The sequence below is a fragment of the Nycticebus coucang genome, chromosome 14 (assembly GCF_027406575.1).
Source record: "Nycticebus coucang isolate mNycCou1 chromosome 14, mNycCou1.pri, whole genome shotgun sequence".
NCBI classification, from domain to species: domain Eukaryota; kingdom Metazoa; phylum Chordata; class Mammalia; order Primates; family Lorisidae; genus Nycticebus; species Nycticebus coucang.
The window spans coordinates 15,420,059-15,564,237 of record NC_069793.1 but is presented as its reverse complement, the minus strand read 5'-3'; the positions used below and the strand labels follow the sequence as shown (position 1 = coordinate 15,564,237).

The following is a 144,179-nucleotide window of genomic DNA, read 5'->3' as shown; positions in this document are numbered from 1 at the left end:
TAAGAGTTGCCCGAGGTCACAGAGCAATTTAGTGGCATTGTTAAAACTAGAATCTATGCCCTCCTGATTGTCACCTGTGCAAAAAAGGCAGGAAGCTTACTAATAACTGGAAAGTCTAGGTCCACCTGAATGGAGTGTCCTGAAGAAAATGCTACAAAAGCTATGTTAACTAATGTGATGAAAATGTGTCAAACGATCTATGAACCAAGTGTATGGTGCCCCACAATCATACTAATGTACACAGCTATGGTTTAATAAAAATATATTAAAAAATAAATAAATAAATAAATAAATAAAAACCTGGCCATTGACAGGAAGGGCCCAACAGGTGGCAGTATGTCCACATATAAAGAGGTCGGTTGTACTAGTTTCCTGTGTACAAAAGTTTTTCCTCCTCTCCCCGTTTGAAATCACAACAGAAAACCTGAAACTCAATCAAAGTTTAACATCCAAACCATACTACAGTATATGCTCTTCCTGTGGAAGATTCGAATATCCTTATTATGAACTCTTGTTACCAGCTCGAAACACAACCTCAACAGTTTGCTCCTCGTTGTTAGTTAATTGATTTGCGGGATGAAAACAACCTTTTAGGAACTTAAGGAGCATCATTGCACCTAAGATTTAAGTATTCAATCATTCTTGTGTGCATCAAGTACAAAATCATAGGTAGTTCATAGGAGCAACATCAAAGTGCCTCATCTCCACTTCCACAGAGCCCTACCCACTTGCTGAAACAATTTTTCGAAATAAAATGAAATTAGGGTTGCCTGTATTGAAAGTAAAACCACAAGTAAGTGAAAAATAATTGAGAACAAAAATATGCAAGGTCACAGTGAAAGAACCATTCTATTACACTGGACAGGAATAAGATTACATTGTTGTCTTACCTAAATATAGAGCAAATCCATTAGAAGAGGAGCTTGCTGAGTGGAACAAGGAACATAAAAAATAAACAACTCTGAAAGCAGAGTAGAGGGTAAGGAGAATATGGACTAAGAAACTATGCAGTGTCATTCTCAGAGTTACTGAGGCAGGTGCTACTAAATACTCAAATTATAACAACCAAGCTTCAAACTAGCGTAGATGTGCCCCTCATCCAGTATAGATATTCCCCAGGGAGACAGAATGAATCTGGCTCATGTGAATGTCCATGTCTTCAGCAACTATGTGCATAATGGTGCCTGGCACTCTGTTTGTGTGTATCATTCCTTTGTGACCTTTTAGGGATTTTTACATCTCATCATCTTGTGATATTCTTTGGCTTAATTCAGCACCAATAAACCCAACTATCATTTAGATAAAGATTCTGTGCTTGGGAACCTAACTAGGTCCTGGTCTAGAATCCTCAAAAGTAAGTACTTTGTGTTAGATCTTTTGGCAGCAACTTAGCTTCCTCTAGCAACATCCAAAGTCCACAGGACTTACCTGTCAAATTCCAACTCTTCTGCTTTGGGGAATATTCAGTTCACTCACATATGTGATCTTATTTTTGTCTTGTGCAAAGATGGAAATAGTCACCTGCCTACTTCATAGACTTAATGAAAGCAACTGAATTGCCATGCGGTCTCTTTCCCAGCCATATGAGCAATCGCATAATTAGATAATATCAGAAGAAATAACAAAGGTCAATTAGTGAAGTATATTCCGAGGTGAAGCAAATTTGGTGCAGTATTGTCTCAGAACAAATAAAATGGCAACTAAAAACGTCACCTATTTTTTCATACAAATATGACTTATTAATCCATGTATGACTCCTGTCTTCTGTTTGCTAAGACAGTGAAACAAAACACTTCTTCCTAGTTAAGTGTGAGTGAGTGACTGATTAATTCATTGTCACATAAAACATTCAGCTGATGGACACTCCATAGATTATAAAATACAAACTCTTAGTATACGAAAAAGGAAATTAGGGTTTCACATAAGCAATCTGACTCACAGTTATGCAATTGTTTGGTGGCAGAGCTCCAGGCTGATGATAGTGAACACTGGTGCCGTGATAGAAATGACCTCAATAAAATAATAGCGAGGTTTTGCTGGAGGTAGACTCAACCCAAGTTTAAACTAGATGAGTATTCACTGACCATTCGAGGATTCAAACTGGATTTCTGTTCACAGTAGTCTATGTGACACCATTTGACTTTTTTATGAAAGTCCTTGATGCCACATTTTAAAATACATGTGAACACCTGATCCACCTGAGACTCCTACTCATTAGCAATGTTTGACTTGCCATAATTAAAATAGCATTAGTTTAGCTTAAGGTTTTATACACCTGTTCTATTTGGAATGCAAATACACCTGTGAGGTATGTTACCAGTCTGTCAACACTTGAATAACTCTTCAAAGTAAGTTAACTATTTTCTTTCTAAAGAACTATTTGTTGCCTCACTGAATGTTTTTGGATGATGCATTTAATGAGTGTGCCCTCTTATCAGACACTGTGCTAAGAGTTGGAAATGAATAAGATAAGACAGGTGTGCTGTCTTCCCAGATTTCACAGTGTATATCAGGTGAGAGAAGCATTTAATAGGATGTGATGTGTTATAGCAGTCTTGTAAAGACATGGTCTTTTTACTGCAGAAGACTAAAAACTAATCTTATTTAATGGGGATAGAGTAGGGAAGGTTCAGGAAGGGTCCTTGGAGCAATGCCACTGGAAATGCACTGATGGGAGAATCTTGGAAAAGCTATGAGAGCATAATATACCTAAGGAGGACAGGGAGAAGGGGCTGTGAAGAGGAAAACTAAAAATCTGATGTTTGGTTTGCTCAGTGGTTGACTTTGTCTTACTGCCACTTGACCTAGTGCAGCTATACCTAACATACTTGAGAGATAAGCTGAAAATACACACAGGTGTTTTACCATATCATATTCCAGAATGAATACAAAACTAACATAAGGCATCAATTACACAGGGTTGGAAAACAGAAACAACTTGTGAGACCCAACAAGATATACCCATGATAAGGGCATAGGATGAATTATAACAGGAAAAAAAAAAAGAAATCACAAACATCAGAAAGCCCCCAGACTTCCGACCCAGCTTCCAGGTTGCTTTCTCAATAGATTTGGATGTGCTTTGTATTGGAATCATGAACTACGAACATACACACAAGGTAACTTGGGCTCTGGAGAGACATAGTTTTGTCCAAGGAGTGGCCATCTTGTCACATAGCCAAAATTAGGCTGCATGACCAAACTCAATACCTATTCTTCCTCCTGGAAACAGACTTGGTCGTGAAAATTACTGCTACACCAAACTCATGGTTGCCCATGCTCATCTCTGTTACTGGAGCCAGAGGTTTCTGTCTTCAGATTGAATAACTGCGCTAATCTCAGGCACAAGAAGGAGAATCACTGCCTCACTCCCTGCCACAGATGAAACCTTTTGATCTGCGATGGTTAAGGATGGATACTCTGCACCTTGGCCACTAAAGTTCAATCGTGTTTATAATAAGCTTTGGAGCCATGGTGTAAATTGCTTTCTATCCAGATTGAAGTGATTCACATGGTAATCGTTTAGTGGTGAAATCGAAAGGACTTTGAGTCACAGTCACAGCAAAGAGCAGTCAGCACAAAGATGCTTATGTCTAGAGAGGCCTCTGATATGTTTGTGATAGTTTGCAAGGAACTCTTCTTTCTTTTTTTTGGCAGTTTTTGGCTGGGATCAGGTTTGATCCTGCCACCCCTGGTATATGGGGCCAGCGCCCTACTGCAATAGACTTGAATCCATTAAAACTGAATTGTTTCTTTGAAAGCCTGACTCACTGTCATAGAAACAACAGTATCAGGGTGAACTGCAACTGGGATTTGGATGACAAGTTATCAGTTCAGGTCCTGACTTGAAAAACCACAGTAGTATGCCATTCTCCAAACACATAAACAATAATGCTTTAGAAGCTCACAAGGAAGTGAGCTGAGTTGTTGTTGTTTTTTTTTTAAAGCAATATACCCTCAGGACTCACTAAATAATATTGGGAATTATCCCTATGCCAAGGAACCAACTGTTGCATGCATGTAATCACAACTTGGGAACACAGGGAGTGAATCTCATGCACAATGGGGTGCAGACCTGAGGAATGAAGCTCAAGGAGGACCTGCAAGTGGAGATGAGTAAATGCCATCCCTACTCCACAGGCAGCCTGGGTGCATGTTAGAGACTGCACACCCGGTTCCCACACACACACACACAGGAAGCCATAAGGGCAATGGCCAGAGTCACGTAGTGATTTACACTCACCCTCTGACTCACTGGGAAGCCCAGAGGCCATGGACTAAATCCCAATATTCAGAAGTTGGAGATGGACAGCTCATGGCTACTTTTCTCTCTTTTCTCTTTCCTACTCATAGCCAAGAGGTTCACTAATTCTCTACTAATGAATTAACTCCTGAACAAAACTATTTCCTAACTCAAGGTTTTTTCAGAGATTGTGAAACACTCAACCGGACTGGGCCCAGCAGCAATTCCAGAATCATCAGGGATGAAATCCCACTTCAATAAGCAGCTACAGAAGTAAACTAGGTATGTATATTATGTCACAGAAATGCACAGAGATTGATTGTGGTAAGAGCTTGACAGACAAAAATTATCAGTTGTATCTAGATTTACAATGTCATCTGTCTTCTGTTTCCCAGCCCAGGCAAAGATGTTTAGTGCAGTGGCTCTGTTTTACACTCCAAAGAGAGAGGTCAGAGTAGTATGAACAGACCTTTTCAAGAAAAGCAATCAGAGTTGAAAATGCACTACCCTCTTACAGGGAGCTAAAACCAGAAGATACATATGTCATCTGAGCAGCTCATCATGAGGAGAGGAGAAGGACAGAAGAAAAAAGGAGACCAGGTGTACCCCATAAATGCATTAATGTACGCAGCTATGATTTGATTTTTTAAATAGTGAAGAAAAATTCTTCTTAAATGGAAAACTGCGTAGTTCACAACTGAGTAAGTTGTGAGGGCTGGAAAATAGCAGAGAACAAGCAGGAAATATGCACTTTGAATTTGAATTTGAAAGGCTGTTGATAAATATAAAAAACATGGTTCCTTCCTTTGAAGAGCTAAAACATTTTAAAAGGGAAAGAAAACAATTAAAAACCAAGACATTCATAATGCCTATTAACAAGTAAAAAATGTGTTAAAACAAAATAAAGATAAAAAGGCATCCTGTTTGACCAATAAACATGGCAAATGGCACCAGGGAATCCACAGAAGAGCAGTTGTCCCTGGGATTTGCACTCTCTGTTCCAAGAGGATCATTTTACTAACTAAAGTTCTGTACTGTGTGACTACATGGTTTATTTGTAGGCTGTATCCTTCCAGCTAAAATGTCTAGACACAGAGGCTCCTGGCACAAATATAGACACAGAATGATTAACACTAACTTCATTTTTACATCAGTAGGGGGATAATGGAAGTTTATGGGAATAAAAGACCCACTGGCAGTTTGTGAGGATGGGCACATGATACCTCCCTTCAGACACATACTTCCCAAGAACACTGAGTCCTCAGACAATCTTTCCAGATTTATTCTCTGCCACCATCTTTAATTTTCTTATATTATGAAAGTTTATCTCTCTTTACATACAAAGAGGATGACTGAACAAGCGATTATTAAGGTTCACTGTTTTATCTTCACTGTGAAAATTGTAAACTCATATGAAAAGATGAATCTCTTTCTCAGGGGGGAGGGTGTTTTAATTTTTAACAACTTCCCTCTGAAGAAGGCTAACTTCTAGCACTGGAGATGGAATTGAAGAGTAAGAGAGACTGAGAAAATAATGGTTCTCATATTAAAGATGGAAGGTCTGTTGGAATGTAAAAGTGGAAAATGAAAGTCAGTAATCGCTTACAGCTACAAAGGGAATGAGCCCAAATACTCTCTCTACACAGAAATAAGAGAAGAATTTAACAGAACTATTCTGTAGTGTTCTTTCCAGTGAAAAAAGGACTTGTGAGGTGAGAGGTGAAGAGTAGTAAGGTCTGAAAAGGTGGTTGGCATTTCATGCTAAGATAAACACAGGAAAACAAATGCCTCTCAGTGGAAATGTTCTGCAGGACAAAATCAGGATCATGCAAATACACTTCCTGAAATTATAACGGTAAAGACTTCCCAATCAAAGTTGGCCATTGATTTTTGTTGTTCTTCTGGGTAGATACCTAGTAATGGGATTGCAGGATCAAATGGAAGATAACAAAAATCATTTTACCACAAAGACATTTGCACTAGAATATTTATTGCAGCTTAATTCATAATTGCCAAGTCGTGGAATCAACCTTGGTGCTCATCAACCCATGAATGAATCAACAAACTGTGGTATATGTGTACCATGGAATACTTTCAGCCATTAAAAAAAGATGGAGACTTTACATCTTTTGAATTTACCTAGATGGGGTTGAAATACATTCTTCTTAGTAAAATATCACAAGAATGGAAAAATAAATATCCAATATACTCCATACTAATATGAAACCAATATATAAACAATTACATGTTCATATGAACAGTAAAACACAAATATAGTCTACTATGGTGGGGGGAGGTGATTGGCAGAAAGGACAGCATGAGGTGGGATCTCGCTTAATGTGGACATTGGGAGGGTGTATAACACACCCCCTGGTTGAGGGGCTCTTTTACAAATAGAACTTTACCCTGGAAATGGGAATAATGTAACCTAAAAATTTGTACCCTCATATTAATTTGAAACAAAAAACAAATTTTAAAAAAGTAAAAAAAAGAAAAAATTATTGAGTGGAAACTCCCTACTGAGTTGGCAGGAGAATTTTAAAAACAGTTTTTCCTTGTTTAATATAAATTTAATAGAAGGGAAAATATCAGCTGACTTCCATGACTTATCAGCTATTATTCGGCAGATTTTGTTTTTGTGTTTTCCTTTAACTGAAAAGCTGAAGAAGCTCATTGCACAGAAGGTTATAGATGACGATAACAAGACAGACAACATTCGTCAATATTAAGTGAAAATGCTTTGGTACACAAAGACAACCAGGAAAAATGAGCTTCTGGGTGTAAAGACAGGTCTGAACTGTCTTATTTCTTTAGGGCAATGCTACAGGCTTCCTTATTAAGCTGGACTTGTTTCACCATCAAGAAAAAAATTGGTGAAAGGATGGTCATCCATATTTCAGGCAAATGGTAATCAGAAAAAAGCAGGTGTTGCAATTTTATTTGCAGACACAATAGGCTTTAAACCAACAAAAGTAAGGAAGGACAAGAATGGTCACTTCATATTTGTTAAGGGTAATACTCAATATGATGAGATTTCAATTATGAATATCTATGCACCCAACCAGAATGCACCTCAATTTATAAGAGACACTCTAACAGACATGAGCAACTTGATTTCCTCCAGCTCCATAACAGTCGGAGATTTTAACACTCCTTTGGCAGTGATGGATTGATCCTCCAACAAAAAGCTGAGTAAAGAAATTTTAGATTTAAATCTAACCATCCAGCATTTAGATCTAGCAGACATGTACAGAACATTTCATCCTAACAAAACTGAATGCACATACTTCTCATCAGCCCACGGAACTTACTCCAAAATCGATCACATATTAGGTCACAAGTCTAACCTCAGTAAATTTAAAGGAATAGAAGTTATTCCATGCATTTTCTCGGGCCATAATGGAATAAAACTTGAGCTGAGTAACAACAGGAATCTGCATACTCATACAAAGACAAGGAAGTTAAATAACCTTATGCTGAATGATAGCTGGGTCAGAGATGAGATCAAGAAGGAAACTGCCTCATTTTTGGAACAAAACGACAATGAAGACACGAACTATCAGAACCTCTGGGACACCACAAAGGCAGTCCTAACAGGGAAATTTATAGCACTGCAAGCCTTCCTCAGGAGAACGGAAAGAGAGGAAGTTAGCAACTTAATGGGACATCTCAAGCAACTGGAAAAGGAAGAACACTCCAACCCCAAACCCAGTAGAAGAAAAGAAATAACCAAAATCATAGCAGAACTAAATGAAATTGAAAACAAAAGAATAATACAACACATTAATAAATCAAAAAGCTGGTTTTTTGAAAAAGTCAACAAAATAGATAAACCATTGGCCAACCTAATCAGGAAAAAAAGAGTAAACTCTCTAATCTCATCAATCAGAAATGACAAAGATGAAATAACAACAGACTCCTTAGAAATCCAAAAAATCCTTCATGAATATTACAAGAAACGTTACTCTCAGAAATATGGAAATCTGAAGGAAATGGACTGATACTTGGAAGCTCGTCACCTTCCAAGACTTAACCAGAATCAAGTGGAAATGTTGAACAGGCCCATATCAAGTTCGGAAATAACATCAACCATACAAAACCTCCCCAAAAAGAAAAGCCCGGGACAAGATGGTTTCACATCAGAATTCTACCAAACCTTTAAAGAGGAATTAGTACCTATACTACTCAACCTGTTCCAAAAGGTAGAAAAAGAAGAAAGACTACCCAACACGTTTTATGAAGCAAACATCACCCTGATCCCCAAACCAGGAAAAGACCCAACAAGAAAAGAAAACTACAGACCGATATCAATAATGAATATAGATGCAAAAATATTCAACAAGATCCTAACAAACAGAATCCAGCAACACATCAAACAAATTATATATCATGATCAAGTTGGCTTTATCCCAGGGTCTCAAGGCTGGTTCAATATACGTAAATCTATAAATGTAATCCAGCACATAAACTAATTAAAAAACAAAGACCATATGATTCTCTCAATCAATGCAGAAAAAGGTTTTGATAACATCCAACATCCCTTCATGATCAGAACACTTAAGAAAATTGGTATAGAAGGGACATTTCTTAAACTGATAGAGGCCATCTACAGCAAGCCGACAGCCAATATCATATTGAACAGAGTTAAATTGGAATCATTTCCACTTAGATCAGGAACCAGACAAGGCTGCCCATTGTCTCCATTGCTTTTTAACATTGTAATGGAAGTTTTAGCCACCGCAATTAGGGAAGAAAAGGCAATCAAGGGTATCCACATAGGGTCAGAAGAGATCAAACTTTCGCTCTTCACAGATGATATGATTGTATATCTGGAAAACACTAGGGACTCTACTATAAAACTCTTAGAAGTAATCAAGGAATACAGCACCGGTCTCAGGTTACAAAATCAACATTCATAAATCGGTAGCCTTTATATATACTAACAATAGTCAAGCTGAAAAAAACAATTAAGGACTCTATCCCATTCACAGTAATGCCAAAGAAGATGAAATATTTGGGAGTTTATCTAACAAAGGACATGAAAGACCTATATAAAGAGAACTATGAAACTCTAAGAAAAGAGATAGCCGAGAATGTTAATAAATGGAAAAACATACCATGCTCATGGCTGGGAAGAATCAACATTGTTAAAATGTCCATACTACCCAAAGCAATATATAACTTCAATGCAATCCCTATTAAATTTTCACTGTCATACTTTAAAGATCTTGAAAAAACAATACTTCTTTTTATATGGAATCAGAAAAAACCTCGAATAGCCAAGATATTACTCAAAAATAAAAACAAAGCAGGAGGAATTACTCTACCAGACCTCAGACTATACTACAAATTGATAGTGATCAAAACAGCATGGTATTGGCACAAAAACAGAGAAGTAGATGTCTGGAACAGAATAGAGAACCAAGAGATGAATCCAGCTACTTACCGTTATTTGATCTTTGACAAGCCAATTAAAAACATTCAGTGGGGAAAAGATTCCCTATTTAACAAATGGTGCTGGGTGAACTGGCTGGCAACCTGCAGAAGACTGAAACTGGACCCACACCTTTCACCATTAACCAAGATAGACTCTTACTGGATTAAAGAGTTAAACTTAAGACATGAAACTATAAAAATAATAGAGGAGAGTGCAGGGAAAACCCTTGAAGAAAATGGGTTGGGCGAGTTTTTTATGAGAAGGACCCCCTGGGCAACTGAAGCAGCTTCAAAAATACACTATTGGGACTTGATCAAACTAAAAAGCTTCTGCACAGCCAAGAACACAGTAAGTAAAGCAAGCAAACAGCCCACAGAATGGGAGAAGATATTTGCAGGTTATGTCTCTGACAAAGGTTTAATAACCAGAATCCACAGAGAACTCAAACGCATTAGCAAGAAAAGAACAAGTGATCCCATCGCAGGCTGGGCAAGGGACTTGAAGAGAAACTTCTTTGAAGAAGACAGGCGCACAGCCTTCAGACATATGAAAAAATGCTCATCATCTTTAATCATCAGAGAAATGCAAATCAAAACTACTTTGAGATACCATCTAACTCCAGTGAGACTAGCCTATATCACAAAATCCCAAGACCAGAGATGTTGGTGTGGATGTGGAGAAAAGGGAAGGGAACACTTTTGCACTGCTGGTGGGAATGCAAATTAATACATTCCTTTTGGAAAGATATATGGAGAACACTTAGAGATCTAAAAATAGATCTGCCATTCAATCCTGTAATTCCTCTGCTGGGCATATACCCAGAAGACCAAAAAGCACATCATAATAAAGATATTTGTACCAGAATGTTTATTGCAGCCCTATTCATAATTGCTGTCATGGAAAAAACCCAAATGCCCATCGATCCACGAATGGATTAATAAATTGTGGTATATGTATACCATGGAATGCTATGCAGCCTTGAAGAAAGATGGAGACTTTACCTCTTTCGTGTTTATATGGATGGAGCCGGAACATATTCTTCTCAGTAAAGTATCTCGAGAGTGGAAGAAAAAGTATCCAATGTACTCACCCCTACTATGAAACTAATTTAGGACCTTCACATGAAAGCTATAACCCAGTTACAACCTAAGAATAGGGGGAAGGGGGAAAGGGTGGGGAGGGAGGGGTAGGTAGAGGGAGGGACATCAAAAGGATCACACCTGTGGTGCATCTTACAAGGGTATATGTGAGGCTTGGTAAATGTGGAATGTAAATGTCTTAGCAAAGTAACTAAGAAAATGCCAGGAGGACTATGTCAACTAATGTGATGAAAATGTGTCAAATGGTCTGTGAACCAAGTGTATGGTGCCCCATGATCATATTGATGTACACAGCTATGATTTAATTAAAAAAAGAAAAAAGAAAAGAAAAAGAAAAGAAAAAATTGGCACACTTACAACCCTAACTGGAGCATCAAAAAAGCATACAGACACAACATATGATACAAGTCCATGCACACAAACATATCTAAACACATACACACATATGCATTCATATATCTAATAGTTTTAATCTTTGAATTCCAGTTGCATGATAACAACATAAACACACCAATTTGCAAGAGATACTTGGGTCCAATTATGTCTGACCAATTGAGATTTGTTCACATGACAAAACATTATTTACTCCAATGACCAAAACCTAGGGTAAATTTATGGCAGTATGAGTTTATAAAATTCCTCTCTTACCTTTTTTTTTCTTTAGTTTTAAATGAGTTTTTCATGTTTCTATGTTAACTAGACCTGGCTTCTCTATGTGGCCTTAAACTAATAATATCATAGAAAGAATTATATCAATGCAAGTAACTTAGCAACTGCAGATTCTAAGTAGGCAAAAAAGAAAACAGAGAGTTTAATAGACTCCACATTTTAATTCTATAGTGGCAGATTGACCAATTGAGCTCTGAATTTTCCTTAATGTAGTAAATTCAAGAGGTGTTAAAAAGTCTGTCCAGGTGAAGTGAGTCTCCCTAGGTAAGCTCAGGGCAAATTTGAGGGACTCTTATACTAAAATCAAAAGCAAACTGGAGAGAAGTTGTAAAGAGGGTAGAGGGTATTAAATAGGTTGTCCCTGAGAGTGATGAGTCAGGAAAATAGGAAAAAAAAAAAATGTGGCTCACCAGTTATATAGCAGGAGATAGGGAGTCAGAAAAAATTTCTCTGCCAGAGGCCAGGGGAGAATGAAAACTTCCCCTGCCAGTTGGGATGATCAGTTTTAGGAGTCAATGTTCTTGAATGTCTATAAGGCAATGCAGAAAGACAAAGAGAAAAAGGGCCTGTGACTATCAGACTGCCAGTCACTGCACAGTCTGAGGTTTACATCCCCACCAAGCCCATGAGTCCTCTATCAGGGACAGCCTGTTTGACCATGATCTGCATGTGTGGGACAAGCTTCTCCCGTGTCTACTGATCACTTCTCAATAAGAGCTGTGGCCAACCAGAGGGAACATGTTCTCACAGATAGAGAAGAGTTAAGCTATCTGCAATTGTCTTGTAGACACCTTTCAACTTTTAGTCTAGTTCCCACAAAGTGAGTGGGGATGTAGAGGAGAGGGAGAAGAGAGAGATTAGGCAATGAGAAGGCAGAGTGATAGCAGTAGAAACCCCCAGGCTCTGCAGAGAGACTCACCAAGTGTGGCAGCATCGTGGCAAAGGTTCAGGAGGACAGGTATCAGCAATGGTGGGGTCATGACCAGCAGTCTCAGTGGATCCCAGACCTTCTCCTGGAGGTGCAAAAGGCCTCTAGGAGTCTCATCTGGGTTGCCAGAAAAATATGTCAGCAGGATGGGACGTTGGCCTTTCTGTCCAAGAGAAATTGACCAAAGGCCCAATGAGAGTCACAGGCAAGGTTTTATTAGGGCTTATGCTTGAGCACAAGGCCAGCAGCACAAAGTCTTCAGGCTGGCTCCACAAAGGGAATTGGGGGAGAGTTTTAAAGAGGATTTGCTGGGGAAAGAGTGATGTGTAAGCATGCAGAAACGGAGATTTTCTCGTTTGTGCTATTTCAGTACATGCTTCTTCATGGGTCTCAGGCCTCAGTTGCATGTTAATTTCCACCCTTGGGCATGATTCTTGGTAATGAGGGACTAGGACAGTAAAAGGTGAGTGCTGGGTCCATCTTAGGGCAGACTAGTCTTATCTCGTTCCAGTAGTGGGAGTTTCTCACAGTCTTTAGGTAAGGTAAACTGTCGTCTGGTCTCTGCATTCCTGTAAGATTCAGTTTGAAAGATATATAGCATTGGGCTCTCTTTAAATGGGCATTTGTTGGATTCTGTGGTCTCAGCCCTCTTTAAATAGCTGATAAGGCTGAGAGGCCCGAGTCCAGTACGTCTTTCTCAAATGGAGCCAGTTGAAAAATGGAAGACAGGGGAGAGCAGAGAAAGAAAAAGAAGAGAGGGGTGGAGAAAGGAAGAGCAGAGAGAGGGAAGAAGAGAGGGGGGTGGGGCCTAGGTGTGTGCCACACCTTTTGGGTGCAAGACACAATTGCAAGAGGGACTTTACCTAACAAATGCAATCAGTGTAACCTGGTTTATTGTACCCTCAATGAATCCCCAACAATAAAAAAAAAAAAGAAAGAAAGGAAAATGGAAGACAGAAACTTCTCACAAAAAAAAAATATATATATATATATAACTGCAACCCTGAGCATATGAAAATATCCTCTTCCCTCTCATAAAATTAAGGCTATACAAAAACAGCATTTTTCATCTATTTGGTGAAAATTCAAAAAATTGTCAGCATATTAGTTGCCAGTGGAGCTGTATAGAAACAGGCACTCTTTTACATTACTGGTGAGTTGCAAGCAGAATGTTTCAGCCTGTAAGGAGTGCAATTGTGTAATATCTATCAAAATTATAATTGCAAAATGTCCATTGATAGATAAATAGATAAAGAAACGTGGTATATGCACAGAACAAAATGTTACTCAGCCTTAAAAACAAAATAAAGAGATCCTGCCATCTGAAACAACATGAATAGACCTGAAAGTTATATAGTAAGTGAAATAAGCCAGATGTAAAAGGAAATATTGCATAACCTTGCTTATAAGTGGAACCTAAACAGTCAAACTCACAAAAGCAGGGAATAGAATGGTTCTCAGAATGTTCTGTATTCAGGAAAATGTAACAAAAACAAACAAACAAACAAAAAAAGTAATAGGATGGTGGATGCCAAAGGCTGGGGTGAAGGAAGGATGGGGAGGTGAAAGTTAATCTATAAAGAATATTGTGTATCACCACTTCAGAAATTATTAAAATATCAAGAAGGAGGGAGTCAGAGATCTGAGCAAGATGGCAGCCGAGTAACAGCTTCCTTGCAACTGGGCACAGTGAGTCTGGGGAGACAAGATTCCAGGCATCTCTGGCTGGTGGGATCTGCCTATAATCATCCTTTTGAGGACACAGGGAGTCAGCTAGAGACTTCTGAACCCCAAGAGGAGGACAAAAACGGTGGAAAACTGGCAAGTGGTTTCATGTGTTTGTTCAGTCTAATCCCGCCAGCAGCTGTAAGTACAGCAGCACTAAGACTACGAACTGGAAAGGCCTTACCTGTGAGATGTTTTGGTGTTTTGGGACTTGGCACTCAGTTGAATTGTCTTGGGAGAGCTTGGGCAGGAGTGCGGAGAACTTTGGGCATTGTCTAGGGCCCCAGACTGAGCCGCTGAGCCGGATGGAGCTAATAGTGTTCGTCTATGGGCCCAATGGAGCCATTGTGGGAGAACTGCCCTAGCAAGCTCCACCCTCAGGGTCACAGAGCAAGGATCTGGCGGGAGCTAGTAATCTAGTGACTGAGCAGCCTAAAGATGGGGACTGAGCTGCCTTACAGCCTTAACCCTCAGGGGCAGAGTGAGACCAGTTGTGGCACACTGGTTAAGTGGATAGCCACTTCAGCAGTGATCCCAGTGACAAGTGCTTTCCTGGGAAGGCTTCTGCTTAGCCAAGTTTAGAAGTTTAAAGTGCCTTTTAAGAGGGCTAAAGAGAGATTTAGGGTCTCCACCCTGTGGGGTTTGAGAAATCAATAGAGGCCTCTAGTCGTATCAGCATTGTGATTAACATCTCATACCACAGACGATCACCTGTTGCCTAGACAATATTCAATGAGATATATATACCGCTTTGTTTTGTTTTGTTTTGTTTTTGGTTTATTTGTTTGTTTTGAATTTGTTTTTTGTTTCGTTTGTTGTTGCTGTTTTGTTTTTTAATTTCAACCTTTTCCCTATAGATTTTTCTTTTCTTTTTTTTCTTCATTTTCTTCCTCCATTTTTCTACTTTAAATACAATTTCCCATTGTTGCCTTTTTCAATAATTGGAACTTCATCTTTCCTAGTGTTTCTACCCCTATTATTTGGTTTTTCCCACAATTTTATCCCATAAAGTTTTCTGTTTCCTTGCTTTGGTTTGATTTATAGCATTTTTGTCTTTCCTCTCTACTTGGTGGAGGTGGGATACTGTGTCCAATCAGGCTAGCAAAGAGCTTCTGACTTCAAGGGAACCACCCAACCCGGCACCCCCAAAGGTTGGGGTTTTTATTAAGGTTGTGTCAAAGTACCCTACTGAACACCTATATTGCTCTATCTCCCTCTTTCTGTGCCTCTCTTCTCTTTGTCAGTATTCTTTATTACCCACCCCCTCTCCTTTCTCTTTTTTCTTTTCATTCTTTTTTCTTTTTTTTTTTCTTTCTTTTATCCCTTCTTGCTCTTCAAACTTCTCATCCTCCTGGTCCAGTACCAAAAGGAATCATCGAAACCCTAGTCCACAGGCATAGCAACTTAAAGAGCAAGAGGAAATGACAGGAAAATTAGGGCATGGAAACAGATAAAATAAATCACTCATGAGGAAGAATCAGCAGAAAACTCCTGGCAGCATGAAGAACCAGTCCAGAGCAACCCCTCCAAGGGACCATGAGGTAGCTACTGCAGAGGATTCCACCTATAAAGAAATGTTAGAAATGACAGAAGGGAAATTAGAATATACATGATGAAAACAATGGAGGAAATGATGGAAACAATGAAGGAAACTGCTAATAAAGTGGAAAATAACCAAAAGGAAATCCAAAAACAGAATCAAATAAGAGATGAACAATATGAAGAATATAGAAAGGATATAGCAGAGCTGAAGGAACTGAAGCAGTCAATTAGGGAACTTAAAGATGCAATAGAAAGTATCAGCAATAGGTTAGGCCATGCAGAAAAATGAATTTTGGAGGTAGAGGACAAAGTTCTTGAGATAACTCAGATAATTAAAGAGGCAGAAAAGAAGAGAGAGAAAGCAGAACATTCACTGACAGAATTATGAGACTTTATGAAGCATTCCAATGTACAAGTTATAGGAATCCAAGAAGGGGAAGAAGAATGCCCCAGGGGAAGGGAAGCCATACTAGAGAATATAATAAATGAAAATTTCCCAAATATCACCAAAGATTCTGACACACTCCTCTCAGAGGGATATCAGAACCCAGGTCACCTCAACTCTAACCGAGCTTCTCCAAGACACATTGTGATGAACCTGTCCAAAGTCAAGAAAAAAGGAAAGATCCTGAAAGCTGCCAGGAGTAGGACCCAGTCGACCTACAGGGGCAAATCCATCAGGGTGACTGCAGACTTCTCTAATGAAACTTTCCAAGCAAGAAGACAATGGTCATCTACCTTTAATCTACTTAAACAGAACAATTTCCAGGCCAGAATTCTATATCCTGCTAAGCTAAGCTTTAAAGTTGATGAAGAAACCAAATCACTTGCTGATATACAAACATTGAGGAAATTTGCTACAACAAGACCAGCTCTACAGGAAATACTTCAACCTGTTCTACATACTGACCATCACAATGGATCAGCAACAAAGTAAGAACTCAGAAATTAAAGGACAGAACCTAACTTCCACACTGATGCAAAAAATAAAACTAAACAATGGACTCTCACAAAATAAGATGAATAGAACACTACCACATTTATCAATTATCTCAAAAAATGTTAATGGTTTGAATTCCCCACTGAAGAGGCATGGATTGGTTGATAGATTTGAAAACATAAGCCATCCATTAGCTGTCTGTAGGAAACACACCTGGCTTCAAAAGACAAATTAAAAACTCTGAGTCAAGGGTTGGAAGACAATTTTTCAGGCAAATGGAATTCAGAAGAAAAGAGGAATTGTGATCTTATTTTCAGATACATGTGGATTTAAAGCAACTAAAATCAAAAAAGACAAAGATGGTCACTTTGTATTAGTAAAGGGAAAAATATAACAAGAAGACGTTTCAATTCTGAATATTTGTGCACCCAATTTAAATGCTCCCAGATTCTTGAAACAGACCTTACTCAGTCTGAACAGTATGATATCTGATAATACCATAATAACAGGGGACTTTAACACTCCTCTTACAGAGCTGGACTGATCCTCTAAACAGAAATTAAACAAAGATATAAATGAGACCCTAGAACAACTGTGCTTGATAGACACATATAGAACACTCCATCACAAAGGTAAAGAATATACATTCTTCTCATCACCCCATGGAACATTCTCCAAAATTGATCATATCATAGGCCATAAAACAATCCTCAACAGAATCAAAAGAATTGAAATTTTACCTCGTATCTTCTCAGACCACAAGGCACTAAAGGTAGAACTCAACTTCAACAAAAACACTCAACCACACACAAAGGCATGGAAATTAAACAACCTTCTGTTGAATGACAGTTGGGTGCAGGAAGAAATAAAATAGGAAATCAGTAACTTCCTTGAGCATAACAACAATGAAGACACAAGCTACCAAAACCTGTGGGATACTGCAAAAGCTGTTTTAGAGGAAAATTTATCGCATTAGATGCTTACATTTGAAAAACAGAAAGAGAGCACATCAACAAACTTACAAACCATCTTATGGAATTGGAAAAAGGAGAACAATCTAAGCCTAAACCTAGAAGAAAAGAAATCTTCAAAATCAAATCAGAGATCAATGAAATTGAAAACAAAAGAATCGGAGGCAGAGCATGATGGCAGACAGGATGGACATGTAGCCCACCTCCTCCAAGTCATCAGGTGAGAAGGAGTGGGGTCTGGATCTTTTCCCTGCGTGGATTATTGGTGTGGACAGACAGCTGGAGATGCACAGTGAATTGGCAGATTGCTGTATATGAGGTATAATTTAAAACCACGGACTCTGTTGTAGAGATTTTCCCTGCCTGGCCGTGCTGGCCGGCAGCTGCCCCCCACTCCAGCCCACCCCAGAGGACAGAAGTTTGCAATTCCTGCACAACCCAATTAATGAAAATTTATTCCTGAGCTGAGTTTGGTGACCAGAAAGGGGTGGCACTCAGAGCCACAAGGGGCTAAACAGCCCAATGGAATGTTGAAAAGAAAGGATCCTGCCCAAGAAACAGACATTTTGAATTGTCTGAAATGGCAGACACCTTCTCCCAGAACAACAGGAGTGATTAAATAAACCGGACCATTCCTGGTGGGGAATATTGGTGTGGGCTGGCAGTTCAGGCTGTGCGGCGAACTGGTGGGTGGCTGGACTCAAAAGTCCAGATTCAAAAGTGAGACTCTGAGCCATAAACACTGAGGAAAAGGTCTCTGTGCACCTCAGCGGCAGGAGACAGCAGCAGCGGGCACCAGCGACAGCCAGTCCCCCCACACACAGCCGATTGCAGTTGCCAGTTTGCAGGAGAATGTGGGAGCAGAGTGGAAAGATTTGTGTAAAGTGGACTCTTGCACCAAGTTTGGAGGTGGGATAGGAGTGCTGTCTGGAACAGAGCAGCTGAGGTAGGAAAACAATTAGGAAATAAACTTTTATAGAAACTCCAAAATGGCAATCGGCCAGGTAGGGTGGTTACTGTGGTAACAATGTTAACTGTAAATCAGGTATACAGCCTGGGAACCACTCACAGCACCACCTGGTGTCCAGAAAGTATATTGCATTATAAATATATTCCTACAAAAGTTGGAATCCCTACGTCATACATACAGATGTATATTTCTATATATACACAAGAATAATATTTTTGTGGTTGGTCCCTTTTTTCTCTTTTTTTTTCTCATCATTTTCTTGGAGGAGCTATTGTTAATTTTTTATTTTTTTTTAGTTTTATTTTTTCTATTTTTAATTTTTTCTTTCTTCTTTTTTAACTTCTTTATGAACACCACTTTTTTTCCCTTCTCTCTTCCTCTTGTTCCCTTCTTATGGTTTCTGAGAGTGCTTACATCAGATTTTTAGAGGGTTTTTTTGTTTGTTTGTTTTTACCTTTTTTTCAATTATTTTATGATTATCATATTTTTATTGTAGTTGTTTTTTGTTGTCTGTATGTCTGTGTGTTTCTGATTGTTCATGCATCTGCAGGCTTGCATGTCTAGTATCCTTTTTATCTGTTTATTTGCTCATTTGGTCTCAATGTGTTTGGTGTTTTGCTAAATACTTGGATTGGCTATTTTCCCTAACTCCAATTTTCACATTCAACAAGAACAAGGGGAAACGGGAGATGACAGCTGATTGGAGCCAGCTCTCAAAAGAAGCTCCAGTCTGGAGGGAGAGATAACAACCAGAAAGAACCCAACAAAGCTGAAGGAGGGGAGCTGAGCTGAGAGATGAGATAGATAATTGCTCATCTTCCCTGCTGAGGCAAGCTTTGACTCCAAAGATACTATTTTCAGGTACAGATCTCATTCCAAAGAGGTTATGTGGCCATCCCCTCCCCTAAAAGAATTGCTTGCTTACTGTGGAATCTCTACTGGTTAGCGATAAACTGAGGCTCTCCTTCCTCACCCCACCGAAGGGAATTGATGGAAGTTGGGACTCCTTCTCAAGAGAGCCCCTGCAGTGAGTCTAGGAATTCCCTTGTCTGGCAGGAAATTTGAACAAATATTTTCCTTGCCACCTTGATCCTTCAGTCTACCCACCACCACCACCACCATGCCTGGTGGTCTAGAAGTGCAACTCCTCCAGAATCCATAATGTCTGCATTTCATGGCTAGGATCAGGCATTGCATAGACGGTGGCAGTACATACCTGTGAATCCAGTAACTGCACAGAAAGACATAGAGGGAAAGGTGACTGACCTGGCCCAAAAAAAGAGTATCTCAGCAGCAGACGGAGGCTTCAGTTCCTGCACTGCAGGTGGAGGCTCAGAAACTGCTGAGGTGCATGAACCCAAGAGGAGGTACCTCCCACCCAACTTTAGCATTAATAGAGTGATCCTGCTGGGGTCTAACTCTGGAGAGTCATCTCTAGATAATCTAATACACACCCATGCAAGAGAAAAACTCAATTCAAGATGAGGGAAGGGGAAATGAGGGAGGGAGAAGGGGGGGAAGGGATTGGTTGCTCCCACTTAATGGGCACAAGGTAAGGGTACATGGCACACCTCTTGAGTGCATGACACAACTACAAGAAGGACTTTACCTAACAATGCAAACATTGTAACCTGGTTGTTTGTGCCCTCTCATATAATCTGAAATAAACAAAAAGAAAATGAATATGTAAGGAACATAGCCACACTAGCTGTTCTACTCTCCTGACAAACTCAGGAGGACAAAGGTACTAGGGAACTCAATGTTAACATCTCCATGGAGACTCAGGTGTAACCATGATCACCTTAAGGAACTTCTGACATGATCTAATAAACCACAATATCACTGGATTTCTGTCCCACATAACCTCAGAAATTGGGGGCAGGGAGCTTATTCAGAGGCTGAGGGAGCAAAATTCAAACTCTTAACTCCAGCCTGATCACCCCATTTTCCATTTGTGCATTTCATATGTTGGGCTCCCATAAAACTTGATTTAAATCAAAGACTCCATCACTGAGAAAATTGGAAAAACCCTGAGCCCCAACTTCTCCCAAGATGGAAGGACATAAAGCTTAGAAAGGGCAAATCAATTGCCCAAAGCCACAGTGGAAAAGAGACAGAGCAATTACAAGATCCCAAACTCTGACTTGTCATCCAAGGCTCTTTCCAATATTCTATATCTTGCCCAACCCTAACTTCCAAAAAATTTTCTCTCATGTATTTGATATTCTTTCTTTTTTCTTTTTTTTTTTTTTAATAAATCATAGCTGTGTACATTAATGCAATCATGGGGTACGATGCTCTGGTTTTATATATTGAAATATTATATATATTGTATATATTGTATTAACATTTTCCTAGTTATTATGTTAAGACATTTATATTCTACATTTAGTAAGTTTCACATGTACCCTTGTAAGATGCACTGTAGGTGTGATCCCACCAATTACCCTCCCTCCACCCATCCTCCCCCTCCTCTCCCCTCCCTTTCCCCTTTTCCCATCTTCTTAGGTTATAATTGGGTTATAGCTTTCATATGAAAGCTATAAATTAGTTTTATAGTATGGCTGAGTACATTGGATACTTTTTCTTCCATTCTTGAGATACTTTGCTAAGAAGAATATGTTCCAGCTCCATCCATGTAAATGTGAAAGAGATGAAGTCTCCATCTTTCTTTAAGGCTGCATAATATTCCATGGTATACATAAACCACAATTTATTAATCCATTCATGGGTCGATGGGCACTTGGGCTTCTTCCATGTTTTAGCAATTATGAATTGGGCTGCAATAAACATTCTGGTACAAATATCTTTGTTATAATGTGATTTTTAGTCTTCTGGATATATACCTAGTAGAGGAATTGTAGGATCGAATGGCAGGTCTATTTTTAGATCTCTAAGTGTCCTCCAAACATCTTTCCAAAAGGAATGTATTAGTTTGCATTCTCACCAGCAGTGTAGAAGTGTTCCCTTTTCTCCACATCCATGCCAACATCTCTGGTTTGGGGATTTGATATTCTTTTAAAAGTCAAGGTGGTTGGAAGATGATTTACATCCATTTATATTCTATGTTCCTCTTGAAAGATAAGAAGAGATCTATGAAACTTTCTCAGGGTATTAAATTCTCCATTTATTTCAGTGGAAGCTGGAAAAAGAAAAAGTAAATCTTTTGCAGCTACGATTCTACCAACTGGACCTTCTACTAGATATAAGACTTTTTGGAATTTCAAAAAAAGTCAAGGAAGGATACCTGTGGTTGGATGAAGAGTTGGGCTGTGTCAGCACCTCTACTCTCCATCCCCACCTCCCCACCATCCTCAGGTCCTCCCTACCTTTCACCTTAAACTACTGCACAGACCTGGTTATCCTCTCTGCCTCCAGGCTTCCCCAGTCTTCCTGCCATAGTCTTGCCCAATTCATCACATTTCAAGTGAAATTTTTACTAAAATTCACATAGCTTGAGGCTCTCCTACCAAATAAAATTATAGAAATCACAAAATCTCTAAGAATATTGAGATCCAATTACCTGAATGTAATATGCAAAGTTTTTCACCACCAAATGCTGACAATGTAATTCTCATTTTATTTCCAATTCCTGGTTTAAGTTATGCTCAGATTCAGAAATTATGAGTGTCCCTCAATCTGCTCTGCACTAGCGTAGGTCTTTGTTCATCTCATTACCTCTGCCCACGTGTTCTGCCCTGATTTAGGAAACTTTCTCTGTCTTTCATCATCTTATGCACTCTCATCTCCTTTGTGAAGCCTTCTCTTATCATGTTAAATAAATGAGAATTCTTCCAACGTGGTCCGCCTCTCCGTTGTTGAGGGTTTACACATGTTCATGGTAGTTTTAAGATACTTCCTGTGTCATCATGAATTGTGACATTATTTTGTTCCCATTATTTGTTGTGAGCTCTCTGAGGGCAAAACTAAAATATTGATCTGTTTACTTCTTAAAGAGGCTAATTAACTCCTGGGGCACAGAGGGTACTCATTACCATATTTGATGAAAGGACAGGGCTGAGAGACCCTTAGCATTCAACTCTGCAGTTCAGAATATGTCAGGAATGGAAAAGGAGTTCCTGACATATTCCGTTAGAGAATATGTCAGGAATGGAAAAGGAGTTCCTGACAAATTCTGTTAGAGAATATGTCAGGAATGGAAAAGGAGTTCCTTTATGAAGAGCCCAAACAGAGGACAGATGAACACTTACTAAGTTGCATCCTTGCAGTAAATAGGCATCCAGTAAAACTAGTCATAGCCGAGTGACACTGTGCCAAAGCATCAGCTAAGAAGCCAGCTGCCAATATGCTAGAATTCCAGTCACTTTCCAGCTGTGCAACTTTGAATGGGTTCCTGTCTATTTTAAGTTTCACCTACAAAATGAAGTTAAAAGTCAGCTATAGACTGCTTTTAAAACTACAATTAACATTTTGGAACATTATAGTTATGCGGTAAAAGGCAATCAACTACAAGAATTAGAAAATCCACAAAAAGCTCAAACTATATTACTGAGCATCAGCCTACAGTAGCATGAAACTGAGACTTGAAGTAAATATCCCTTTAAAAAAAGGAGCTTTGGGTTTTTATCAGGTCACCTGAAGGATTCATTAGACCTTCAGAAAACACCTTTCCCCCTCCAAGTGAACTTGATTTGCAAACTCTGCAATTATCATCAGAGCTAAAGATGATGAAGCAAATAACATGAGACCATAAATAGTATATCCAAAAAATAAAAAACAAAACATAGAGAGAGAAAAGTATCCACCGAGAAAGAAAGACCTGAGGATGCTTCTAACTAGAGAGAGGAAATAATTAGAGGTGATGCTGAAAAGAGGCACAGGGCCTGGCATTGCTCAAATGAAAGAGAAGTGAGTTGGGAGTTATTTTAAATGGGACTTGCACCCATCCATCCAGCACCCTCCAACCCAGAATAGAATGTGAATATCTCTGGATCCTAGTTAGCCACTGATACATTCATTCACTCTGTAATCAAATACTAGTTAGCAGCAGGTTAGATAAATTAAGAAGTAGAGCGCCCCCAAACAAGTCCTGGTCTAATGGAGAAAAGATAAGACAATAAAAACAAAAAAGAGTATGGCAGGAGCTGTGGTCACACCACATCCAGACACAGTGAGGACATAAAGAAGGAACTCTAGCTCTATTTGGTACTCATAAGAAGATAAAAAGTTATGCTTAAATTGAATTTTGAAGATTGAGCAGATTTCCTAGAAAGGCAGGATGGTATGGGGCACTCCAGGTGAAAGGAGTCACCCGAGCAAAGGCCCAGTGGCCCCCTTGTGACAGCACACGGAGTCTAATTTCTGACAAATGATACAAGCACAGACAATGTAAGAGGGCAACAGACGTCAAACCACAGGTGGACAATAACTACACGCATCCTTCCTTCTGTGTTGTCCAGGAATTGTCTGGCACACAATACATGGAGATCAATGTTACCAAACCCCATGCTATCTGTAGATTTAATCTCTATGTCTGGCAGGGCTAATTCTGAAGTACATTTTGTCTAGGGTCAAGAGGAGAAGACTAACTGCCTAAAGATGATCTGATAATGGGGAAATCAGATATGGCCAGAAGATGAAACACATATCTGCTATTATTTTTTAACTTGGCATCCTCAATGACTATAAGAAAAAAATTGATTTTATTTAACTTGTAAAAATAATATGCATATTGGGATAACCACCTGTATGATCAAGTTTTGGCTTGCAATTTTGATAGTCAAGTTTTGTGTTTGTAGTTTTAAAGATATTGACCTCAAATGACCAGCCATAGTGACAGCCTTTGACTTCTTTAATATTTTTTAAGGTCCCCAAGTCTTCAATTTCAGAACAACTTCGTCTGGTGCAATGCCTCCAAGGAAGACCAGGATATGGAAATCCAGAGAAGGGAAGTAACTTGGAGAAGGGAAGTACATCCAGCTGCTCAGTGCAGGGACAGGAACCCCCGGTTGAATCAGTGATTGCTGGATCGCTCTCTAGCTACCACCCCTTATAGCAGACACCAGAACCATGACTTTGGGATCTCCAAATACAGACCCAAATTTGGAACTCACCTCATAATTCACAATGGTGAGATTGACCTTTATGGTCAGAGTTTCAGTTCCAGTTTATCTGGGACTCTGTGTTTCTTGCCTCTCTGAGAAGTAGGCAGAACAGGTCAGTATAATAACTCTAGCTTAGGGAAATAATATAAAAATAGCTTTAAAACACACACACACACACCTTCTCACCCTCTCATAGTGTGGAATTTGTGATTTCACACATATAGGAGGGATTTTTACTTACATCATGAGGCAATGGTACCATGAAACTTCTGACTCTAAAGAAAATATTGCTTTTTTTTGTTCATTGAAAGGAGGTAGTAACTGCTTTCCTGTGAGGATATTCTAAAAGCAAAGTGAACAATTTATTTGTGCTGTGTTTTTCATGTATTTAATGATGTATAGTCACTGAGAAAATGAATAAAGGACAACCCGATATTACCTAAGTGCCCAGTGAATGCAATAAATACTTAGGCCTGGGAACTGTAAATCTGAATGGATTAAGCCAAAGGGTGTGGGGATTTGTAGAACTGAATGTTCAGCAAAATTGCCTGGGGAACTTTCTGGAAAATGCAGACTCTGGAACCCCACCCCAGAATTGCCACAGGAAGAGCCATTTATAAAATGACATTTACAAGTCTTTGATAATTATCTAGTACACACGAATGGACTCCTGCCATATTTTTCAGAACAAAGGTTTCTAAGTTAAAATAGGGCAAATGTAACCCTATAGTAAATACAAAACCTTCAAAGACCAAGGTCCTTGGGATCGACTCCCCTTTTCCTTCATCCAGCTAATTCCTCTGCTTGAGGTATGACTTATTCATTTGCTGAATATTGAACAAATGATTATTAAGTACCTACCATGCTACACCTGGGGTACAGCAGTGAATATCATATAAATGATCATTTTCTGATAGAGTATGTATATTTCAGTCACTAGAGTGTAAGGATATGGAAGGACGTGTCAAACTATAAACTGCTTGTGATTATGGATGACTTTGTTCTTTGCTTCTTGTGTTTTTCAGTTTCCTATACTGTACATATTAACTTTAAAAAAAAAAATAAAGGTTATTGTAAAAACTTGAAAAAAAAAAAAAAGAAAGAGATGATGAGCAGGCAGTTCAACACATTTCAAGTGCACTTCTCTGAGGACAATGCACGCCCTTCACAACACAAATACCATGCTATTCATTTGAGCTGTTCAGAGTTGTGTCCTACTTACTCTGAATTTTGGTTCTGTTCAGATAATTGAGGAGTTTATTTTCATTCTTGCATCATTGACTAATAAAACATGTTTAGGCATTAGGCATTGACCTGATCCAGATCCCAGAGATAAGAAGAACACAGAAGCGCAACTTCGTTCCTCTCAGAGTTCACAATTTGGTGAAGGAGGCAAACATATGGACATGTGATAATGATTTTGTGTGAAAGAGGCATGTGCCAAGTACTAAGGAAACAAAAGGAAAATTTAGCAAAATTCACAGATCTTCCTAAGTGGGTCCTGAGAGACATAAGGGTGTTCTCTAAGTTGGATAGAGGGAGGAAGTTCTCAAATTATACAATGAAAACAAAGTTAAGGTATGAGTAGCAGAAGGAAGTTTCGCAGCTGACAGGTGAAGCAGAGATCACACACAGACTATTTGGGTGGAGAAGTCACTTGTATAGTGACTCCCCAGCCCTACCACTTATGATTTGTGTAAACCTTGATAAGTTACTAAGTTTTCTGCACTTACCTCATAGGATAATTGTAGGGATTAATTTTTCTAATGCATGTGAAAGGTTTACAAGAGTGCTGGGACATCTTGAGTGCTTAAGAAATATTTTATTATTGTTATCATGATCATCATCACTATCACCATTATTTTAAATAAATGTTACTTCCAGATGTGTTTATAAAATCCTACTTGTGATAGAATTGTGTTTATCATCACACCACGTCATACCACAGAAGTCATGACTTGAACTTGGCCCAGGGTAAAAAGCAGTCAAGTTCATAGATCACATGCATGAGGTTGCTGATAAGGTCATGGTGGATTTCACAGGATTAGCAAAGAAAGTTCCAGTACAGTGTGACCTCACTTAACCTACCTCATCCCACACAGCAGAAGCCCCAGGTGAGGACACCTGCTGCTTTTCACAGTTACACACTCTGATCACAAGATGCTGACTTCACTTTGTATGGTAAAGACTTTCCCTGAGTACACCAGTCATTCAGCCCAGCCCCCACCATGGAGACTGTAACCTTCAATCCAACCATTTTTCTTCCAGCAGAATGTTCCAAAGTCTGAGCCAATCATCAAAAGCATAACACCCACATTCCACACACAGGTAAGTTTCGACTTCAGAACAATTTCCTGCATGTTCTTGAAACCTCAGATCAAATGATGAGATCAGGGCGGCACCTGTGGCTCAGTGGGTAGGGCACCAGCCCCATATACCAAGGGTGGAGGGTTCAAACCCGACCCCAGCCAAACTGCAACAAAAAATAGCTGGGCATTGAGGCAGTCGCCTGTGGTCCCAGCTACTTGGGAGGCTGAGGCAAGAGAATCACTTAAGCCCAGGAATTGGAGGTTGCTGTGAGCTGTGGTGCCACAGCACTCTATCGAGGGTAACAAAGTGAGACTCTGTCCCAAAAACAAAACAAAACAACAACAACAACAACAAATGATGAGATCAATGCCCTTTCAGGTTTATATAAGAATTGCAGAATTCTTTCATTTCTTCTTCTCTTTTATCTTTTCAACCAGTTATCAACAATGAAGATGGTAACATTTTGAACCAGAATGTTTATCCCAGAGCCACATTCTTTACTAATTCTATTCACATTTTCTTCTGGCTTAACCAGGGACCCCAACCTTTTCCAAGCTGCTTCTTCTGCACAAATAATGCTCTTTCTGCTAAAGTCTTTGAGTCACCATATAGGCAATTGGGAATACAGATAGGAAAGCCAAGGGCTCTGCCCCTAAGTATGCGTGTGTGTGTGGAGGTAAGGTGTTTCTATGTGGAGCAAAGCCAGACAAGTAAAGAGACATACGTGGCGTAGCAGAGACCAGCATAAGCTAACCTTTATGTGTGATAGACACTCCATAGCATATGTTCAACTGATGTGAGTTTATTTGTTACCCTGAATCAGATGAAACTAGTGGTATTCGAGCGGTTTGAAATGCAAATAATTGGCAATTGTATATGGTTTAACCTAATACAGGTTCTAATAGGATTAAGCGTTTGATATTGTAGGCATGCACTAAGGTACTTACATGGACCAAGGAGCTGCCTTTGTAAAGTCAACTCTTTTTCTGATTAGAAAATCAATATAGTAGGGAGGCCTCTTGAAGGAGGAATGTACAGTCTTTCCATTTCTTCTGACATGTGTCTTATCCAGTCTACCACCATCCCTTCTTGCCTAAAGTTCTGCAAGAGCTTCCTAGCTGATCATTTACCATTCTTCTTCAACCTTTCTTCACTGTTTCCAGAATGAATGCTCTTTGAAAATTTCATATCCAATCATGTTCCTCAGCTACTTACAATCTCTCAGTAATGACTAGTTGTACTTCAAAGGAAACGCAAACCCTGTCCAGACACCAAGGTACCAGCAAACCCCATGAAGGTACAAAGATCCCAGCACAATCTTGCACCTGTTAACTGTCCCAGTCTTTCCAAGCCAACACCCCTTCTCTCACTCAAAACTCTGGGCTCTCATTCTCAGTTTCTCCAGCGAGCTTTTTAATATCTGTGGCTCATGTCTCAGAGGAAGTCTTCTCTATTTAAAGACTAATGAGAAAGTCATTTAAATTTCAACTCCTTATTAAAACATAGGCATTATTATGGTGCACCAAAGAAAGCAAAGAGAGATGCCATTTTTATTGCTTATATGGTAAAAGTACATTTTCTTTCAGGTATTTTGAGTTGTTGACAAGAGCTCCACTCTCTTGCCTGTGTTTTCTCACCCTTCATTCACTGTTTTTGGTTGTTCTGTTTCACCAAGAATCAATGTAACAAAGGTATGTACGGACTCCTGGTATAGTGATGTTTTCTTGCTGCACTACACTGCCTGACCTCGTTCTTATTTGGGTCTCCGTTTCTGACCTCTTCCAGTTCCCAACATAATGAGCTCCCCAGATAATAAGCTTACTAGACATCAGAGCTCACATCACATCTCCCTTGGCAATTACAACTTCATCTGCATCCATGGGTATTTATGAAAAACAAGTTAGGGGTTCAGCTCCAACCACATTTAGGTGTCCTATTATGATACCTGACATAAGGATCTGCCCTCTAAGAAATTTTGCTAAATTTGTTGACAAGGGATGTACACATAAGGAACGATAGAAGAATTGGTCCCAGTCAACATGTGTTCAATACTAACTGTGTGCAAAACCCTGGCATAGCCAACAAGGACAGAAGTCTTAACTGAAAGGTAGGAAGCCTTGGGGAAGGCACAAGTCCTAGTGTCAGAAGGCATGACAGGATGTGTGGATTTAGACAAGTGTTTACAACTTTCTGAACCTATTTCCCCATCTGTAAAATGTCACTAACACCCACCTCCAAAAGCCACATGTGGGTTGGGAAGATCAAGTGCATGGAGGAGATTCTCCAAACTCCTAAACACTTGCCGTGATGATGAAGAAGATGAGAATGAGGATAAAGTCATGCTGTGGAGCAAAGCCCTTGTCCTACACAATTTAAATACATTATTTCAATTAATCTTTAGCAGGAAGTATAGGAATTAGGTTCTATCATCATCTTCACTTTAGAGTTGAGGTTCAGAAAGGTGACAGATTTTGTCTAATGTTACATAGCCAGTTTGATGGTGGAAATGACATTTGACATTAGCTCTATCTGGCTAAATAGTTAACAATCTTAACTACCATATTATATGACCAAATACTCTTATCTTCAGGAAGAACTTTTATTAAGAGCTCACTGATACCAGGTTAGAGAGCCTGGGTAAAAACTTGTTCTGTAACGCCTTCTTACAAACTCACAGAGGTGAGTCCTGACCTCTATGTGCCTCATCTGTTCAATGAGGGAGTTGGACTCTAGGGTTTCCCAGGCTCATTCTTTTGGGTTCATCTGCCTGTCTGTGGTCTTGGTTCTTGTTGGTATGGCAGACATTATTCATAGGTAACTCACAATCCAGGTCATCTTGACAACATGACAAATGAATGAAGTAGACCCTTAACACTGAAGGATTGAAGGAGAGAGATCCCCAAGGGCTGTGGCAGCTGGAGAAGGCCTTTTGGAAATGATGGGTCTGGCCCATTTCATCTTTAAGAGCACATTTTTTTATTTTCCTCTGTACTCCCCATATTTACCAAGATTTTATTTTTATTTAACCTCACACAATGCCTGCTCTGGCAGAAGACAGCAATTACAGCCCCTTCAGTGGAGGAGAGAAATCCTATAATCCTCAGAAAAAGTCGAGGAAAAAGACAAAATTGGTGCCTGCCTGCCTACTGTAAACCAGCATGGTAGAAGGACAGTATTTTGTCCTCAGCTATGAGTCAGCAAAAAGTTAAAGCTCAAGAGTTTTTTGAAGTTGAGTCTTCTTTCCACAATGAGATACATGAGAGCCTCTCCTATCTGCGCCGTTCTCGCCTCCACATCCTTGCCATTGTGGAAATGATTGTAGAAGGCAGAGGTAGTCACCCAGGAGTGTCTTGGTCTTCCATGAATAATTGGCAATACCTTGGAGATAGAGTGAATGTCATAACTTGGTTAGGGAAGGAGGAACATGTCTGCTACTAACATCTGGTGGATAGAAGCCAGGGATGCTAATAAACCCCCTGCAATCCTCAGGACAGCCCTCCACTCCCATCCATAAAGAGTAATCTGGTCCAAAAGTGCAATAACAATGAGATTGAAAACCTGATACAAGAGAACAGCAGTTACAACAAAGAAAAAAAGCAGCCAAATTGCCCAGGGCAGCTGTGAATAGAAAAATCTTATTTCTGTTCTCTCTTCCCTGCTCCCCATCAGAGGGAATTGAGAAGAAAGCATCCTGCATCCCTAGGCCGATGCATGCACGGGTTTTGAGTGGCCTTGGAGGAGCTTCAAACTGGATGCAAGATTAATTTTTAAAATGATTTCTTATTTTGAAAAGTTTAAGACTCACGGGAGTTGAAAAAATTACAGTGTAAAGTCCCAGTGTGCCTGTCAGCCAGCTTCTCCCAGTAATGTTACATAACCATTCAATAGAGCCAAAACCAGAAAAGTGACTATGATACAGCACTTTTAACCTAGTTATTATTTGGATTTCACTAGTATATACATGAACTCTTGTTGTCTGTCTGCTTTTGGCATATAGTTCGGTGACATTTTATCACGTGGGTAGACTCAAGTAACCATCACCATAATTGAGTATGGAATCATTCGAATCCACAAAGAAACTCTCTCATGTTACCCTTTAGTAATCACATACTTTTCCCAATATTTTTGCTAATATATAACCACTGATCTATTCTATATCACTATAATTGTGTCATTTTAATAAGGTTGTATAAAAAGAATCATCCATTATAGCACTTGGAAAGCTTTTATAAAATTTTTCACTCAGCATAATTCACTTAAGAATCATGCAAACAAGACTATGGGGAAAGGGTCAAGAGAGGGGTAGGGAGGGGGGAAGTCAAGGAGGAAGGAGGGTAAGGGGTGGGGCCACACCTGCAGAGCATCTTAGAATGGGTACAGGCGAAACCTACTAAATGCAGAATACTAATGTCTACATACGATAACTAAGAAAATGCCATAAAGGCTACGTTGAACAGTTTGATGAGAATATTTCAGATTGTATATGAAACCAGCACATTGTACCCCTTGATTGCACAAATGTACACAGCTATGATTTAACAATAAAAAAAAATAAAAACAAAGAATCATGCAAGTTGTTGTGTGCTATCAATAGATTATTTCTTATCACTAGTGTACAATAGTCCATCATATGCATATACCAAAGTTTATTTATAACCATTTACTTATTAAAGAACATGTGAGTTGTTTCCCATTCTTGGCTCTTAGAAATAAAGCTGCTATGAACTTTTGGATATAGCTTTTTGTGTGAACGTAAGTTTTCATCTCTCTAGGACAAATACTCAGGAGTCAGGAGACCAATTGCTGTAACATTCATATGGTAAGTGGATGTTTCCCTTCATAAGAAGGTAACAAATGTTTTCCACTGAGTCTGTACCATTTTACATTCTCATCAACATTGCAGAAATGATTCATTTATAATACGGATATTTTTAAAACGGAAAGTGCTATGTCCAAATATCCCACATGAGACTGTTTTGATAACTAAGATGACTGCACCGCTAAGAAATTTGACTGCAATTATATTAATGGAACCCACTGCCAACTTGAAAAGGAAGGCTCCAAAGAACACAGGAGGCTGAAGTTATTAAAAATATGAAAACAATTTTGCCTTTTTCTCAACAAGTAGAGACTCCCCAATCAAACATATTATATCATTAAATACCATTTTCCTAGAAGGACAAATTTCCATTTCCAGTTTTTATTTCTTAAGGACATTAGTTAACTGCTATTTAGAAATGTTGATCCATGTGTGATAATTCATGGCATTACCCTATTTCCAGCCAAGTGCAAAGAACCTGACTTTTTAGTGAGCCCCATTGATATTATATGAAAAATAGAGTACTTGTAATAAACCTGGAAGTGACTAGATCTGAAATTAATGATATAGTTATATGATAATATTGGGCAGGTGACTTAACCTTCCCAATTTATTGTAAATTATAGAAAACAATACTTCTTATTTCATACTTATAATTAAATTTGTTAAAATATGTAACAAATATTTAGCACAATGCCTGAGACACAGTGAACATGCACTTTCATTCCTCATCTACGACTTGATATGAAAATACCTCCATCTGAAGAAGAAATAAAATAACAAATGTGAAGCGCTCAGTCAGGAGTCGAAATTCCATAAATGTGAGCTCAATGCATTTGTCACCTTGAGTGTTTAGTCCAGGAGGTGCCCAGGACTTAGAATTAAAAGGGAGGGCTAGACCCTCCTCAATGCCTTTGAATTATTCCTTTGAAGACCATAAAGATTACAGATAGGATAGCCATGATGCCCTCCTAGTTGGTGTGTAATGTTGTTTTTTAAAAACTATTATGACAAAAGTAACACTTTCTACTGGTAAATTTCTCAAATTAATAAAAGAAGTTAGAAATTAGAAAGTAAAAGATGTTCCCACCACTCTGAGTGGCTGAGGCAGGAGTCTTGTTTGAGGTCAAGTGTTCAAGACCAGTCTAAGCTGGAACAAGACCTGACTCTACAAAAAACAGAAAAATTAGCCAGGCATGGTGGCACATACCTGTGGCATCACTTGAGCACAGGGGGTTGATGTTACAGTGAGCTGTGGTGACACCTCTTCGCTCTAACCAGAGCAATAAAATGAGACTCTGTCTCAAAAATAAATAAAGAAAGAATGTTTCCCATAAACACTCAAGACTTGCTCAAAGTTCCTTATATGTTCTTTTAAAAAAAATTGTATTAGTTCTTGAATCATCTTGATTAGTGCACTTAGAAATAATTCTCAGGAAAGACATGCTGTACAGCAAACATATGGGCTCTCATTTGTCTCTTTTTTAAAATCTGCTCTCATTAGAGCAAATTAGCACAGTCATTAAAAATAAATCTAAGCATCTCATGTGCACCTCTGAGAAACTCAGGCTCAGCACCAACCCTAACCCTGATGAGGGCCATAGTTGCCAACCAACTAATAAGCTGCCCAATTCAAGAGAGTGATCTATTAGACACACAGCAGTGTAAATCAAGAACCTTAGAAATGTTCACTCCTTTAACTTTGTAATCATTAAACATTCAATAAAACTTTTCATGACAGTGTAAATTCTCAAAAGCAATGTGATAACAGATGTCAATAACTTTAAAAACAGTCGAATCCATTGATCCAGCATTGGCACTCAAGGAATTTCTCCTATAGAAAGAATGCAAATAAATAAGTGTAACTACATTGAAGTGTTTCATTACTGCGCTTTTAATAATGGAAATAATTTGAGGATCACCTGACCAATGATAGGAGCACATCTAAATAAGAGATGATACATCCTTAGTGTAATCAGGTAGCTATTTAAAATCATGCTTTTTCCAAGAATATTTTACATAGAGAAAATGTTAAGAAAAAAGATGGTAAGTGGATAACAGCAGCATATGAAACAGCAATGTCATTTAATTTGTGCTGTTTATATAAAGGACGTGAATATGGGTGTATAGTTGTCTGTATATGTATATGAGTATGTCTAAAGATCTACCTAAAAGGGATATGTGGTAGTTTTATAGCTCATTTTTAAAAATTTTCTTCTTTAAATTTTCAATCGAGTCAGCGGAATATGTAAAGATGACTAATAAGCTCCTATCTCAAAAAGATTTAACAGCCTGGCAGAAGAGGTACAATTTACCTCTTAAAATGAAAAATAATAAACAGAATATGAGAACTAGACACCTGCTCTGTTCCTCCACATATTTTCTTTTGGGAAAAAACCTCTCCCTGATCAACCTGGATGCATCTGGAGGTAGGGAACCTCAGCAGGTGGACTTGCAACTTCTCGGGCTAAGGTCATAAGCAGGGCTCATGATACCAGTCAGCTAACATGGCATCTCTCCTCCTTTGGCCACAGAAGGAGAATCAGTCTGGTTTCCTTTTCTTTACAACTAGAAAAGAGGAGCCCTTTGTATGAATCTGAAGCTCAAAGGTCTTGCTTTGACCAAGGAAGTAATATTTCTGAAAATAAAGCTAGCATTGAGAAGAACCAAGTTGAAAACTGAAAAAGAGAGAGATTAAGAACAACATTCTGAAAAAACTAATAATAATTTTTGACTACTGCAGCCAGGTATTCTTGAAGACATGTACTCCTTGACAGTTTTGTTTTGCGAGCTAATAAAGTCTTTTTTATCTTCATTTTGTGAAAGAGTAAATTCCATTTTCTCTTGAGTTGATTTGATTTGCATTTTATCTTTTGATTTGTGGTGTTATTATTAATACATACGACCTCCGTCAAGGGTATAGTACAAGTTATTGAATCAAGGAAAAAAGGTCACTCCACTCTTGACTGAGAAAATCTCCTCCAAGAAGAGGCAATCTGAGCTGACCCTTAGAGGAACAGAAGAGAGGGTAAGTGTGAGCACTAGAAGTAAGCTGAGGTTTACAGAGGTAGACATGGAAGGTGTTCGCTAAGATGCTTTTACCGAAGTGGAGAGTTTGTGTGGAGAAGTGGGAAGTGAAGGAGGTGGGGACATTTTAAATGTCAGACTGATGAGTTTAGAAATTATTCTGTAAGCAACAAAGATCCATTAAGGGTTGCTAATAAGAACGTGCTCTGTTGAAAACCATCCTTCCAGAGAAATAACTTAGTGTGGGAGCCACATCTGATAAAAGCATAAAACTGGCACCCTCCTCACCCTTGTTTTCCTCGTGTGAGCTCTTCCCAGGGAAATTCACTAGCTGGTCTCTTCACCTCCAGATTCCTATACTGATACACCCTCCCTTTTTTTTTTTTAAATAAACTAGCACTCATTGGTTCTTCTGCTATGCCAGACATGAAATTAAATACACTTCTTACTCCTCATAACTCGATAAAAAAGGTGCTCAGTGCCTCTGTGTGACATGGAGATAGTCACTTAAATTCTCAGAATACCAATTTTCTCTTTGTAAAATGAGATGATAAAACTAGGTATCTCTTCCAACTCTGACATTTTAATTTTTCTTTCTTTACTATGTGTTAAGATATCAAATAAGGGCCTACAAAAAAAGGAGATTGGAGGATTCCATCAGGCAAAATGGGCCCGTTTTTTATGGAATGGCTATATATGAACATTTACTGGCCTAAAGTAACTTTATCACTTATTCAACATCCTCAGGAAAGATTTGGAGCACAAGGAAATCTCTGGACACACAGACACATTCAAAGTTCCCAGAGACACTGTGGTCCCTGGAAGAATCCAAGAGCTTATTTTCTCAGCACATAAAAGGAGTCTGAGCTTGGCAGGTTTTTTCTGGGATACGGCCAGGTCCCATCCAGATCATGAAACATTATAGGCAATAGTGGCATAACAAGGGCAGAGGGATAGCAGTTTATCCTGGAAGAAAGGAAAAATTTTATTACTGCCCTTTACAAAACTGTTTTAAGCCATTTTGCCACCTTTTTTAACAGTCTAGTCCATGACTGCCAGCTTAGTGTGGCAACCTTCCCACAGCACCCCATGCCACAGGGCCCAGTGGCTGGTGTCCCGGCACCAAAGGGCTTTCCCCATAACACAGCCGGTGTATACCTAACCTCAGTGTGATAACACCAGGCTCTCCCTCAGAGGAAACTCGAATCCTCCAGCACAGGAAACAGACCCTCAGACATTGCCACTACCCAGTATCAGATGATACGTCCCCTGTGGAAGGCCATTTAACAAAACCACATATGTGCTCACCATTTGACTTGGCAATGTCACATAGAGATAATTACCCTTAGGATGCACCTCCTAAGGGTAATATTCACACAGTGAATATCATGGATGTTCAATATCTGCTAAAAAGAACACATGCTAAGTGGAAGGATGGTTGCTTGGTTAAATGGATACAGACGGATGGCTGAAGAGAAAAAGAAGAATGGATGGAGACAGATGGCAGGGGTAGGATAGTTGATAGGTGATGGATGACATGTAAAGTGAAATAAATAAAGCTAATGTAAAATTTTGAGAATTTCTGGCTCTGAATGATAGTTATACGAGTGTTCATTTCCCTGTTTTTGCAACTTTTCTGCAGGTTTGAAGTCTCAAAAAAATAAAACGTTGAGAAAAAATTAAATTACTTTGTTTCTAAATGACTGTAAACTATGAACATCAAAAACTTTCTGCAAATAAAAAATGTTTTATTTCTCTTTAAAATCGAGATGTACAATGATCATACAAAGGTAAAGATAGATGAAGATCTCACCGTGATCACTCGCGAATCTTTTTAAAGCTTGGTTACCTCTTTCACGCAGAGGGCTTTTGCGTTCCATTTCATCAGAATATTTATTTTGCCATCAATAATTTTTATAAGCAATAAATTATTTTGATACGATAATTACAAGATGCATAGTCTGTATTGTAAGTGCCGAAATGAGGTAAAAAATGCTCGCATTCAAAACAGTCATTAGATATATTAATGTGTGTTTTTAGAAAGACTCCACAAGGTCCCGCCTTCACATTCCATATGAATCACTAGCCGATTTCAATCTTTACACTCAGACACGTGGTCTCCATTGTGCTTGCAGAGCGGCTCACTCCGGCCAGTCACATCGTCCGTCCTTCACTGAACTATGCACACAAGTACACAAGTACCTGCAGGTTTAGGGGGGTAACATCAAGATCTTGAGAAACATAATGCTGGTTTTCTTTTCATCTGAAGAAGCCTGGGGAAGAGAGATACTTTATTATTCTCCAAGGTCTTCACAAAAAGGAAGAAAAAACAGAGAGGAAAAGAATGAGACAGGGAGAAAAGAAGCATATAAGGAGAGGTGAAGAAAAAGGGAAAGAAAAGCAGAGAAGAAGGATCAAGATATAAATTATGAGGATAGGGTGTGTTTCATGTTGCGAGCATCTTTACCCATAGACTTGACCGCATGCACTCACTACGCGTACAAAGAAACAGGTGTAAATACACGTAGATGTGGCCTCTGCGTCCTGGGGTCAAAATGGTATTATATAAATGTCCGTAAACCCAGGATTGTGGGCTAAGAACTTCATGAAACCACAGGATAAACCTACAGCATCTCCCAAAGTGGAGGTGAGGCTAACCCAGATATTACTAAGCAGGAAGCAAAATTCCCAGGAAGATTTACAGTAAAACTGCACAAGCCAGGAAGCCACATGAAACATGACCCCTAGGAAATGCTTTTATTTTCTTTGAATATTTAGAGAGTCCTTAGAAGGAATAGTTTAAGAAGCCACCTTAAAGCCACTTTTAAGTCGTCTAAGCTATCAAACTCCGGCATGACATTGAATCATGAGTCTGACTTCCCCTCTGTGAGGAAAGGCGCTCGTGGCACTTCTCATATGCGACTCCTGCAAGAATTAAGCCCAATGAGATGAGCAAACACGAGGGATGTCCAGCAGATCCTTGAGAAGTGTTTACTCTTCCCTTTCAGCTCTGCAAATGGTATAACTTACAGACCAGCCAAAGGTTACTGCAAACCTTAAACTGTGTCCCATCCCCTTAGTCAGTCATTTTTGTGTTTATTCACTTACTTAACAAATATCTAGTGAGGGCCTAATGCTACACCAGACTCTGAAGACCCAAACGGAATGAGAGACATGATAGGCAAAAGTCCCTGCCCTCCTGGATGTTAGAATTTAATTCCCAGTCTTCCTCATCTCTTTCTTGACAAGTTGAGCACAGCATCCTGGGTGTTTCTGGGGATAGACCTCTGTTTCTCTTTTCTCCCCCATAAGATAAGGCAATTGCTGAGACCATCATAGTAAAGGACTGGGTTGATTCTGTGACAAAAGAAGGCCATGCAGCACCGCTTGAATCCTGTCCAGGGCAGGACAAGCACCAGCCAATAACAGGCTATCAGGGTGTCAGCTAAAGCAGCCCTTCCTGAATGTCTGCCTCCAGACAATAAGACTCTTGTAAGCCAGGGCACCAGTAGCTACTTGGGATGTTTTCCAAACAAACCTCATGAAAATAACAAAGCAACACTCTAGAACAGTTGCCCTGGGAAAAATGGGAGTGCAGTATGTATGGGAGTTCACATACACAGAGCCAGGGTGTGTCCCCAAATTAAATGAACCCATCTGGCAAGCAGAAAGGCCCCTGATAACAGCTACACTCACATGAACTTGTACAATGTCAGACCCCCCAGGAAGGTCAAAGCACTTTATAAATAAGCAGAGGCAAGTCAACAGAACTGAGTCCCCTTACACTCAGTCCGACATTCTACATGGTTCTGTCACTAACAAGAATGGTTATGTTTTTCCCTGTGCAATACAGTGGATCCAGTTGGAATAGTTCCCATGGAAAACTTGGAAAATCTAGCAGTATCCTAAAGTCACGATTATCACAATGATAACAAAATTCTGCAGTAAAGCCATACGTCTGTCTCCATTATCTCTTTGAGCCTCACAGCAACCAGACAGGCAGAATAGGTTTCATACCGAAGGGACAGAGAAGAAAACTGAGGATCAGAGAGGACAAGTGCCTTCTATAGAAGACAGGGCTCTTCTGCTCTCTGTGCTATCTTCAAAGATCTTTCTCTATTTATTACAGAGTTTGAATCTGTAGTGCCTAAAAGAGACGTAGACCAGCTACTGAGCCTTTATAAATTATTTTCCTTCTTTCTTAACCTAAAAGGGTAATACTCTGATTTTGAGGGCGTTTCTATAGGATTCTTCATAAGCTTGACATTTTTGTGTCAGTTTATAACATTGCAGAGTCAAAGAATGTTCACTTATTGATTTAAAAGGAGACACACGGGGACTGAAGGAGAGAGATTCAAAGCGGTACAGCTGTGATACAGGAAGTCAAGCCTTTGTCAGTGGGAGAAGAAAAGATCAGTCTGGCTCTTCAATCGGTGTGAAGTTTCTGCTCTGATACTTTTTCTCCCACTTCCTTGGCTGGTAGAATACATGTTTGTTTGTTTCTTTTCCTAACCCATTGACAGGCTGTCTTCTCCCTTCCTCTTGGAACACTGAGTTATGGTAACAATGCAATACCTGCCGATTTCAAGTACTCACTGAATATTTGCTGTAAATGAAGAATATGCTAACTCAGATAAATCAATGATACTTAGCATTTAAAGAGGACATCTAGATATTATCTTAAGACTGCATATGATTAGCACAATCTTTACAAAGAAAAGTCTATAAGACGTTAACAATGTCAGCTTCACCCCTATTTTAGAAATAGGAAGCAGAAGCACAGGAAGACTAAGGTGCTTGTCCAAGTTCACTACAAGCAACAGTTCTGGAATTTGAACCCTGGAAATTCAGCTCCACGAAGTAACTAAATGCTCAGCATGGGGAGGTGGCAGGTACTGGGGGTGATTTTTGTGTATTTGTTCAGTTGGTACTCAGAACCACCTCATACAGAGAAAACAAAGTTTCGTTGATGTCATCTCTCCATTATCTAGCACAGCCACCAGAAAATTAGGACTTCTTGGTAAAGGCCCAAAATCATATAAAGGGAAGAAGGTCAGTCCTTGATGGCAGAAACACTTCTATGCTGCCTCTGACCAGTTTCAGGCTGAGAAGCAGGGGCACCAGGGTACCACAGGTCTAACTAGCCTGGCCATGAGACACCGTCTTGAATATCTTAAGTCACTGAGTATACATATTAGAGTTATGACAAGCCCTACTCTGGTATCCAACTGGGCAATGTTGTCAAAAAGACCCAGTTGTTTTTAAAGATGGTGAAAATGCCTGGAGACACAAGGGCAGCCACAGAAGCCACTCAGTACAGGATGGGATTGTAAATCAGTGATGGAATGATTCACTCTGTGTTGAAAGAAAAGATGTCAGCCGACGTGAAAGATCTCTATAAAGAGAACTATGAAACTTTGAGAAAAGAAATAGCCGAAGATGTCAACAAATGGAAAAACATAGCATGCTCGTGGCTGGGAAGAATCAACATTGTTAAAATGTCCATACTACCCAAAGCAATCTACGCATTTAATGCAATCCTCATTAAAGCACCTCTGTCATACTTTAAAGATCTGGAAAAACTAGTACTTCATTGTATATGGAAACAGAAAAAAACTTGAATAGCCAAGACATTACTCAGAAATAAAAACAAATCAGGTGGAATCACACTACCAGACTTCAGACTATACTATAAATCTATTGTGATCCAAACAGTATGGTATTGGCACAAAAATAGAGAGGTAGATATATGAAACAGAATTGAGAACCAAGAGATGAATTCAGACACTTAACATCATTTGATCTTCAATAAACCTAACAAAAACTTAAATTTGGGGAAAGACTCCCTATTTAACAAATGGTGCTGGGTGAATTGGCTGGTGACTTGTAGAAGACTGAAACTGGACCCACACCTTTCACCTCTAACAAAAATTGACTCTGGATAAAAGACTTAAACCTAAGACCTGAAACCATAAAGATTCTTGGAAAGAGTGCAGGAGAAACACTTGAAGAAATTGGCTTGGGAGAAAACTTTATCAGGAGGCTCCCCGAGGCAATTGAAGCAATACCAAAAATACATTAGTGGGATCTGATCAAACTAAAAAGCTTCTGCACTGCCAAGAGCACAGTAAGTAAAGCAAGTAGACTGCCCTCAGAATGGGAGAGGATATTTGCAGGTTACATTTCCGACAAAGGTCTGATAACCAGAATCCACAGAGAACTCAAACTTATTAATAAGAAAAGAACAAGTGATCCCATTTCACTATGGGCAAGAGACCTGAACAGAAGCTTCTCTGCAGAAAATAGGCACATGGTCTACAGACAACGTGAAAAAATGCTCATCATCTTTAATCATCAGAGAAATGCAAATCAAAACCACTTTGAGATACCATCTAACTCCAGTAAGAGTAGCCCACATAACAAAATCCCAAAACTACAGATGTTGGTGTGGCTGTGGAGAAAAAAGAACACTTCTCCACTGCTGGTGGGAATGCAAACTAATACCTTCCTTTTAGAAAGAAGTTTGGAGAACACTCAGGGATCTAAAATTGACCTGCTGTTGGATCCTGCAATTCCTCTACTAGGAGTATATCCACAAGACCAAAAATCACTTTGCAAAAAAACATTTGCACCAAATTGTTCATTGCAGCTCAGTTCATAATAGCCAAATCATGAAAGAAGCCCATGTGTATTGACTTAATAAAAATAAATAAATAAATGAATAAATAAATAAATAAAAGGCTCATTGTGGGATTGACATCTCTGAATCTTATCCTTAGAACTTCAGTTTCAATATCTTTCTATGATCTTAACAATCTTAGGTATGCTGTGGGGTGGGGCATTTACCTAAATTTCTGCAAGGAAGAATTAGAATATTATAAGAAAGCCAGAGGCACTGACTGATGAGAGATCAACTCTCGGTGCTGCTGGGTCACTTCTGTCCAAGTCGGAGAAAAATTTGAATACAACAAAATTATATCCATATTCTGGCTGACTTATATCCAATCTGAAAAGGAACATTCATGGAGAGGCCACACACACTGAGGACTTTTGCCAGGAAAGCCACCATTCCCAATACTTTCTGAGTCTTTCGAACACTTTGCACATGAAAGCGTTCAAAGGAGGCAAGGCCATCGCCCTCGTCATGGTCGGATATGACGGACGTGCAAGTCTTTAGTTTCCACTCTAACACACACATGCACACACACACACCCTCCCACCAGTGCATCAGCCTGGGGGGTGTATCTTAGTCCATTTTTGTGCTACTCTAACAGAATAGCTGAGACTGAGTGATTTATAAAGAACAGAAGTTATTCACTCACAATTCTAGAGGCTAAGGAGCCCAATATCAAAATACCAAGGTCGGGCAAGGGTCTTCTTGCTGTGTCATCACGTGGCAGAAGGCAAGAAGATGAGAGGGGCGTGAGAAGGTCGAACCAGCCCTTTTAGATCACCTAGTAAATACGATTTGTCAACTAATTTTTCCTTTTGTTATATAACAAACATGACAACTATAGCTTAGGATGAAGGAGGGAAGAGAAGGGAGAAGGGAAGGGAAGGGTATGGGTCGATAGAGGGAGGGTTAGTAGGGGGACCACACCTATGGAGCATATTGCAAGTACACGCTGGATCTATCATGTGTAGAATACAAATGTCTTAATGCTGTAATTGGGTAAATGAGGTGAAGGCTACGTTGATGAATAGGATGTAAGCACTCCAATTTGTACAAATAATCAACTCATTGAATCCCATAATGGCATAAATGTATTTATGATCTATGTACAAATGACTTAATAAAAAATAAATAAATAAATAGGAAAAAAGAGAAAAAAAATCTGTAAAAACTGTTTTAAATATTTCTGTAATAGTCAATATTTGCATAATTAATGCAGCCTGATTCCTTATTGCTAAACATTTAGACCATTTTTTGGTTTTGTTTTTTTTTTAGACCATTTTTGATTTTTAACAGTTATAAATACTACTGGTATAAATCCCTTTGTGCAAAGATCTTGGACTGAAATATGAGCTCTTTTGAGTTAGGACAGATTCCCAAATATGAGAAATATTTGGGAATTAAATATTATTATTTAATGCAAAGATCTTGGACTGAAGATATGAGCTCCTATGAGTTAGGACAGATTCCCAACTTTTTCTATTAGTATTTAATGTAGCTTCTTTCCTTGAAATTAAGACCCTACCCCACCACCACTATCCCAGAATCATTTCTTCTGCCTTGTTTCTAAACCACAGGGTCAAGTTATTTTTGCAAATGTCTGTATAGGAACTACAGTAGGAAGAGTTTGGGGTTTGGAACCAGAAAATATGATAGATTCATGCACCAGCTTACTTCTCACTCATGGGGTAATTCTGGCATATTACTTGAGGCCTTCAGTTTTTGTTTTCTCACCTGGAGAATGGAACACTAATAGAGCCTCCCTTGGAGTCTGATGCAAGGATTAAATCCAATGAAACATGTGACCAGGGCTTTGTAAGCTATCATGTGTTCTAGCAAACGTCAGTTGCTATACCTTTCCACATGCTAACAGATTTAGGTAGCTTTAAAAACGATACGAAAAGAAAACTGATTTATGTTGATCTGCTTTCTTGATAAAATAAAACCTGAGCCTTTCTTTAAAAAAAAAAAAAAAATGTTAAAAAGAATTTAAAAGCCCTTGGGAGAAATAACAGCTGTCAATAAAACATTTCCCAAGTCCACCAAGCATCCGTGTCATCCTGGAGATTTTGAAAGCTTTTGCTCACATGTTCAACACACACATCTGAATATCTTCACTCAGAGGCGGGTTAGAGAGCCAGGGGAGGCAGCCCACCCCCACCCAGTGCAGGAGAATCACAGAAGCCACCGCTTAGTCCCTCCTCCCCCAGGGCGGGACAGTTAGCCCAGGCTGTGACTGGCCCCTGCTCTTCATTGAGGGACATTTAATGGTGAAGGAGGAGGCTGAAAACAGGAGGCCAGACCACAGGGAGAGGAGAAGTGAAGAGAGAAGGGTGTTCCCGCCTCCACCAGGGCAGAAAGGATTCGGGACAGACAGAGCAGTGAGAGGCTGGGGAGGGGCTCACCAGCAGGTTTGTGGAGAGACGACTTAGGCTAAAGAGAAGTTTCCAGGGTAGGACTCATCCCGCAGTGGAGAGAAAAGCCATCGTTCTGTGGTCCAATTAGAGGCGAGGGTTAGAAACTTCAGGAGTCAGCCCAGAAATCCTAGGGCTTCAATGACAATGAAGCTTGAAGAAAAGTGTGGTGACACTGGGATTCCTGTGGGAAGGAGTCAGCCTCACCTGGGGGACAAGCACCAGGCAAATGGGAAAGCAGCATCAGCAGGTGGGGACGCTGAGGTCTGTGCAAAGCAGGAGGCCAGTGGGAAGCGGGACGTGCCCCGGAGAAGCCTCAACACGTACAGCTGGCAGGAGGTGCAGAGACACAACCAGGAGGCCGACCAGTGGCTCGTCATCGATCGCAAGGTTTACAGTGTAACTGGCTGGGCAGACAGGCACCCCGGAGGCCGCCGGGTCCTCCAGCACTATGCCGGGGAAGACGCCACGGTAAGAAACTCTCTCTTTGTCTCCCTAGGTGACTGATGTCTTGGCTGTCTTCCCAAAAGCATTCGAGGACATGTTTAGACTCCACAATCTCTCATCTCCAAAACCAATTTTTCAGGATTCCTATGTAGCAAGAATTTGGAAGCAAATTCAGCCTTCAGGTCTGGCTGTTAGCTACACCCAGTTTGGGATGAGCTCAGATATGAACGGTAAATGCCATGTGGTGTTCTTGACTTCTGGGTTTTCTTTCATTCTTAGTGTTCGGCTTTGCTTGGTTAGAAGTGGAGTCACTATCTTATAAGAAAAAAAAAGATACAAAGAAGTGAGCAAAATCTGGGAGGGAAGAAAAGAACATATGCACCCAAGTAGAAATTGCTAAGACTCCTGTACATGGAGATCTAAAAGAAAAAAGCAATTCAGCCAGTGGGCAATTAAAATGCTTGGTATAATGATGAAAGCCTACAATTACCTAGGCTTTGAAAGCTGAGGAAGCTCTTTTGTAGTTCACTCAGTGTGATAGAGGTGATACAGCCTGCTTTTATGACACATTCAAATGCATCAATTTGCTTACACCTATCCATGAGGAAGGTGACTATTGCTCTTATATTACAAATAAGAAAATTAATGTTCAAGGAGGTAACCACTGGGACACACAGCCAGCACATTTCAACCACATTTTGAAATGAGGTTGGTTTTACCATAAAATCCGGTATACCTGGATCCTTAAAAAATACACTTTTCACTGATTATTTGGTTAGGAAATCTCTCCAATCTTAAGTACACTTAAGGATCCCTTTTAAAATATTCCATGAGGAAGTTTGTTTTCTCTCATTGGGACTTTTTTCCCCACATTACACAGATGAAGAAACAGCTAGAAAAATGGAGTGACTAACCCAAGGTCAAAAAATTAATGTGTGACAGAACCAAAATTTTAACCCAAGTTTTTGTTATTGTTTTCATTTTGTTGCTCCCATTGGTTTCATAGTTTGGCATACAAATTCTCCATTTCACTAACTTCATTTCACTGAGTACTAGTTGGTAAATGGTACTTTACTAATAACAATCACACAATTCACAATACCTGGTACATTTGTAAAATGTGCAAGATTTTGCGTTTTTCCTCTATCAGCATCTTTTTTCCTCAATTTTCATTTATTGGCTGCCTGCCTTCTAACTCAGGTGAATGCCTTTCTGAACACACCCAGCTGCATCCCTACCACTTCTCACAGATGTGATTTTTTATTGTTTTATTGCTTTTATCTTTTTTTTTTTTTTTTTTGGTTTTTAGCTTAGCTTTCTTTTTTTTTTAATTCAGAATATTAGGAAGTACACATATTTTGTTTCAAAACTTTGTTTTCTGTATAGATTGGATCAAAGTTATAAATGTTCCCTTCACCCAGATATTGTTCACTGTTCCCAGTAGTTGTGAATTTATCTACCCCCTCATCCTCCCTTCCCCCAGCTTGGTTTTCATTGAGATTTACTTCCATTTGTGCACTTAACGTGTTGATCGATTAGTTCCAACTTGGTATTGAGTACAATGTTTTTTTTTGTTTTTTTGTGGTTTTTGGCCGGGACTGGCTTTGAACCTGCCACCTCTGGCATATGGGACCGGCGCCCTACTCACTGAGCCACAGGCGCCGCCCGAGTACAATGTTTTAGTTTATCCGTTCTTGTGATGCTTCACTTATGAGAATCGGTCCTAGTTCCATCCAGGTTGCCACAAAAGATACTAGATTACCATTTTTATGGCTGAGTAGTATTCCATGGTGTGCAAAGTCACATTTTATTAATCCATTCATGTATTGATGGGCACTTAGGTTCTTTGCACGTCTTTGTGATTGTAAATTGTGCTGCCATAAACATTGTGCAAGTGCAAGTGACCTTTTTATAAAATGACCTTTTTTCCTTTGAGTTTATACCGGCAGTGGGATTGCTGGGTCAAATGGTATGGTAGGTGTATTTTAAGCTTTTTGAGGTATGTCCATACAGTTTTCTATAGAGGTTGTACTAGTTTTCAGTCCCCCAGTGTATAAGAGTTCCTTTCTCTCCATATCCACGCCAGCAACTGTTGTTTTGAGACTTTTTAACATAAGCCATTCTCATTGGAACTAGGTGATATCTCATTGTGATTTTGATTTGCATTTTCCTAATGATTAGAGACATTGAGCATTTCTTCATTAGTTTGTTGGCCATTAGTATGTCTTCATTTGAAACATTTCTGTTCATGTCTTTTGCTCACTTTTTAATGGGGTTGTTTGGTTGTTTCTTGCTGATTTGCTTGAGTTCTTTGTAGATTCTGGTTTTCAGTTCTTTATCAAATGTATAGCGTGTGAATATTTTCTTCCATTCTGTGGGTTGTCTATTTCTTTTTGTTTGCTCATTTGTTTTGTTTTGTTTTGTTTTGAGACAGAATCTCACCATGGTGCCCTTGGTAGAGTGCCATGGCCTCCCAGCTCACAGCAACCTCCAGCTCTTGGGGTTAAGCAATTCTCTTACCTCAGCCTCCCAAGTAGCTAGGACTACAGGCACCTGCCACAGCACCTAGCTATATTTTTGTTGCAGTTGTCATTGTTGTTTAGCTGGCCCAGGCCAGGTTCGAACCCACCAGCCTGGGTGTATGTGGCCAGTGCCATAATCACCGTGCTATAGGTACCAAGCCTATTTGCTCTTTTGATCGTGTCCCTGGGTGTGCAGAAACTTTTTAAAATTTCATTAGGTGCCATTTATTGATTCTTGTTGTTGCTGTGATTGTTTGGGGGGCTTTTTAAACAAAATTCAGCCTTTTCTTAGGAAATGAGTATGAGTTTGCACCAAGAGATTTCAACACATTGTGTAGAAACCTAGAAAGGAGAGAGTTCAGAAAACAAGGTGAAGAGCATTTGTGTGATAGTAAAAGGAGAAAAATTAATGGAAAGAATACAGCAGATCTCTAACTACCCCATCCCCTCATTCCTACAACTCAGAGAAAATACAGAGCTCACCCAAGACACAGAATAAGCTAACAGGATGTGATGGCAAGGACCCTAAACTATGGCCACCTTGAAAGTAACTGATAGCCTTACTTGATTCAAGGCAACCCAGACAGCAAATCTCTATTTTGCTGGTGATTTTGATCTCAGGAAAAGACCAGGATATCGTATCCAAATAGAGCCACTCCAGGGGAATCAATGAGTATGATAGAAACCATCAGGATCTGGGGAACAAATATTCATGCCACCTTAGCATTCATATATGTCAAGGAAAAAAAGCTTACACTTGCTCAGCCATGTATGTTAGACTTTAGGAAAATGAATCCAAACATGTTCACAGAAAAGGTTCTCTAATAAAAGGTAGCTTAACAAGAATGGGAGGGTGCCAGAGAACCCATAATACTACTTGGCTACTCGGAATATCGAAGCCTGAGCTTTGGAATCAGTGATATGAACCTGAGAAAGTTATTGAAATGCTCTCAGCCTCAGCTTCCTCATCTCCAGAACGAGAATGACATGACCCATCTGACTGGTTTGTGATAAAGGAAACTTATGCATGTAAGGTATTTGGCATAATGCCTGACGCTTGGTAAAACTTGATTCAATTTAGCTGCTATTATTCATAACACCAGCATCCATAGCCTCAGAAAGGTAATTATTACTTTCTGTTTGTTCGCCACCCACTTAGAAATTGTAGCTGTATTTGGGGGTCATCTGATTTGGAAAAGAAGAGTGTATGATGGAGAAGCATGGTACACTCTAATGAAGGCAGCCAGAACATGAAGTCAGACGACCGGAGGTGAAATGCTCACTCTGTAACTCACGAGACATTTGCATGTTGAACCCCTGTGTGCTGGCCCTGGCCCCCAGGCTACACCTGCCCAAGAGAGTCACCCTTTATTATTTACATAGTAGCTCTTTTCCAGGTTTCCATCTTCCCCATTAAAGGCAGATAATGATACCTAAGGAATCTTATCATAGGGGTCATCGTTTCATTCATTCATGCAGTTAGTTGTTTTAAACTCATGTTAGGGGCCCAGAATAATGGGAATGACACAGATCTGCTCTGTATCTGGGCTCTACATTTACCAGGAGCGTCTTAAAGAGGTTGTTTAAGCTCTTGAATGAAGTCTCAGGTCTCTTATTTGGAAAATGGGGATTATAATACCTTAATCTGTAAAAAGTCAGTGGAGACAAAATGAAGTGCTCACTCTGGTACTTGGCACAGACTAAATACTCAAAAATGCAACAGCTCTCATATTTTATTATGACTTCATTCTTCTGAGAAGGATTTTAATTTCCTCCCAGGAACTTTACTAAGAAAAAAATAAATCTATAAACAAAATGGCACAGGAACTCCTGTAATTCCACACATGAAATACATGACTGTATTCAAACTATATAATTTAAAACTAATAGCACTGCCCTAATAACTAGACTTGAGGCCCAAAACCTCTTTTCACTTATAACAGCTCACCCAAGAAAAGCCAGAAACAACCTGTACGTTCAAAAAGAGGAACTAGTTATACAGATTATAATATGATTACAATATGACTAACCCTCACTTATTAAAATGAGGACCACAAAGCATTTTGATGATAGAAAATTCATATGAATAAATAGCTGGACACAAGTTTTGCAGAAAATGTAGGCATGTTCTAAGCTCCACAAAAAAGAGTAAAGGCAAAGATGCGGTGTATTCACAAAGGCAACATGTTCAGAACAAAGAAATCAGGTTTATTATCCTGTGGGCTGACCAGAGAATCCCTTATCTCTGAGCATCATACTCTAGCAGAGACACTGAGAAAATCAGATTCTTTCACCTGAGAGTCTAGGCCTAACACAAAAGGGACTGGATGGCAAAAGCTTAGAGAAGGTATGGCAGAGTTTGTTTCAACTATTTGGAAGACTTCTGTACAAAACAAGGTAGAGTTCTGTGCAGCTCCACAAGAGAGCATCCCAATTGCTGGGATGAGCAGACCCAGCAGAAGCAGGGCTGGGGCAGGGGTGTCTGCAGAGGTGGAGCACAGGTATGACTCACATCATGAGTAACACCCAGATGGAGTGGGCATCCCAGCCTAGACACTTGTACTTAGCACAGTATTGGCCAGAATTAATTAATTTCAGGGATGATCATACTGGAAGGTCACTGGCAATTAGAAGAGGAGAAGGTAGAGAGAGAATGGAGAGGAGAGGTAGGAGGAGAGAAAAGAAAAGAAGGAGGGAGAGAAGGACCCTGAGTGCTGAGCTAAGGAGTTTGCACTTGACCCTCACTGCATAGCTGCCTCGCCTTCTTCTACCCAGGGGGACACTTCCCCCACAAAGCACCCCCACCCACCCTCATCATCACAATAAAACCAACCAGCATTTCTAAGCTGTTGGGGAAAGGAAAGTAATAATCAGTAATAATGGCATCTCTCCTTGGTTGTCAAAATTTTATAAATAATCAAATTCTCATCTGAATGATGATTATAGTTATGAAAAAGATGGAGGAGAGGAGAAAGAAGGGAGTTCACTCCCTTCTTAACAGAAGAAAGGGGACCCTGGGGAGACTCTACCTTTCTGCAAGTTAGACCTGTCAGTTAAGTGAAGAATGGAACTGAGAGAAGCTGGTCAAGATGAAGGAGGACCAGGGTGTAGCCCAGGGTACATGTTAAGGCCCAAGCAAGGTGTTGTTACCAACAGAAATGGAGAACAGGGAATGAGTGGGAAAGATAATTAGATGGCATCCTTTATAATATTTGATTAGTGACTGGAGAAATAAGCAGGATAGAGGATTGTAACCTGACTTATGGACATCTGGCTTGGGGAACTAGGTGGTGGTATCTTCTAAGGATAAGACAGCCAGGAGGATGCATAAGTTTGGAAGAAGGAGAAAAAGAGAGAGAGACTAGAGAGAAAGAGAGATTTGGGGTTCTAGAAATTAGCTGAAAGCATTGTAGGAAAAATTTTCAGTATAAGGAAGCTTTCAAATAATGAAAATTCTCAAACAGTAGAGTAAGTTGGAGTGGAGAAACAATTCTCTGCTGATTCCTGTGGGTGAAGAGACTTTATGTGATCATTCTCCACTCCAAAGAATCTGTCTCCAAGAGCAAGGGCAAAGGTGCATTCTCCCCGAAATTCAGCCTATTCAGAACTCACACTCATTCTGAAATATGTGTAGCCTTCTGCTAGCCATTGCCTTAGAATAGATGAAATCTGAGGAGGAAGAAGTAGAACTACCAGACAGTATTGAAGTCAAAGTCTTCATCTTTGGCTGGGCAATAGTCTTGTGTGTGTGTGTTTTGGTTTTTGTTGTTGTTGTTGTTGTTGTTGTTGGGGATTCATTGAGGATACAAGAAACCAGGTTGCACTGATTGCATTTGTTAAAATCCCTCTGACAATCGTGCCTTGCCCCCCAAAAGGTGTGGCACACACAAAGCCCCCACACCCTCCCTCCTTCCCTCTTTCTGCTCTTCCTTTCCCCACCCCTCCCTCCTTCTTTCTATCTCTGCTCTCCCCTTCCCCCACCCCCACCGTGACCTTAATTGTCATTAATTTTCTTCATATCAAAATTGAGTACATAGACATAGGATTCATGCTTCTCCATTCTTGTGATGCTTTACTAAGAATAATGTCTTCCACTTCTATCCAGGTTAATACAAAGGATGTAAAGTCTCCATTTTTTTAATGGCTGAATAGTATTCCATGGTATACATATACCACAGTTTGTTAATCCATTCCTGGGTTGGTGGGCATTTAGGCTGTTTCCACATTTTGGCGATTATAAATTAAGCTGCAATAAACAGTCTAGTGCAAGTGTCCTTATGATAAAAGGATTTTTTTTCCTTCTGGGTAGATGCCCAGTAATGGGATTGCAGGATCAAATGGGAGGTCTAGCCTGAGTGCTTTCAGGTTTCTCCATACTTCCTTCCAAAAAAGTTGGACTAGTTTTCAGTCCCACCAGCAGTGTAAAAGTGTTCCCTTCTCTCCACATCCACGCCAGCATCTGCAGTTTTGAGATTTTGTGATGTGGGCCATTCTCGCTGGGATTAGATGGTATCTCAGGATGGTTTGACTTGCATTTCTCTAATAAATAGGGATGACGAGCATTTTTTCATGTGTTTATTAGCCATTTGTCTGTCTTCTTTAGAGAAGGTTCTACTCATATCTCTTGCCCATTGATATAAGGGATTGTTGGCTTTTTTCCTGTGGATTAATTTGAGTTCTCTATAGATCCTAGTTATCAAGCTTTTGTCTGATTGAAAATATGCAAATATCCTTTCCCATTGTGTAGGTTGTCTCTTTGCTTTGGTTATTGTCTCCTTAGCTGTACAGAAGCTTTTCAGTTTAATGAAGTCCCATTTGTTTATTTTTGTTGTTGTTGCAATTGCCATGGCAGTCTTCTTCATGAAGTCTTCCCCCAGGCCAATATCTTCCAGTGTTTTTCCTATGCTTTCTTTGAGACTTTTTATTGTTTCATGCCCTAAATTTAAGTTCTTTATCCACATTGAATCAATTTTTGTGAGGGGAGAAAGGTATGGGTCCAGTTTCAGTCTTTTACATGTGGATATCCAGTTCTCTCAGCACCATTTATTGAATAGAGAATCTTTCCCCCAAGATCTGATCTTGTTTGGTTTATCAAATATTAGGTGGTTGTAAGATGTTAGTTTCATTTCCTGGTTTTCTATTTGATTCTAAATGTCTATGTCTCTATTTTTGTGCCAGTACCATGTTGTCTTGAGCACTATGGCTTTGTAGTACAGCCTAAAATCTGGTATGGTAATACCCTCTGCTTTATTTTTATTACCAAGAACTGCCTTAGCTATACAGGGTTTTTTCTGGGTACATACAAAATGCAGAATCATTTTTTCCAGATCTTGAAAGTACAATGTTGGTATTTTAATAGGAATGGCATTGAATAGGTAGATTGCTTTGGGAAGTATAGACATTTTAACAATGTTGATTCTTCCCAGTCATGAGCATATGTTCTTCCATTTGTTAGTATCCTCTGCTATTTCCTTTCTTAGGATTTCATCATTTTCTTTATAGAGGTCCTTCACCTCCTTTGTTAGGTATATTCCTAGGTATTTCATTTTCATTGAAACTATGGTGAAGGGAGTTGTGTCCTTAATTAGCCTTTCATCTTGGACTGTTATTAGCAAAAGGCAACTGATTTGTGGACGTTGATTTTATATCCTGAGACATTACTGACACACTTCATCAATGAACCTGAGACATTGATGACTTCCAGAAGTCTTGTGGTTGAGTCTTTGAGATTCTCTAGGTATAAAATCATATCATCAGCAAAGAGGGAGAGTTTGACCTTCTCTGCTCCTATTTGGATTCTCTTTATTTCCATGTCTTGCCTAATTATATTGGCTAGAACTTCCAGGACTATGTTGAAAAGTAATGGTGACAGAGGACAACCTTGTTTGGTTCTAGTTCTAAGAGGAAAAGCTTTCAGTTTTACTCCATTCAATAAAATATTAGCTGTGTGTTTGTCATGGATAGCTTCAATTAGTTTCAGAAATATGCCACCTATGCCTATACTCTTCAGTGTTCTAATTAGAAAAGGATGTTGGAATTTAATGAATGCTTTTTCTGCATCTATTGAGAGGATCATATGGTCTTTATTTTTCCTTCTGTTAATATGGTAGATAACGTTTATGGACTTGGACTTGTGTATATTAAACCAGCCTTGCATCCCTGGGGGTGAAACCTACTTGATCATGATATATGACATTTTTTGATGATAGGATTTTGTTGAGAATTTTCACATCTATATTCATTAATGAAATTGGTCTGAAATTCTCCTTTTTAATTGGGTCTTTTCCTGGTTTTGGTACGAGGGTGATGTTTGCTTCATAGAACATATTGAGGAAGATTCCTTCCTCCTTAATTTTTTGGAATAATTTCTGCAGCACAGGGATAAGCTCTTTCTTGAAGGTTTGATAGCATTCTGGTGTGAAGCCATCTGGACCAGGGCATTTTTTTTTTTTTTTGGAAGCTTTTTCATTGTTTCTTTAATCTCAGTGCATGAAATTGGTCTGTTCAGGAGGTCTATTTCCTCTTGGCTACGTCTAGGGAGAGGGTGTGATTCCAAATATTGATCCATTTCCTTCACATTCAAATTTCTGGTAAGTATTCAGAGATGATCTTTTGTATATCTGTGGCATCCGTTGTTATTTCCCCTTTATCATTTCTAATTGAGGTTACTAGAGATTTTACTTTTCTATTTCTAGTTAGTCTGGCCAAAGGTTTATCTATTTCATTTATTTTTTCAAAAAACCAAGTCCTTGTTTCAAAAAACCAAGTCCTTGTTTCATTAATTTTCTAACTGATTCTTTTGTTTTCAATTTCATTGATCTCTGATTTGATTTTGGAGATTTCTTTTCTTCTACTGGGTTTAGGCTGAGATTGTTCTTCTTTTACCAATTCTAGAGGATGGCTTGTGAGTTTGTTGATGTGCTCTCTTTTTGTTTTTCAAATGTAGGTATCTAAAGTGATAAATTTCCCTCCCCAAACTGCTTTTGCAGTATCCCACAGGTTTTGGTAACTTGTGTCATCATTATTGTTATGCTCAAGGAAGTTAATGATTTCCTGTTTTATTTCTTCCTGCACCTAACTGTCATTCAACAGAAGGTTGTTTAATTTCCATGCCTTTGAGTGGGGTTGAACATTTTTGTTGGAGTTCAGTTCCACCTTTAGTGCCTTGTGGTCTGAGAAGATATAAGGTAAAATTTCAATTCTTTTGATTCTGTTGAGGTTTATTTTGTGGCCTAGGATAGGATCAATTTTGGAGAATGTTCCATGGGGCAATGAGAAGAATGTATATTCTTTATCTTTGAGATAGAATGTTCTATATGTGTCTATCAAGCACAGTTGTTCTAGGGTCTCATTTAAATCTCTTATATCTTTGTTTAATTTCTGTTTAGAGGATCTGTCCAGCTCTGTAAGAGGAGTGTTAAAGTCCCCCATTACTATGGTATTATCGGATATCATATTGCTCAGACTGAGTAAGGTCTGTTTTAAGAATCTGGGAGCATTTAAATTGGGTACATAAATATTTAGAACTGAAACATCTTCTTGTTGTATTTTTCCCTTGACCAATATAAAGTGACCATCTTTGTCTTTTTTGACTTTAGTTGCTTTAAATCCACATGTATCTGAAAATAAGATTGCAACTCCTCTTTTCTTCTTAATTCCATTTGCCTGAAAAATTGTCTTCCAACCCTTAACTCGGAGTTTTAATTTTTCTTTTGTAGCTGGGTGTGTTTCCTGCAGACAAATGGATGGCTTGTGTTTTTTAATCCAGTCAGCCAATCTTTGTCTCTTCAGTGGGGAATTCAAGCCATTAACATTTATTGAGATAATTGATAAGTGTGGCAGTGTTCTATGCATCTTATTTTGTGAGAGTTCCTTGCTTAGTTTTATCTTATGCATCAGTGTGGTAGTTAGGTTCTGTCCTTTAATTGCTGAGTTCTTACTTTGTTGTTGATCCATTGTAATGGTCAGCGTGTAGAAAAGGTTGAAGTATTTCCTGTAGAGCTGGTCTTGTTGTGGCAAATTTCCTCAATGTTTGTATATCAGTAAATGATTTGATTTCTCCATCAATTTTAAAGCTTAACTTAGCAGGATAGAGGATTCTGGGCTGAAAATTGTTCTATTCAAGTAGATTAAAGGTGGATGACCATTGTTTTCTTGCTTGGAAAATTTCATTAGAGAAAATTGCAGTCACCCTAATGGATTTGCCCCTGTAGGTCAACTGGCACAGGGGCATTCTTCTTTTCCTTCTGGTATATCTGTCACTAGTATGTTTGAACTCTTCATAAAATTCCATAATTCTGTCAGTAAACATTCTGCTTTTTCTCTCTTCTTTTCTGCCTCTTTAACACTCTGAGTTATCTCAAGAGCTTTCTCCTCTACCTCTGAGATTTTTTCTTCTGCATGGTCTAATCTGTTGTTGACACTTTCTATTGCATCTTTAAGTTCCCTAATTGACTGCTTCAGTTCCTTCAGCTCTGCTATATTCTTTCTATATTCTTCATATCATTCATCTCTTATTTGATTCTGTTTTTGGATTTCCTTTTGGTTATTTTCCATTTTATCAGCAGTTTCCTTCATTGTTTCCATCATTTCCTTCATTGTTTTCATCTTATGTATTCTAAATTCCCTTTATGTCATTTCTAACATTTCTTTATAGGTGGAATCCCCTGCAGTAGCTATCTCACAGTCCCTTGTGGGGGTTGCTCTGGACTGGTTTTTCAGGTTGCCAGGATTTTTTGGCTGATTCTTTCTCATGAGTGATTTCTTTTATCTGTTTCCATGCCCTTATTTTCCTTTCATTTCCTCTTGCTCTTTAGGTTGCTGTTCCTATGGACCAGGGTTTTAGTGAGTCCTTTTGGTACAGGACCAGAAGAATGAGAAGGTTGAAGAGCAAGAAGGGAAAAAAGAAAGAGGAAAAAAAAAGGAAAAAGAGAAAGGAGAGGGGGTGGGTAAAAGGTAATATTGACAAAAAGAAGAGGGGCACAGAAAGAGGGAGACAGAGCAATATAGGTGTACAGTAGGGTACTTTGACCCAACCTTAAAACCCCCAACCTCTGGGTGTGCCAGGATGGGTGGTTCCACTGAGGTCATCAGCTCTTTGCTAGCCTGTTTGGACACAGTACTCCACCTCCACCAAGTAGAGAGGAATGATAAAAATGCTATAAATCAAACCAAAACAAGGAAACAGAAAACTTTACAGGATAAAATTGGGGGGGGGAACCTAATACTAGTGGTAGAAACTCTAGCTAAAATGAAGTTCTAATTGTTGATAAAGGTAACAATGGGAAATGATATTTAAACTAGAAAAAAATGAAGAAAGAAAAGAAAATCTATCGGGAAAATATTGAAATTTAAAAACAAAAACAAAAACAAAAAAGCAGTATATATCTCTTGCTGAATATTGTCTGGGCAACAGGTGATCTTCTGGGGTATGAGATGTTAATCACAATGCTGATACGCCTGTACAAGATGGAGACTGGGGGCCTCTCCTGATTTCTCAAACCCCGCAGAGTTGAGAACCTAAATCTCTCCTCAGCCCGCATAAAAGGCACTTTAAACTGCTAAACTTGGCTAAGCAGAAGCTTTCCCAGGAAAGTGCTTGTCACTGAGATCACTCCTGAAGTGGCTATCCACTTGACCAGTGTGCCAAAACCGGTCTTGTTTATGCCCCTGAGGGCTAAGGCTGCAAGGCATCTCAGTCCCCACCTTTAGGCTACTCAGTCACTAGATTGATAGCTCCTACCCAATCCTTGCTCTGCAACCCTGAAGGCGGAACTTGCTGGGGCACTTCTCCCACAATGACTCCGCATGGCCCACAGCCAAACACTATTAGGTCCGTCTGGCTCAGTGGCTCAGTCTGGGGCCCTAGACAACACTCAAAATTCCCGCACTCTTGCCCAAGTTCTCCCAAGGCAGTTCAACTGCATGCCAAGTCCAAAAAAACCAAAGCAGCTCAAGGTAAGGCCTTTCCAGTTTGCAGTCTCACCGCTGCTATACTTATAGCTGTTGGTGGGATTAGACCTAATGAACACACGCAACCACTTGCCAGTTTTCCACTGCTTTTGTCCTCCTCCTGGGGTACAGAAGTCTCTCACTGACTCCCTGTGTCCTCAAATGGATGTTTATGGGAAGATCCCACCAGCCAGAGATGCCTGGAGTCTTGTCTCCCCAGACTCACCGTGCCCAGTTGCAAAGAAGCTGTTACTCAGCCACCATCTTGCTCCTCCCCCTTCTTGTGTGGTTTTGTGGACTGCATAACTCAAGGTCTACATTCTATTCACCTTGTTTTGTGACTGCATATGCATATTCTGCATGGCTGTTTTCGAAATGTATATGTATTTCTTAGTAAACTTTTTGTGGTAAATTTCAGAGGCCAAAGGCTAACCTCTTAGCTTCTAGGCTAGGTTTGCAATAGATTTTAGAATGATTGAATAAATGAAGGAAGGAATTATTGAGTCCATGGAGCAGACTGTGTAGTATCATCTATATTTAGGAAGAAAACCAAGGCCTGGAGAAATTATGCAATTTTCCCATTTGAAACAACCTGGTCCTCTGCCACCCTATACTGTGCCTCAGTGTGAATTAGGAAAGACACACTATTTGGGGAATGGTTACACCACAGGCACAATGTTTGTTAAACAGCGTGTCTGCTAGAAGTCAGGCCACAGTCACCCTCTTGGCCAAGTCCTTTAGGCAAGGCACAGTGTGTATACAGCATTTAAGTTATAAAAACAGAATTTGTCTCAGGCCATCTGACTTCGCAGAGTTTTCTCTTCAATGAGGGATTATACTTTTACACTAATGCACAGTACTCCATTCCCCACCAAATAATAGCAAAAAAAAACATTAGCAGATTTTCCCAGTTGATTGTAAAACCACAATCACTTGTTGTTACCATTCTGGAAATAATCAATGTTGAGGTGAGCTATATGGTATAAATGTATAAATAAATTAAAGACCAGAGATAATGACTGAGAATGGAGTCCATAGACTAACATGAACTGAAAGATGCTAAAACAGCAAGTTCAGAAAACAGAGATGCGGGGATAGAGCTGCTGTATTCTCTGAACTCCACACTTTGATGATCCTGGCTCCTCGTCATAGAAATACTGTTTCCAGAGGAGATTAAAGATGGAGGCCGAGTAACAGCTTCCCTGCAACTGGGCACAGTGAGTCTGGGGAGATAAGACTCCAGGCATCTCTGGCTGGAGAGATCTGCCTATAATCATCCCTTTGAGGATACAGGGAGTCCGCAAGGGACTTCTGGACCCCAAAAGGAGGACAAAAACAGTGGAAAACTGGCAAGTGGTTGCATGTGTTCGATCAACCTAATCCCGCCGGCAACCATAAGTACAAGCAGCAGTGCGACTGCAAACAGGAAACACCTTACCTGCGAACTGTTTCAGTGTTTTTGGACTTGGCACTCAGTTGAACTGCCTTGGGGAGAGCCTGAGCAGGAGTGTGGAGAACTTTGGGCATTGTCTGGGGCCCCAGGCTGAGCCGCTAATCTGGGCCACAGGAAGCCAATGGGAGAGAACGGCTCGGCAAACTCCGCCCTCAGGGTCCCACAGCAAGGATCGGGCAGGACCTAGTAACATAGTGACTGAGCAGCCTAAAGGTGGGGACTGAGCTGCCTTACAGCCGTAACCCTTAGGGGCAGAGTGAGGTGGGTTTGGCACACTGGAGCCTCGGGGTGTTGCCCTGGGTAGAGTGCTGTGGTGTCACAGACCATAGCAACCTCAAACTCCTGGGCTTGGTGCTGCCTGGACCTCTGTAAGAGCTGCACTACAACCCCTGACCTGCACCCACTGGAACTCTGCATGCCCTGACCAGGAACTATGGGAGTCGTGCAACCCTGCATCCTCCCTTCTGTGTCCTCCCAGCCACCACACTGGCCCGCTCATCTGGCCAGGAATACTGGTAGCTGCGTGCCCTCTGGAGCCCTCCCTGCCTCTGCACAGAGCCCTTCTCCTGGCCAGAGACTGCTGGAGCTTGGGCTCTCTATGCCAAAGTCACTGGGCACCAGGCACTCCCAGAACTGTGCACACCACCTCCCGCCCTATTGCTGGATCTGGGTGTGTCACACACTGGAGCTACTTCCACAACCAGAACTCCCTAGCTAGAGCAGCCCCAGAGGAACTACACAGGGTCACTCCCTACAAAGATCCAGCAACAATAGAGTGAGAACCAGGGTCTAATCTTGGAGAGACACCTCTCCAACTCTGAGGATGGTCAGAGGCAACAGTGAAAAACAATCATGATGTGAAATCAACAGAAAAACTCTGGCAATATGAATAATCAGAGTAGACCAACTCCCCCAAGGATCAATGGGGCAGAAACAGCACAAGATCCCATGCACAAACAAATAGCTGAGATGTCAGAAATCAAATTCAGAATCTGGATAGCAAATAAGATTGAATTAGAACTCCAAGCAGTAACCCAAAAGATATCTCAATAATTCAACAAATTCAAAGACCAAATGACCAAAGATTTTGACACATTGAGACAATAAGTTGCATCCCTCAAAGATCTGAGAAACACAGTAGAATCCCTTCGTAACAGAATGGATCAAGCAGAAGAAAGAATTTCTGACATTGAAGACAAAGTTCTCGAACGCTCCCAAACTGTCAAAGAGGAAGAGAAATGGAGGGCAAAAACAGAACACTGTCTCAGAGAGCTCTTGGATAATTCGAAGAAAACCAATATTCATCTTATAGGGATCCCTGAAAGCGATGAAATGGCTTCACAAGGCACAGAGTCTCTTCTCCATGAGATTCTGAAGGAGAACTTTCCACACATGCCAAGAGATTCTGAAATTCAGATAGCAGACAGTTTCAGAACTCCAGCACGACTCAACCTGAATAAGACATCTCCCAGACACATCATAATCAATTTCACTAAAGTTAATGTAAAGGAGAAAATTCGGAAAGCTGCCAGATGAAAGAAAACCATTACCTATAAGGGGAAGAATATTATAATAACTGCAGATCTCTCTGCTGAAACCTTTCAAGCTAGAAGAGGATGGTCATCGACTTTTAATCTCCTAAAACAAAATAACTTTCAACCCAGGATCCTATACCCAGCTAAACTGAGTTTCATTTATGATGTAGAAACTAAATACTTCAATGACATTCACATGTTGAAGAAGTTTGCAATAACTAAACCAGCTCTCCAGGATATTCTCAGACCTATCCTCCCTAAAGACCAGTGTACTCCTCCACCACAAAAGTAAACCCACCCAGAAAATTTTGATCACATTTCAACTTCCACATTCACAAAAGGATTAAAAATGTCCACTGGACTCTCCAAAGGCTTATCAATATTCTCAATGAATGTGAATGGTTTAAACTGTCCTCTAAAGAGGCACAGGCTGGCTGACTGGATACAAAAACTCAAGCCAGATATCTGCTGCATACAAGAATTGCATCTTACATTAAAAGACAAATATAGACCCAAGGTGAAGGGATGGTCATCTATATTCCAGGCAAATTGAAAGCAGAAAAAAGCAGGCATTGCAATCCTGTTCGCAGACACAATAGGCTTTAACCCAACCAAAATAATTAAGGATAAGGATGGACACTTCATATTTGTTAAAGGTAATGCTCAATATGATGGGATCTCAATTATTAATATTTATGCACCCAACCAGAACGCACCTCAGTTTATAAGAGAAACTCTAACAGACATGAGCAACTCGATCTCCTCCACTTCCATAGTAGTTGGAGATTTCAACACCCCTTTAGAAGTGCTGGATAGATCCTCCAAAAAGAAGCTAAGCAAAGAAATTTTAGATTTAAACTCAACCATTCAACATCTGGACTTAACAGACATCTACGGAACATTTAATCCCAACAAAACTGAACACACATTCTTCTCATCAGCCCATGGAACATACTTCAAAATCGACCACATCCTAGGCCACAAATCTAACCTCAGCAAATTTTAAAAAATAGAAATTATTCCTTGCATCTTCTCAGACCATCATGGAATAAAAGTTGAACTCAATAACAATAGGAACCTGCTAAAAACAAAAACATAGAAGCTAAACAACCTTATGCTGAAGGATAGATGGGTTATAGATGAGATTAAGAAGGAAATCACCAAATTTTTGGAACAAAACAACAATCAAGATACAAATTACCAGAACCTCTGGGAAACTGCAGAGGCAGTTCTAAGAGGTAAATTTATATAGCACTGCAAGCCTTCCTCAAGAAAACGGAAAGAGAGGAAGTTAATAACTTAATGGGAAATCTCAAGCAACTGGAGAACCCAAAACCCAGCAGAAGAAAAGAAATAACCAAAATCAGAGCAGAACTAAATGAAATTGAAAACAAAAGAATCATACAACAGATCAATAAATCCAAAAGTTGGTTTTTTGAAAAGATCAATAAAATAGATAAACCTTTGGCCAACTTAACCAGGAAAAAAAAGAGTAAAATCTCTAATTTCATCAATCAGAAATGGTAATGATGAAATAACAACAGACCCCTCAGAAATCAAAAAAATCCTTAATGAATACTACAAGAAACTCTACTCTCACAAATATGAAAATATGAAAGAAATCGACCAATACCTGGAAGTACACCACCTACCAAGACTTAGCCAGAATGAAGTGGAAATGTTGAACAGGCCTATATCAAGTTCTGAAATAGCATCAACTATACAAAATCTCCCTAAAAAGAAAAGCCCAGGACCAGATGGCTTTACATCAGAATTCTACCAAACCTTTAAAGAAGAACTAGTACCTATACTACTAAACCTTTTCCAAAATATAGAAAAAGAAGGAATATTACCCAATACATTCTACGAAGCAAACATCACTTTGATCCCCAAACCATGGAAAGACCCAACAAGAAAAGAAAATTATAGACCACTATCACTAATGAATATTGATGCAAAAATACTCAATAAGATTCTAACAAACAGAATCCAACAACACATCAAATAAATTATACACCATGACCAAGTCAGATTTATCCCAGGGTCTCAAGGCTGGTTCAATATACATAAATATATAAATGTAATTCAACACATAAACAAACTAAAAAATAAGGACCATATGATTCTTTCAATTGTTGCAGAAAAGGCTTTTGATAATATCCAGCATCCCTTCACGATCGGAACACTTAAGAAAATTGTTATAGAAGGGACTTTTTTTTAAACTAATAGAGGCCATTTACAGCAAACCCACAGCCAATATTGTATTGAATGGAGTTAAATTGAAATCATTTCCACTTAGATTGGGAACCAGCTAAGGTTGCCCATTGTCTCCATTGCTCTTTAACATTGTAATGGATGTTTTAGCCATTGCAATTAGGGAAGAAAAGGCAATCAAGGGTATCCCACATAGGGTCAGAAGAGATCAAACTTTCACTCTTTGCAGATGGTATGATTATATATCTGGAAAACACTAGGGATTCTACTACAAAACTTTTAGAAGTGATCAAGGAATACAGCAATGTCTCAAGCTACAAAATCAACACCCATAAATCTGTAGCCTTTATATATACCAATAATAACCAAGCTGAAAAAACAGTCAAGGACTCTATTCCTTTCACAGTAGTCCCAAAGAAGATGAAATATTTGGGAGTATACCTAATGAAGGATGTGAAAGATCTCTATAAAGAGAACTATGAAACTCTAAGAAAAGAAATAGCTGAAGATGTTAACAGATGGAAAAACATACCATGCTCATGGCTGGGAAGAATCAACATTGTTAAAATGTTTATACTACCCAAAGCAATATATAATTTTAACGCAATTCCTATTAAAGCTCCATTATCATATTTTAAAGATCTTGAAAAAATAATACTTCATTTTATATGGAATCAGAAAAAACCTTGAATAGCCAAAAATTACTTTGCAATCAAAACAAAGGAGGAGGAATCACACTACCAGACCTGAGACTATACTATAAATCCATAGTGATCAAAACAGCATGGTACTGGCACAAAAGCACAGAAGTAGATGTCTGGAATGGAATAGAGAACCAAGAGATGAATCCAGCTACTTACCGTTATTTGATCTTTGACAAGCCAATTAAAAACATTCAGTGGGGAAAAGATTCCCTATTTAACAAAAGGTGCTGGGTAAACTGGCAACCTGCAGAAGATTGAAACTGGACCCACACCTTTCACCATTAACTAAGATAGACTCTCACTGGATAAAAGATTTAAACTTAAGACATGAAACTATAAAAATACTTGAAGAAAGTGCAGGGAAAACTCTTGAATGAATCGGCCTGGGTGAATATTTTATGAGGAGGACTCCCCAGGCAATTGAAGCAGTATCAAAAATACACTACTGGGACCTGATCAAACTAAAAAGCTTCTGCACAGTCAAGAACATAGTAAGTAAAGCAAGCAGACAGCCCTCAGAATTGGAGAAAATATTTGCAGGTTATACCTCCAATAAAGGTCTAATAACCAGAATCCACAGAGAGGTCAAATGTATTAGCAAGAAAAGAACATGTGACCCCATCTCAGGGTGGGCAAGGGACTTGAAGAGAAACTTTTCTAAAGAAGACAGACACACGATCTACAAACACATGAAAAAAAGCTCACCATCCTTAATCATCAGAGAAATGCAAATCAAAACTACTTTGAGATATCACCTAACCCCAGCAAGAGTAGCCCACATAACAAAATCCCAAAACCAGAGATGTTGGCGTGGATGTGGAGAAAAGGGCACACTTCTACACTGCTGGTGGGAATGCCCACTAATACGTTCCTTCTGGAAGGATGTTTGGAGAATACTTAGAGATATGAGAAATGGACCTGCCATTCGATCCTATAATTCCTTTACTAGGTTTATACCCAGAAGACCAAAAGTCACAATATAACAAAGACATCTGTACCAGAATGTTTATTGCAGCCCAATTCATAATTGCTAAGTCATGGAAGAAGCCCAAGTGCCCATCAACCCACGAATGGACTAGCAAATTGTGGTACATGTATATCATGGAATATTATGCAGCCTTAAAGAAAGATGGAAACTTAACCTCTTTCATGTTTACATGGATGGAGCTAGAACATAGTTCTTCTTAGCAAAGTATCTCAGGAATGGAAGAAAAAGTATCCAATGTACTCAGCTCTACTATGAAGCTAAATTATAGCTTTCACATGAAGACTATAACCCAACTATAGCACAAGACTATGGGGAAAGGGCCAAGGAAGGGGAAGGGAGGGGGGAGGTTTTGGTGAAGGGAGGGTAATAGGTAGGGCCACATCTATGGTGCATCTTAGAATGGGTAGAGGCGAAACTTACTAAATGCAGAATACAAATGCCTACATACAGTAAGTAAGAGAATGCCATGAAGGCTATGTTGAACAGTTTGATGAAAATATTTCAGATTGTATATGAAACCCACACATTGTACCCCTTGATTGCACCAATGTACACAGCTATGATTTAACAATAAAAATTAAAAAAAAAAAAGAAATACTGTTTCCATCTATGCATTCACCCTTTCCCTATTCATCAGGCATTTATTTATCATATGCCACTCTCCCCAGACACAGGTGCAGGCATTAGGTGTGCAGTGATCATTAATAATACCTGGACCTAACCTGCAAAAAAACTTACACAGCCCTTAAGAAGGAATAAGTCCATAAATTCATTACAACCTAATTTGAAAAACTCTAGGAACAAAATGTCTTGTAAGCCCAGGGGCAATAACTTTCCTGAGTGATTCAGGAGAGACAAGATGTAATATGGGTCTTGAAATGTGAAAGGAGCTTTTATAGAGAAAAAACAAATGGACAAAAGTAGTCAAGGCAAAGGAACAGCGGGTGTATAACTTCAGAACCACTGAAGGGTGTGGAGTGCACATGGAATGTGGAGGCCCCAGTAGAGAAGGAAGTGCATGAAAGGAATGGAGAATGTGAGTCTGGGGAGGGAGATTGGAGCCAGAGGAAAAGTGCTTTATGTCTGTGGTCCCCAAAACCTGGGCCACAGCCTGGTACTGGTCCATGGTTTGTCAAGAACTGGGCTCACAGTAGAAGGTGAGTGGTGCCAAGAAAGCGAAGCTTCGTCTGTATTTACAGCCACTCCCCATCACTTGCATCACCACCTAAGCTCCACCTCCTTTCAGTGGTGGCATTAGATCTGATAGAGCACAAACCCTGCTATAAACTCTGCAAGGAAGGGATCTGGGTTATGCACCCCTTATGAGAATCTAATGACTGATGATTTGAGGTTCAGCGAGGACATAAAGCGACATACTTTGGGTGTCACTGTCCCATCCCATCACGCCCAAATGGGATGTCCTAGTTATAGAAAAATAAGCTCAGGGCTCCCACTGTTTCTGCATTATTGTGAGTTATATAATTATTTCATTATATATTACCATGTAATAATAACAGAAACAAAGTGCATGATACATGTAATGTGCTTGAGTCATCCTGAAACCATCCTCCCCACCCCCCAATGATGGAAAAATTGTCTTCCATGAAACCAGTCCCTGGTGCCAAATATGTTGGTGACTACTGCAAAAACCTAAGGTGGGGAGACACCATTATCATCTTCCAGGCAGGTATATTCTAATTTTAGCATCATTGCAGAACAAGCTGGCATTGCTCCTTTTTGGGGAGGCTTTTATGAAAAAGAATGATACATCTAGAGGATGGAAAGGACTTTGGGGGCTTCATGGCTTTAAAGTTGCATAACCCTGAGTTCAAATCCTGGCTCTGCTATTGTCTGTAGCAATTTGGGACATAAATTTCCTCCTCTCTGGGCTTAGTGTATTTATTTGTACAACTGAAGCAATGGAAGTTCACAGAACTGAGACAATGACTATGAGTTGGCCCACAGAGCACCTCTACACAGGACACACCTGTCATCAGAAGACAAAATAAACACAGAAGACGTTTACTGTCAGCACAGTTTTACACAGCTCTAGACAGTAGCTGAGAGTATGATGAAATTGCAATGATTTTTTAAACTATTCTATTCTGCACCTTGATCTTGATCTGTCAGGATGTTTTCCATCCTAACCTGCCCTGAAACAACAAGCAGATGATTTTTCCATATGGATCATTATGAGACACTTGAATCATCCCCTCTTAATCACTGAACAACTCTCCTCCTGGTTAGAAGAACTAAGCTTTAGTATCACAGAATGTGACCATTAAACAACACCTCTGAAATCATGTTAGTGCAGCATTTCCCAAGGGGTCAGAGGAAGTGTGCAGAAGTGGAATGGACACTAGTGTCTGTGCTTGTTCTAGCAGATAAAATCCCATTTTATGGTTTTGCTTCCAGAGGCCCTTAGTGAACTGAATCTGAGGCATTGATATTCACCCTTCTAATTAACTTTACACATTATATAAGGACCTTCTTACAAGTAGGCATGTTTATAGTTCTTGGATATATCTAAACTTGCTTCAGGATTTGAAGATGTAGAATTCATTTTATTTACTAACATAATTCTGAGCTCACTCCACATTAGACATTGGGGCATAGGAAGAAAATCTCTGAATTGCTCTATTGAAGAGAAGGTAGGCAGTGAGTTCTTATCACTAGAGGTGTACATGTAAGAAAGATAGCTAATGAGTATTGTAAACGTAAATGTTTTAGCACAATAACTAAGAAAATGCCAGGAAGGCTATGTTAACCAGTGTGATGAAAATGTGTCAAACGGTCTATGAAACCAGGGTATGGTGCCTCATGATAGCATTAATGTACACAGCTATGATTTAATAAAATAAAAAAAAACTTAGAATATGCCATTCAGCATTCTAATTAACTTACTTAATCATCATAGTAACTTTATTCATTGAGTGACTACTATATTCTACCCCATTTAGGGATGAGAATTTATTTAGGAAGTACCATAGATTACTTAAGAGACCTGTGCATACTTATACAGCTAGTGAATAGCAGAGCCAGAATTTAAATGTAGATAGGTGCCTCCAGGATCCAATTTCTGAACCAGTACTAGGCAGAACCAACACCCAGAGTAATTAGTATGGTTTCTACATATTCAATATATGACTTTAGTTATATTTTAGCAATTTTTGATCATCCTTAAACCATAATATTAGGGAGTTCAGAGCTCCCTTTTGAAGAATCTTTCATACTCTCAAAAACTGTTTAAATGCTGGAAGGAAAGAATCTCTTCCTTTCAAACATAAGCCACACAGGAACACTTCCAAACATAGGAACCACTGCTGCTCCTTACAGCCCCATGGAATTGCTAGTTAACATGTACCTGAGATGAAAAAAAATACAGTTGATCACCTATATTCTGTTTCTGAGTATTGCCTAGTCCCTGAACAGATGGCCACAGAGTTTTTAATGGAGGATGATGAAACAGAAAAATTTAGCCAAGGGTGTACTACTTTAGACAATATAAGGATCAAGAGCTATGGTCACATGACCTCTCATGCCTTTGTCTTAAGCCATCACCAACTTTAACGTGTCCTTCTCTAGAGATAACTAGAGAAAAAAAGACTAGAGAAGTAACATCCTCCTGGCCAAGAACCCAGAGCAGCCCTCCAGTGGAAAATGACCTTGATTGCTGCATGCTTGAGACAGCATGAGCTACTTCTGCACCCAGACCTATGCTGGACATTATAGACTCACCAGGGCCTATAAAGTCAAGCAATTATTTCTTCTGGTTCTCAGCAAACCAACAGTGGTCTTGTCAGAGCTCCTGGATAGCCTGGCTGTGTTAGTCATGCCTAGAGAAGCAGTGTGCTCAATAGGTGATATCTCACATAAACTTCCATAGAGGGGCTCCACGGGTAATTTTGATCAATCAACTTGAAGCATCAACCTGGAGTTAGCAGCAAATCCTCTGCAATGGAATCTGTGCTGGTTGTCAAGTTGGGCACAGGATGAGACAGGCAGGGGGACCAGGCTATAGATAAGCACATCTCTTCCAAGGCTCTGACAGGTCTCTCTGATTCACAGGATGCCTTCAGGGCTATGCACCCGGACCTTGACCTTGTGCAGTTGTACCTTAAACCACTGCTTATTGGAGAGCTTGCTGCAGGAGAGCCCAGCCAGGAGAGAAACAAAAACGTGAGTGAGATACCAGGATCCAGGGGTGTGGAAGGATCATTTTGAGGCCAATTTACTGTTTTCTGTGATAAACGAGCTGTTGTGCCTTGGTGGGCCCCAACACAGTAAATGGGTGGATGCCACATATTTCAAAACAGTGTCTTCCTCTTTTGTCCTCAGAACTCCTAAATCTTCTAAGAAACAAAAGAATGGCAGTCTTGGCCTTGCATCACAGAGTAATGTCACTTCTCTAAGCACCTACCTCCAGGAAAGTTACACACATGATTTATGTTTTATTGTTATCTTCCCTGCTCAGCTGAGTTCCATGACAGCAGAGAATCTGTCCATCTTGCTTATTGCCATGTCCTCAGGACCCACCTGCACAGGATCAGACATGTAGTAGGAGCCCCACGAATAGCTATTGAGTAAAAGCTTTTTTTGTATTTGGGAAGATTACCTTTTGGGAAGAATAAATTACATTCAGAAAGCCCCACAGCTTGTATATCAAAGAGCTGAAACTCCCAATTCATTTGTTCCAGCACCAACCCCTTTAGTGTCCCCAAGGATGAATGCCGTTCATTCTGTAGTATTTTGACTCCATGAAATATTGTCCTTCCAGTACATGATCTCTCTCTGTAAGAATAAAAATTCATAAGGGAACACTTCTACACTGCTGGTGGGAATGCAAACTAATACGTTCCTTTTGGAAAGATGTTTGGAGAACACTTAGAGATCTAAAAATAGACCTGCCATTCAATCCTTCAATTCATCTACTACGTATATACCCAGAAGACCAAAAGTCACATTATAACAAAGGTATTTGTACCAGAATGTTTATTTCAGCCCAATTCATAATTGCTAAATCATGGAAGAAGCCCAAGTGCCCATCGATCCACGAATGGATTAAGAAATTGTGGTATATGTGCACCATGGAATATTATGCAGCCTTAAAGAAAGATGTAAACCTCTTACATGTTTACATGGATGGAGCTGGAACATATTCTTCTTAGCAAATTATTTCAAGAATGGAAGAAAAAGTATGCAATGTACTCAGCCCTACTATGAAACTAATTTGTAGCTTTCATATGAAAGCTATAACCCAATTATAGCCTAAGAATATGGGAAAAGGGGAAAGGGAGGGGAGGGGAGGGGAGAGGATGGGTGGAGGGAGGGTGATTGGTGGGACCACACCTACGGTGCATCTTGCAAGGGTATATGTGAAACTTAGTAAATGTAGAATATAAATGTCTTAACACAATAACAAGAAAATGCCAGGAAGGCTATGTTAACCAGGGTGACAAAAATATGTCAAATGTTCTATAAAACCAGTGTATGGTGCCCCATGATCGCATTAATGTACACAGCTATGATTTAATAATAAAAAATAAATAAATAAAATAAAGAGCTTACAACAGTGTCTGGGATATAGTACATGTTTGATAAACTTTAAATATTATTATTATGAACCCAATGAGATACTAGTAATTTACAAACTGCTAGATATATTTCCTTCATTTGGTGCAAGTGGTTAGGTTAAAAAAGGAAGATGACACAAAGCTCTACTACTTTTTCTAAAAATTTGTTGTAAGAGAAAGAAAAATCCCACCAATGGCTATGACATATAAGATAATCACTATATGAAAGACCACTGGTCTCTTGGGAAAAGATCTACCACAAATTTTCTTTCATACATCTATGTGGATACTCAAGTCACTATGTGTAGTCACCCAGTCACTCTTCTGGGTTTCAGTGACCCCTATCCTACAATAAATGGGATGGAAAAAATGAGTAGGCTGACAGGCAACCTAGATATGAACAGTTAATTTTAGCAAATTACTAAAATTACCTATGGTCACAAGAATTCTGAGGCTTGAGACATGAACTTATCCAGATTTTTTCAAGTAGGTTCTTTAAAAATTGTGTTTGGCTGGATGTGATAGCTCATGCCTGTAATCCCAGGACTTTGAGTAGTAAGGCAGGATGATCACAGGAACCCAGGAGGTCAAGGCTGCTGTGAGCTAGGATCAGGCCACTGCACTCCACCATAGGTGACAGAGCAGGACCCCCTGTATTTAAAAATAAAATAGAATAAAAGTTTCATTAGTGAATTTTGAATTGTACTATTGACTTCTAGACTTTTCATGGTTCTTCCTATTTCTTACTTACCTCCCTTCTTACATCTGGACATCCTTGCTGTCTTTCTCATACCCTGCTCACTTTCTCAACTGTTTGGTTTCAAATCCATTATAGTCAATAAGCCAAGAGGCATTTCTTTCCAACCTTGCACACTCCTAGGGCACTGCAGCAGGCTCATAGACTAGTGCTAATGGTGCACAAGCACACACAGGCACATGCACATGACATACTTGTACAGGATCACTCTGCCCAGCAGAAGCTCACTAACCCCCCTGGAGACCCTGCCTTGTTTCTAGAGATTTACTGAGCAGCTCTCAGAAAAGTCATCCTTTGAGCTAATCTAAGTGGACTATATTCTTCTATGTTCACTGTCTTTTATAAAAGAGCCCTTTGTACACATTAAACAACTGGCTTGGAAGAACTTTGTAAACTACATCAGTAACTATGGTAACACAGATACCAAGTTCTCCAAAGCAAAACCAGAGCTTAGTCAACACCTGAAATAATACTGATGGCTTAAAAGGCATCATGTAGCCCTCTACCAAGGTATCCTCTGCTTCCTCCTCCTCTAGAAAAACATAATTCTACATCCCATTGCATTGTGGGGACAATTTATAAGTCACTAAACATCTTCTCCAGCAAAAAGAAAAATATACCATTACCTTTTATCGGAAGGTTTTGTTTACTGGTTCATTGTATTTTGTTACTAAATGGATGATTAATTTGTTACTAATTCCAGAAATTTGTTAATATTAATAAAATCCTATTGCCAAAATAAATTTATCACTAAATTAATAAACTAAAATATAATGATGTTAATATGTATTCCCTTTCCCCTGAATGAACTAATTTCTTCTTCACTTATTTCACAGTCCCAGTTGGTGAAAGATTTCCAAGAATTGAGGAAGACAGTAGAGGCTATGAACTTGTTCGATGCCAACCTGGGGTTCTTCTTCCTTCACATGGCCCAGATCCTCGCTTTGGAAGTCCTGGCTTGGCTAATCCTGTATCAGTTTGGCAGTGGCTGGTGTATTACAATACTCATTTCCTTTCTTCTCACAATTTCACAGGTAAGCAGATATTCTGAGCCCAAGCAGTGTCCTCACAGGATGTCTCAGTTTTTTCTTCCCTCTTTAGGGTGGTGTCAGCTGCCCTCTTGCTTCTTGACAAGCCACTCACCCACATTAGACAGTCACAGCAAGTCAGCAAACTTCATAGGCACCAGTTCTCTCATCTGCACAATGAGGATAATAATGAATGTGGAATTATTCTCAGGAGGATTAAGACTAATGTGTGAAATGCCCAGCATGGGCCAGGCTTATGGAAAATGTTTAATTAATGACAGTTGCTGCTGTTTGCCCCATTTTATTCTCACAATTTCAGTAACTAAAATTCTGTTGTTTGCCATGTAACACTCATCTTTATCTTTCATTCATTAACCAACCTACATTCATCAATGCAACAGACCATTAATTCTCCAAGGGCAGAGACTGTATCTTATTGTATGAGAATCCTCTATAAATGTCAAACAGCAAGTGGTACTTAATAGGGCATTTGATAAATCCTGGTGGAATAAAGTTTGACTCTCTAAACATGGCCTTCTGTTAACACAACATTGTGTTGTGGATACAGAGGGAAATTCACACACTCTCTGCTCCCAAGAAAGGAGTCATCTGGTGAGGAGATAGTCATTCAAACAGCTAAACATTCTGCATGACAGAATGGTATTAATGACAATGAGAAGAACAAGCATGTGCTCTTGGAGTAGGAAGGAGCATTTAATATTCATTGGAACAAGTGTGGAAGGTTTGGTGGAAAATGCATTTCCAAGTTCCAAAATTTTGCATATATAATTTGTTTTCTTGAAAAGCCAACTTGCTTTATTTCTTGCAAAGTGACTTTTGGAAAGAAAAAAAGAATCCAATGGTCTTTTTGGTGCTTAGCATAAGCTGGGCACTTTATACGTACGTGAGTTGCACAACTGCCCTTGAGTCAGTATTAGTGCCCCTATTTATTAGATGAAGAATTGAAGACCAGAGATACCAAGTAACTTGTCTGGAATCATAAAACTCGTAAGTGGCAGCACCCGTACTCAGTGGGTAGGGTGCCACCACATGCACCAGGGCTGGTGGGTTCGAACCGAGCCTGCTAAAAACAAAAAAATTGCCAAGCATTGTGGCAGGTGCCTGTAGTTCCAGCTACTTGAGAGGCTGAGGCAAGAGAATCACTTAAGCCCAAGAGCTGGAGGTTGCTGTGAGCTGTGATGCATCAGCACTCTACCAAGGGCAACAAAGTGAGACCCTGTCTCAAAAAATAAAAAAAGTGCAAGACCAGACTGAGCAAAAGTGAGACCTCATCTCTAAAAAAAATAGCCACACTCTTTCCACTCTATCCTGGAAGATGTTGACAGTAGCAAGAAGAGCATTCCAGACTGAGAGAACAACCTGTACTAAAGCATGGAATTTGGAAAAACAGGACACAGTGAGTAATAGAAATTTGACTTGAGGTCAGACCAGATCACCAAGTATTCTCAAAGGGGCTTATGAATCTACTGTCAGGTTCATTTATTGATCTCTTCTTAGTTCCCAATGTCTCTAACAACAACTTCATCTCTCCTAGGCTCAGTGTGCATTTTTGCAGCATGACCTAGGACACCTTTCCATATTTAAGAAGTCCAAGTGGAACCATCTGTTGCAAAATGTTGTGATGGGCCATCTCAAGGTACAGAACATCAAAGAGTATGATGGGGATTCTTGAATGTCAATCTGTCAGGTAGTAGTTTCCAAGTTTGTTCAACTATGCACTCATATCAGTAAGAATTATTTATGATACCCTAATAAATGTAAATGTACTAATAAATGTAAATATACTATACTAATAACTGTAAATGTACTAATAGTATAGATATTATGTATTCACAATGTTATAAAATATGTGGTAAAGTGAGAATTTTACATTTTTAATGAGGAAAAACTTTAATTTTATTTAGGAAATTCATATATATTTATTTAATTACTCTCATAGACTATGTGGCTCAAACCTTGGCAGCCTTTTGCCCTAAGGAATCATTTTGCAGAAGAAATTTTGTGCCTTTAAAATTGAAGATGTGTACTGTAAAGCTGTGACTGGGAATATTCTTAGAAGGGATTTGAACACTAATTGCTGGGATGCTACAGGGATCCAAGCAGCCTGATTAGTCCTGGAAGAGTGAGGCTATGAAGAAATAAAGTAAAAGATGCAAGAGAACTGATAAAAATGAAAAGAAAAAGAAAGAGTAGCCAGGGAAAAGCAGATAGTGACATGGCCAATGTAAGCTAAAAGGCTTCAGGAAGCAAGTTCATTGTCCTGTGCATCACTGGGATTCAGCACCTTGGAGAGTGCCTGGCACATAGCCTTCAGTAAGTATTGATGAGTGAATGAGTGAACAAGACTTCTTTCTAAGAGCAGCTTCTAGCCTCTGACAATGCTCACTGTGTGATCATCAGTAAATCACATTCTACATCTTCAGCTCAGTATTCCCGTCTGTAACATAGAGACTTAAACTCAATCTCTGCTTTTGTACAACCTTCTACAGTTTGATGACTCTGTCCTCTGGCACATAAGGGGGGGTGAAAGCCTTCCACTTTCAACACGGCCCTCTTAAGACAAAACCCATAGATACTGACTCAAAGCACATTTGTTCTTCCTTATCACAGTAATTTTATACACATACATCTTTCTGGGTGTCTGGCTCCACAGCCTGTAATGTCTTGAAAGTGTCCATTAAGAAAAGGTGAAAAGAATGCTGGGGTCGGGCCCACAGAGAGTCATGAGCAGTAATTTACTGCCAGCACGTGGTGAGCAAAGGTAGATGGGACTCACACCAGATGGCAGCCTGCCACCCACCAGGTTCAGGCTAGCCCCATTGGGTATTGTCTCATGTGATCCTTATGAGATGAGGATTACAGCACCACTATTTTCAGTTGAGATTTATGTTCAAAGCGGGGAACTATTTAAGCCAATGGCCATGAGCTGGCAACTGGAAGAGTGCCTAGCATAGTATCAAAGAGAGCAGTCCCAAGAGTTCTCATTTCTGGCCTTTATTCAAAGTCAACTGAAGAAATTCAAAAGATAAAAAAAATAACTGATGCCTCAGCACCATCTCTAGATGTAGTCATTAAATCCATCTGTGGTGGGGCCTGGATGTCAGCATCATTTGGAAATCTCCCCAAGGTGATTCTAAACTGCAGCCAGGATGAACAACTGTTGCTTTAACAGCAGACCTGGCTTCTGTGGGAGATCAGCCACTCATTAGCTGGATCACATTGAACAAGTTACTTAATATAACTTGAATCTCAGTTTCTTCAACTATAAAATGAAAATAGGGAAAACAAAAAAGAGGCAGAGACAAGATGGCTGACTGAAGCCAGCTTTCCACAGAGGCTCCCGTCCAGAAGGAGAGTTAAAGGACAAAAATTTAGCAAGTAACCTGGTGGATTAGAGCTGTACCAAGAGAGAAGGTTGAAGAATGCACATCAACCCCACTGAGGCAAGCTGTGACCCCAAGGATACAAACAAAAGGTACAAAATTCTTCACCAAGCAGACGGGAGTCCCCTCCCCCATGAGAACAGCTTGGACTGCCCCACAAACAAACAAGCAGAGTTCAAAGGTCCTCCCACTACACTCCATGGGAGAGATCCTCTAAAAACTGGACCTAACTCCCCTCCTAGGGTGCCATGGAGTTCTCCTGCCAGGCATAAAACTGTATAAAACTGTACATATTCTCTACCTGCAACTCTGTGCTCCCAGCACTCCCCTCCACTCTCATTCTGAGGTCTGGAGGCCTGTTCCCCAGGAGTCCAGATTCATGGGTGATTTCTCAAGGGGTGTGGACAGGGCCTAAACTACAGCTGGTCAGTGCTGACTCTGCAGCACAGGAGTGAGGAGAGGACGGTCGGCTGAGAGGGAACCATCCTGGAGCGGCAGTGCCCTGAGGCACACAGCAACAGCCATCTTTTGGCAACAATAGGGCTCACTACCGGATATTCTGCCCCTATCCTTGGGCAACCAGAGGAGGCCAGGCATCTACTCAGGTGGCAACCACCATGGAACAGATCTGGGACTGAAACACAGGCCCCATGAGTAAAGGGTTTGCCTGAGGCGGTACTGGCCTGGGTGGAGCGTAGGGACTAGAAACGCACACACAGAGCTGGGAAGTTCCCAGGGTGGGGTGGACCCAGAGGACAGCTTGACTGAGCCTAAGATGCACCTGGCCCACAGGGGATCATCAGCCTATAGACAGAGGAAGACAGGTGGCTAGAACTGACAGCTAACTGAATACAAAACTGCAGGAGCAAAGACAGGGCCTGAGGCAGAGGCTCTGGGAACTCAAAACAGCCTCTCTTCTGCAGGGGAATTTAGCAGGGAAAGAAACAAATTCCCGCAAAGTTGTTCTGTTCTGTTCTGTCAGTAACATCAATCAGGGGCGGGGCTGGAACTGAGCGAACACCCCCTAGCCTGCATTAAGCACCCAAGATCGTCAGGCCTCAACACCCTCTGCTAGATAGAGGCAGAGCGCAGTGGCCTGGCTGAGCAAAATAGATTTCCTTGTGATTCAGGCAAGTGCAAACCCCTGGAGTACCTGTTCACTACAGGCAACTGGGTCACAGCCCTGCAGGGCTATCAGTGACAGAGGTGCAAGGTGGGGAAGGAGGAATCAACCTTCCCAGACTGCTCTATTTGCTGAGTGGGTCCTCCTAACTCCATGGAGCACCGGAGCAAGCCATAGCTGAGTAGTCACCAGACCTCTGCGATTCAGTTACCAGAGACCTTTATAACTCTCCCACATGAGACAGGTGCTGACTGAGACAATTGATTTGGACTTTTTGAACTGAGCCAATCACTCGAGGACTATTCAGGTGGTGCCCTGGGGGTGTGGTTGTAGGAAGGTTTGATTTTCCTTTTCCAATTGTTTCCTGTGGGGGCGGGGTGACTTAATTGCTGGTATTTCTCCACAGCTAAGACTTCAACCAAGAGTAACTGTTTCACTAGGGTCAAACAGAGACCAGCTGAAAACAAGACAGAACTACTTAGCCCCACCACACCAAACAGGTCCCCAGTTTCTCAGGCTGGGTCCTCAACAAAGCTCCAGGGGAAAAATCAAAAGGTATAAAACAATCATGGGGCAGAATCAGAAGAAAAACTCTGGTAAAATGAATAACCACAATAGATCAACCTCCCCCCCACCAAGGAAAGATACGGCAGATGTAACTGAAGATCACATTCATAAACAGCTGGCTGAGATGTCGGAAATTGATTTCAGAATTTGGATTGCAAACAAGATTAATAGAATGGAGGAAAAATTGGAATTAGAAATTCAAGGAGCAATTCAAAAGTTGGAATTAGAAATTCGAGGAGAAATTCAAAAGTTGTCTCAAGAATTTAACGAATTTAAAGACATAAGCACTAAAGATTTTGACGCACTGAAGCAAGAATTTGCAGCCCTCATAGTCTGAAAAATACAGTAGAAGCCCCCAGTAACAGAGTGGAGCAAGCAGAAGAAAGGATTTCTGACATTGAACACAAAGCCTTTGAACACTCCCAAACTCTCAAAGAGGAAGAGAAATGGAGAGCAAAAGTGGATCATTCTCTCAGAGAGCTCTGGGATAATTCAAAGAAGCCTCATATACAACTCATTGGAATCCCTGAAACTGATTAAGTGGAATCGCAAAGCACAGAAGCCCTTCTCCATGAAATTATGAAAGAGAATTTTCCAGACATGCCTAGAGATTCTGAAATTCAGATAGCAGACAGTTTCAGAACCCCAGCATGACTCAATCTAAATAAGATATCCCCCAGGCATATCATAATTAACTTCATTAAAATTAATATGAAAGAGAAAATTCTGAAAGCAGCCAGACATAAGAAATCCATTACCTACAAATGGAAGAATATTAGAATGACTGCAGATCTCTCTGCTGAAACTTGTCAAGCCAGAAGACGGTGGTCATCGACTTTTAATCTCCTAAAGCAAAATAACTTTCAACCCCGGATCCTGTATCCAGCTAAACTGAGTTTCATTTAGGATGGAGAAATTAAATACTTTAATGACAGTCAAATGTTGAAGAAATTTGCCATAATCAAACCAGCTCGTCAAGATATTCTCAGACTGATCCTCCATAATGACCAGACCAACTCTCTACCACAAAAGTAACTCACTTAGAAACTTTTGATCAAACTCCAACTTCCACAGTGGCAAAAGGATTAAAAAATGTCCCCTGGACTTTCAAAAAACTCAATACACAAAATTTCAACAGACATAGCAATATTCTTCATTAATGTGAACAGCTTTAACTGTCCTCTAAAGAGGCACAGGTTAGCTGACTGGATACAAAAACTCACGCCACATATTTGCTGCATACAAGAGTCACATCTTACTTTAAAAGATAAATATAGACTCAGGGTGAAAGAATGGTCGTCCATATTTCAGGCAAATGGTACTCAGAAAAAAGCAGGTGTTGCAATTCTATTTGCAGATACAATAGGCTTTAAACCAACAAAAGTAAGGAAGGATAAGAATAGTCACTTCATATTTGTTAAGGGTAATACTCAATATGATGAGATTTCAATTATTAATATCTATGCACCCAACCAGAATGTGCCTCCATTTATAAGAGAAACTCTAACAGACATGAGCAACTTAATTACCTGAGCAAAGAAACTTTACATTTAAACCTAACCATCCAACATTTGGATTTAGCAGACATCTAGAGAACATTTCATCCCAACAAAACTGAATACACATACTTCTCATCAGCCCACGGAACATACTCCAAAATTGATCACATTTTAGGTCACAAGTCTAACCTCAGTAAATTTAAAACAATAAAAATTATTCCTTGCATCTTCTCAGACCACCATGGAAGAAAAGTTGAACTCAGTAACAACAGGAATCTGCATACTCATACAAAAACATGGAAGCTAAATAATAGCTGGGTCAGAGATGAGATTAAGAAGGAAATTGCCAAATTTTTGGAACAAAATAACAATGAAGACATGAATTATCAGAACCTCTGGGATACCGCAAAGGCAATCCTAAGAGGAAAATTTATAGCACTGCAAGCCTTCCTCAAGAGAACAGAAAGAGAGTAAGTTAACAACTTAATGGGACATCTCAAGAAACTGGAAAGGAAGAACATTCCAACCCCAATCCCAGTAGAAGAAAAGAAATAACAAAATTAGAGCAGAAGTAAATGAAATTGAAAACAAAAGAATTATAACAGATCAATAAATCAAAAAGGTGCTTTTTGAAAAGGTCAATAAAATAGATAAACCTTTGGCTAACCTAACCAGGAAAAAAAGAGTAAATCTCTAATCTCATCAATCAGAAACAACAAAGACAAAATAACAACAGACTCCTCAGAAATTCAATAAATACTTAATGAATATTACAGGAAATTTTATTCTCAGCAATATGAAAATCTGAAGGAAATTGACCAATACTTGGAAGCACGTCACCTTCCAAGACTTACCCAGAATCAAGTGGAAATGTTGAACAGGCCCATATTAAGTTCTGAAATAGCATCAACCATACAAAATCTCCCTAAAAAGAAAAGCCCAGGACCAGATGGCTTCAAGTCATAATTCTACCAAACCTTTAAGAGGAATTAGTACCTATATTACTCAACCTGTTCCAAAATGTAGAAAAAGAAGGAAGACTACCTAACACATTCTATGAAGCAAACATCACCCTGATCCCTGACCCAGGAAAAGACCCAACAAGAAAAGAAAATTATAGACCAATATCACTAATGAATACAGATGCAAAAATATTCAACAAGATCCTAACAAACAGAATCCAGCAACACATCAAACAAATTATGCATCATGACCAAGTCGGTTTTATCCCAGGGTCTCAAGGCTGGTTCTATATACATAAATCTATAAGTATAATCAACACATAAACTAATTAAAAAACAAAGATCATATGATTCTCTCAATTGATGCAGAAAAAGCTTTTCATAATATACAGCATTCCTTCATGATCAGAACACTTAAGAAAATTGGTATAGAAGGGACATTTCTTAAACTGATAGAGGCCATCTACAGCAAACCCACAGCCAATATCATATTGAATGGAGTTAAATTGAAATCATTTCCACTCAGATTAGGAACCAGACAAGGCTGCCCATTGTCTCCACTGATCTTTAACATTGTAATGGAAGTTTTAGCCAATGCAATTAGGCAAGAAAAGGCGATCAAGTGTATCCATATAGGGTCAGAAGAGATCAAACTTTTGCTCTTTGCAGATGATATGATTGTATATCTGGAAAACACTAGGGATTCTACTACAAAACTCTTAGAAGCAATCAAGGAAACAGCAGTGTCTCAGGTTACAAAATCAACATTCATAAATTGGTAGCTTTCATATATACCAACAATAGTCAAGCTGAAAAAACAGTTAAGGACACTATTCCATTCACAGTAGTGCCAAAGAAGATGAAATATTTGGGAGTTTATCTAACAGAGGATGTGAAATATCTCTATAAAGAGAACTATGAAACTCTAAGAAAAGAAATAGCTGAAAATGTTAACAAATGGTAAAACATACCATGCTCATGGCTGGGAAGATTCAACATTGTTAAAATGTCCACACTTGCCAAAGCAATATACAATTTTAATGCAATCCCTATTAAAGCTCAACTGTCATACTTTAAAGATCTTGAAAAAAATAATACTTCATTTTATATGGAATCAGAAAAACCTTGAATAGCGAAGACATTACTCAGAAATAAAAGCAAAGCAGAGGAATCATGCTACCAGACCTCAGACCATACTATAAATCAATAGTGATCAAAACAGCATGGTAATGGCACAAAAACAGAGAAGTAGATGTCTGGAACAGAATAGAGAACCAAGAGATGAATCCAGCTACTTACCATTATTTGATTTTTGACAAGCCAATTAAAAACATTCAGTGGGGAAAAGATTCCCTATTTAACAAATGGTGCTGGGTGAACTGGCTGGCAACCTGCAGAAGACTGAAACCAGACCCACACCTTTCACCATTAACTAAGATAGACTCTCACTGGATAAAAGATTTAAACTTAAGACATGAAACTATAAAAGTTCTAGAAGAGAGTTCAGGGAAAGCCCTTGAAGAAATGGGTCTGGGCAAGTATTTTATGAGGAGGATCCCCCTGGGCAATTGAAGCAGCTTCAAAAATACACTACTGGGACCTGATCAAACTAAAAAGCTTCTGCACAGCCAAGAACACAGTAAGGAAAGCAAGCAAACACCTCTCAGAATGGGAGAAGATATTTGCAGGTTATGTCTCCAGCAAAGGTTTAATAACCAGAATTCACAGAGAACTCAAACGTATAAGCAAGAAAAGAACAAGTGATCCCATCACAGACTGGGCAAGGGACTTGAAGAGAAACTTCTCTGAAGAAGACAGGCACATGGCCTACAGACATATGAAAAACTGCTCATCATCTTTAATAGTCAGAGAAATGCAAATCAAAACTACTTTGAGATATCATCTAACTCCAGTAAGTTTAGCCCATATCACAAAATCCCAAGACCAGAGATGTTGGTGTGGATGTGGAGAAAAGGGATCACTTCTACACTGCTGGTGGGAATGCAAATTAATACATTCCTTTTGGAAAGATGTTTGGAGAACACTTAGAGATCTAAAAATAGATCTGCCATTCAATCCTATAATTCCTCTACTAGGTATATACCCAGAAGACCAAAAATCAAATCATAACAAAGATATTTGTACCAGAATGTTTATTGCAGCCCAATTCATAATTGCTAAGTCATGGAAAAAGCCCAAGTGCCCTTTGATCCACGAATGGATTAATAAATTGTGGTATATGTACACCATGGAATACTATGCAGCCTTGAAGAAAGATGGAGACTTTACCTCTTTCATGTTTACATGGATGGAGCTGGAACATATTCTTCTCAGTAAAGTGTCTCAAGAATGGAAGAAAAAAATGTCCAATGTATTCACCCCTACTATGAAACTAACTTAGGACCTTCACATGAAAGCTATAACCAAGTTACAACCTAAGAACAGGGGGAAGGGGGAAAGCGTGGGGAGGGAGGGGGGACGTGGGTAGAGGGAGGGGGATTGAAAGGATCACACCTGTGGTGCATCTTACAAGGGTACACGTGAGGCTTGGCAAATGTGGAATGTAAATGTCTTGGCAAAGTAACTAAGAAAATGCCAGGAGGGCTATGTCAACTAATGAGATGAAAATGTGTCAAATATTCTATGAACCAAGTGTATGGTGCCCCATGATCATATTGATGTACACAGCTATAATTTAATAAAAAAATTAATTAATTAAAAAAATTGTGGTATATGTACACCATTGAATATTATGCAGCCTTAAAGAAAGATTGAGACTTTATCTCTTTCATGTTTACACGGATGGAGCTGAAACATATTCTTCTTAGTAAAGTATCTCAAGAATGGAAGAAAAAGTATCCAATGTACTCAGCCCTACTATGAAACTAATTTATGGCTCTCACGTGAAAGCTATAACCCAGTTATAACCTAAGAATAGGGGGAAGGGGGAGAAGGAGAGAGGGGGGAGGTGGGCAGAGGGAGGGTGATTGGTGGGATTACACCTGAGGTGCATCTTACAAGGGTATATGTGAAACTTAGTAAATGTAGAATGTAAATGTCTTAACACAATAACTAAGAAAATGCCAGGAAGGCTCTGTTAACCAGTGTGATGAAAATGTGTCAAATGGTCTATAAAACCAGTGTATGGTGCCCCATGATCACATTAATATACACAGCTATGATTTAATAATAAAAAAATAAATAAAATGAAAATAGGGACCTGGTAAGGATGTTGTCAGGATTTTATACAATACCCTTAACACAGTGCCTGGCATATGAGAAATGCCCAATAATGATTAACTGTTACTATAAGTAGGAACAGTCTTCCATAATCAAAATGAGGGCCTAGAATCATTAAGACCAATATTTAGTGGTGATGGTATGGTATCATCGAGATAGGGAAGTAAACCACAAGTCACAACATCACTGAGGAGCAATGTGCTTGTAATCACCTGTTCTGACCCACGCTATCTCCCTCTGAGCACACTGAGGCTTGAGTAAACTACGTAGCACAGATTTGGATTTGGATCCATATTAGAGACATGTCTGTCTCTTGAAATGCTTAGAACAAATGATAAATTGTCATTTTATGTGACAAGTTTCACTTAACCCGACAATTCTTGTACGCATCCTGTTGGACCCTTTATCCACCGATGTTAGGTAGGTGAGGTGTTTCTGGATGCACTCAGAAATGCCACAGAGTAAAGGCAGGTGTTTTTATCATGTCCTTGAGCATTTTTAGTTAACAAGACTTCTCAATTTCCATGCCCTGTTCTGAGGATTCAGATGAAAGGTGAGACTCCTGCGCCTTGGAGAAAGTAGAAACTGATTTGGTGCAAGGGTGTGGAATATTTCAGATGAACCTCATCCTTGAGGGCACATTTTAAAGTCAGTACTATCTTATTGCTCCAAATCTGTAGACAGCTTTTTACATATAAAATTTTTCCCCAGAAACAATTTTCACCAGTTAAAATGAATATATCCTCTATGATACGTGAGCAGAATGAGAAACTAGGAAATGGCTTTTAATAGCGAATCAACTTTATTCTGCATTTCTGCAGGTATAGGTCTCAATGATGTGCAGGAGAGAAAATTACTTGTGGTGAGGATATGACAAAGGAAATTATAACATAAACAGCTACATCTCCACCTTGTTCATGCATCACAGTTTTAAATTTCAAAACTTAACTTCCTATTAATTACCTCTTTCACCCCTTTTATGTAAAGGGCATAGATATTGAGATTCTTTGGGTTTTTCAACTAGTTGCACAAAAATATATATGTTCACATCTTTTCGGTGTTCATACAATAAAACAGCCCTTCTGAAAATAAACTATGAAACATCTGTATACATTTTAGACTTTTGCATATAGCACTCACTGTAGTATAATTTTAAGACCCTAGGTGTGCACATTTTAGAACTATAAGAATCAAATCTTTTTGTAAGAATAATGGGACAGAATACTGAAATTAAGATCTTCCTAGAAATACTGGTCTGTACTGACTCCATGATGACATGCTAAAACATTTCATTTTGATGGGAGAAGGAAAAATGTCAAACATGTTATTTAAGAGATAAGGAAATTGCCCAAGGTCACTCACCTAAGAAGATGGATAAGCACAGATTTAACTTCAGGTTGGTTTTAGTCCAAAGCCTGATTCTTTCTACTGCACCAAGAAATGACCTAACGTGGAAATGAGCAATGCCTTACCATGGGTTCTGTTTATAACGTAGTGCATGGGGCAGCCAATTTGGCATGACTTTATAATCCTCACTTGCCCATGAAGTATTCTCTCCTTTGTCTCTGCTCATGTGGCTTCCAGACAGAAAGGCCAGGGAGAACCAACTACTTTAGCTCATACCCATAAATTACACTGACTACCATCCTAAGCATTATCTGTTAAGATCTGCTGCCCTAAGCTGTCATAAATCAAAACCTTCTCTCAGATTTCCAGTTACCATACGTAGTCATTGGCTGGAAGAGTACAATCAGCTGATGGAAGAGGCCAAAATGTCTTTTGAAAGACTTAATTGAGAAAGAGAATAATTCCTCATCACACTGGCTGAGCTTAGCTGTCTACTTCTCTCATTAAATTGTATGTTTCAGAAGTATGGGAACCCCATTTTATCACATTTATCTTTATATTACATATTCCTCATTCATTATCTGATACATGGTGCATAGTACAAAGTAAATAATGGGTGGATGAAAAACTGCACAAGTATAAGAGTGTAATTTTTAAAAATTTTTTCTCTCAGTCTGAGTGCAGTGGCTCATACCTGTAATCCTAGCACTATGGGAGGCCAAGGCAGATGGATCACTTGAGCTCACAAGTTCAAGAACAGGCTGAGCAAGAGCAAGACCCCGTATCTACTAGAAGTAGAAAAACTAGTTTGGTGTTATGCTGGTACCTGTAATCCTAGCAACTCAGGAGGCTGAGGCAAGAGGATCACTTGAAACCAGGCATTTGAGGTTGCTGTGAGTTATGATGCCTCGGTACTCTACCCAGGGCTACAGAGTGAGACTCTGTCTTTAAAAAACAAAAAAAAATTCTCTCAGCATGTTTTCTTTTTCATTTTATTTTAATTGATATATGACAATTATGCATATGGGATATAATATGATGTTTTGATGCATAAATACATTATATAATGACCAATTCAGGGTAAACAGTATCTCCATAACTTTATTTTTTTTTATTGTTAAATCATAGCTGTGTACATTAGTGCAATCGCCTGTATCCATTCTAAGATGCACCATAGATGTGGCCCCTCCCATTACCCTCCCTCCACCAAAACCTCCCCCCTCCCTTCCCCTTCCTTGGCCCTTTCCCCATAGTCTTGTGCTATAGTTGGGTTATAGTCTTCATGTGAAAGCTATAATTTAGCTTCATAGTAGGGCTGAGTACCTTGGATACTTTTTCTTCCATTCCTGAGATACTTTGCTAAGAAGAATATGTTCCAGCTCCATCCATGTAAACATGGAAGAGGTAAAGTCTCCATCTTTCTTTAAGGCTGCATAATATTCCATGATATACATGTACCACAATTTGCTAGTCCATTCGTGGGTCGATGGGCACTTGGGCTTCTTCCATGACTTAGCAATTATGAAGTGGGCTGCAATAAACATTCTGGTACAGATGTCTTTGTTATATTGTGACTTTTGGTCTTCTGGGTATAAACCTAGTAAAGGAATTATAGGATCGAATGGCAGGTCTATTTTTTGGTCTCTAAGTATTCTCCAAACATCCTTCCAGAAGGAACGTATTAGTGGGCATTCCCACCAGCAGTGTAGAAGTGTGCCCTTTTCTCCACATCCACGCCAACATCTCTGGTTTTGGGATTTTGTTATGTGGGCTACTCTTACTGGGGTTAGGTGATATCTCAGAGTAGTTTTGATTTGCATTTCTCTGATGATTAAGGATGATGAGCTTTTTTTCATGTGTTTGTAGAACTTGCGTCGGTCTTCTTTAGAGAAGTTTCTCTTCAAGTCCCTTGCCCACCCTGAAATGGGGTCACATGTTCTTTTCTTGCTAATACATTTGAGTTCTCTGTGGATTCTGGTTATTAGACCTTTATCGGAGGTATAACCTGCAAATATTTTCTCCCATTCTGAGGGCTGTCTGCTTGCTTTACTCACTATGTTCTTGGCTGTGCAGAAGCTTTTTAGTTTGATCAGGTCCCAGTAGCGTATTTTTGATACTGCTTCAATTGCCTGGGGAGTCCTCCTCATAAAATATTCACCCAGGCCGATTCCTTCAAGAATTTTCCCTGCACTTTCTTCAAGCATTTTTATAGTTTCATGTCTTAAGTTTAAATATTTTATCCAGTGAGAGTCTATCTTGGTTAATGGTGAAAGGTGTGGGTCCAGTTTCAATCTTCTACAGGTTGCCAGCCACTTCACCCAGCACCATTTGTTAAATAGGGAATCTTTTCCCCACTGAATGTTTTTAATTGGCTTGTCAAAGATCAAATAACGGTAAGTAGCTGGATCCATCTGTTGGTTGTCTATTCTGTTCCAGACATCTACTTTTCTGCTTTTGTGCCAGTACCATGCTGTTTTGATCACTATGGATTTATAGTACAGTCTCAGGTCTGGTAGTGTGATTCCTCCTCCTTTGTTTTTATTGCTCAGTAATGTTTTGGCTATTCGAGGTTTTTTCTGATTCCATATAAAATGAAGTATTATTTTTTCAAGATCTTTAAAGTATGACAATGGAGCTTTAATAGGAATTGCATTAAAATTATATATTGCTTTGGGCAGTATGGACATTTTAACAATGTTGATTCTTCCCAGCCATGAGCATGGTATGTTTTTCCATCTGTTAACATCTTCAGCTATTTCTTTTCTTAGAGTTTCATAGTTCTCTTTGTAGAGATCTTTCACATCCTTTGTTAGGTATACTCCCAAATATTTCATCTTCTTTGGCACTACTGTGAAAGGAATAGTCTTTGACTGTTTGTTCAGCTTGGTTATTGTTGGTATATATAAAGGCTACAGATTTATGGGTGTTGATTTTGTAGCCTGAGACATTGCTATATTCCTTGATCACTTCTAAAAGTTTTGTAGTAGAATCCCTAGTGTTTTCCAGATATACGATCATATCATCTGCAAAGAGTGAAAGTTTGATCTCTTCTGACCCTATGTGGATACCCTTGATCACCTTTTCTTAACTTTAAACATTTATCATTTCTTTGTGGTAATGTTCAAAGATACCTCTTTTCTAGGTATCTTGAAACATACAATATTTTAGTATTCTCCTCTTGTGTAATAGAGCACCCGAACTTGTTCTTCCCATTTAACTGTCACCTTGTATTCATCATATGGAATTTGATGGAAAAAATTCAATGCAGTGATGAAGCTCCAGAAGGGGAAATAGAAATTGTTGAATATATTTTGGGACACATTGAGCTTGAGATAACACAAGACATCCACAAGAAAATATTTGGAAAGCATCCATTTAGGCATGAGACTCAGGACAGGGATCTGGTTTGGAGGAAAAGAAAAGAGAAATGAGAAGAGAATACCATTTTTACTGGTTGGGCAATGGAAAGAGAGTTCCCAAGAGAGGACTTTGCAAAGCAGACTGTGGAAAGGCAGTCCTAATGCTTACAGATTTTGAAACTTACACATCCCTTCTAATAGATATATAGGGTCTAGACCAGTACACTCCAAGAAAAATACAAAGCAAGTCACATTGAAATGACATGCATTTTAAATTTTTTAATAATCACATTTAAAGGGTAATTTTTTTTAACCCACATAGGAGGTCTGCCAATAAGGTTTGTGAATTGGCCTCCCACCATGTGCTTACACTGGGAGCACTGTTCAAACAATTAGAGAACTCAAATTAATCCACATGAAAAAAGCCAACGATCCCATATATCAATGGGCAAGAGACATGAATATCGTCTTTCTCTAAAGACAATAGACGAATGGCTAACAAACACATGAAAAAATGTTCATCATCTCTATATATTAGAGAAATGCAAATCAAAACAACCCTGAGATATCATCTAACCCCAGTGAGAATGGCCCACATCACAAAATCTCAAAACTGCAGATGCTGGCGTGGATGTGGAGAGAAGGGAACACTTTTACACTGCTGGTGGGACTGCAAACTAGTACAACCTTTCTGGAAGGAAGTATGGAGAAACCTCAAAGCACTCAAGCTAGACCTCCCATTTGATCCTGCAATCCCATTACTGGGCATCTACCCAGAAGGAAAAAAATCCTTTTATCAGAAGGACACTTGTACTAGACTGTTTATTGCAGCTCAATTTACAATCGCCAAAATGTGGAAACAGCCTAAATGCCCACCAACCCAGGAATGGATTAACAAGCTGTGGTATATGTATACCATGGAATACTATTCAGCCATTAAAAATAATGGAGACTTTACATCCTTCGTATTAACCTGGATGGATGTGGAAGACATTATTCTTAGTAAAGCATCACAAGAATGGAGAAGCATGAATCCTATGTACTCAATTTTGATATGAGGACAATTAATGACAATTATGGTTATGGGGGGGGAACAGAAAGAGGGAAGGAGGGAGGTGGGTGGGGCCTTGGTGTGTGTCACAGTTTATGGGGGCAAGACATGATTGCAAGAGGGACTTTACCTAACAATTGCAATCAGTGTAATCTGGCTTATTGTACCCTCAATGAATCCCCAACAATAAAAAATAAATAAATAAATAAATAAGAAGCTTAAAATTAAAAAAAAAAAAGATGTCATAACCTTGGTATATCAGTTTCTCATAGCACTGTTCATGTTGACAGGTCCTAGGATCTTGCTGAGTAGCATTCATTATTGTTATTTTGTGTTTTTGTGTGCTATTGCAAGAATGTTGGAGCTTGAATTAGAGCAGTGAACAAACATTTATAAATTTCTTGTGATAGTTGATAAGAATGAAAGTAAAATCAGGAACATGTTCGTACAAGTTTATAGGAATAATGCCATGAGGAAAATGGCACTGTACAAATGTATTAAACGTCTTTTTCTGATGAGAAAGTGTCAGTGATGAAGAGAGGTCAGGGCAGCCAGTAATGAGCAGAACTGATGAAAACATGACAAAAATTCATCAAATGGTGCATCAGAATCATTGGCTGACTGTAAAGAGCATTGCAGACCAAGTAAACATAAATGGAGAAAGGGTTAGGAAAATTTTAACTGAAAATCTTGGCCGACAACTCATGGCTCTTGCATTGTAACAGTGCAAAAGCACTGTCTGTGAGGGAGTTGTTAGCCAGTAAGGAAATAGCTATTTTGGAACACCCTCCCTACTTACCCGATATGGCACCCAGCAACTTTTTTCTTTAACCAGAGATAAAAGAAATATTGAAAGGAAGACATTTTGATGACATTCAGGGCATCAAGGGTAATATGACAACAGCTCTGATGGCAATTCCAGAAAAAGAGTCCCAAAATTGCTTTTAAGGGTGAACTAGGCCCTGGTGTCAGTGCATAACTTCCCAGGGGAAGCACTTCAAAGGTGATGGCAGTGATATTCAGCAAGGAGATATGTACCATCTTTTCAAGATAAGCTTATGAACTTAATTGAAATGATAAAACATTGTCACTTCAAAATGCAATAAATGTAAAAATTATTGAGATATTTCACATTACTTTTTTCATACTAAGAATCCAAAATTCAGTATATATTTGATACTTATAAAGCTCATCTTAATTCAACTGGCCATATTTCAAGTGCTCAATGACCATGTGTGACTGTTGTATTAGATAACACAGAGTAGGGCGGCACCTGTGGCTCAGTGAGTAGGGCGCTGGCTCCATATACCGAGGGTGGCGAGTTCAAACCCAGCCCTGGCCAAACTGCAACAAAAAAATAGCCGGGCGTTATGGCGGGCACCTGTAGTCCCAGCTGCTTGGGAGGCTGAGCAAGAGAATCACGTAAGCCCAAGAGCTGGAGGTTGCTGTGAGCCGTGTGACACCACGGCACTCTACCAAGGGCAGTAAAGTGAGACTCTGTCTGTACAAAAAAAAAAAAAAAAGATAACACAGAGTAGAACATGTTACTAAGTTACTAAGAGATGTTAAACATGTCATGAAAAACTACTATACTGTTTATTCTCCCATAAATGATTAACACAAAGGAGGAGAAATCGAGGATCTCAATGTGCCTACACTGTATATACAGCATCTCCTGTCTCCCCAGACAACCCACAGAGGTAAATCTGCTTTCACTGTGCTTACTGGAGCTGGAGGGGAGCCTCACAGAGGGGGGTGATTCGCCCAAACCCCACAGCAGTGTTTACTCACCTACTTTATGTAACCGGGTTGTTTTGCCTCCACATCCTTTGCTTTATTAAAACTTTCAGACTTTTACTGAGAGAGAGAAAAATCACAAACAAGCTAATCAGAGGTGATTCAAGCTTGGCATCAGTTGAAATATTGTTTTTCTCATTAATTTTCATATGAAGGCATTGAAGCTGGGACTCGTAATGATCTGAGTCCAGCCCCCCAAGGAGATCACTTCAGATGTACAATTCTTTGAAATATTCATTGAAGTGGGAAACCTGGGGCCACTTTTTTCTCCAGAACTAATTAAAGTTCTGGAGCACAGACTCCTTTATATGTAAAATAGGAATAATCATCTCTGCCCAACTACCTTCGGGTTTTGGGGGGGTAGAGAGAAAGTGGAGAGGTTGGGATTTTTTCTATTTGTTTATTTCTTGTTTTTTGTTTTTTTTTGTAAATGAGGATCAAATAAAAGAAGGATGAAAAGCATTTGGTTTTAAAAGGCTTTTATGATTTTCATTGTCAGGAGTTGTTTTAGCCTGAAGTTATGTTTCTGGATCAGGGAATTATTTCTTCATAAGCTATGAGAGCCTCTGTTCAATGAGTCATTCCATGACCCAGCAGTGGAGACAAGCTCAAGAAACTCAAATATTGTATTTTGGCTTTGGGGATGAATGCAGAAAACTCTGACAGTAAAGGGTATTGCAGGAGAGCTTTCTTCCAGCTAATAAGCCTTCTCTTCTCCTCAGGGCCTATCACCAAACTGGTGGAATAACCGGCACTCTCAACATCATGTAAAAACAAACATCTACCCCAAAGACCCGGATATCGACATGGGCCCACTTTTTCTACTCGGAGATTCACAACCTGTCAAGGTACACTTAGACATCCTGGGCACCAGACAAGGGCTCCTGGAAAGGCTGACCTTTGGCCTTGCCTTAGAAAGATCAAGCTGGAAGTTCTGGCTCCAAACATGATCTTGGAGCATCTTTACTTCTTTTTTTTATTATTATTATTAAATCATAGCTGTGTACATTAATGCGATCATGGGGCACCACACACTGGTTTTATAGACCATTTGACATATTTTCATCACACTGGTGAACATAATCTTCCTAGCATTCTACATTTACAAAGCATCTTTATTTCTTTTAGGTCCTAAATACAAAATTGAAATAACTGAACCTAGGGCTGGAGATTTAGAATCATGACCTATAGCTTTGATGGTCATCCAGGCCCCTCCTGCCCTGGGAACTATAAAAACCCACATCACTCTGAGCCATCCTAGTAATGGACACACCCCTATTCAGTGCCTATCATTGCTGCTGAGGTGATGCAAACCAGGGTTTGATAGTGGAACTAAGTTTGGCAGGGATTGTCCAAAGGTTAACAAGGATATGGAGAAATGTTAACAAAGAGAAGACAGATCAGTACATTCTCTAAGCACTAGATCACCAATAACTAAATATCAAGTTATCTCAACTAATTCTAGCCCAGTTAGAAGACACTGTGCAGTTATATTTAGTACAAGTTCATTTTAGTGCATTTGTACATGAAACACATCCTAAATCTCTTGTAACAGAATTAGAAATACCAGCTCCAACTTTAACTTAGTAAACAACAGAAAATGGAGGGGAAAAGTCATCTTCAGAATTTCTCAGTTATTGATTTTTTTAATATCCACTTAAAACCATCACAAGAAGGACTATTTAAATTACCAAGTGATTTAGGAGGGAGCCTTCCTTTTAAAAAAGTAAGTACAAGAGGCAGCGCCTGTGGCTCAGTCAGTGGGGCACCGGCCCCATGTACCAAGGGTGGCGGATTCAGGCCTGGCCCCGGCCAAACTGCAACCAGAGAATGGCCAGGCGTTGTGGCAGGCACCTGTAGTCCCAGCTGCTCGAGAAGCTGAGGCAAAAGAATCGCTTGGGCCCGGGAGTTGGAGGTTGCTGTGAGCTGTGTGAGGCCACGGCACTCTACCCAGGGCCATGGAGTGACACTCTGTCTCTACAAAAAACAAAAAAAAAAGTAAGTACAAGGATAAACAAAGCAATGAACCTCTCTGTGAGAGGAAAATGCTGGCCCCTAAAATCAGGTACTTAGGAAGAGGTTTCTATCTCTCCTGGAAAACTTAGATTTACAAAACAGAGGTGTGTAGCTTTGTCAGTTGGTGAGTGGACCCATCTAGTACATAAATCCAAAATCCTACAAATTTTTCAAAATAGGTTCTCCTAAGCTGTGAGAGTCACCCTCTTTTCCAGACAAAATAGGAAATGTCTCTTGATTCAGTTTTTTTTTTTTTTAATTATTGGCTGTGATCACAAACCATTTGCTTGCAACAATGGTTTGCTTTTGACAACTTGTTGGACTTCTCTGATGTTTGTGGACTTCCAGGCTTTTCACTAGAACTGGGACATGCTGGTTTCTCTAGTTGCTCCCCACCCACTGCCCAAAGCCAGGGTGTTTGTCTCACTGAAGTTCATGAAGCAGCCTGGCCCTCTCCCTCCTGCCTCCCAGAGCTGTGTTCAGTGTACCTGCTGCCTCTTCACAAATGAGGGAGGCCCCTGCCCAGGTTCTGCAGCTGCCCCTGAGACACATCCATAGAACCTGAGAGTTCTATGGAATATAGTTTCAAAGCCATTGTACAGGGCAGTATTTATATTCCATTCAAACACTAAAATTATTTAGATCCTACAATTTAGCAGTTTCTCATCAAAAACATCTCTGATAAGTTCTGAGATTTTCCTGCCTTTCATATTTCCTTCCTACCAGTCTTTCCGCTTCTTTATTCAGACATCAACTTCTTTAACAAGCATTTATTGAATCTTCTGTGTCCTGTGTTCATGTCCTTACACACTAGAGATCCTCCATTGAGGTGATGTGCAAAATCTATCCATTTAGCTTTGTCCCCTCCCAAGTATTTTCCACCTAGTCCCTTTTCTGTATTTCACACTACTGAAATATTTGAAGATTTGAGAGTAACTACAAATAGCAATTATCACTTCAGAACCATGATAGTTCCTTTCTTAATTCAGATTCACATGAGGGTACAAATGATTAGGTTACATTGTTTGTGTTTCTAAGGTAAAGTTCAAGTTGTAGTTGAGGCAGTTGAGCCCTTCATCCTGGGAGTGTGCTGTCCACCCTCACAGTGTGTCCATCAGGTGAGAGCTCACCAATCCCCCTCCCTCCTCTCCTCACCCCTTTCCCTCCTGCTACCCTCCCCATGTCTGAATACGCTTGTGTTATTCTCTCATGTGGGCATGTAGGGGTTTTTTTATCAGATTCATATTAGTATTAAGTACATCAGATACTTGCATTTCCATTCTTGTGATATTTTACTAAGAGGAATGTGTTTCAGCACATTCTTCTTAGTAAAATACATCACCAAGATATAAAGTCAACATCTTTTTTATAGCCGAATAGTATTCCATAGTATACATATACCACAGCTTATTAATCCATTCCCAGGCCAATGGGCATTTAGGTTGTTTCCCATCTTGGCAATTGTGAATTGAGTTACTATAAACAATCTAGTGCAAATGTCCTTATGAGAAAATAATGTTTTTTCTGTTGGATATATACCTAGTAATGGGATTGCAGGATCAAATGGAAGGTCTATTTTGAGTTCATTGAGGATTCTCCATACTTCTTTCCAAGGAGGATGTATCAGTTTTCAGTCCCACCAGCAGTGTACAAGTGTTCCCTTCCCTCCACATCCATGCCAACATTTGCAGCATTGAGATTTTGTGATGTGAGCTATTCTCACTGGGGTTAGGTGATATCTCAGGGTGGTTTTGATTTGTATTTCTCTGATGATTAGAGATGATGACCACTTTTTCTTGTGGTTGTTGGTCATTCGTCTGTCTTCTTCGGAGAAGGTTCTGTTCATGTCTCTTGCCCAATGATAGATGATATTGTTTGCTCTTTTTGGTGTTGTTGTTGTTGTTGATTAATATGAGTTCTCTGTAGATTCTAGTTATCAATCCTTTCTCAGATTCATAACGTGCAAATATCTTTTCCTATTCTGAAGGTTGTCTGCTTGTTTTGATTATTGTGCCCTTAGTTGTGCAGAACTTTTCAGCTTAATCAGGTCCCATCTGTTTATTTTTGTTGAAGTTGCCATTCTTGATGTCATCTTCTTCATAAAATCTTTCCCCAGGCTGACATCATCTAGAAGATTTCCCATGCTTTCCTCTAGGATTTTTACATGATTGTTATTTTAATGTGTAATGGTAAGAGAAGGACAGACCAACCAAACCATCTAAATAGGAGAAGAAATATATCCATAGGAAGGAGAATTTCAAAGGAGTAGGGGAAGCAAGTGTCAAACACTGTTTAAAGTGCTGTGACTGAGTGAACATAGTGAAAAACATGGAGGGGGTGTGAACTATCATTCATCCATTCATTCCCTCAGCAAACATTTATTGATCATCTTCCAGGCACTGGAGATATAACCATTGTTCCTATCTCCTCTCAAAGCATCTGCTGTCTTTGTGCCTTGAGTGCAAGCTAATTAACTAAAGGAATGCATAGGAAAGGAAGTAAATTCTCAATAGTGAGTATATGTAATAATTGTATTACTGTATATAATAAATAACTGTGTATAAAACATAATAAATATATAGAAGAATGTCCAGAAATAATCCAATGATGTAGTATGGAAAAAGAGTATTAACAACGGCAGGATACATTAGCATCATGCCTTAAAATAGTAAATCGTAGTCTGAGATCCATGATGAGAACACAAAAGAGGAGAGATGGGCAGACAGGAAGGGGTCGGGCCCATACCTTTTATCATGTGACCATTCAGTACCTGTTCTATGAATGGATAGAGATGAAGTCAGAATTACGCACAGAATCCTAAAAACCACAGTTGAAGAAGAGCTAGAAAAACTCATTAGAAATTTTCCTGTTCAGTCTCCATTCCACTTCACATAAGAAGAAAAAATATTCAAAATGATTCCCACCAGTTTAAAAAACAAAAAAAAAAACAAAATCCCCATGATCTATTTCTGCAAGAATTGCCCACATTTGATTAAAGCAAAAAGACGCCACACTATTTCCTCCAATCTCAGGTCTGGTTCTTCTAGAACTAAAAGTAAGTGTTCCATAAAATTTGGAAGTTGTCAAAAAGCCAGACTCAAGAAAGCAGAAGGTCCCACCTGGCCCCAAGGCTGCTGGCTCCCCACACCTGCTAGTGCTCTGGTTTGACAGGTAACAAAACCGGTCAGATGGCTCTTTCCATAAAGATTTAGACACTCACACGCGCACACACACACAAACGTCCTAGAGCAAGGGTCCTCAAACTTTTTAAACAAGGGGCCAGTTCACTGTCCCTCAGACTGTTGGAGGGCCGGACTATAGTTTAAAAAAAATACTATGAACAAGTTCCTATGCACACTGCACATATCTTATTTTGAAGTAAAAAAACAAAATGGGAACAAATACAATATTTAAAATGAAGAACAAGTAAAGTTAAATCAACAAACTTACCAGTATTTCAATGGGAACTATGGGTCTGCTTTTGGCTAATGAGATGGTCAATGTCCGATTCCATATTTGTTACTGCTAGTTGTAACAAGCGATGCAAGTGTGCATCAGTTAGTCTAGATCTGGTTGGAGATTTCAGATGTTTCATTCTATAAAAAGTCTGTTCACAGACATAAATGCGGCCAAAGATGGTTGCCACTTTGAGTGCATGGTTCCTGAGATTAGGATATGTCTCAGAGGGGAGAGACGCATAGAAATTAGGAAGGCTGCTTGACTTGAATGCGTCTTTCAGAGAGTCACAATTCTGTAGTTCAGCCAGTTCCATTTGGTAAATTGTATCCACATTTTCAATGTCAATAGAAAATGGGTTACGGAAAAGCTGTATGTCCTGTTCATGGAGATGAAGCTCTTTAAATCTAAATTGGAACTCCTTTTGCAACTTTTCCAATGAATCCACACATGTTTTGTTTGGGAATGCAACCAATGGATTTTCCGCTAACAGATTTTGAGTTGTGGGGAGATGGCAGAAATTTTCCTCCTCCACTTGTTTGATGAGGAGGCCTAATTTTATTTCAAGTGCTTTCACATGTGATTGCATATCACAGATGAGATTCCCCTTTCCTTGAAGTTGCACACTGAAACTGTTGAGTAGCTCTGTTACATATGTCAGAAAGGCAAGATGCCATTTCCATTCGGCATCATTGAGTTCTGGTACTTCTTTGTTTTTTTGAAAGCAGAAAAGCTGTAATCTGTGGAAGTAAGTCATAGAAATGTTTCAAAACGCCCTTGACTCAGCCAACGGACTTCTGAGTGGTACAGAACATCTTCATAGGCAACATTTAGCTCAGACAGAAATTGCTGAAATTGTCTGTGGTTTAGTGCATTACCTCTAATGAAGTTAATACAAGATACCACAATTTTCATAACAGAGTCCCACTTCAGTGATTTACTATACAGTGCTTGTTGGTGGATGAGGCAGTGTATGGCTATTGGATGAGAATGGTTATGTTTGTCCACTTCTTGGTTAATGTGAGTAATTGCTCCTTTCTTAGACCCCACCATGCTAGGAGCACCATCAGTTGTTACACTGGCTAGTTTAGCGTAGTCCAGCTCCAAACCATTCATAGTTTGGCAAACCTTTTCATAGATATCCTGTCCTGTAGTTGCAGTGCGGCAAGCTCTTCTGTGACTTCGAAATAGTCATTTGTCCCACGAATAAAAATTAGAAGTTGTGCAGAATCACTAACATCGTTACTTTCACCGAGTGCCAAGGAAAAATAGGAAAGTTTTTCTGTGGAGTTTTGCAAATGCTGATGCAAATTGTCTCCCATTTCTTCAATCCTTCGTGTAATTAAGGGTCCTGAAAGACTCACTGTACTAAATAAATTGGCCTTCTCTGGACACATCTCTTTGGCAACAGAAAGCAGGCATTCTTTAACAAATTCTCCCTCCACGAATGGTCTGCCGGTGCACGCTGTTAGCTTGGCAACTTGAAAAATTGCTCGCGGTGATGAAATATTTAGCTGCTTCTGCTTCACAAAAGTATTTTGCTGAGTTGTGAATGTATTTTTCAGTTTCAATATTTTATCTTTTCTCACTTCTCCGACCAAACAATCATATTTGTCTTTATGTTGAGTTTGATAGTACCGATGCAAATTGTATTCTTTGAACACAGACACTATATTCTGGCATATCAAACACACAGCTCTTTCCTTGTACTGCATGAAAAAGTAAGCATAAGCCCACTGTTCTTTGACTATCCTACACTCCGACTCAATTTTTCTCTTTCTTGATATCATTGTCTCCTAGGGATTCCAAATTGCTATTAGTAAAAAAGGTATACGTACCTTTTTGTATATATATATATATATATATATATATATATATATATATATACAGTGCTACAAAAACAATATACCAGCAATAACTTTGCACAGACAGAGACATATAGACTGCACTGCCCATCAGTGCAGTCTGATCAGTGTGCACATCGTTTCAGCCTCACCAGTGCCCATATTGGTGGAAGTCTGCTTTTACCTCAGGCTCACACTGGTGCAGTGTGGGAACCGGCACAATTACAGAGCTGGTTCCTCCACCACCTTTCCACTTCACAGTACCCTATGCCAACCGCACTGCGATCTATGAACTCACACAGGAATCTGATCACATGGGTGAGAAGACCCATGCGATCAGATTCCACTGCAGGAAAAAAGAAGGCACGTATACCTTTTTTCTTCCAAATCTAATGCAAGTTCAGCCATACAAGCATATGGCTGAACTTGCACTGCTCAGAGATCACAACAGTGTGAACCGGGGCTTACACAGCACACGACATACAACATCATACACAACTGCATAGCAATCAGAATATAAATGCAAGGGAGTCGGAGAGTTCAGTTCATATTTCATACATGCGCACTGCGGGCCAGGGAAGAGTCAGCTGCTAAGCCGGACAGGCAGCAGTGGCAAAAACACCCAGAGGGACAGATAAATGTCCTCAGCAGGCCACATGTGGCCCATGGGCTGTAGTTAGAGGACCCCTGTCCTGGAGCGTGATGATGATAAATGCTTTGTCTTATTTTGTGTTTTTCTTTCCCCATTTCAGTATGGCAAAAAGAAAATCAAATACATCGACTATGAAAAGCAGCACCTGTACTTCTACACAGGTGAGTCTGTCGGAGCCACATCTCTTATCACCCCATTCCCTTGAAGCAAGCCCCTGTCAAGCCACAAGGCATGACCAGAACACTTTCACGGAAACCAGCCAGGTCTTACTATTACTGCCAAAAGCAGTATGTCTTGTTTCAGACTCAATAAGGTAGAAATCTGCAAACGGAAATGTCTCCTGACTCTGGGTGCTGAGCAGGGAAGGAGAGCGAGGCCCCCTGAGGGAGGGAGCCCAGCTGCCATCAAGGGTCCTGCATCTGGGACTCTCCTGGGAAGACTGAACCTGAAAAGGATAGTGATGTTTGGACAGGGAGGGAAGAGAGATGGGAAAACAATCTGAGACATTTACAGTGTGATAATGGAAAATGGAGACACCCAGGAATAAAAGGCATCTGCCAGGATCCTGAGCAGAAGAAGGGATCTTCCCTGGCACTCGCGGCTGTGGAAGGCAGGAGACGCATATGTCTCCGTGTGAGCACGCAGGCCAGCCCCGAAGGAAAATGGAGGTGGCTGGTAATTCTGATACCAATAAAATAACATCATAAGCAAAAAACCTTTGCTCTTAACCAAAATCAAGCTCATGGCAGCTCACAAAGAGAGTTTGCTAGGAACTCTGAAATTGCCTGTCTGAAACACACTGACACACTGGGAAATAAAGCAAGATTGGGGAAGGAACCAGACATCTGCTATAGACCAGTGGTTCTCAACCAGGAGGCAATTTTGATGCCAGGGGACATTTAACAGTGTCCAGACACATATTTTGGTCATCACAACAGAAGTGTGGGATGGTACTGATATCTAAGGGGTAGAAGCCAGGGACGCATTGCAACATTCTACAGTACAGAGGACAGCCCCTCATCACAGGTAATTATCTGGCCCAAAATGCCCACTGCACTGAGGCTGAGAAACACTGTTGCAGGCGATTTGACTGATATACATGAGATGGGCAGTGGGGGAATTTTTGAAAGGTGGGGCGATCATCCCAGCTAGCTCCTCCACAGCTGGCATTCATAGTCCCCCATCCCATACTCATCATCTGCCCCACCTCTTGGAGAAATGATGACCCTGGTGCCCCAATTTGAAAGGTAGCTAATTAGATGTGTGTATGCACAAGAAAAAGCTGTCAGAGTGTTTGCGGAGAAATGTCTCTTTACCTTGCCTGCCTGCAGTGATGCAATATGCCGGTAGCTAATGAGCAATGCGTGAGTGTGAACACGCTGCAGAATGCCCACCTCACAAACTGCTGCCCCCCAGGAGCTGTTTCACTGAGGCCCTCACTGCAAATACCAGGTTAACATCTTGGGTGCCAATGAGTCCTAGTTACACTACAAAGAGGAAAACATTTGTTAAAGGGAGTAAGACAATTTTTATTAAGATACTGAATACGGGCGAAAGAATTCAGTAAAAGATGAGCTTAATTCTGCAGAAACAAAAGGTGGGAGAGAGGCTTTTTAAATTCTGGGGCATACTAAAGGAAAATTACTGAAAGATGTTGGTGAGTTGGGAAGGGATGTAGGAGATGGTCGATGTGATTAGTCCAGGGCAGCTTGTCTGCTGACTGGCGCTTATCCAAGTTGGGCTCCTGCCCTCTAGAGTCCAGGAATCAGAGACCCTCACCTTCCTGATGACTATGTCTCAGAAAGACGAATAGTTCCCTTAAGGTCTTTAAGAAACACATTTTTGAGTTCTAAAAGATACATTGCAAAAGAAGAGAAGAAGGATGAATGATTGTGAGTTTTCTAAAGTAAATGCTCTAAAAAAAAAAAAAAAGGAGGTCAGATGCCTATGGTCAGATTTAGGCTGGAATAAATAGTAAATTATTTTGACCATTGAGCTTTCTTAGGTAGAAATGAAAGAGGGCTGAGGTCCTCCAAGAGTCAGGACATTGGGTAATGTGTATTCAGGTTTCTTAGTGTGGGGTAGATGAATCATCTGTACTGACAGTTTAAAGTCCTCCTAGGCCAAGGTTAAGACCTGGTCAAGGAGAAAAGGGCTCAGAGGATCCTGAAAGGAATTTGACCCAGGACATAGTCCTTGCCAAAAGCCAAAGGGTGTCCCTACGACTCCTGTGTGACGTGGGCAGCCTCGAGGGTGCTAGGGGAGAAGCAGGTAAATAACTCCTTGAGAAGAAAATCAGCACTACTTCTTTACATCTGCCACCCTGAAAAATTGTGACAGAGCCTAATCCCCAGAGTTTTGGAAAACTGAAGGACTCTAACAACCTTCAACCTTGAGAAAACTTGAAAACTCAGAGCAGAAGCTCTTCAGAGAAGCCTCCATCAAAAATTACTCCCATCTTCCTTGGTGTGTGCCACACCTTCTCAGGGCAAGACATGATTGCAAGAGGGGCTTTACCTAACAAATGCAATCAGTGTAACCTGGCTTATTGTACCCTCAATGAGTCCCCAACAATAAAAAAAAAAAAGAAGAAGAAGAAGAAAAAAAAAATATTACTCCCATCATCAAAGTTTCCCTGGCCTCTGAGGTGGAGCTAGAACCTGGAGACACTGCCCAAAGTTTTAGTTCAGCTTCTCGGACTTGGAAAGGCCAGTGGGGTCCGGGATGTGGCCCTGCATCCCTTCTCAGGGCCAGCATTGCGGGAGTGGCACAATGAATAGCTAGGAATCCTGCTAACCTGTTCTGGGGTCACATTCTGCTCATTTCTTCACCGTCTTTTTTTTTGTTCCTTTTTAGTTGGGTTACCCCTTCTCATGCCTGTGTATTTCAATCTGACATCTATGCAAACGATGTACCTTAGAAGAGACTGGGGGGTGAGTAACTTCGCTTCTTCTCTGAAACCAGACCAGACAGAAGAGGGAAAATGAAAATTCTTGATCCCCTTGAGACTTAGATTCCTTAAGTAATATGACATAAGATTTAGCCAGTAAGTGAAGGAACCCCAGGCAGATGAAGAGGAAATGAAACTATGCTCCGGACATCTAACTTTTGAGTGCTTTGCTCTGCAGGACATCGCCTGGGTTAGCAGCTTTTACATCCGACATTTCGTTATGTTTGGCCCTTTCTATGGAGTCTTTGGAACCCTGTTGCTCATATATTTGGTCAAGTAAGAATATTTTCTTATTACCACAACCCAGATGGTCCTCTTACCTTCCTTCTGAGAGCCATCTATCTTTAGCAAAAAATCTTAACACCATGCCCCATTTCCTGGAACTGAGGCATTTTCAAGCAAATGTGGGGGAAAAAATAGTTAAAATGGTTGGTTAAACAAGACAAGTTCCTTGCAAGAAGAATTTGCCTGAATTCTATTTGTTCCCATTTCATTGACCCCCAATTGAAGCATGTCAGCTATTACCCAAGTCCTTAAAACTAGTTAGACATCATAGTCTCTGCCAAAAGTAATACCAGGGCATGAATTTTTTTGTTTGTTTGTTTGTTTTTTGAGGCAGAGTCTCACTTCGTTGCCCTCAGTAGAGTGCTGTGGCATTACAGCTCACAGCAACCTCCAATTCCTGGGCTTAGGGATTCTCTTGCCTTAGCCTCTCAAGTAGCTGGGACTACAGGCACCCACTAGAATGCCCAGCTATTTTTTGTTGCAGTTTGGCCAGGGCTGGGTTCGAACCCACCACCCTCGCTATATGGGGCCGGCAACCTACCCACTGCGCCACAGGTGCTGCCCAGGGCATGAATATTTTAAAGTCCTCTTATGACCAGAGATTTTTCCAAAACTGAAATGACCTTGGATTATTGCTTTTGCCTGAACAGCCCTCTCCAACTTCCCAAGGTATTTCTCCCTCATTGTGTTGCATTATTTTTCGAAATGCTAAGTAACTGTGAGGATAATGGCAGCTGCTCTGTTCAGGCACTTTCTTAAAGGCTTTACACGCCTTATCTTACTTGATGTAATCCTCACACAACCTCCAATGTAGATTGTATCATCTACATTTCTGCTATAGGAACTGAAGTTCAAGGAGATTAAATCACTTGCCCAAAGTTATGTTGGAGCAAGTTAGGGCTAAAGCCAGTGCCAACGCAGAGCTTGAATCCAGCTCCATCTGAGGACAAAGCCCAGGCTGTCAACCACTTTGCACATGCCCTTGAGCTCCTCTGGTGTTTCTGTTCTTTGCACCAGAGCTACAGAAAACTTCAGAAGCTCTGCTCTGTATGTGGCACCAGGGAAGGTCACGTAGCTAAATGCTTAGTGTGTCATCTCTAGCTATGAAGGGCATAACGGGCTTTCAAAGAGGAGAAAGAATGAGCACTGCATTACTGGAAGCTTTGATTCTCTCTCATTCCCGCCAATGCTCAGCCAGCTCTTCCAGGGATTATGCAAGCCCAGCAACGTGGTTGCTACTGAAAAACCCCAAAGACTCATCACCTCCCCCTTTTACTCCCCCACAAGGTTTCTTGAAAGTCCCTGGATTGCGTATGTTACCCAGATGAGCCACATATCCATGACAATGAGCGCAGAGGAGAACCGGGACTGGCTCAGTACTCAGGTAATGGTGGAGGAAGGGTCCTTCAGACCACACTGATTTAGAAACTGGTCACCACAACTGATAATACTGCACCTTAAAGAGTAGGTGTTGGGGACCGGGCACCATCCAGTGCTTCACATTTATCTATATGAGAAATTGTTTAACCTTAAAAGCACATAATTGTTCTTACTTTGCAGATGATAAAATTGAGGCACAAAGAAGTTGAATAACCAACCTAAGTTCACACGGCTAGGTGATTGAAACAGTTCTTAAACCGAGGCAATTTGATTATAGGGCCTTTGGTCTAAACCAGGGGTCCTCAAACTTTTTAAACAGGGGACCAGTTCACTGTCCCTTGGACCGTTGGAGGGCTGGACTATAGTTTAAAAAAAAGAAACTATGAACAAATTCCTATGCACACTGCACACATCTTATTTTGAAGTAAAAATACAAAACGGGAAAAAATATGATCACACCACCTCATGTGGCCCGCGGGCCGTAGTTTGAGGACCCCTGGAATTGCTCAGTCAGTCAACCACACTCCAAAGGCCAATCCACACTCCAAAGGCTACTGCTTGTTTTTATAAATAAAGTTTTATTGGAACACAGCCATAATCATATTGTATGATCCATTCACACACTATTCACATGCTGTTTGTGACTTCCTTCATGCTGCCACAGCTGAGTTGAGTAGTTGTGAAAAATTAGAACATTTACTACTCTCACCGGAGCTGGCAGATTCGAATCCAGCCTGGGCCTGCCAAACAACAATGACAGCTACAACCAAAAAATAGCCGGGTGTTGTGGCAGGCGCCTATAGTCCCAGCTACTTGGGAGGCTGAGGCAGGAGAATTGCTTGATCCCGGGAGTTGGAGATTGCTGAGCTGTGATGCCACAGCACTCTACCCAGGGCAACATAGTGAGACTCTGTCTCAAAAAAAATAAAATAAAATATTTACTAACTGGCACTTTATACAAAAAGTTTGCAGACATGAAATTAATGCATGCTGACATCAGAGTGATGATGCCCTCCCATGTTTAGTAGCCTCTACAAAATCCCACTATACAAGCATAAGAAAATGAGAATGAAAAAGGCAAATAATGTCTTAGAAGTGTTATGGAAATAGTTTCAACCTTGCAGATTTCATTAAGGCACCCTGGGGACCCTCAAGATTCTGTGAACTACACTGTGGGAACACTACTGTGAAACAACATAGATTTAGCATTTCAAATGGCAGCAACCTCAGCAGGAATAAAATCTTTAAAAAACTAAAGTGATAGTCATGAGGGTTCTTAATCTTGGCAGCATAGAGAAGCTATGAACTCTGTCTCAGGATGGTGTTTTTAATGCTTAAACTACAACACATAGGATTAAAGGAAACCGCTTTAACCGGAATATGCTTCCATGCACAGAACCCTAGAATAGGACCTTTGAACACCTCACTCCTTATTTAGAAGTTCTGCAGGTCATCTCTGTAAAATTGGTATCCTACCCTTGTAATCCCTACCAAAATGCTACAATCCTGCTTCCATCTGCCAGCATCCTCATTTATGATACCTCAATCTTCCATATCTTTGGGTCTATAGTGACTTTTTTATACAGATTGCCTTGTATGTACTTCTTAGCAAGACATCTAATTTCCTTTTTAAATCACAGGTTCTTTAGACTTGGGACTGTGTATCTGTTATGTCCCTCACAGTTTCTTACATTAAATAGGATCTCAATAAGCATTCCTCAAATGGGGGGGGCACCTGTGACTCAGAGGGTAGGGCGCCAGCCCCATATACCGAGGGTGGCTGGTTTGAACTCGGCCCCCACCAAACTGCAACAAAAAATAGCCGGGCATTGTGGCAGGTGCCTGTAGTTCCAGCTACTCGGGAGGCTGAGGCAAGAGAGTCACCTAAGCCCAGGAGTTGGAGGTTGCTGTGAGCTGTGATGTCATAGCACTCTACTGACAGTGACAAAGTGAAACTTTATCACAAAAAAAAAAAGCACTCCTCAAATGATTCACTAAATGGAAGAATAAATAAACATTTTCTCTGTTTGACACTGGGCTCACTTTTATCTAATGTAAGCCTTCTCTTTGCAGGTCCTGGCCACCTGTAATGTTGAACAGTCCTTTTTCAATGACTGGTTCACTGGGCACCTGAACTTCCAAATCGAGCACCAGTGAGTGATAGAAATAGTCCACAAAAGGAGTGAGGGAAGTCACGTGTAGCAACCCAAATATAGTCTAGAGCAGAGCTTTAGGTTTAGGGTCTCAGGGGTGGGGGGAATGAATCAGAATGCTCTAAAGGTTTCTCTTTTTCTATTAGCGTCAATGGTAAGGGAGGTAGGGAAGAAAGGAGGGAAGGAAAGAAGCATTAACAATTCTGAATATAGACTGGATTCTTGGGAAAGTACCAGTGACTCAGTTGTCTCAGTTTCCAGATACCTACAGGCTTAGGAATCTGTGGCTGTTTTCCTACATCTTTGGTTTGTTGGTGAAACCAAAGAAAAATCACACCACTTGGGTAACCAAGTTGTGTTGAAATTTAGTTATGACTTAAATACCTGTCTCTTTACAGCCAAAATTACAAAATAATCAACAATGAATCCCAGTCTCTGATGCAATTTTCAAATGGTATCTGGCAATACTTTATCAATGGATCAGCTATCCGCACATGCAAAAAAGAAAGAGAAAAGGATGTCACCCAGAGAGCCTATCTCCCCAGAATATTCAGGGAAGAGGCTTTTGCATCCTTCTTATTTGTTCTAAACCATACCTGGGATAGTCGTAGAAAGGAAAAGACTTTTGACTAGTTCACAGAATTTTCTCAACCTTTCTTACATGCTAGTCCTTAAAAACCTGAGCAAAATAAGGAAGTATTACTATTCATATTTTATCAATGAGGAGGTGAAAACCCAAGAAGGTCACCTGACTGGTTAGTAAAAACCTTTAGATTAGAAGCCATTGTCTTATTCCAATCTTAGGACATTTCCCTATATACCTATATATTCATGAAGAAGGTGTTAGAAGGAAAAAAGAAAAGAGAGACAAAGACAGATATCGGGAAGAGAGTATCTCGCGCCCTTCCTGGTGATTTGGAACAATAGCCAACCGGAACGTTCATCCGACCTGGCCAAAAATAAACATATTCTATGGAGCGCATGTTAGTTTCATTAGCACTTTCCAAGCATTTGCCGTGTGGCTCCCAGAGCTGTCAAGAGCTAAGATGAGAGAATTTCAGGAAGAGTTTTTGAACTTCCCAGACCAGAAGTATTGTTCAAGGTCAAATGTGGGTCGGCACTGCTGTTACATTAATAATTGTATTTGGTAATAGAGGAAACAAAGCTCCCTCGGGCTTCTCTTCCATCTAACTTTTTGTATTTCCTGTCTGTTTCCCTAGTCTGTTCCCCACAATGCCGCGTCATAATTACCACAAAGTGGCACCTCTGGTGAGGTCACTGTGTGCCAAGCACAGACTGCAGTACGTGAACAAGCCCATGCTGAAGGCGTTTGGAGACATTCCCTGGTAAGAACATAATTTCTCTTGGCCCACAGCTCTCATTTCTCTGCGCTGCCAGTCTCCAGACTGTTCACTGGCTTGTGAATCATTCACCCAAAACCATTTACTGAGGGGCACCTGTATGCCCACCCTAGACACAGCCCTCTAGAGGGAGCAACCTCAGCAGTTATATTAATAGCAAAAATAATATTTATCATTTACCTGTTGCCGTCGAGAAACTTCTTAGTGAAAATGTCTTATTCCCCTACTAAATTTCAAGTTTCGCGAAGCCAGAGCTGTGTATTGTTTTTCTATCCCCATGAGAGGTTTGTACATGCTTTAGAAGTTACGTGGTGGGAGGGACTGCCCAATGTTCTGGGCCAGTCCTGCAAACGCAGATGCCTACAGGGCCCAGTAAACATGAGGATCAGGTTAGGGTGACTGAGTAAGTGAAGTCACAGGAGATGAATCTGGACTCATCCTTTGGCATTCACACGCAATTTCCTAGACAACATTGGCCTGATCAAATTAACAGCTAGTGGTCTGGGTTTAATAACTTTCTCTGTCTTCTAGGATTAGAAACCAAGCATATCTTGAATGAGGCTGACAGGGCAGGCCTGATCTGACCTCATTCCTGACCAGAGCTCCAGATTCAGACTCTTCACCTCCACTCACTCCCTTAAGTTACCACAAAACTCCCAGCCACCTGCCATCTCGTGCCTTTGCCACCTTTTTCCTCCTCCCCTCCCATCACCTCGTCGACTCCCATCCACTCTCCAAGTCTCATCCCAAATGCCTTTTCCCTGCCTCTGCGCCTGTAGCTCAAGCAGCTAAGGCTCCAGCCACATACACCATAGCTGAGGGTTCAAATCCAGCCTGGGCCTACCAAACAACAATGACAGCTACAAGCAAAAAATAGCCAGGCATTCTGCCGGGCACCTGTAGTCCCAAGTACTTGGGAAGCTGAATCAAGAGAATCACTTAAGCCCAGGAGTTGGAGGTTGCTGTGAGCTGTGATGCCATGGCACTCTACCCAGGGCGACAACTTGAGGCTCTGTCTCAAAAAAAAGAAAAATCCAAAGGCCTTTTCCACGTGTCAGGCTTCTCTAACCCCCAGGACTAAACCCACAACGTGCTCTTATAGCACCTGCCTTTCTACTGCTGTGGCCTTTATCGTAATCACTTTCAAATAACATAACTTTGTATATATCTCTCAAGATAGATGAGGAGCACAGAATGTGGACAGAATGCACATCTCTCCTAGTCATTGCTGTATCCCTAGAGCCCATAAAAATATCTTCCACTTCATAAAACAGGGTAGGCAGGTGGGTATAGGATGGGTCATGTACAGGTGCATGAGTACAGACAGGAATAAAATGATAGAAAATCTCAATCTCCTCTATAAAGGAAAAAACCACCTGCTATAAGCAATTCAATGTATTTGACCCCCTCCACTCATGAACAGACAGGGACAATGATCGGATAGAGCTGGGAATGATAACACTGCCATCAACCAGGCAGAGGAAAAAACACTCCCTGGAGCAGCCCCTTTTACATTACAGTCTCCCCTCCTGATTTTATTTACTCTTAACACAGGGCTTTGAAGAAATCCGCAGCCCTCTGGAAGAAGGCTTACTATGAAACATGATGTTCACAAGCGGATGCATCTCTGAAGGGGGCACATGGATGTGCAAGGACTCTTCCCTGCTCATCTGGGAATTAATTAGCCCCACAGGCATCCCTGAGTGTGCTGGGAATGTGAATATCAAGGACACCTAATGACTCCTTCTCTGAAGGTCTTCTCTGCAAATAAGAAGCGGGGGAAATACAAGAAGACATTGGCCAGACTGACAAAAAGGACGTAGCCATCCCGTGTTTTTAGTGCTCTTATTTCATCATTAGTATATTAAACTCTGTGTTGGTTGTTTACAGATTCATATTCATGTAAAAATGCTATAAGAGAATCAAGTAAACATTAAATTGAAGATCATGTGGGATGAAAGGTGCTAGCTAGGTAAGAACGAACATTTATAATGGAGTAAATTTTAATTGGCTTAGTGGGTTGCTTGTCAATAAAAATCATCATTTTCCTGACTTCACCATCTCACCTGGTATTTGCACTTGCTGAGGCACTGTCTGTATTTCTCTTGCTCCCTCAACACGCTTCCCAGAGGAGGGAAACCAAGGCCTGCTGACTCACAGCTCCCCAGACGCTGGGCACTGAGTTGGAATGTAGATGCCCTCTCCCACAGATCATCTTATCTCTGCTCTTCCCACCGTGGGCTCAGCTCTGTGAATGAAGGTGGCTTAGCCAGCCAGGCCCCTGCCCCTTTACACTAACTGACTCCAGGAGCTATGTGACAGCCCTGCCCACACTCCCCAGTGGATTCCCATCCTCTTGGAGTAATATCTAAACCCGAGACTGCCCCGCCTCCTCCTGCTCTGGCCCTCACTCCCCCTGCTGCAGCCCACGGGCTCTCTTCAGGCCTCCACACTCGTCTGTCACAGGGTCCTTGCTCCTGATCCCAGCGTCTGATCCACTTTGTCACCCTCCTCACTCTGTCTCACCTAGTCGCTCCTCCACTCCCCTTCAGGTCTCAGCACCATATCACGTCTCGGCATAGCTTTACCCACCATCCCAGGGATGCTTCTCTGCTAAGTTGGGCCTATTGTGATACGCTCTGTAGCAATCACCAAGGGTGTAGTTGTACATTCATTGGTGCAATTTCTTAATTTGTCTTCTCCTGTAGCCTGCAACGTCCACCACAGCAGGACCTGCCCAATGTGTAGTAGACACTCAGAGAGGAGGCACTCAGCGAAGGCAGGGGAGATGATGGATGGATGGATGGATGGACAGACGGAAGGATGGATGGACGGATGGTGGATGGATGGATGGATGGATGGACGGACGGACGGACGGATGCCGAGTCTAAGGGGTGACAACTTTAAAAGTCCTCCTTGGCCTCCCTCACGGAAGCCCATCCTATGTAACGACTCACCGGGAAGTTTCTCCTGATAACTATAAAAGCATTTAAAGTTTTTTATCATGAGAATTTTCTGATTTCAAAAATGTGTTAATGTGATTCCTTCCAGTTAGATAGAAAGTTAAATTATATCAGATATAGGAGAAGCACTTCTGTGTGTAGAGTCTGCTTACGAATTATTATATTTTTTATTTTATTGTGGTTAGAACACATCATGAGAGCTGCCCTTTTAACACATGTTTAAGTGTATAAGACAGTACTGTCTCCTACAGGCACCATGTTGTAAAGCAAATCTCTACAACTGATTTGTCTTGCATAACTCAAATTTTATACCTTCTGCTTAGCAACTTTTAGTTTTATTCTTTGCTTCTATGAATCTATTTTATATGATTATATAAAGCAGAATCATGCTGTATTTGTTCTTCTATGACTGGCTTATTCACTTCACTTAATGTCTCCAAGGTTAAAATTTATGTTATTGCATATTGCAGGATTTCCTTCATATGGGCTGAATTTCATTTTATATATATATATATATATATATATATATATCACATTTTTCATCCATTTATCCACTGATGGACATTTAGATTATTTCCAAATCTTGGCTATTATGAATAGTGCTTCAGTGAATGTGGAAATACTATCTCTTTGAGATTCTGATTTCAATCTTTTTAATAGATATCCAGAAGTGAGATTGGTCAGTAAAATTCTCACCAATACCTGTAAACAGGTACTATCACTACATTCTGAGCTACACCCTTCAGGGGCATTATTTTATTTACTCATAATACTCATAAAAGGCCCTTAATGGGGCAGGTGCTGTAGTTAGCCTCATCTCATAGATGAAAAGCCTTGGGTTTAGGAAGGCAAAACAATTTTCTTGATGTCACAGGTGGAAAGTGGTGAAGTTGAGTTTCAGACACCAGAATGTCTGACTTCACAGATCTCTTTAATTCTCCTGCCAGGAAATCCAAAGTAAAGAAGAATTCAGTGGCAGGAATTCAACCCCAGTGAGATGCATCTTCTCAGAGAATAACTTTACATGGCTTTCCTTGGTTCCGTATTTCTTCCACAGCTTTATCTTCTTGGCAAAATTAGACAATGAGAATTTGCCTGCGTATTCAGCTGAACATGAAATAAGCATAACTGAGTTAGAAAACAGGAACCAAAATTCTAATTTCAGCTCGTTAATTTGCCCTCATACCTCAATCCCCACATTTGTGTAGGTGTGTTGCATAATATGACCTGGTCTATGTGCCTCAGTGCATGGTGTGACAATGAAATGAAGTAAGCAAATGGAATGATTTTATAAGCAGGAAACACCCATTCAGATTCTAATTATTGTTACCATTATTTTAATGAGAGCCACCCAAAACCAAATAAGGTTACAGAATCAAACAGACCCACGGAATGGGCACCTTTCCTCAGATGAGAGGTTTATGAGTCACAAACAAGTAAATGATTTCTCCTGTTGCAACAAGTAACACCCATGAATCTCACTCCACTTCTGACTGTACTTAATCCCCTGAGACCAGTATCCAGATGGCAGGGTTGGGAAGGAAGGTAGAAAGCCGGAGTTCTAACTACCCAAACTCCTTATTAACCAAGTCAGTTCACAATTCTTACTGAAGGAAATCTGACCAATGACACATAATATAAGCATACCATTTATTGCTTAATCAGTGTGTAATCAAGCAGTCTCTCGACTGCTTCCTTCCTAGTCATCCACCCTACTGGCATACTCCTAAAAGGACAGAAAGTGTTGGAGATTGATCTTAAACTGTATCTGGGGCAGGGATACACTGAGATACTTTTTCTTTCCCATTATGAAACAGACAACATTTAAAGAATTTTTCAGCGAACATCTATGTAGCCATCTTGAGTTCAACATTAACATTTTAATAAACTTGCTTCATCCCGTGTCTATTTATCTATCTATCTCTTAATCTATCAATTAATTCATCTCATTGCCTTATGCGCTTCAAAGTAAATTTCCTGGGGCTTATTTTTCATATATATATATATATATTTTTTTTTTTTTTTTTGAGACAGAATCTCGCTTTGTCACCCTCACCCTGGCATCAAAGCTCACAGCAATCTCAAACTCTTGGGCTCAAACTCTTGCCTCAGCCTCCTAAATAGCTGGGACTACAGACAACCACCACAATGCCTGGCAATTTTTAGAGATGAGGTCTCACTCTGGTTCAAGCTGGTCTCCAACCAGTGAGCTCAGGGCAATCCACCCTCCTTGGCCTCTCAGAGTGCTAGGACTACAGGCGTGAGCCACTGCATCTGGCCTTGGGGCTTATTTTTAAAACTGAAAAACAGAATATGCAGACAACAAAAAATATTTCCCTTCTTCAGTAAAGAATAGGTGGAAATTGTGGGGCATTTTCATCTATAAGGGAATATAATGTAGTTACCTTTGCGAATAATTAACTATTAACTCAAAACAGAATAAACTTCACACACACACATATGTATGTATATACATTTTTTTCATTAGTTAATTTTCATTTACACATTTATCTTCAAGATTCTCCTCAATTTGGCAACACTTTATCCAGCACCTGCTGTGGGTCATCACTGGGCCACGTAGGTGACGTGAACAAGAGGCACAAAAGGGTGGAGACAAGATGGCTGACTGAAGCCAGCTTTCCACAGAGGCTCCCATCCAGCAAGAGAGTTAAAGGACAGAAATTTAGCAAATAACCTGGTGGATTAGAGCTGCACCAAGAGAGAAGGTTGAAGAATGCATATCAACCCCGCTGAGGCGAGCTGCAACCCCAAGGATACAAACAAAAAGTACAAAATCTATCACCAAGCAAACGGGAGTCCCCTCCCCCATGAGAATGACTCGGAGTTCCCCACAAACAAACGAGCAGAGTTCAAAGCTCCTCCCACTACACTCCACGGGAGAGACCCTCTAAAAACTGGACCTACCTCCCCTCCTAGGGTGCCACGGTGTTCTCCTACCAGGCATAAAACTGCATAGAACTGTATATATTCTACCTACAATTCTGAGCTCCCAGCACTCCCCTCCACTCTCACTCTGACGTCTGGAGGCCTGTCACCCAGGAGTCCAGATTCTTGGGTGATTTCTCAAGGGGTGTGGACAGGGCCTAGAATGCAGCTGGTCAGTGCTGATTCTGTGGCATGGGAGTGAGCAGAGGATGATTGACTGAGAGGGAACCACACTGCAGCGGCAGTGCCCCAAGGCACACGGCAGCAGCAGCCATTTTTGGCAACAATAGGGCTCACTTCCGGATATTCTGAAGCCACACCCCTGTCTCCCTGGGCAACTAGAGGAGGCTGGCCATCTTCTCAGGTGGCAACCACTGTGGAACATCCTGGGATGGAAACACAGGCCCCGTGAGTAAAGGGTTTGCCTAAGGCAGCTGGCCTGGGTTGAGCGGGAGGACTAGAAACACACGCGCAGAGCCAGGAAGTTCCCAGGGCAGGGCTGACCCAGAGGACCGCTTTACTGAGCCTAAGATGCACCCGGCCCTCAGGGGATCGTCAGTCTATAGACAAAGGAAAACAGGAGGCTAGAACTGACAGCTAACTGAATACAAACCTTCAGGAGAAAAGAAAGGGCCTGAGGCACAGGCTCTGGGAATTTAAAACAGCTTCTCTTCTGCAGGGGAATTTAGCAGGGACAGAAATAAATTCCCACAAAGTTGTTCTGTTCTGTTCTGTCAGTAACATCAATCAGGGGCAGGGCTGGAACTGAGTGAACACCCCCTAGCCTCCATCAAGCACCCGAGGTTGTCAGGCCTCACCTCCCCCTGCTGGATAGAGGCAGAGCACAGTGGCCTGGCTGAGCAGATATAGAGTTCCTTGTGATTCAGGAAGGGGCAAACCCCTGGAGTATCTGTTCCCTAGAGGCAACTGGGTCACAGCCCTGTGGGGCTATCAGTGACTAGATGTGACAGATGTGCAAGGTGGGGAAGGAGGCATCAACCTTTCCAGACTAATCTATTTGCTGGGTGGGTCCTACTGATCCATGGAGCACCAGAGCAAGCCATATCTGAGTTGTCACAGGATTCCTGCGATCCAGTTGCAAGAGACTTTTTAAATTCTCCCACCTGAGACATGTGCTGAATGAGACAATTGATTTGGAACTTTTGAAAGGAGCCAATTGCCAAAGGACAATTCAAGTGGTGCCCTGGGTGTGTGGTTGTAGGAAGGTTTGATTTTCCTTTTCCAATTGTTGCCTGGAGGGTAGGGTGACTTAATTGCTAATATTTCTCCACAGCTGAAACTTCAACCCAGAGTAACTGTCTCACTAGGGTTGAACAGAGACCAGCTGAAAACAAGACAGAACCACTTAGCCCCACCACACCAAACAGGTCCCCAGTTTCTCAGGCCATAGCACTCTATGGGTCCTAGACAAAGCTCCAGGGGAAAAATCAAACAGTGTAAAACAATCATTGGGCGGAATCAGGGGAAAAACCCTGGTAACATGAATAACCAGAATACAACCACCCCCCTAAGGAAAGATATGGCAGATGTAACTGAAGATCCCATTCATAAACAGCTAGCCGAGATGTCAGAAATCGAGTTCATAATTTGGATTGCAAACAAGATTAATAGAATGGAGGAAAATTTATAATTAGAAATTCGAGGAGCAATTCAAAAGTCAGAATTAGAAATTCAAGGAGAAATTCAAAAGTTATCTCAAGAATTTAACAAATTTAAAGACAAAAGCAAACATTTTGATGCACAGAAGCAAGAATTTTCAGCCCTCAAAGATCTGACAAATACAGTAGAATCCCTCAGTAACAGAGTAGAGCAAGCAGAAAAAAGTATTTCTGACATTGAAGTCAAAGCCTTTGAATGCCCTCAAATTCTCAAAGAGGAAGAGAAATGGAGAGCAAAAGTGGATCATTCTCTCAGAGAGCTCTGGGATAATTCAAAGAAGGTGAATATCTGCCTCATTGGAATCCCTGAAAGTGATGCCAGAGGCCCTTCTCCATGAACTTATGAAAGAGAATTTTCCAGACATGCCAAGAGATTCTTAAATTCAGATAGCAGACAGTTTCAGAACCCCAGCATGACCCAATCCTAATCAGACATCCCCCAGGCATATCATAATTAATTTCACTAAAATTAATATGAAGGAGAAAATTCTGAAAGCAGCCAGACATAAGAAATCAATTACCTACAAAGGGAAGAATATTAGAATGACTACAGATCTCTCTGCTGAAACTTTTCAAGCCAGAAGAGAGTGGTCATCAACTTTTAATCTCCTAAAGCAAAATAACTTTCAACCCAGGATCCTGTATCCAGCTAAACTAAGTTTCATTTATGATGGAGAAATTAAATACTTTAATGACATTCATATGTTGAAGAAATTTGCCATAACCAAACCAGTTCTTTAGGATATTCTCAGACCTATCCTCCATAATGACCAGCCCAATCCTCTACCACAACAGTAAACTCACTCAGAAACTTTTAATCAAACTCCAACTTCCACAATGGTGAAAGGATTAAAAATGTCCACTGGACTTTCGAAAAACTCGAAACCCAAAATTTTACCAGACTTATCAAAATTTTCCATTAATGTGAACGACTTATACTGTCCTCTAAAGAAGCACAGGTTAGCTGACAGGATACAAAAACTCAGGCCAGATATTTGCTGCATACAAGAGTCACATCCGACCTTAAAAGATAAATATAGACTCAGGGTGAAAGGACGGTCATCCATATTTCAGGCAAATGGTAATCAGAAAAAAGCAGGTGTTGCAATTTTATTTGCAGATAAAATAGGCTTTAAACCAACAAAAGTAAGGAAGGATAAGAATGGTCACTTCATATTTGTGAAATTCTAACAGACATGAGCACCTTGATTTCCTCCAGCTCCATAGTTGGAGATTTCAACACTCCTTTTGGCAGTGGTGGATCCATCCTCCAATAAGAAGCTGAGCAAAGAAATTTTAGATTTAAACCTAACCATCCAACATTTGGATTTAGCAGACATCTACAGAACATTTCATCCCAACAAAACTGAATACACTTCTCATCAGCCCACAAAACATACTCCAAAATCGATCACATCTTAGGTCACAAGTCTAACCTCAGTAAATTTAAAGGAATAGAAATTATTCCATGCATCTTCTCGGACCACCATGGAATAAAAGTTGAGCTCAGTAACAACAGGAAACTGCATACTCATACAAAAACATAGAAGATAAATACCCTTATGCTGAATGATAGCTGGGTCAGAGATGAGATTAAGAAGGAAATTGCCAAATTTTTGGAACAAAACGACAAAGGAGACAAGAATTATCAGAATCTCTGGGATACTGCAAAGGCAGTCCTAAGAGGGAAATTTATAGCACTGCAAGCCTTCCTCAAGAAAATAGAAAGAGAGGAAGTTAACATCTTAATGGGACATCTCAAGCAACTGGAAAAGAAAGAACATTCCAACCCCAATCCCAGTAAAAGAAAAAAAATAACCAAAATTAGAGCAGCATTGAATGAAATTGAAAACAAAAGAACTATACAACAGATCAATAAATCAAAAAGTTGGTTTTTTGAAAAGGTCAATAAAATAGATAAACCTTTGGCTAACATAACCAGGAAAAAAAGAGTTAAATCTCTAATTTCATCAATTAGAAACGACAAAGACAAAATAACAACAGACTCCTTAAAAATTCAAAAAATCCTTAATGAATATTATAAGAAACTTTATTCTCAGAAATATGAAAATCTGAAGGAAATTGACCAATACTTGGAAGCACATCACCTTCCAAGGCTTAGCCAGAATCAAGTGGAAATGTTGAACAGGCCCAGATCAAGTTCTGAAATAGCATCAACCATACAAAACCTCCGTAAAAAGAAAAGCCCGGGACCAGATGGCTTCACGTCAGAATTCTACCAAACCTTTAAAGAGGAATTAGTACCTATATTACTCAACCTGTTCCAAAAGGTAGGGAAAGAAGGAAGACTACCCAACACGTTCTATGAAGCAAACATCACCCTGATCCCCAAACCAGGAAAAGACCAAACAAGAAAAGAAAATTATAGACCAGGAGGGAGATTAAAGATGGCAGCTGAGTAACAGCTTCCCTGCAACTGGGAACAGCGAGTCTGGGGAGACGAGGCTCCAGGCATCACTGGCCAGTGGGATCTGCCTATAATCATCCCTTTGAGGATACAGGGAGCCAGCAAGGGAATTCTGGACCCCAAGAGGAGGACAAAAACAGTGGAAAACTGGCAAGTGGTTGCGTGTGTTCGATCGACCTAATCACTCCGGCAACCATAAGTACAAGCAGCAGTGAGACTGCAAACCGAAGAGGTCTTACCTGTGAACTGTTTTGGTGTTCTTGGACTTGGCACTCAGTTGAACTGCCTTGGAGAGAGCTGGAGTAGGAGTGTGGAGAACTTTGGGCATTGTCTGGGGCCCCAGACTGAGCCACTGAGCTGGGCGCAGGAAGCCATTGTGAAAGAACTGCCCTGGCAAGCTCCGCCCTCAGGGTCTCAAAGCAAGGATTGGGTGGGTCAAAGTAACCTACTGACTGAGCAGCCTAAAGGCGGGGACTGAGCTGCCTTATAGCCTTAATCCTTAGGGGCAGAGTGAGACGGTTTTGGCACACTGGAGCCTTGGGCTGTTGCCCTGGGTAGAGTGCCGTAACGTCACAGCTCATAGCAACCTCAAACTCCTGGGCATGGCGCCACCCAGACTTCCATAAGAGCTGTGCAGTGACCCCCGATCGGTGACCCACACCAACCGGGCCTCCACATTCCCTGACCAGGAACTGCGGGAGCCACACAACCCTGCGTCCTCCCTCCTGTGTCCTCACAGCTTCCACACTAGCCCATTCATCTGGACAGGGACTCTGGTAGCTGCATGCCCTTTGGAGCCCTCCCTGCCTCTGCACAGAGCTCTTCTCCTGGCCAGAGACTGCTGGAGCCTCGGGCTCTCTGTGCCAAAGTCACTGGGCGCCTGGCACTCCCAGAACCGTGCGCACCACCCCCAGCCCTGTTGCTGGATCCGGATGTGTCACAAACCGGAGCTGCTTCCACAACCAGAACTCTATAGCTAGAGCAGCCCCAGAGGAACTACACAGGGTCACTCCCTACAAAGATCCAGCAACAATAAAGTGATCCCGCTGGGGTCTAATCTTGGAGAGACACCTCCCCAACTCTGAGGACAGCCAGAGGCAATGGTGAAAAACAATCATGAGGCGAAATCAACAGAAAAACTCTGGCAATATGAATAATCAGAGTAGATCAACTCCCCCAAGGATCAATGGGGCAGAAACAGCACAAGACCCCATGCACAAACAAATAGCTGAGATGTCAGAAATTGAATTCAGGATCTGGATAGCAAATATGATCAAATTAGAATTCCAAAAGTTATCTCAAGAATTCAACGGATTCAAAATGACCAAATGACCAAAGATTTCAACACACTGAGACAAGAAGTTGCATCCCTCAAAGATCTGGGAAACACAGTAGGATCCCTCAGTAACAGAATGGAGCAAGCAGAAGAAAGGATTTCTGACATTGAAGACAAAGCTTTCGAACGCTCCCAAACCCTCAAAGAAGAAGAGAAATGGAGAGCAAAAACAAATGACTCTCTCAGAGAGCTCTCGGATAATTTGAATAAAATCAATATTCGTCTTATAGGGATCACCGAAAGTGACGAAGTGGCTTCACAAGGCACAGAGTCTCTTCTCCATGAGATTATGAAGGAGAACTTTCCAGACATGCCAAGAGATTCCGAAATTCAGATAGCAGACAGTTTCAGAACTCCAGCATGACTCACCCAAATAAGACATCCCCCAGACACATCATAATCAATTTCACTAAAGTTAATATGAAGGAGAAAATTCTGAAAGCTGCCAGACGAAAGAAAACCATTACCTATAAGGGGAAGAATATCGGAATAACTGCAGATCCTCTGCTGAAACCTTTCAAGCTAGAGGAGGATGGTCATCAACTTTTAATTTCCTAAAACAAAATAACTTTCAACCCAGGATCCTGTACCCAGCTAACCTGAGCTTCATTTATGATGGAGAAATTAAATACTTCAATGACATTCACATGTTGAAGAAATTTGCAATAACTAAACCAGCTCTCCAGGATATTCTCAGACCTATCCTCCCTAAAGACCAGCGTAATCCTCCACCACAAAAGTAAACCCACCCAGAAAATTTTGATCAAATTCCAACTTCCACAGTCACAAAAGGATTAAAAATGTCCACTGACTCTCCAAAGGCTTATCAATACTCTCAATTAATGTGAATGGTTTAAACTGTCCTCTAAAGAGGCACAGGCTGGCTGACTGGATACAAAAACTCAAGGCAGATATCTGCTGCCTACAAGAATCACATCTGACATTAAAAGACAAATATAGACTCAAGGTGAAGGGATGGTCATCTATATTCCAGGCAAATAGAAAGCAGAAAAAAGCAGGCATTGCAATCCTGTTCGCAAATGCAATAGGCTTTAAACCAACCAAAATAATTAAGGATAAGGATGGACGCTTCATATTTGCTAAAGGTAATACTCAATGTGATGAGATCTCTATTATTCATATTTAGGCACCCAACCACAACACACCTCAATTTATAAGAGAAACTCTAACAGACATGAGCAACTCAATTTCCTCCACTTCCATAGTAGTTGGAGATTTTAACACCCCTTTACCAGTGCCGGTTAGATCCTCCAAAAAGAAGCTAAGCAAAGAAATTTTAGATTTAAACTCAACCATTCAACATCTGGACTTAACGCACATCTACAGAACATTTCATCCCAACAAAACTGAATACACATTCTTCTCATCAGCCCATGGAACATACTCCAAAATCGAACACATCCTAGAAAAGAAATAACCAAAATCAGAGCAGAGCTAAATGAAATTGAAAACAAAAGAATTATACAACAGATCAATAAATCCAAAAGCTGGTTCTTTGAAAAGATCAATAAAATAGATAAACCTTTGGCCAACTTAACCAGGAAAAAAAAAGAGTAAAATCTCTAATTTCATCAATCAGAAATGGTAATGATGAAATAACAACAGACCCCTCAGAAATTCAAAAAATCCTTAACGAATACTACAAGAAACTCTACTCTCACAAATATGAAAATCTGAAAGAAATCGACCAATACCTGCAAGCACGCCACCTACCAAGACTTAGCCAGAATGAAGTGGAAATGTTGAACAGGCCTATATCAAGTTCTGAAATAGCATCAACTATACAAAATCTCCCTAAAAAGAAAAGCCCAGGACCTGATGGCTTTACGTCAGAATTCTACCAAACATTTAAAGAAGAACTAGTACCTATACTACTAAACCTCTTCCAAAATATAGAAAAAGAAGGAATATTACCCAGCACATTCTACGAAGCAAACATCACCTTGATCCCCAAACCAGGGAAAGACCCAACAAGAAAAGAAAATTATAGACCAATATCACTAATGAATATAGATGCTAAAATACTCAATAAGATCCTAACAAACAGAATCCAACAACACATCAAAAAAATTATACACCATGACCAAGTCGGATTTATCCCAGGGTCTCAAGGCTGGTTCAATATACATAAATCTATAAATGTAATTCAACACATAAACAAACTTAAAAATAAAGACCATATGATTCTTTCAATTGATGCAGAAAAAGCTTTTGATAATATCCAGCATCCCTTCATGATGAGAGCACTTAAGAAAATTGGTATAGAAGGGACATTTCTTAAACTAATAAAGGCCATCTACAGCAAACACACAGCCAATATCGTATTGAATGGAGTTAAATTGAAATCATTTCCACTTAGATCAGGAACCAGGCAAGGTTGCCCATTGTCTCCATTGCTCTTTAACATTGTAATGGAAGTTTTAGCCATTGCAATTAGGGAAGAAAAGGCAATCAAGGGTATCCACATAGGATCAGAAGAGATCAAACTTTCACTCTTCACAGATGATATGATTGTATATCTGGAAAACACTAGGGATTCTACTACAAAACTTTTAGAAGTGATCAAGGAATATAGCAATGTCTCAGGCTACAGAAAATTATAGACCAATATCACTAATGAATATAGATGCAAAATTTTTCAACATTTGATCCTAACAAACAGAATCCAGCAACACATCAAACAAATTATACATCATGACCAAGTCGGTTTTATCCCAGGGTCTCAAGGCTGGTTCAATATACATAAATCTATAAATGTAATCCAGCACATAAACAAATTAAAAAACAAAGACCATATGATTCTCTCAATTGATGCAGAAAAAGCTTTTGATAATATCCAGCATCCCTTCATAATCAGAGCACTTAATAAAATAGGTACAGAAGGGACATTGCTGTAGAGGCCATCTACAGCAAACTCACAGCCAATATCGTATTGAATGGAGTTATATTGAAATCATTTCCACTCAGATCAGGAACCAGACAAGGCTGCCCATTGTCTCCACTGCTCTTTAACATTGTAATGTAAGTCTTAGCCACCACAATTAGGGAAGATAAGGCGATCAAGGGTATCCATATAGGGTCAGAAGAGATCAAACTTTCGCTCTTCGCAGATGATATGATAGTATATCTGGAAAACACCAGGGATTCTACTACAAAACTCTTAGAAGTGATCAAGGAATACAGCAGCATCTCAGGTTACAAAATCAACATTCATAAATTGGTAACCTTCATATATGCCAACAATAGCCATGCTGAAAAAAAAGTTAAGGACTCTATTCTATTCACAGTAGTGCCAAAGAAGATGAAATATTTGGTAGTTTATCTAACAAAGGATGTGAAAGATCTCTATAAATAGAAATATGAAACTCTAAGAAAAGAAATAGCTGAAAGTGTTAACAAATGGAAAAACATACCATGCTCATGGCTGGGAAGAATCAACCTTGTTAAAATGTCCATACTACCCAAAGCAATATACAATTTTAATGCAATCCCTAGTAAAGCTCCACTGTCATACTTTAAAGATCTTGAAAAAACAATATTTCATTTTATATGGAATCAGAAAAAAACTCGAATAGACAAGACATTACTCAGAAATAAAAACAAAGCAGAGGAATCACACTACCAGACCTCAGACTATACTATAAATCCATAGTGATCAAAACAGCATGGTACTGGCACAAAAACAGAGAGGTAGATGTATGGAACAGAATAGAGAACCAAGAGATGAACCCAGCTACTTACCGTTATTTGATCTTTGACAAGCCAATTAAAAACATTCAGTGGGGAAAAGATTCCCTATTTAACAAATGGTGCTGAGTGAACTGGCTGGCAACCTGTAGAAGACTGAAACTGGACCCACACCTTTCACCGTTAACTAAGATAAATTCTCACTAGATTAAAGATTTAAACTTAAGACATGAGACTATAAAAATACTAGAAGAGAGTGCAGAGAAAACCCTTGAAGAAATTGGTCTGGGCGAGTATTTTATGAGGAGGCCCCCCCGGGCAATTGAAGCAGCCTCAAAAATACACTACTGGGACCTGATCAAACGAAAAAGCTTCTGCACAGCCAAGAACACAGTAAGTAAAGCAAGCAGACAGCCCTCAGAATGGGAGAAGATATTTGCAGGTTATGTCTCTGACAAAGGTTTAATAACCAGAATTCACAGAGAACTCAAACGTGTAAGCAAGAAAAGAACAAGTGATCCCATCGCAGGCTGGGTAAGGAACTTTTTTTTTTTTTTAACTTTTTTTTTTTTTAATTAAATCATAACTGTATACATTGATATGATCATGGGGCATCATACACTCTGGGTAAGGAACTTGAAGAGAAACTTCTCTGAAGAAGACAGGCACACGGCCTATGGACATATGAAAAAATGTTCATCATCTTAATCATCAGAGAAATGCAAATCAAAACTACTTTGAGATATCATCTAACTCCAGTAAGATTAGCCTATATCACAAAATCCCAAGACCAGAGATGTTGGTGTGGATGTGGAGAAAAGGGAACACTTCTACTACTGCTGGTTGGAATACAATTTAATACATTCCTTTTAGAAAGATGTTTGGAGAACACTTAGAGATCTAAAAATAGATCTGCCATTCAATACTATAATTCCTCTACTAGGCATATACCCAGAAGACCAAAAATCACATCATAACAAAGATATTTGTACCAGAATGTTTATTGCAGCCCAATTCATAATTGCTAAGTCATGGAAAAAGCCCTAGTGCCCATCGATCCACGAATGGATTAATAAATTGTGGTATATGTACACCACGGAATATTATGCAGCCTTAAAGAAAGATGGAGACTTTACCTCTTTCATGTTCACATGGATGCAGCCAGAACACATTCTTCTTAGTAAAGTATCTCAAGAATGGGAGAAAAAGTATCCAATGTACTCAGCCCTACTATGAAACTAATTTATGGCTTTCACATGAAAGCTATAACCCAGTTATAACCTAAGAATAGGGGCAAGGGGGCGGCGCCTGTGGCTCAGTCGGTAAGCCGCCAGCCCCATATACCGAGGGTGGTGGGTTTAAACCCGGCCCCGGCCAAACTGCAACCAAAAAATAGCTGGGCGTTGTGGCAGGCGCCTGTAGTCCCAGCTGCTCGGGAGGCTGAGGCAAGAGAATCGCTTAAGCCCAGAAGTTGGAGGTTGCTGTGAGCTGTGTGAGGCCACAGCACTCTACAGAGGGCCATAAAGTGAGACTGTCTCCACAAAAAAAAAAAAAAAAAAAAAAAAGAATAGGGGGAAGGGAGAAAGGGAGGGGAGTGACGGGGGAGGTGGGTGGAGAGAGGGTGATTGGTGGGATTACACCTGCGGTGCATCTTACAAGGGTGTATGTGAAACTTAGTAAATGTAGAATGTAAATGTCTTAACACAATAACTAAGAAAATGCCAGGAAGGCTATGTTAACCAGTGTGATGAAAATGTATCAAACGGTCTATAAAACCAGTGTATGGTGCCCCATGATCGCATTAATGTACACAGTTATTATTTAATAATAAAAAAAAAGAAAAGGCCCTGCATAAAGTTCCACTTAAAGTGAAATTTTCACTTACTATGTTGCACAGGGTTATTTGACTGTGAGTACCTATACCTAGGTCACTATGAAAGTTTTGAGACAGACTGTACTGTGGTCCATTTTTTCACTCCCAAGAAAACAGTCAACAGTGTTTCTGATTCACTCGTGCAAGTTTCAGCTTGCTCAGCTTGTCAGTATTGCTGGGAGGACTTCATTTGTTTCTGTCTATGCATTTTACCTTTTTTTTTTTTTTTTTTGAGACAGAGACTCAGTCTGTTGCCCTCGGTAGAGTGCATGGTGTCATAGCTCACAGCAACCTCAAACTCTTGGGATCAAACAATCCTTTCGCCTCAGCCTCCCAAGTAGCTGGAACTACAGGCACCTTCCTCAACACCTGGCTATTTTCTTAGAAATGAGGTCTCGCTTTTGCTCAGTATGGTCTTGAACATTTTTCTTTTTTTGTTTTTCTTTGAGACAGAATCTCACTTTGTTGTCCTTGGTAGAGTGCTATGGCGTCATAGCTCACAGCAACCTCAAACTCTTGGGCTTAAGCAATTCTCTTGCCTCAGACTCCCAAGTAGCTGGGACCACAGATGCCTGCCACAACACCCGGCTATTTTTTGAGACAAATCTTGCTCTGGCTCAGGCTGCTCTCAAACCTGTGAGCTCAGGCAATCCTCCCACCTCGACCTCCCAAGTGCTAGGACTACAGGCGTGAGCCACCGTGCCTGGCCTGATCTCGAACTTCTAAACTCAACCTGTCTCAGCCTCACAGAGTGCTAGGATTACAAATGTGAGCTACTGTTCCTGGCCAGATTTTACCTTTTTATTTTTGTGTATCTGAAAACTTTCATAACGACCCAAGTACATCACCAAAAGAACCAAAGATACAATAATAACGGAAAGCTTAGTTTGCATTATGCCCCACATACCAAAGTTATATCCTGACCTTGGCTTATCTATGAGGAATCAGTTCTATCTGAGGTTATTAACGTTAACAAGGAGAAGACAAGCGTGATTCATCCAACGAACTTCTCATTTTCCTATCTGCAGATGACTTCTTAAACTTCCTGTGGACACCCTAAAGTTATTGGTTAGAGCCAAACAGGTAAGAGACTATCAGTGTGATCATTTTCAGATGCTTAGCAGTTTCTATTCTACCACGTGGGGATTCGAAACACCAAGAAAATAATAAAGATTTCTTAACAGCCCCAACTTTAGACTTCAGCAGATGGCTATGTTGATCAGTTTGATTTAAACACTACACATTGTATATCAAATCAGCACATTGTACCTCATAATTGCACACGGTTATGATTTAATAAATTAAAAAAATAAAATAAAATAAATTCATTTAAAAGGTCATAGGAAAATCATACAAGGGGAGGATTGTTAATAATATGTATGTGATTTTCCCCGGGGGGAAAAATAGCTGTGTTCGTGCTTCAGTGTCTGCCAGCCATAGTCAGGACCCTTAACATGTAAATTCTCAAGTCTGTCTGATAAAAATTGTGTATGAGTTTAAGAAATATTCCTAATCTTTACATAATAAATTCTGTTTTTCAGAGGAAAAAAACTTTGCTTAGGTGATTTCACTTTCCCATTATTTCTTTTTATTTTTTATATGTCACAGATCTAAGTTTGTGTAGATTCTTCTCTCTTCAGTAAAAATAAGATGTACCTGCAGAAATCTACAGAGGCAGGCTCTTTTTTCTCTATCCAATTTTTCTCGTTTCCAGTTGATGACACAAGAATCAAAATAATTTTAAAAGCATATTGTGAGAACATCTAAAATTCTGTCTTTTAGCTATTTTGACAAGATTTTAAATGTTCTCACCACAAAGAAATGATGAATATTTGAGGAAATAAATATGCTAATTATCCTGATTTGATCATTCCCTAGTGTACACATGTAGCAAAACATCTCACTGTACCCCTTAAATATATGTGATTCTTATTTGTCAGTTAGAAATAAAATAAAACCATTTTTTAATAATCATATTGTGGAATGCACATCTTCATTCATTGATTCCCTGCCCTTTTCTCCCCAAAGGTTAAAAGCATATTGTAGGCTCTCTAAACACATTTTTTTTTAATTTTGAGAAATTTCAACCCAGTGTAATACAAAGCAGTTTTGCAGATTCCACTTTGCAAAAGTGATTTTGAAGTAGAGAGACCCATTTAACATGAATATAAGCTTTCTATTTGAGGAAAATTATTCTGCAATATTTCACCATAGGTGATCAGAAACCAAGGTAACTTTGATCTAAACTAGCCCCACAATCTAGTGATTTATCAGAGAACAAAAGGTGAGGAATGTGCTGCCCTCACGTTCGTGAGTTTTCACATTTTCTGTTACATAATAAACATAGAAGGAAGCAGAGAAATATGTAAAAAAAGTATTTGCCCTTAGAATTGCAAGAGAGATGCTGGAGATGATCAAACATTGGGGGTAAATCTCCTGAAAACTTATTTGATAGACGAATCCTTGCATCATAGCAGCGGCATCCCAGGGATGTTCTTATTTCATGTAATGAAGTTTAGTTCAGCCCTAGAGAGAATCAGAGTTACTATTAGCTAACATTAACATAGGGTTTCTAAGTGCCAGCATATAGAAACTGCATTATCTCATGAGACTTGGACAAAATAATCTCCCTTTCAGCTTATGAAAGAAATACATGATCCCCATTTCCAGATTATGAAAAACCTATAATCCCTATTTGATCATTTAAACAACCTGGATAAGCCACACAATCAAGTGGTAAAGCCAGAATTTTAATTTAATTCAAGAGCTTGCACTCTTGACCAAAACACTAAAACTTCTTTTTTTTCCGTTAAGATAAAATAAACTTAATCAGAATCATTTTTTCTTAATAGCATATCACTTTTTTCCCCATACTTTCTTTTGAGGTATAAATATAGAAATTATGTAAACTTATCATATAAGAATCACAAAATGAGCATTTTTCACTGTGTTCTTTAGTTCTATCTTCAAAAGTCTGCGTCCTGTTGGTAGCTGGTGTAGAGTCAGGGGGATACTTAGCAGAGCTACTGTAAATATGTGTCCTGCCCTTTCGATATCCTCCTGCAGGTCCAGTGCCGTACATCAGGTTTTCTGTGATGAACTCCTGGAGCTTGCTCTATCATGCTTCCAACATTTATATCAGCACAAACTGCCTTTGGGGAGTTTAACTTGAGTGCTACATTGGTCCCCATAAATGCTTCTCCTATTTTCCTATACCTGTATCCTAGTTGCTATTAAGAGGATATCCTCGGAGAGGAGAAAATAATTTCCTCCTGTGACTTCTGCCTAATCACTGGCACCATTTTTTTTTTAATTTCATATTAATATGAGGGTACAAATGTTTATGTTACACTGTTTTCGTTTCTAAGGCAAAGTTCAAGTTGCAGTTGAGCCCTTCACCCTCCAGAAGGGTAATACAGCCCTCCTTTTGTAATATGGCCCTCTCTCATGTGGGCCTGATCCTTTTATTCTTTGTAAATTTTTTTTAATTGGTAAAAAATGGTATAAATTTATTATGTACACTATGATGTTTTTGAAATATGCATGCATTGTGGAATGGCTACATTTGGCTATTTAACATATACATTATCTTCCATACTTATCATGTTTTTGAGGTAGTAAAACCACAGAAATCTACTCTATTGTAAGGGTATACAGCACACCCCCCAGGAAAAGGGCTCAACCACAACTTGAACCATACCTAAGAAATGCAAACAATATAACGTAACCATCTATACCCTCATATCAATCTGAAATAAAAAAATAAAAAATAAATCTTGTACCCCATAAATGCATTAATATACACAGCTATGGTTTAATAAAAAAAAGAAAAAGAAATAAATAAATCTACTCATTCAGTGATTTTTGAGAACACAAGACCATATCATTAACATAACATTAGTCACCATGTTGTATGATAGATCTATTGAGCTTATTTATCCTGTCAAACTGAAATTTTGTCCTTTGACCAACATCTCCCCAAACCCCAGTGTCTGGTAACCATTGTTCCACTCTCTGCTTCCATGAGGTCCCTTCTCTAAATTCCACATCTGAGTGAGATGACATAGTGTCTGTCTTTCTGTACCTGGTTTATTTTACTATTTTACTCAGCGCAATGTCCTCTAGGTCTTACATCCTGAACCTCTAAAAAGCCTCAGGAGACTATTAAATTCACCTTCGTATTTTATAGAGGTGTGACTCTCAAGTTGATGAGCCCTTGAAGGAAGAAGTTATGAGGGTGGTCACTACAAAAGTTTTGAGACAGACTATGCTATGGTCTATTATTTCACCTCCAAGAAACGCAGTTGACAGAAACATCCTTTCATATTCACCCATGCACCCATTTCAACTTGCTCAGTTCATCAGTGTTGCTGGGAGGGCTTCATCTGTTTCCGCCTGTATGGATTTTATGTCTCTTGATTTTCATGCATCTCAAAATTTTCATGATGATCCACATGACAGACACGTGAAAAGTCATAGCAACAGAAGTGTTTATGAATTGGGCCTCAGTTCCTCACACTGAGCACACGGAAGCATTCAAGAAAAAGTTTTTTAAAAGAGGCTATTTTCCCAGAGCAATTTTCCCAATAGCCTGAAAAACACGCTAAGCTCTCTAAACCCTAAATAACAGGCAAGCTTATCAAATTTTCACAGAACTGGATTTGTCTGAAGGGGTAACATAGCTCTTCTGCCTCATGAACCAGCCTCACTTGCAAATGACTGCTTTTCATAAAACATTCATCACTGAGCAGAACCTCCAGAGGTAGTTAGCAATAGGAAACCATCCCCAGATCCTGTCATAAAAAGCAGTCACATTATCAAATCACCCAGCCCTAGCATGGCTAAATGCCCCCAGCCATGATCTAAAGCCACCAGGAACCCTGGAGACAGAAGAGAATGGAGGCTGGTCAACGTGCCGACACCCCTAGGCAGTGCAGAGCTGCCATACAGAAGACTTTTACCTGGTTGGTTCTCCCCTCTAACATCAGGTTGAGGGACATCTGCCCAGTCATCCCAGTCAGTGCCATGGACTGACAAAACAAAAGAAAATTTCTCTTCCTCAAAAATCACAAAATCCAACAGCTGTGTCCACACAGAGAAGTATCAACAAAATTTGCCTTACCCCAGCATTTTCCAAATGAAGCCCAGAGAACTTGTTCTCACAAGATGCCCAACATGAAAAGAATTCCAAAGCCAAGTAGTAGTGAAGGTTTTGAGTTTACCAATATCAATTTCTTTACTGCCAAGCTTCCCAGATATTACATACTAATGTAAATTGCATGCTGCTAAGAGAAAAAGTGTAGATCATTTCCCAAACTTAACTGGACCACAAGAACCTTTTTAATCTGTAAGCCAGTTATTCCATTGTCTGAATTCTAAGAGGCACATTTATCTCATGTTTTAATATTTCTGAGGTTGAGATCATCTTAAAATCCACATATATATATTTAAAAGGGCAATGAAAATGTTTATTAAATAGATGATGAATCTTTCAATCTTTCAATCTATCTATCTCTAGCTAATAAAGAATTGTTATAGTTGTATGTTGCCTTGGCACTCATTTGAATATGTACATACAAGGTTAACTTTCTCATTCTAGAAGCAAGCCTCAGTCACTCTTGACAGTTTCCATACTCAGTGGCTCAAGCAATTGATCAAGGATAAGAACGTAGAGTCCTCTCTCCAACCTTGCAGACTGGGCTCTCCACTTCCCTGGTGCTTCCTTTGAACAAGCATTTGCCCACAAACTTAAAGTGATCAACACTCTATTTCTTTACATGTACTGCTAATTACCATGTTCTCTGTCTCCTCTCTCTCCCTATCTGTTTCTCTCTCTCTCTCTCTCTCTCTCTCTCTCTCTCTCCCTTTCTCTCTCTCCCTCCCTCACTGTTCATTCCCATCTTGCATGACCCATGGACAAAGAACTGCCCCCCCAGCTCATTGTGTTCTCCCTGCCCAGGGTCTATATGTAAAAAAAGTCTTAAACTTGTTTCTTATTCTGATGATGTCATGAATTTGCACCTTCCATTTAAGGAACTAAGGTCTTCTCCAGGCTAGATCTTCCTAGAGATACAAAAAACCTAAGGTTGATCTCCCAGTGCCAGAACAACGGTCAGCCAGGCATAAACTGGACATGCACCAGACATGTTGAGATCCACAAGAGCATCTGCCACTATAAACGAGCTCCCAGAGTTGGGAAATTGGGCCAAGGCCTGGACAACTAGACATCTGGACATCTGCAGGGCATAAGGAGTACCTCACAAAAGGCACACTGTGAGAGTTTACATCCAGCTCCCCTTCGTTTCTCATTAGGGCTGGGTTGCTAGTTGCTCTTTTATTGGAACCCCACTTTAGTTGAGGGCTCTCAAAACAATAATAAAGATAAACATCATGAACAGTTTGAAACCAGTATTCCCTATAATACAATTAGAAAAAAAATCTTTTTTTTTAATTTAGCTAAATACTCTTCTTTTTTTCTTTTTCTTTTTCTTTTTTTTTTTGAACCAGACTATCTCACTATGTCACCCTTGGTAGACTGCCATGGAGTCACAGCTCATAGCAACCTCAAAAGCTTGGGCTTAAGCAATTGATTCTCTTACCTCAGCCTCCCAAGCAGCTGGGACTACAGGCGCCCACCACAATGCCCAGCTATTTATTTTTTTGTTGCAGTTGTCATTGTTGTTTAGCCAGGCTGGGTTGAAACCCGCCAGCCTCAGGGCATGTGGCTAGCGCCATGACCACTGTGGCTATAGGCGCTGAGCCAAAACCTAACTAAATCCTCTTACAAAATTCACTAGAATTAATAGAATACAGTAGAACCTCCACAACTGACCATCTCCTCACATTGACCATTTCCTTAAGTTTCTAAGACCTAATTTGCATAGAACAGACATGCAACACGTTATGTATCAACATAATAGGCCTAGTTCCTTATTTTGACCACCTCTCTATGTTGACCTTATTTTGACCACCTCCCTATGTTGTTACAGTACTTTGGCTGGTTAATTAATATAGGTTCTACTGTAATTAATAGACTTCTTATCATAAAATACCATTTGAAGCATAACTTCAGAACTAAATAGAATATCACTTTCATATATAAACAAGCAGTATTCAGTAATCAACATAAGTGCTTTAAAGACTTATGCTAAGATACGTGTTATTTCCCCTGTTCTAGTTATTGTTGACTAGAACATTTTTATTTCTATAAAAGGAATCAGAGAGTATAGAGGAAGATGGGAGAACAGGACTCTCCAGTAATTGTCTCCAAGCAGAAATTTCAATTTGAACAACCGTCTACATAAAACACCCTCACAAGAATTAAGGAAACCAGGTGAGAGATTATGGTACTTGGCTGTAGCACAATAATAGGAAAAGATGCATCAAAGAGGGTAGGAAGGGCAGTTTTATTCACCACATGACCTTCCCTAACCCCAGGCATAGCAACTTGGAGAAAGATTTCATTCACTTAGGAGAAAGAAAGAGAAGTAAGCCTAAGACTTTGCTTTGAACCTTAGTATCAAGCTTGTCATAATAAAACTCAGCACTGGGAAGATCCCCACAGCCTTTTTATAGAGACATCAGTCATATAGGATTAAGATTAGCTTTACTTATCTTTCTTAACTTGATTGCCTCTGTAAAGACCTTACCTCCAAATAAGGTCATATTCTGAAGTACTAGGAATTAGGACTTTTACATAAGAATTTTTGTCTGGAGGTCAGGCTCTGTAGCTCACACCTATAATCCTAGCACTCTGGGAGACGAAGGCAGGTGGATTGCTTGAGCTTAGGAGTTCAAGCCCAGCCTGAAGAAGAGCAAGACCCTGTCTTTACTAAAATAGAAAAATTAGGGCGGCACCTGTGGCTCAGTCAGTAGGGCGCCGGCCCCATATACCGAGGGTGGCAGATTCAAACCCGGCCCCGGCCAAACTGCAACCAAAAAATAGCCGGGCGTTGTGGCGGGCGCCTATAGTCCCAGCTACCCAGGAGTCTGAGGCAAGAGAATCGCTTAAGCCCAGGAGTTGGAGGTTGCTGTGAGCTGTGTGACGCCCCGGCACTCTACCGAGGGCCATAAAGTGAGACTCTGTCTCTACCCAAAAAAAAAAAAGAAAGAAAGAAAAATTAGCTGGGTGCTGTGGCAGGTACCTGTAGTTCCAGCTACTCAGGAGGCTGAGGCAAGAGGATCACTCAAGCCCAAGTTTGAGGGTGCTATGAGCTATGATGCCATGGCACTCTACCAAGGGTGACATAGTGATACTCTGTCTCAAAAAAAAAAAAAGGTATGATATCTACATTGTAATGGTACCCCTCTCTTAGATGTGTCACTCTCATGAATACACAACCTATATGGCAACCTCACTGGAGGGTCTCAGAAGCAGGACTTGGCTATCTAGACATTGGAAGTCAAGGTTTCTCCTGAGAGGATGTTGTATGGTAGGCTGAATTGAAGTCTAATCTCCCAGAGAATTTGAGTGAGAAAGAAGCTATGAACTGTGCCTTCCAAGTTGTGGGAAGAACTCTCTGGGGTCCCTTTGCTCCCTTTCTTTTTTGTTGTCTCTCTTTCTTAATCTTCACAGTAAAAGGGTCCTTCAAAGAGAGCTACTTCCATAATATTAATCAAGAGGTTAGGCAAGTCACAGTGGCTCATGCCTGTAATCTCAGCACTCTGGGAAGCTGAGGCAGGTGGATTGCTTGAGCACAGGAGTTTGAGACCAGTCTGAGCAAGGGTGAGACCCCATCTCTACTAAAAATAGAATGACTAGCCGGGCAGGGTGGTAGTGCACTCCTGTAGTCCCAGCTACTTGGGAGGCTGAAGCAGGAGGATCACTTAAGTCCAAGAGTTTTAGCTTGCTGTGAACTGTGATGCCATGGCACTTTACCCAAGGTGACAGAGACTCTGTCTCAAAAAAAAAAATGTCAGAAGTATAATTCAACAATGACACTGTCCACAGTAAAGGCGGTTCAACTGTTCAGAACTCTTAAGAATCTTGCAAACATCTAAACGTAAGACAGACACAGATCAATCCTTTATTCCCTCTTCCTCTCTTGGTGGATGAGTCTCTCGGTGGTGATTTGGACCTGTTGTGACATCTCAGAGTTATTGGATTGCATTTTCTCCCAGCCAGGATAACTCTCACACCCTTCAGAGAGTAGTATGCTCTGGTTAATGAGTCAAGACTGAATGACCAGGTAGAAATGAACTCCAATAAATTCTCAGGGGTATGATTCAAACAGCCTCCAATGGCACCAAACCTGAAATCCAAAATTTCATAACAGCCAATAATGGTGATAATTACAGCAAAGACTTATTATATCAAGCTTTAACTATGTGCCTGGAATAGCTACTTTGTAAGCATGATATTAATTAATCCTCATAACCACTATATAAGGCTGATACTTTCAATTAAATCTGATATATAAGTAAACAGTTTAGTACAAACACCAACATATATAATAAGTACTCAATAACCAAAAGATAATATTTATCCCCATTTTACAGATGAGTAAACAGAGCATCAGAGACACCTAGGATTGCACTGGGATGGAGAGGTGAAGCCTATATTTGAATCTAGGCATGTTGGACTGCAGATCTCATGATCCTATCTACAAACTATACCACACCCCATTCCTATCCCTGTGCCACAGAATTCTAAGATTATATAAAGCCCCAGAATTCTCATCATTTCCTCTGTCCTTTCTAAAGCCTTGTATGGATCTCCCATTTATCCTCAATACCTTGAGAATTACATTTTCAGAATTAAACTAGGAATTCCGAGTCCATTACTTTTTTCTGTTAAATTCAACTGTCGTTTATTTTTCTGTCTGTTGGCTTACTTTTTCAAGCACTTCTATGAAACCTTGTTCTGATACCCTCCCACTTAGTTGTTCATATCTTTCCATCTGTATAATGTAATTCTCTGCTGTTTTCATTTTTTTAGGCTTTACAAGTGCTAAGTTATTTAACCTGGCCCAGGCTGACTGATCCAGAACTTGGGCTAAGATACTGTTTCTCATTTCTGCTTCCCTGCTGTGCAGCATCGCCAGGATTCCCATGCTTCCCCTGCAGCTCAACCAGCCTCTGCTTCCTCAGTGCCTCCAGGTCCTCCTCCATCCATTTGGGACGGAGCAGCTGCAATCATCCTGCAGCCCACTCCAAGGGATCTCCCCCAGAAACTTCTTATAAGCCGCAAGAAATGGTCAGTCATGAGCTCAGGTGTCCTACAGACACTTGTTTCCCAAGAGTTAAATAACTAATGAAAGATCATGCCCTGGCTCAGAGAAACCTACGGCACTACTTTAACCATATCTATTTTGCATTTTCCAGCAGCCAGCAGCCCTGGGGTCTACAGATCCCAACTTGCACTTGCTCTTCATGCCCATTTACACAGGGCTCCTGCAGAGAGTACACTGTGGCCTTACCTCCCTGCCATCCCTATTGATGGCCCCCTACAATTCCAGCCATCAACAGAAGAGGCAATGTGGCCATCCCAACAAAACATGGGAAACTTTGCAGAGATGCATGCTTTTTACCATAATATCAACTAGTGAATGCACAAAGTAAAACCTCAAGATCTCCCAATAAATTAGAATCAAGTGATTGATGGAGGATGCTCTACTTGGCTAGTTTACAAGGCAAATGACTCTCCTACAACTCACATTACGATAACTGTTTTCTTTCCTGAATTTCCGCATCAGAGTTATGTAGAATGGCTAAATATATGCAAAGTACTTTTACATACATTATCTTATCTGGTCCTTGCTGCAGCTCTGTGAATTCACTCTATGTTATTGACTCCTTTTATAGATAAAGAAAATGATACTCAAAGTGGTCAAATGACCTTCTCAAGATCCCTCATCCAGGGACTCACAAGCCAAGATGAATATTCATGTCTATTTTTAGTTGTTGTTGTAGTTGTTGTTTTATTCTGAGTTCTTTCCCCTATACCCAATTGCATCTCTGATTCTCAATGTTGTCTTTCAAGTCTAGTGTTTATAATTACGTTACGGAAATTGTATTTGGTATTCCCTACTTAATTTTCAAAGATTAACTTCTTCAACAAATGTTTCTGGGACAGGGTGTTCTATGCCAGACCCTGGGCTAGGTGGGGGCACAAAATTGAGCAAGACAGACATGACTTCTTCCTCTGTGGAGTTTACAATCCAGCATTACTTGCTCAACCAGTCCAGAACTTAGCAGAAGATGCCAAAAGCAGTGTAGTGTAACAAGAGATACTCAAAAATAGGGCATAAAAGCCCTTTCAGGAAGTTAAAAGGACATTAAAGTTTAATTCCTGGGAATATCCATTAGGAGAACTCTTGGGTTCCTGGAGAAGGGATTCAAAAGTCAAAAGTGAACCATTTATAACCAGGACCCCCAAGCCCTCTGTCTTCAGCAACTGAGTAAGTGTGTAATGATTTGCTTGTTAGGACATTTCTATCTTCCCTTTTAACTTGTGGAGTTCTCAGACTGACCCAACCACAGTAGCTTCTGGGGTCTATGTTTTTGTAACAACTTGGTCATAGACTCAGATCTATGGCCAGTCTGACTAATGCAGCCAAACCACTGTCTAAACTGAAGAAACTCCAGGCCCAAATCTAGATCTGGACCTCTTTTCAACCAGTCCCATCTCTAAATCTTGCAGGGCTTTCATGTCCTCATCTGTAACATGGGGCTGTCATAACTATCACCAATGATTGTTAAGAGGATTCTTTGATAAGATATTGTCAAATGGGGAGGTGCCTGTGGCTCAGTGAGAAGGGCGCCGGCCCCATATACCAAGGGTGATTGGTTCAAACCCGGCCCTGGTCAAAATGCAACAAAAAAATAGTCAGACATTGTGGCGGGCGCCTGTAGTCCCAGCTACTTGGGAGGCTGAGGCAAGAGAATCACCTAAGCCCAAGAGCTGGAGGTTGCTGTAAACTGTGACACCACAGCACTCTACCGAGGGTGACAAAGTGAGACTCTGTCTCTAAAAAAAAAAAAAAAAGAAGAAGAAGAAAAAAGTTAGTGTCAAATGTGTTGTGAAACTAGGATAGCATGAAGAGCCATCTTAGACAGCAAGACAAAAGTCATGCATGGAAGATGGAAAAATAAGATAGAAGGATCCTTTACCAACCCAGTGGACCCATGACCCTTGATCCTTGATCTGCCTATGATCAGAGACAGGAGGAACCTTCTATGTTCATTGAGCTACTGCTCACATGCAATTTTGTTGTAGTCATTAAATCTACATCTTAATCCATAGAGATGTTAACTAAGCTGTTTAATGAAGTAAATCAGCTGTATCTTTAGCAGAACTGTATTCACAAATATGTTTCCTTACAGAAAGTTTTTTCTTTCCTTCCAACTGTGTGACTATAAATTATTTTGCCACTGAAAGATGTATATTTTTTCCAGGAATTTTCTCAAGGGAAATTGGCAGCCTGAGGGTTTTTGTTTTCCTTTACCCTCTTGTGAAGGAGGCAGATTTAGTTAGAGAACCAGATTTCACACAACACAATCTGCTCTCAATTTTCAGCCTCCCACCTGTGGTTGTCTTTAAAAATAATAATCTGAAATATGAGAAATATGTTACCTGGGCCACTGTGATTATTTTCTTGGAGCTTCAAAAGTCAGAAGCACCCTAGGGTATTCAGTAGGGTTTCTCCTGGGAAGAATGGAAAACCCTGCTGTCAAACACCTAACAAAAGGGGAAATAAACCTTCTCGTATGTGGTATAGGAAAAGAACAATTTTCCCTGCTTCTAGGATTCTCAGTCACTTGAGGCTAGCAATACTTGGAATATTCCCAGAGATGGGGAGTTCTTTGGCTTAATAGATTCAATGCGATTCTCATTAAAATACCAATGCCATTTTTTGCAAATCTGTAAAGAATAGTTCTATGCTTCATATGAAACCAGAAGAAATAGTCAATACGACCTTATGTAATAAAAGGGAGGCATCACAACACCAAACTTCAATCTATATTACAGGTTATTGTAACCAAAACAGCATAGTACTGGCATAAAAACAGACGTAGACTTACAGATCAGAACAAAGAATGCAGAGATGAAATAATCCTCATAATCTCATCTGATTTTTGAAAAAACATGCACTGGGAAAAGAATCCCTGCTCAATAAATATTGTCAGGAGAATTGGATAGCCACATGTAAAAGACTGAAACAGGTCTGCACCTCTCACCACTCACAAAAATTAACTCACAATGGAGAAAAGACCTACATCTGAGGCAGGAAACTATAAGAATTGTAGAAGAAAATGTTGGAAAAATTCATAGACATCAGCCTAGGCAAAGAATTCATGAATAAGACCCCAAAAGAAATCACAGCAAGAACAAGAATAAATAAATGGGATCTGCTTAAACTAAAAGGCTTTTGCACAGCCAAGGACACAATTAAAAGAGCAAATAGACAATCCACAGAATGAGAGAAAATATTCATATGATATGCACCTGAAAAAGGACTGATAACCAGAATTTGCAAAGAACTCGAGCAAATCAGCAAGAAACAACCAAATAATCCCATTAAAAACTGGGCAAAAGACATGAACAGACATTTTTCAAATGAAGATATGCTCATGGCCAACACAAAGTCATGAAAAAATGCTCAACATCTCTAATCATTAGGAAAATGCAAATCAAAACCACCTAAGAGATACCACCTAACTCCAATGAAAATGATTCGCATTAAAAAGTCCCAAAACAACAGACACTGGTATAGATGCAGAAAGGAACACTTATACACTGTTGGTAGGACAGCAAAGTAGTACAACTTCTATGGAAAATTGTATGAAAATACCTCAAAGAACTTAAAGTAGACCTACCATTTGATCTAGTAATTCCACCACTACTATATACACTAAGGAAAAAAAAGTCATTTTATTAAAAAGATATCTGCATTCAACTGTTTATAGGGGCACAATTCACAACAATAAAGACATGGAAACAACTCAAGTGCCCACTAGTACTTAAATGGATTTATAAAATTAATACTACTCAGCCAAAAAAAAAAAAAAAAAGGCAATCTAGTATTTTTATGACAATCTGGATGGAACTGGAGACCGTTTTTCTAAGTGAAACATCACAAGAAAGTATAAACAACACTTGTACTCAATACCAAATTGGAGCTAATCAATCAATACTGAAGTTCACAAGTGGAAGTAAATCTCAATGAAAATCAAGCAGGGGGAGGAAGGTGGGGCTGGGTGAATTCACACCCACTAAGTACAGTACAGACTATCTGGGTGAAAGGCACATGTGTAACGTAGACTCAATCTGTGCAAAAACAAAGTATGTAAACAGAACATGTGGACTCCCTAACATTACAAAATTTTTTAAAAATTTAAAAGAAGTAAATCAAACATTAAGAAAAAAGAGAATCAGACTCAGATCTCAGTAAAGAGCAGCCCTTTTAGCACCTGTTATGTCCAATTTAGACCAATGAGATCAAGTAGAGGTTAGCAGCTCTGCGTGATGACCTGTACTTCATTGTCTCTGCAGTGGTTAATTTTATGTGTCAGATTGACTCTGCTAAGGGATGCTCAGATATCAGATAAAACATTATTTATCAGATATAGGATAGACTAGAAGATGGCAGCCGAGTAACAGCTTCCTTGCGTCTGGGCACCGTGAGTCTGGGGAGATAGGACTCTGGGCATCTCTGGCTGGTGGGATCTGCCTATCATCACCCCTGTGAGGATACAGGGAGTCAGCAGAGACTTCTGGACCCCAAGAGGAGGACTAAAACAGTGGAAAAATGACAAGTGGTCGCGTGTGTTCAATCCGTCTAAACCCGCCCGCAACTGTAAGTTCACTAGCAGCAAGACTGCAAACCAGAAAGGCCTTACCTGTGAACTGTTCTGGTGTCTTTGGACTTGGCACTCAGTTGAACTGCCTTGGGGAGAGCCTGAGTGGGAGTGCGGAGAACGTTGGCCATTGTCTAGGGCCCCAGTCTGAGCTGCTGAGCCAGACAGAGCTAATAGTGTTTGTCTGTGGGTCACAGGGAGCCATTGTGAGCGATCTGCCCCGGCAAGCTCTGCCCTCAGGGTCACAGAGCTAGAATCGGGTGGCAGCTGGTAACCCAGCAACCAAGTAGCCTAAGGGTGGGGTCTGAGCCACCTTGCAGCCCTAACCCTCAGGGGCAGAGTGAGACCAGTTTTGGCATACTGGGTAAGTGGATAGCCACTTCAGCAGTGATTCCAGTGACAAGCACTATCCTGGGAAAGCTTCTCCTCAGCAAGTTTACAAGTCCAAAGTGCCTTTTAAGTGGGCTGAAGAGAGATTTAGGGTGTCTACCTGCTGGGGTTTGAGAAATCAGCAGCCTCCAGTCGTATCAGAACTGTGATTAACATCTCATACCCCAGAAGATCACGTGTTGCCCAGACAATATTCAATAACATATACATACTGCTTTGTTTTTGGTTGTGTTTTTTTTTTGTTTTTTGGTTGTTTTCTTTTGGTTTGGTTGTTTTTTTGTTTATCTTGATGTTGTTGATGTTGTTTTGTTTTTTAAGTTCAACCTTTTCCATACAGATCCTTTTTCTTTCTCAATTTTTCTAGTTTAATTATAATTTCCCATTGCTGCCTTTTTCAATAACTAGAACTTCATTTTTGCTAGTGTTTCTACTGCTATTATTTGGTTTTTCACCCAATTTTATCCCGTAAAGTTTTCTGTTTGCTTGTTTTGGTTTGATTTATAGCATTTTTGTCTTTCCTCTCTACTTGGTGGAGGAGGGGTACTGTGTCTGATCAGGTTAGCAAAGAGCTGCTAACCTCAAGGGAACCACCCAACTGGGCACCCCCATAAGGTGTTTTTTTTTTTAAGGTTGTGTGAAAGTACCCTACTGTACACCTATATTGCTCTGTCTCCCTCTTTCTGTGCCTCTCTTCTTTTTGTCAATATTCCTTTTACCCACCCCCTCTCCTTTCTCTATTTTTTTTTTCTTATCACTCGGTCCTCCTTTCTTTCTTCCCTTTTTAGCTCTTTAACCTTCTCACCCTTCTGGTCCTGTAACCCTTAGTCCACAGGCACAAGAACTTAAAGAGCAAGAGGAAGTGAAAGGAAAATTACGGCAAGGAAACAGATAAAAGAAATCACTCATGAGGAAGAATCACAAAACTCCAGGCAACATGAAGAACCAGTCCAGAACAACCCCGCCAAGGGACCATGAGGTAGCTACTGCAGAGGATTCCACCTATAAAGAAATGTTAGGAATGACAGAAAGGGAATTTAGAATACACATGTTGAAAACAATGAAAGAAATGATGGAAACAATGAAGGAAACTGCTAATAAAGTGGAAAATAACCAAAAACAGATTCAAATAAGAGATGAATGATATGAAGAATATAAAAAGGATATAGCAGACCTGAAGGAACTGAAACAGTCAATTAGGGAACTTAAAGATGCAATGGAAAGTATCAGCAACAGGTTAGACCATGCAGAAGAAAGAATTTCAGAGGTAGAAGACAAACTTCTTGAGATAATTCAGATAGTAAAAGAGGCAGAAAAGAAGAGAGAGAAAGCAGAACGTTCACTGTCAGAATTATGGGACTTTATGAAGCGTTCCAGCATACGAGTTATAGGAATTCCAGAAGGGGAAGAAGAATGCCCCAGAGGAATGGAAGCCATACTAGAGAATATTATAAAAGAAAATTTCAAAAAAAAAAAGAAAGAAAAGAAAATTTCCCAAATATCACCAAAGATTCTGACACACTGCTTTCAGAGAGATATCGGACACCAGGTCGCCTCAACTCTAACCAAGCCTCTCCAAGACACATTGTGATGAACCTGTCCAAAGTCAAGACAAAAGAAAAGATTCTGCAAGCTGCCAGGAGTAAGCGCCAGTTGACCTACAGGGGCAAATCCATCAGAGTGACCGCAGACTTCTCTAATGAAACTTTCCAAGCAAGAAGACAATGGTCATCTACCTTTAATCTACTTAAACAGAACAATTTCCAGCCCAGAATTCTGTACCCTCCTAAGCTAAGCTTAAAAATTGACGGAGAAATCAAATCATTCACGGATATGCAAACATTGAGGAAATTCGCCACAACAAGACCAGCTCTACAGGAAATACTTCAACCTGTTCTGCACACTGACCACCACAATGGATCAGCAGCAAAGTAAGAACTCAGAAATTAAAGGACAGAACCTAACCTCCACACTGATGAAAAAGATAAAACTAAGCAATGGACTCTCACCAAATAAGACGAATAGAATACTACCACACTTATCAATTATCTCAATAAATGTTAAAGGCTTGAATTCTCCACTGAAGAGACATAGATTGGCGGACTGGATTAAAAAACACAAGCCATCCATTTGCTGTCTGCAAGAAACACACCTGGCTTCAAAAGACAAATTAAAGCTCCTAGTCAAGGGTTGGAAGACAATTTTTCAGGCAAATGGAATTCAGAAGAAAAGAGGAGTTGCAATCTTATTTTCAGATACATGTGGATTTAAAGCAACTAAAGTCAAAAAAGACAAAGATGGTCACTTTATATTGGTCAAGGGAAAAATACAAAAGAAGACGTTTCAATTCTAAATATTTATGCACCCAATTTAAATGCTCCCAGATTCTTGAAACAGACCTTACTCAGTCTGAGCAATATGATATCTGATAATACCATAAGAACAGGGGACTTTAACACTCCTCTTACAGAGCTGGACAGATCCTCTAAACAGAAGTTAAATAAAAATATAAGAGATTTAAATGAGACCCTAGAACAACTGTGCTTGTTAGACGCATATAGAACACTTCACCCCAAAGATAAAGAATATACATTCTTCTCATCACCCCATGGAACGGTCTCCAAAATTGATCATAACCTGGAACACAAAACAAATATCAACAGAATCAAAAGAATTGAAATTTTACCTTGTATCTTCTCAGACAACAAGGCACTAAAGGTGGAACTCAACTCTAACAAAAATGCTCGACCCCACCCAAAGACATGGAAATTAAACAATCTTCTGTTCAATAACAGATGGGTGCAGGAAGAAATAAAACAGGAAATCATTAACTTCCTTGAGCATAACAACAATGAAGACACAAGCTACCAAAACCTGTGGGATACTGCAAAAGCAGTTTTGAGAGGAAAATTTATCCCTTTAGATGCCTACATTCGAAAAACAGAAAAAGAGCACATCAACAATCTCACAAGCCATCTTATGGAATTGGAAAAAGAAGAACAATCTAAGCCTAAACTCAGTAGAAGAAAAGAAATATCCCAAATAAAATCAGAGATCAATGAAATTGAAAACAAAAGAATCATTCAGAAAATTAATGAAACAAGGAGTTGGTTTTTTGAAAAAATAAATAAAATAGATAAACCATTGGCCAGACTAACGAGGAATAGAAAAGTAAAATCTCTAGTAACCTCAATCAAAAATGATAAAGGGGAAATAACAACTGATCCCACAGAGATACAAGAGATCATCTCTGAATACTACCAGAAACTCTATGCCCAGAAATTTGACAATGTGAAGGAAATGGATAAATATTTGGAATCACACCCTCTCCCTAGACTCAGCCAGGAAGAAATAGAGCTCCTGAACAGACGAATTTCAAGCACTGAGATCAAAGAAACAATAAAAAAGCTTCCAACCAAAAAATGCCCTGGTCCAGATGGCTTCACTCCAGAATTCTATCAAACCTTCAAGGAAGAGCTTATTCCTGTACTGCAGAAATTATTCCAAAAAATTGAGGAAGAAGGAATCTTCCCCAACACATTCTATGAAGCAAACATCACCCTGATACCAAAACCAGGAAAAGACCCAAACAAAAAGGAGAATTTCAGACCAATCTCACTCATGAACATAGACGCAAAAATTCTCAACAAAATCCTAGCCAATAGATTACAGCTTATCATCAAAAAAGTCATTCATCATGATCAAGTAGGCTTCATCCCAGGGATGCAAGGCTGGTTTAACATACGCAAGTCCATAAACGTTATCCACCATATTAACAGAGGCAAAAATAAAGATCACATGATCCTCTCCATAGATGCAGAAAAAGCATTTGATAAAATCCATCATCCTTTTCTAATTAGAACACTGAAGAGTATAGGCATAGGTGGCACATTTCTAAAACTGATTGAAGCTATCTATGACAAACCCACAGCCAATATTTTACTGAATGGAGTAAAACTGAAAGCTTTTCCTCTCAGAACTGGAACCAGACAAGGTTGTCCTCTGTCACCTTTACTATTCAACATAGTGCTGGAAGTTCTAGCCAATACAATTAGGCAAGACAAGGAAATAAAGGGAATCCAAATGGGAGCAGAGGAGGTCAAACTCCCTCTTTGCTGACGACATGATCTTATACTTAGAGAACCCCAAAGACTCAACCACAAGACTCCTAGGAGTCATCAAAAAATACAGTCATGTTTCAGGATATAAAATCAATGTCCACAAGTCAGTAGCCTTTGTGTATACCAATAACAGTCAAGATGAGAAGCTAATTAAGGACACAACTCCCTTCACCATAGTCTCAAAGAAAATGAAATACCTAGGAATATACCTAACGAAGGAGGTGAAGGACCTCTATAAAGAAAACTATGAACTCCTCAGAAAGGAAATAGCAGAGGATATTAACAAATGGAAGAACATACCATGCTCATGGATGGGAAGAATCAACATCGTTAAAATGTCTATACTTCCCAAAGCAATCTACCTATTCAATGCCATTCCTATCAAAATACCAACATCGTACTTTCAAGATTTGGAAAAAATGATTCTGCGTTTTGTATGGAACCGGAAAAAACCCCGTATAGCTAAGGCAGTTCTCTGGAACAAAAATAAAGCTGGGGGCATCAGCATACCAGATTTTAGTCTGTACTACAAAGCCATAGTGCTCAAGACAGCATGGTACTGGCACAAAAACAGAGACATAGACACTTGGAATCGAATTGAAAACCAAGAAATGAAACTAACATTTTACAACCACCTAATCTTTGATAAACCAAACAAGAACATACCTTGGGGGAAAGACTCCCTATTCAATAAATGGTGTTGGGAGAACTGGATGTCTACATGTAAAAGACTGAAACTGGACCCACACCTTTCCCCACTCACAAAAATTTATTCAAGACGGATAAAGGACTTAAACTTAAGGCATGAAACAATAAAAATCCTCCAAGAAAGCATAGGAAAAACACTGGAAGATATTGGCCTGGGGAAAGACTTCATGAAGAAGACTGCCATGGCAATTGCAACAACAACAAAAATAAACAAATGGGACTTCATTAAACTGAAAAGCTTCTGTACAGCTAAGGAGACAATAACCAAAGCAAAGAGACAACCTACACAATGGGAAAGGATATTTGCATATTTTCAATCAGACAAAAGCTTGATAAGTAGGATCTATAGAGAACTCAAATTAATCCACATGAAAAAAGCCAACAATCCCTTATATCAATGGGCAAGAGACATGAATAGAACTTTCTCTAAACATGACAGACGAATGGCTAACAAACACATGAAAAAATGTTCATCATCTCTATATATTAGAGAAATGCAAATCAAAACAACCCTGAGATATCATCTAACCCCAGTGAGAATGGCCCACATCACAAAATCTCAAAACTGCAGATGCTGGCGTGGATGTGGAGAGAAGGGAACGCTTTTACACTGCTGGTGGGACTGCAAACTAGTACAACCTTTCTGGAAGGAAGTATGGAGAAACCTCAAAGCACTCAAGCTAGACCTCCCATTTGATCCTGCAATCCCATTACTGGGCATCTACCCAGAAGGAAAGAAATCCTTTTATCATAAGGACACTTGTACTAGACTGTTTATTGCAGCTCAATTTACAATCGCCAAAATGTGGAAACAGCCTAAATGCCCACCAACCCAGGAATGGATTAACAAGCTGTGGTATATGTATACCATGGAATACTATTCAGCCATTAAAAAAAATGGAGACTTTACATCCTTCGTATTAACCTGGATGGAAGTGGAAGACATTATTCTTAGTAAAGCATCACAAGGATGGAGAAGCATGAATCCTATGTACTCAATTTTGATATGAGGACAATTAATGACTATTAAGGTTATGGGGGGGAAGCAGAAAGAGGGATGTAAGGAGGGGGGTGGGGCCTTGGTGTGTGTCACACTTTATGGGGGCAAGACATGATTGCAAGAGGGACTTTACCTAGCAATTGCAATCAGTGTAACTGGCTTATTGTACCCTCAATGAATCCCCAACAATAAAAAAAAAAAGAAAAAAAAAAAAACAATTGCAATCAGTGTAACCTGGCTTATTGTACCCTCAATGAATCCCCAACAACAACAACAAAAAAAAACATTATTTATCAGATATAAATAGATAAATTTATCTATTTATATCGTCAGAGTGTTTCCAGAAGAAGTTAATATTTGACCAAGCAAAGAAGATGGACTTAAGCATTCGGGGTGGGCATCATACAATCCACTGAGGACATGAATAGACTAAAAAGACAGAGGAAGGATAAATTTCATCTCTCTTCTCTTGTTGGGCCATCTCTCTTCTCCTGCCCTTGAGCACAAGTGCTCCTGGTTCTTGGGCCTTCTGGCTGAGACTGGACCTACATTAGGTTCCACAGCCTCCAGTTTATAAATGAAAGAACTCAGGACTTCTTAGCCTCCATAATCCTATGAACCAATTCCTCATGATAAATCTCTTCCTATATTACAGCATATGATCTTCTCTGTTCTGTTTCTTTGGAGAACCCTGACTGACACAGTGTGTTAGGCATCAGCCCCAATCATTCATTCATTTATTCCACAAATAAGCACCAAGCACTATTCTAGGGACTTGGA

At 40.0% G+C, this 144,179-nt stretch overlaps 1 protein-coding gene across 1 annotated transcript; it reads left to right on the top strand.

Annotated features, from left to right (window-relative positions):
- Window positions 1–43,778: 43,778 nt before the first annotated feature.
- Window positions 43,779–107,494, top strand: LOC128565392 (fatty acid desaturase 2-like protein FADS2B). The gene is made up of 12 exons (XM_053561812.1): window positions 43,779–44,304; window positions 67,716–67,826; window positions 70,814–71,011; window positions 72,561–72,662; window positions 90,077–90,202; window positions 97,423–97,483; window positions 100,179–100,255; window positions 100,451–100,548; window positions 101,845–101,941; window positions 104,011–104,090; window positions 105,311–105,436; window positions 107,006–107,494. Exons 1-12 carry the CDS (start codon window positions 43,975–43,977, stop codon window positions 107,055–107,057), a joined length of 1,458 nt encoding a protein of 485 aa, XP_053417787.1. The 5' UTR covers window positions 43,779–43,974; the 3' UTR covers window positions 107,058–107,494.
- Window positions 107,495–144,179: the final 36,685 nt, after the last annotated feature.

Bases quoted from the DNA above. Each gene is read 5' to 3' on its own strand.
- LOC128565392 (XM_053561812.1), top strand. From the start codon at position 43,975: ATGACAATGAAGCTTGAAGAAAAGTGTGGTGACACTGGGATTCCTGTG. The intron at 44,305-67,715 runs GTAAGAAACTCT...TCTGATTCACAG, and splicing joins ATGCCGGGGAAGACGCCACG to GATGCCTTCAGGGCTATGCA. The intron at 105,437-107,005 runs GTAAGAACATAA...CTCTTAACACAG, and splicing joins GCGTTTGGAGACATTCCCTG to GGCTTTGAAGAAATCCGCAG.